Consider the following 144,179-nt stretch of genomic DNA (forward strand, 5'->3'; position numbering starts at 1 on the left):
TAAGGAGGTTCAGCTAGTCACCAGACATTCTAACAAACTTCTACAGATGTACTGTTGAAAGTATCCTGACTGGTTGCATCATAGTCTGGAACGGCAATTCGAATGCACGAGAACGTAAGAAGCTGCAGAGAGTAGTGGACTCTGCCCAATACATCATGGGCACATTCCCTCCCCACCATTGGTAGTATCTACAGGAGGCGCTGCCTCAAGAAGGCAACATCCATCATCAAAGATCCCCACCATCTGGGCCATGCCACATTTTTGCAGCTACCATCGGGCAGGAGGTATAGAAGCCTGAAGTCCCACACCACCAGGTTCAAGAACAGCTACTTCCCTTCAACTATTCAGTTCTTGATCCAACCGGAAAACCCTAATCACTGCAGTTTAGCAAAACTATGATCCGTTTGCACTAAAATGGACTTTATTTTTTTGTTCTAGTTGTCTCTTTTCTTGTAAAAATTGTGTACAATTTTATGTTTTTCTTGCGATTGCTGCATATATGATGCTCTGTGCCTGTGATGCTGCTGCAAGGAAGTTTTTCATTGTACGTGTGCATATGACAATAAACTCGATTTGACTTGACTGCTTTTTCTTACATCTCCCTAGACCATTCTCTGTCTCAGATTTATTGTGTCATTTCTATCAAAATATTGTATGAGCAGAACTTTTACATTATTGAATATAGGTAGGACTGAAGGGATTTCTCTCAGTCTTCACCACATGCTCTGTTCCCTGGCCACCTTTGCCCTCCTGGGAAACTTGGTGCTGACACTGATATACTACTGAGTCTTTGATCACATATCAACTCCTTCACTAAAACTGAGCACATCCACTTCTGTTACATTGCTTGACTCTACTTCTTCCTTGACTCATCTATGTGAAACTCACTAAACATGACTGTTCCATGTCCTCCTGGTCAACCTCCTGTCATTAGCTTCTACATTATTACCACCTTTAGGCCATCCAAACTTTGCTAGCTTGTATCTTAGCTCATTCCAAGTCTTGCTCACCAGTCATCCCTACTTTAGCTCCTACTTCACCACTACCTCAAATTCTCCCACTTTAAGTAAACCAACCCCACTATCTTGCCTATTCTCTTTCCCTTTCCTAGCCTATCTCTCTTTCTCTCGCCATTTTTTTTCTTCCTTCCTTCCCTCCCCCCATACCGCTTGCCTCCATACCTTTGACCCATCCCCTGGTGGATCTGCTCTCCCACCTCCCACCCCCCCCCCATATCTCTTACCTGCATCTACCTATAACCACCTTGTGCCCACCCCGCCTCCCCTCTTTTATCCACCTATCATTGCTTTGTTTTTCCTCCCTATATTGTGCTTCTCCTTTTCCTATCTTCAGTCCTGAAGAAGGGTCCTGACCCGAAACGACTGTCTGCTTTTCTCCACAGATGCTGCCTGGCCTGCTGAGTTCCTCCAGCACCTTGTTTTTTTTTAATCTAGATTCCAGCATCTGCAGTCCTTTGTTCCTCACCTCAAATTTTAAGATCCTCATCTTTGTTTTCAAGTGCCTCTTTGGACCCACCAACTCCCTGCAACCTTATCCATTGGTAGAAGCCTTTTAATTCTCTTTTCTGATTCTGTTCTGTGAGTTTCTAATTTTAATTGCTCCCTCATTAGCACCCGTGCTTTCAGCAGCCCTAGTCCTAAATTCTGGAAATCCCAACCCTAAGCCTCCCTGCATTTCTATCCACCTCTTCTCTATTAAGTTCCTAAAAACCTGCTTCTTCTTTGACTAAACCTACACTGATATTTCCTTTAATTGTGTAGTGCCAATTTCTGTCAATTTTTCTTTGGTACCACTCCAGTAAAATGCTTTATGACAGTTCAACATGCTAGCGGAAAGCTGATTTGGTTTGTAAGATATAAAGATTTCATTCAGATGCTTTAAGCAAATCTGGGTAACTCAGTTTTGGGTTGATGCTTAAGTTTTCTCTGGAAAGTGATTTCCAGTTCCAAATCCTTTCCTCCTCATAGTCTTCTTTTCCCCCTGCTGTTTGATTTTATTTTTAACATTAACTTAGTTATCCTTTGCTTGAAAAATCAAGATGTAGAATCAGTCTGGGTGGAGCTAAGAAGCACCAAGGGGAAGAAAACATAAGTGAGAGTTGTCAATATGCCTCCAAACAGTTGTGGTAATGTAGGAGATGGCAACAAACAGGCAATTGGAGATGCAAGCAACAAGGTATCACGTGACTGACTTTAATCTACAAATAGACTGGTCATACCAAATTAACAATGATACTGGAGGATCAATTCCTGGAGTGTGTACAGAATGTTTTATCTTAGACCAGTATATTCAGGTGACCACTAGGGATCAGGTTATTCCAGATTGGGTACTGTGTGATGAGAAAGGGTAGCTAATAATCATGTTGTGCAGAATCTTTTAAGGAAGAGTGACCATCACATGATAAAATTCACCATTAAGATGGAAAGTGATGTAGTTTAGTCCTAAATCTAAAAGGAGACCATGAAGTTATGAGGTATAAGTTCGCCATGATAGATTGAAAGGCATAACAGTGCAAAGGCCAAAGCTCACATTTTAGGTATGAATGTAGGAAACTGCACAAGTTAAATATTCCAAAAACACAAAAAGAAAAGAAACCCAACTATGGCTAACAAAAGTAATTAAGGATAGAATCAGATCCAATATGGAGTCATATAAAATTTCCAAAATGAGTGGCAAACCTAAGGACCGGGATCAGCTCAGAATTCAGCAAAAATAGATGAAGAGATTAAGATAGCAGAAATGAAATATCAGAGGAAACCTGCAAGAAAGATAAAAGCAGACTCTAAAAGTTTCCAAAGAAGAAAAAGATTAATGAAGATGTCCTACAGTTATAGATGAGAGAATTTATAATGGGGAATAAAGAAATACCTTGTGTACATCTTCATAGAAGAGGACTTGAATAAACTCCCAGAAATGTTAGGAAGCCAGAAGTATCATGAAAAGGAGGAAATGAGTATTAGCCAAAATAAAGTGCTGGAGAAATTAAATACTCCAATGAAAATCTTCATCCCAGACTACTTAAAGAAGTAGCCATTGAAATGATTGTCATCTTTCCATATGTTACAGATTATAGAATAGTTCTTGGAGTTGGGGAGAGCACAGTACTGTAGCAGTTAGTGCTACTGCCTCACAGACCAAGGTACCTGGGTTTGATCCTAACCTTGGGCATTGCCTCTGTGAAGTCTACTCATTCTCCCAGTGGCCTCATCAGTGCCCTGGTTTTCTCCCATATCCCAAAGATGTGCTAATGGGTTAATTGGTGACTATAAATTATTCCTCAGTGTAGGTAAATGGCAAAACAATCAAAGGGCATCTAAAAAAAGAATAATTTGCAGCGCTACAGGGAAATACACCTGATGACATTGCTCTGTTCAGAGGCAGCATGGGCACTTAGGGTGAATAACCTCCTGAGTTGTAATAAGTAAATAATATTTCACCAGAGATCTGCACATATAATCCCCATACTTACCAAAAGAGGGAGAGAGACGATGGAAGCGCAGACCAGTTAGATTGTGGAATTTTCCCTTCTACTGATGTTAAGCTACTTATAAAGGATATCACAAAAGGATGCAAAGAGAATTGAGTAAAGGTAACTACAGAGGCATGAGAGAGGAGCTGGCCAAAGTTCAAGATCACAAGACAAAGGAGCAGAAGTAGGTCATTCGGCCCATCGAGTCTGCTCCGCTACCTCTCCATGAGCTAAACTATTCCCATCTAGCCCCAATTTCTGGCCTTTTCCCCATATCCCTTGACACCTTGACTAATTAGATACCTATCAATCTCATCCTTAAACACCCCCAAAGATCGGGCCTCCACAGCTGTATGTGGCAACGAATTCCATAAATCCACGACCCTCTGGCTAAAGAAATTTCTTTTCATTTCTGTTCTAAATGGGTACCCTCTAGTTCTAAGAGAGTGCCCTCTAGTCCTGGACTCACCCACCAAGGGAAACAGCTTAGCCATATCTACTCTGTCCAGTCCTTTCAACATTCGAAATGTTTCTATGAGGTCCCCTCTGATTCTTCTGTACTCCAGTGAGTACAGTCCAAGAGCCAACAAATGCTCGTCATATGTAAGCCCTTTCATTCTGGGAATCATCCTCGTAAATCTTCTCTGAACCCTCTCCAACATCAGTACATCCTTCCTAAAATAAGGGGCCCAAAACTGCACACAGTATTCTAACTGAGATCTCACCAGTGCCCCATAGAGTCTCATCAACACCTCCTTATTTCTATACGTTATACCTCTCAAAATGCATGCCAACATAACGTTTGTTTTCCTTACCACCAATCCAACCTGGTGGTTAACCTTTAGGGTATCCTGCACGAGGACCCCCAAGTCCCTTTGCACTTCTGTACTTTGAATTTTCTCCCCATCTAGATAATAATCTGCCCGTTTATTTCTTCTTCTAAAGTGTACAACAGCACATTTCTCAACATTGAATCTCATCTGCCATTTCTTTGCCCATACTCCTAAACTATCTAATTACCCCTGCAACCTTCCTGTTTCTTCAATACTCCCTACTCCTCCACCTATCTTGGTGTCGTCTGCAAACTTAGCCACAAAACCATTTACTCCATAATCTAAATCATCGATATACATAATTGGAAGGGGACCCTAGCAGGGATAACGGTAGAGCAGCAATGGCAGGAGTTTCTGGGAGTAATTCGGAAGATGCAGGATCAATTCATCGCAAAGAAGCAGCAGCATTCTAAAGGGAGAATGAGGCAACCGTGGCTGACAAGGGAAGTTAAAGACAGCATAAAAGCAAAAGAGAGGGCATACAATATTGCAAAATTTAGTGGGAAGCTAGAGGATTGGGAAGCTTTTAAAAACCAACCAAAGGCAACTAAAAAATCAATAAGGGGAGAAAAGATGAAATATGAAGGTAGGTTAACCAATAGTACAAAAGAGGATACCAAAGATTTTATCAGATATATAAAGAGTAAAAGAGAGGCAAGAGTGGACATTGGACCACTGGAAAATGGCACTGGAGAGGCAGCAATGGAGAACAAAGAAATGGCAGATTAACTGAACAAGTATTTTGCATCAGTCTTCATTGTGGAAGACACCAGGAACATGCCAGAAATTCGAGGGAGTCAGGGGACAGAAGTGATTGTAGTCGCTATTACTAAGGAGAAGGTGCTTGGGAAACCGAAAGGTCTGAAAGTAGATAAGTCACCTGGACCAGATGGTCTACACCTCAGTTCTGAAAGAGGTAGCTGAAGATATTGTGGAGGCATTAGTGGTGATCTTTCCAGAATCACTAGTTTCAGGAATGGTTCCAGAGAACTGGAAAATCACAAATGTCACTCCACTCTTTAAGAAGCGAGGGAGGCAAAAGACAGGAAATTATAAGCCAGTTAGCTTGACTTCAGTGGTTGGTAAGATGTTGGAGTCCATTATTAAGGATGAGGTTTCTGTGTACTTGGAAGCACATGATAAAATAGGCATAGTTTCCTTAAGGGGAAATCTTGCCTGACAAATCTGTTGGAATTCTTTGAGGAAGTAACAAGCAGGATAGACAAAAGGAGAGTCAGTGGATGTTGTTTCCTTGGATTTTCAGAAGGCCTTTGACAAGGTGCCATACATGAGGCTGCTAAACAAGATAGGAGCCCATGGTATTATAGGAAAGGTACTAGCATGGATAGAAGATTGGCTGACTGGAAGCAATAGAGTCGAAATAAAGGGGGCCTTTTCTGGTTGACTGCCGTTGACTAGCGGTGTTCCGCAGGTGTCGGTGTTGGGTCCACTACTTTTCACGTTATATGTTAATGATCTGGATGATGGAATTAATGGCTTTGTGGCCAGGTTTGAGGAGGATGCAAAGATAGGTGAAGACGCAGGTAGTCTGCAGAAGGACTTGAATAGGTTGGGAGAATGGACAAAGAAGTGGCAGATGGAATACGGCGTAGGGAAGTGTATGGTCATGCACTTTGGAGAAGGAATAAAGGCGTAGACTATTTTCTAAATGAGGAGTGAATTCAGAAATTGGAGGTGCAAAGGGACTTGGGAGTTCTCGTGCAGGATTCACTAAAGGTTAACTTGCACATTGAGTCGGTAGTAAGGAAGGCAAATGCAATGCTCGTGTTCATTTTGAGAGGACTAGAATATAAAAGCAAGGATGTAATGTTAAGGCTTTATAAGGCATTGGTCAGACCACAGTACTGTGAGCAGTTTTGGGCCCCATTATCTAACCATACATCCAAGGAAGAATGTACTGGCTTTGGAGAAGGTCCAGAGGAGGTTTACAAGAATGATTCTGGGAATGAAAGGGTCAACATATGAGGAGTGTTTGATGGCTTTGGGCCTGTACTCGTGAGAGTTTAGAAAGATGAGGGGGGGCATGGAGAGGATGTTTCCAGTAGTGGGAGAGTCTAGGACCAGAGGGCACAGCCTCAGAATAGAAGGGTGTCCCTTCAGAGTTGAGGAGGAATTTCTTTAGCCAGAGGATGATGAATCTGTGGAATTCATTGCCACACACGGCTGTGGAGGCCAAGTCATTGGGTACATTTAAAGCAGAGGTTGATAGGTTCTTGATTAGTAAGGGTGTCAAAGGTTACGGGGAGAAGGCAGGAGAATGGAGTTGAGAGGGAAAAATAAATCAGCCATGATCGAATGGCGGAGCAGATTGATGGGCTGAATGGCCTAATTCTGCTCCTATGTCTTATGTCTAATATTAACAGGATTAAAGAAAATCAACATGGATTTACGAAAGGGAAATTGTGTTTGACAAACATACTGGAGTTTTGAAGATGTGACTGTAAAACCCACACTCAACCTTTCAGAAACAGCTTCTTCCCATCCAACATCAGATTTCTGAACAGTCCATGAACCCATGAACACTACCTTGTTATTCCTTTTTTCACTATTTAGTTACTTTTTTGTAATTTATAGTAATTTTATGTCTCTGCACTGTACTGCTGCTGCAAAACAACAAATTTCATGTCATCTAAGTCAGTGATAATAAATTCGATTCTGAAGGGAAAACCAGTGAAACGTGGTGTATTTAGATTTTCAGAAGGCCTTTGATAAAGTCCTATATAAGAGGTTGTTGCGTAAACTTTTAAAGTAAATGAGATTGCATATAATATCCTGGTCGAAAGACAAGAAATAAAGAGTAGGAATAAATGGCTGTTTTTTTTCAAGGAAACTAGTGTCTGTGACTAGTGGGGTATCACAAGCTTCTATGCTTGGGCCTACAAAATGTATCAATGACTTGAATGAGGGAACTGAATGTAATATTTCTAAGTTTGCCAATGGCTATCTAATTGGTTGGTTTGTGAGGAGGATGTAAAGAGGCTTCGAGGCAGCTTAAACAAGTTGAATTGGTAGCAAAAATATGCCAAATGCATGTTTATTTTGCACAAATACTTGTGACATTTTCCAGTTTGGTATGAAAAACAATGGCAGAGTATAATTTAAATAGTGATAATTTGAGAAATGTTAATATTCAGAGGGATCTGGCTATCCTTGTTAATGAATCACTGAAAGCAAACAGGTAGGTACAGCAAGCCGTCAAGAAGGCAAATGGTTTGATGGCCTACATTGCAAGAGATTTTGAATGCAGGAGCAAGAATTTCTTACTACAATTACACGGGATCTTGGTGAGACCACACCTGGATTACTGAGAGCAGTTTTGGTCAAAGGATAGAGTTGCCATAGAGGGAGTGCAGTGAAGGTTCATCAGGCTGATTCTTAGGGAGGCAGGATTGTCAGGCGATGAGAGATTGGGTTTAGAGGTTAGAAGAGCAAGAGATGATCCCATGTGAATGTACAAAACTTTGGCAGGCTCAATGAAGGAAGTATATTTTCCCTGACTGGAATCAGGGTTCATAGTCTCAGGATATTAAGAAGATATTTAGGGCTAGGATAATGAGAAATGTCTTCATTTGGAGGATGGTGAACCTGTGACATTCTCTGCCATAAGGCTGTGGATGCCAAGTTGCTGCAAATACTTAATGAGGTGATGGATAGATTCCCAGATGCAAAAGCTATCAAGGCCAGGGAAAGAGGATGGGAATATGGTATAGAGACAGAGAATGATAGCATTAAATCATGGAACAGGCTTGAAGGGACACTTGGCTTACTCTAGCTCCTGTTTCAATGACATCCAAGTTCCACCCTCATCCTAATTCTGCACTGGAAAAATGAAAAAAAACTATAAAGGTTTATTCTTAAGGCAAAAAACTGCAGATGCTGGAAATCTGAAATGAAAAAAGATGGCCAGTCTTAATGGTCTGAATTTGATTTTTGTGGTTCAGTATATAATCCGGACAGTTCTATGTGCACTTGGCTGTAATATTTTCATTTCAACCAGTATTGCCCCTAATGACAGACATTTTTTTTGTCTTGTTCTTCATCATAAGATTTGGAAAGCAGTAAAAGTTGAGACCTAGCCACTGGTGCAACACTTCTGCCATTCATTAATCTCAAAACGCCCAAGCAAATTGGTGATTTCACCTAAAATGAACAGCTGCTCTAATTTCAAGTTGGTTCATTATTGGATTAGAGTTACCAAAAAAAATGACTTGAATGCAAAACATACTTTTTCTGTAATTTGGACTCAATATACATCAATTTACTGGAACAGTAGAATTAACACTGTTGCTTGGGCTTAATCAGTTGAATTTGCTAAATTCTACTCGTTTGCATCCTCTCAGAGTAAGCTTTCAATATTCAGTCTAATCTGAATCATAAATGGCATTCATTTCAAAATAAAAACAGAAAATGCTGGAAGCACTCGGATCAGACAGCATCTGTGGAAAAGAAACAGAAATAACAGTTCTGTCAAAGAGTCTTGTATGTGAAACATTAACATGATTCATAGATGCTGCCTGAACTGTTGAGTGTTTCTAGCACTTTCTGTTTTTATTTCAGATTCCCAGCATCTGTAGTTTGTCTTTTAAATTTAAAATTTTGAGTTGATCATGGTGATTCCTCCCCTGTCAACTTCATGGCCCTTTCTGTTTTCTTTGTCACAGTTAACCAGGGCAATCTTTTCCACTTAATTCTCTCTGTTCTCACTCCCTCTCGCTCTATACCTTTTGCATATTATAACAAAATGCAGAGTCATAGCAAATTTGGGTAATTCAGTTCATCGGTTGTTTTTAGGTGGCTGAACTTATTTTTCTTCTAAGGATGAGCCACTGGTTTTGATTTTTATTGTTATAAATTCTATACTTCCTATTGTTTACTGGCAACAGCATCTCTACCTCGGGGGTCGAGAAAACAACATGCATAATCAACTTCCAACTCCTTTCTGCCCACGTTATTGTTCAAAGAGGCCGCATGAGTGGCAGAGGAGCTTTCTACATGCAGTGCATTAACCTGATGACATTTAATTTAAGTAAAGAATGTACTGATTGTTTTGTATTTCCTGTATATATTTTGTGAAGAAGGTTTATTTCTGAAATTAAAAAAACTTGCTCATTTTCCACTCTCTAAATTTTAGATCATCCAACAAGTACTCTCTTCTGTACTAACTCCTGCTTGCCTGCCATCCCTCTTTGCCTATACTGAATCCCCAGATGTCACGCATTTAGAATTCTCATCCTGGTTAACTTACCCCAGTGCTTTGTCTTTATCCTTTGCTGTAACCTTCTGACCCTTCCTCCTGAATTCCCCAGTCTTTTAACGATCACTTGCATCCCCATCCCTTTGCTGGTGACTGTGCCCACATCCACCTGGAATGGTATTCTCAGACATCACTACCATTTTCTCTTGCTCTTTCTAATAACAAAATCCCTTTCAAACATTTGTCCTCATTGTTTCAGATTCACTGTCTATTTTTTAATTGTACCTCTGCAACAATTTGATACGTTATTCTACATTAATAATGGTTTTTAACAGCAATTTTCATTTAATTTCTATGCTTAAAATATTACAAAAAAAATGTCCAATAGCAGTTGCAAACTGTTAATCTCCTTCCAAAAACAGCAAAAGGAGGAACAGAAAATTGGAATGATTTTGGTTGCATGAGTCTCAAGGTGATATTGTGAATTGGGACATGTAATGCACCACTGTGGTAGGACAGGGGTTTAAATCTGTGATTTCCCTAACAATAGGCTCAGAAAGTCAGTTTGAGTATCACATTAAGGGACAGGGTTGAGAGGATATTGAGGAAAGGAGTGAACAGGAAACTCCTAAAGGCGTTTTAACATGGGTGAATTGGGAAAATATGCAAACATATTTTCTGTTGAATATCATAATATATAATGGAAACTATAAGAACTCTAAGTAGAAAAACACTATAATACAAGTCTCGTCGTGGTTTTGAAGTTTCCTTTAGGGTCAGCAATGTTAAATGCATTAGAACCCTGTTGACAGATTTATTGTTCCATCATATATGCAAGCAACAGTGCGATAATTTTGACAACTACATTCCTATGCCAGACCTCTCCCACAGTTGTAGGCTCTGCTTAGAAAGGGAAAGACGCGATCTGAAGATGACTGCTATCAATTTTGTGTGCTTTAAGTCTTTGATTTTAAAGTAGTAAATTGTGGATTTTTAAAAAAAATTAATTTCTTCACAAACTGTCAATGTCTAGGTGATTTAAACATAGGAAACCGGATGATTTAAAGGTTGTGTTCTGTCAAGAAAGTAGTTGTCCTTTTTTTGTGGGGGTGGGTGGGTGGAGGGGGCCATTTCTGAGATGTTTCATGTCTTGCTGCTCTCTATCCTTTGAGTGATTCCCGTGTCTTTGAAACTTGTTCCCCAAGGAAATTTTTATTTTAAAAGCACAGCAGGTTTCAACTGAAGATTCACAACAGATCTAGTTATACAACTAGGCACTGAGGAATGGAAAACAGTTTTATACTCCTACCTTAGGGTTTAACAACACATCTTTCAACTATGTTGTCTGTAATATTAACTTGCACAAGTTTGAGAAAAGATTTGATCTAAGAGATTTGTTGGTGTAGATTTTCCTTATAATTTGCCATTTTCTCATGCTTCTGCCTGGATTCAATTCTTTCCTTGGGAATCACGAGTAAGTTTAAAAATAAAAATTCTGCTATGGTTAACAGTAATTCAGTAAATTCTGGCTATAAAACCCTTTTAAGTATTTGATAGATAAACATAAGATGAGAAGCGGTATTCAAGAAAGTAGTAGGGGTAACTAAGTACTAAGTTCTACAATGAAACTTAACATGTAACATCCAAGGCCGAATCAAAATTACCACTATTTATAGATATTAAACTCGATGTGAGTGCAAGTAGATAATTTATCTTTGTCTGTCTGTGTTAGTTGTTGAATTGGAATGCCTGATTGTTTACTTAGACCAATAAAATCTTCAAGGCTTTGAACATTTGAACAGAACACTGTATGAACAGTTGGGACAGGCACACTGACAAGTCTTGTACAAAACTTCAGCTAAAGTAAATATCATGCATTTGCTCAGCTATTTAACTTATCTCACCACATGGAAGCCTCTTTGCTTCCTCCTCATACTGGCCCTCTCCAGGTTACAAATGTCTGACTTATGGACACCCTAAATATCCCTGCCCCTAGCTCCCATTATATTATTACATTCAAAAGTCTGATGTACATGCATATGTTTGTTCCTACGAATGGCAGAAGTAGTTTTCACTCTCTCTGTCTTTCTCTCCACTTTTAGTAATTGTTCTTTCTTTATCAGTCAAATGAGAGCCAGTCTTGGAAATAAAAACCCATTTGCATGTAAACTCCCCGCAATAATCAGACATGATTGACTATTAAGAATGCAGGCTGCCAGTTTCATCGCAGGAGGCCACTTAAGAGAGTTGCTTTGGAAATTGACAAGCAGTCGCTTCTATTGATACTTGTGAAATGATACTCTAAACAATGTAACATCCACTGATACTTCAAAGCCATCAAAACCAGCCATTGAATGTGGGACATCATGATTCTGTACCATTGTAACTAGGCAGGGGAAGACGATAAATAAATATTCATGTTAATTGGCCCTCGTCAACATTTTTCATTATAGTACTGTGGATGTATGGTTACCATATTGACTGATTTTGTGAATCTTCCAACGTGTGGACATCTGCAAAAACAGAACCTACCCATAACCAGGGGAGGCCTGTATCCTATATTCCTACTTGACTTTCTGTTGTTTACATATTTGGAGAAGCCACATTTAGTTCTCTCTTCCAAATCATTGATACACCTTGTGACAGCTCTGATCCTTGCAGCACTCCATCCAGAAATAGATGCACTTGTTCCTACTGTTTCCACTCTGTCAATCAATTCTCAATCCATGCCTGTATATTACCCCCAGTCCCAATGGCTTCACTTTTGCATGCTCACTTCTTCTGGGGGACCTCATTTAAAACCATCTTCAATTCCAAATAACCATATCCACTGGTTATCCTTAATTATTCTAGTGATTACTGTTGCAGGTATTCACCCTCAATAACAATAATTGATTAGGCACAAAGAGAATCTGTATTAACTGACAATTACCTTTATTGGTTCAGTTAAAAACATGCAAGTCATTCAAAACTAAATGGCTGATCATACACCCACTAAGTTTCTCTGACCTTCCTTGAACAGTCAAAGAATAGAAAAGGTAATACCTAGGAATAGTGGTTTACGCTGGCCAGGTGTTCCTCTTGATCCCAATGTAATCTCCACGTTTCCAACATGGGGTCATCCAGTTCAGCGATGGCTGGTCTCCAGAGTTTTCGCTGCTTCTGCACCAGAAACCCTCCATTCTTATCCTCTTATCAGATCGAACTGTTGTGTTCTGATTTTGTTGGCTCAGGCTAGCTTATGTCAGCTTCTCATTGGATCTATCCCAAAGCTACAAACAGCATTACTTTATTGCTCTTCCACCAGACTTGTGCCTCAGGTAACTTTCTTCTCCCTGAGTCAGGCCAATTCAAACCAGTTTAGCTAGGTCAGCCAAACACTGGGTTCAGGTTACTTCAGGTCACAGGCTGTTCTCTCTATAAATCTAATTTCTACCTAACCAAATAAATAGCTCCTTATTTGGAAAAGATCTCTGGTTTAGCAGATTATTGGTAGGGACCTCACTGTGTCCACTTTCAATTGCTCTGATCAAACCGTCCCTGCGCAAGAACCAGTTCACAAAATGGTGCCTGCAAGAACAGTCTCACAAAATGGCAGCCTCCATAGGCTTACTGCTTGGTAATTATTTTTTTGAAACAATGGGTATACATTTGAGATACGGAAGTAAAAGTATCAAGGCCTGGAGTATTGTAATTAGCCAGCAGTTTGCAGCTCATGTTATATGAGCTGGAGCAGAAGAATTGATCAACTCAAAGACTTGCTTGGGACCAAATATCATGCTGGAAGTAGGAATTCCTGTTAATGAGCATCTTTGTAATTGTGTTACCAGATGAAAGGCAAGTGATAACACTCCATAATCTTTACCCAAAAAATTCCAACTAACCCCTCTCTTAAAAGGTCAGAAGTTGTGATGTTCGCTAACTATGGCAGCAGTATGTATAATTCACAGTTCTTCAGGGAATGAAGTATGTATTCTGTCCTTGTGCAGCAACAGGCAAAGGGTAGGAAGTGGCAGTAACTTTTACACCACATAAGTATCAGGGAACAGTAATTTCTGCTAGTGAAAGTTTCTAAAAACGTCCCTTTTAGTTATTAAATCCATTATGATTGCTGATTTTCCTAGAGATCGCTGTTGATAGTAAACTTAACTATAGCAACCAGTTTCCAGCTTTGGGAATACCAAGCTACTGTCCTTAATTCTAGAATTAAAAAAGTCATTAACACATTTAGGCAAATGTGGATATTCTTTAATGAACCTACTTATAATATCATCCAATTTAGTTAAAACATTTTGTGAGGCTTCATTTAAAACCAAGTAGTAGTAAAATCAGGGGATGAAGTAAGTTTTAAATAACACTATCTTTTGGGTCAGCTTAAGCCGTACTTTCAGGAGGTTTTGATCTCAAATGAGGAGAAATTAGAACAGATGGTTAAAAGTTTGGTCATACTTTAAGGATAATCAGGAAGGAATGTGTGAATGGAGATGAAGTTTAGGGTGAGAATTCTAGAATTGATGGCTGTCAGAGGCATAGCCAATGAAAGTACAATCATGAAAGCTAAAGCAAATTGAGAGAGACCAGAAATGGAGCAACATAGATATCCTAAAGATTGTGGAACTGAAATTGAACCTAATAGAAGGGGTAGAAATTATGGTCATAACTACCAACTTATAGACATTTGTGAGTTCTCTCTAGTTTTCTACACTTAATCAGTGAACTTTAGTTAATTCAAACCTGAGTATGCAGTATTAAGAGCTTTGTTTCTAAGACTGTAGTCTCAAATGATCCAGAAGACATTTAGATTTAGTATGTATAAAATTTAAACCAGACCAAAAGCAATACATGAAAGTATTGTTAATGCTACACTATTTAATGACATACAAGTGGCATTATGAAAAGTATTCGAGATCAAATTAGCATAGTTTCTTGTTATGAAGGTAACTGCATTTTATTGTATTCAACACTTCCCTATGATGGGCTCTAACACACAGATGAAAATCAAAATAATACAATGATTTGTGTTTCATAAGACAAAGTTTAATTGCATAAGTAAATTAACACTCATCTGCCTAATGTAGTCCAGGTAATGCTGTGCAAGTTCAAAGGAAATTGAAAAAATCTGTATCAGAAATTTCTCGTGAATACAGTAAAACATTGTTCCAAAACAGTTTTTTTTGGCAACGTTAAAACATAAGCAACTATAGGCAATTAAAAGACCGATAGACACCTCTATTTTGCCATTATAGTTCCAATTAATTACTTGAGAAACATAGACACCTGTAAATTGGGTCCCATGTTACAAGGTCCCACATGCAACATGTTAAATACCATATTAATCTGTATTTGGGATTTTTGTTTGATGATTAAATATTGGCCAAAAGACATAATTCACCCACTTTTCTTTGAATAATGTCATATAACTGAGATATAATCTTTGACATATAACTGAGTTAGTATCCTAGTTTACTGCATCATCAGAAATAAATCATTGAACATAATACTGGAACATCAGCTTGGTTTTATTCAAGCATCTAATTGACAGGTAACATAGCTACTACTGAGAATTTAACCTGGAGAGTGAAGATGCCTGGTGTTCAGATGCTTGGGGAGTAAGGAGCAGAGCAGCTAGATGTGAATCCAAAGTAAATTAAGCAGGCATAATCAGAAGGAGTCAGTTGGATGCCTTCTGAATTAGATCACGTATACTGTAATAGAAATGATAAAGCACCTTCATCTTAAGGCAATAAGAGATATGAGCAGTTCAGTAGCAACAACTAGAGGCAGAGTCAGATAACACAGAAACACATCCTTCAGCCCACCGTCAAGTATTTATCAATACTAATCCCATTTTCCAGCACTTAGTCTGTGGCCTTCGATGCGTTGGCAATTCAAATGCTTGTCTTGATAAAATTTTGTGAGCGTACTTAACACATCCATCCAGTCACTTTCCAGATTTCAATCATCCTCTGGATGGAAGTTCTTCCTCAGATCTCTAAACCAGTACCCTTTAGTTTTAGATATCTCTGCTACTCGAAGAGCTTCCTACCATCTACCCTATCCACTGCTCCTCATAACTTTGCATCCCTCTTTCAGGTTCCCCCTTCCCCACAGCCACCTACGCTTCAAGGAAAACAATCCCAGCCTGTTCCATCTTTCCTCATAACTGAAACATTCCATCTCAGGCAACATCCTGGTAAATCTCCTTTGCACCCTCTCAGTGCAATCATATCCTTCTTGTTGTGCAGTGACCAGAATTGTACACAGTATTCCAGCTGTGGCCTAACCCACGTTTTATACAGTTGTAACATAATCTCCCTGCACTTCATTGCCCAGGGCAAAGAATAATATCAATCCCTTGCCCTTTAGCCACTTAGTCTGTCTGTGCTGTCACCTTCAGGGATCCTTGGACATGTGCACCAAGCAGTACCTGTATTCTCTAGGACCCTACCATTTGCTATGTATGTCCTACCCTTACTAGTCTTCCCAAAATGCATCACCTATTTTATGCATTATTCTTAATGGTCTAGGGAATTAAAATTACCTGTGGTTTTATTTATTGGCTTGAGCTCACAAGAAAATGGTTGAAGCTACCTGGGAGGGTGTGGGTGGGTGGGTGGGGTGTGGGGAAGGGGGAGAAAAAGATTAACAAATGGGAAATGTTCATCCTGTAAATCTAATTCTGGTCTCAGATCGAAGACCAGTAACCAGCTCTTGACTACACCATTCAAATAACTAATATACTGGTTTCTTATAACTTTGTAAAACATACTGAAGGTGCCATTCACTTTATTCTTTGCTCCCCAAAAAATCCATTTTTTATTTTGGCTACATTATTTAATTTTCATATTTCCATTATTTGCTTTATTGGATTTACAATATTTACTTCAGGTGAAAGTGACATCTTTATTCTCTCCTACTCTTATTTATATAATTTTGATTACATCCCATGTTGGATTTGTAACCGTGTGTGAAATAGAGTTTGATATGGCATAACATGAGGTTAATTTTGCCATATTTACAAATCCAAATGACCAGATCATTTACTATGTTCTAAACTTGAGTACAAACACTTCAAATTGCTTGAGAGAAGTTACTTGGGACCTCCTTAGTGCAAGAGGTTTAGACAGGGCAGAATTTATTAGGTGCATGCAGGAGGGTTTCTCATATCAGTATGTAGATAGTCCAACAAGAAGATGGGCTGTACTAGACCTGGTATTGGGAAATTAGCTTGGCCAGGTGACTGATCTTTCAGTGGGAGAATGGTTAGGGAACAGTGGCCACAACTCCTTAAGTTTTAAGATAGCTATAGATAAGGATAAGCATGGACCTTGCAGGGGAGTATTAAATTAGAGCAGGGCAAACTACGAGAGTATTAGACATGAATGAGGGAGAGTAATTGGGAACAGCTGTTTTTGGGCATGTCCATATCTGGAGGGTGTTTAAAGACAGACTGCACAGAATATAGGACAGATATGTTCCAGTAAGAAGAAGGACAAGGATGGCTGAGTAAGGGAACCTTGGATGTCAAGAGAATTGGCGAATTTGGTCAAGAAGGAAAATGAAGTGTATGTAAGGTTTAGGAAGATAAGATCAAATGGAGCCCTAGAGGATTATAAAGAAGTTAGAAAAGAACTCAAAAAGAGGATTAGGAGAGCCAGGTGGGGCCATGAAAAGTCTTTGGCAAGTAGGATTAAAGAGAATACTAAGGTATTCTATTACATACATCAAGAGCAAGAGGATAACAAGAGAGGGGGTAGAAACACTCAAGGATGAAGGAGGGAACATGTGCTTGGACGCGGAGGATGTGGGAGAGGCCCTAAATGAGTATTTTGCAAAAATATTTACTAAGGAGAAGGATATGGAGATTAGGGAGATCAATGTGGAGCATGCTAATGTGCTAGAACACTTTGAGATAAAGAAAGAGGTAGTGCTGGGTCTGTAAAGAGTATTAAGGTGTATACATCCCCAGGGCCGGATGGGATACATCGAAGGTTGTTGGGAGAGGCAAGACATTTCTGGATCTTTGACCAAGATCTTCGTGTCCTCTCTAGCCATAGGCAACCTCCTGTATGACTGGTGAGTAGTGTTGTTCCATTATTTCAAGAAGGGAAATAGAGATAATCTTGGAAACTATAGACTGGTGAGTCTCACGTTAGCGGTAGGGAAGCTACTGAAGAGTATTCTTAGGGATAGGATTTATGAGCATTTGGAAAACCATGGCCTAGTTAGGGACAGTCAGCATTGTTTTGTGCGGGGCAAGTCACGCCTTACCAACTTGATTAAGTTTTTCAAGATGACAAAGGAAACTGATGAAGGTAGAGCTATGGATGTTGTCTACATGGATTTTAGTAAGGCGTTTGACAAGGTCCTCATGGGAAGCTCATCCAGAAGATTAAGATGCATGGTATCCACAGCGAATTGGCCATTTGGATTCAGAATTGGTCTGCCCATAGAGAACAAAGGGTAGTGGTCAATGGGACTTATTCTGGCTGGAGGTCTGTGACTAGTGGTGTTCCACCGGGATCCGTACTGAGACCTCTGCTGTTTGTGATGTATATAAATGACCTGGCTGAAAATGTAGATAGGTGGATTAGTAAATTCACAGATGATACAAAGATTGGTGGTGTTGTGGATCGTGTAGAGATTGCCAAGGGATACAATGGGATATAAATCAGTTGCAGACATGGGTGAAGAAATGGCAGATGGAGTTTAATCTAGCCAAATATGAAGCTTTGCATTTTGGGAGATCTAATGTAAAGGGACAGTACACTGTTAATGGAAAGACCCTTAACAGTGTTATGTACAGAGGGATCTTGGGGTCCAGTCCACAGGTCCTTGAAAGTGACTGCACAGGTTGATAGGATGGTAGAGAAGGCTAATGGCATGCTTGGCTTTATTAGTCAAGGCATTGAGTTCAAGAGCTGAGAATTTATGTTGCAGCTTTATAAAACTCTAGTTAGGCTGCATTTGGAGAATTGCATTCAATTTTGGTCTCCCCCCATAATAGGATGTGGAGGCTTTGGAGAGGGTGCAGAAGAGGTTTACCAGGATGCTGCTTTAATTAGAGGGCATGTGTTAGAAGGAGAGGTTGGACAAACTTGGGTTGTTTTCTCTGTAGTGGCGGAGGGTGAAGGGAGATCAGATTGAGGTTTAAGAGATTATGAAAGGCATAGATAGACAGCTGATATCTTTCTTCCTGGTGTAAAATGTCTAATACTAGAGGGCATTCATTTAAGGTGAGAGGGGATAAGTTCAAAGGAGATGTGTGGGGCAAGTTTTTTTTACACACACAGAGTGGTGGGTGCCTGGAATGTGTTGCCAGGGGTGGTAGTGGAGGCAAATAGAGGTGTTCAAGAGGCTCTTAGATAGGCACATGGATGTACAAAGAGGGATATGGACATTGTGTAGGCAGAAGGGATTAGTTTCATTAGACATTTAATTACTAGTTTAATTAGTTTGGCACAATATTGTGGGCTGAAGGGCCTGTTCCTGTTCTATGTATATTTGGAACAGACTACTTCAGGCCTTGCATTGTGTGATAAAGGAATAAGAAACTATTAGGCGCAGTGATAATATTGATGAAAGTCTGTACTGAATTTAAGAGTGACATACTTAAAGTCAAAACTGGTTTTGTGTGGTTTTAATCACTGTAATTACTTGAGGGAAAAAGATCCATCCGTGGCTAACTAAAGATGATGTAAAAGATTAGATTGAAAGTTTATAATGCTGGAGACTGGTAAAACCACATATTTTATAAAGCATCAAAATCAAGAGGGGAAAATACCATGAGAAAAGGTGACCAATAGAATTACAAGGAATCATGATATCTAAAGTACGCAATAGAAAGAAAAAAACAAAATTAAAAATAGATGCCTTAGAGGCAAAGACTGGAGAAATTATAATGGGGAATAAGGAAGTGTCAAAGATGGAGACCGACAAAAGTGTTACTGTAGTAAAATATTTTATGCAACCAAAGTAGTTATGGGGGCTGGAATTGAGGAAAACGCACCAGCGTGACGAACTTCAGTCCGATTAATTTCCTCAGTACTTAAGCTGATGAATCCCCTGAAACAAATGAATTACATCCTGGGGCTTTGAAAGAGCTGCAGAAGCAATGATCTTCTAAAATGGTGCAAATGGATTGGAAAAGAGCAAATATAACTAATTAATCATTCTTTTTTTAAAATGAATGTTAAGTTCACTGCAATTAGCCTGACATCAGCTATCTGGAAACTGCTGGAATCCACTATTAAGAAATTGATAGAAAAGTAGCAGGATAGATGAAGGAGGAACTAGAAACTAGAAAGCACTCAATATACTAAGCAAAAGGATTTTGTACAAGAACAAGTCATTGGATAACAAGTAATAATCAGTGGAAATAATGGATCATTTTCAGTTTTACAGACTACTGCCAGCAGGGTAATGCTGGAGCCTTGGTTGTATTGATAATAATGAATAATCAACAACAATAATTTTCAACATCAAATAAATATAGTTACAGCCACTAAGAAATCTAGAATATAAAACTCTTCCTTTCGGACTTTGATTGCTGTCAGATTTCAAAAGTGTGGGATCTTTGACACCAAGCAACGGTGACATCACAAAAGTAGCAGAGGAAGCTGAATTCTCAGGCACCAAACCAGAAAAGAACAAGTAATAAAAGCACATTTCAAGGGAATTTTACAATTTCTTTCAGACACTGACAGTCCTTGTCTAATTACCAATTTCTTATTATTATGCTGGAGAGAACTGCAAAACAGTATGCCATGTAGAGGAACCATTGAAGACATCTTCTGGAGTTCCACATTTCACTCTAAAAAAATTCTTACACCAGAACTTTGCGAAGTGGTGAACTTCAGTTATGAATATTGCAAAATCCAGAACAATGACTTGAATCAAGGGGCCAAATGTGGCACAGATCTTGCTTCTGCATCCAACTTTTGCAGATTTCCCAACTCTCAGGCTAGGAAATCAGAACTTTTTATTTGATTTAATTTAGTTTAGTATGTTTAAATGCAAGTGTGTTATTTGTATGTTTGAATCTTGTCATTTTTAAAAATGTTATTGTAACATTTTTACTTTTAAATGGGTTTAGATTTTTGTATGAATATTGAAGGCATATACTAATATTCTATAACGTTGACAGCTTTGACAAATGATGAATCGTGGCTGGTCTTCACCAGATGCTAAAACCATTCAGTGCAACCATTCACTCAAACTGAAAGAACTGCACACCGGTGTGCATTGCTGATTTGCTGGAAGTGATCTCTCAGAGGAAGAAACTTGTGATCTTGGGTAGCCTTAGATCTGACCACATGTATTTAAGTTTGCTGATATTGCAAAGGTTATTGAGAAGAAAGGTGCTGTCGGCAAAGTGATATCATGAGTGATAACTTGGGGGCAGATAAAGTGCAATATGGCAAAGTATGAGCTTGTTTATCTTAGTGGGAAAGAAAAACTGCCAACACTCAGCCAATCCAGTGCAAGGAAGTCTCGGGCCTAATTTGGATACTAATGCATCTGTCAGTCTGTTCCATGATTGGGATCCACACAGAGGCCAACAATAAGGCCAGTCTTACTAAGAAACCCTAGCATGCCTGGCATTGGAGCACAGATCCATTCATCCCGGTGGAAAATCTCAACCTGGAGACTGTGGAAAGTAAGTGGTTTAACTGTTTTAGGTATTAATGCATTATTTTGTTTAATTTACATGACAATTAATAAAGGTCTCCAAATACAGGGGGTATTTAAACAACAACAGAAGGTCTCTCAGAATAGACATGAGATTCTAACTCTAATTTTGTCTTGACACCCTTTGATAGGAGACAATCTGGGGACACATGTTTAAGCCTCAGGCTCAGCTTCTGCTGAGGCCTCACTGCCCCTGTCACTTAACTTCCTGGAATGAAGGATAGGTAAAATACGTCTTTTGCATCCAGACCAGGTGAGTGTGGGTGGGCAGGGACTGCAGACTGATTCCAGGCAAGGTGCTTCAAAATAATCTTGCCCATTTTTTTGAACATTGGAAATATATTAAATGATACTTTGCAGAGGGCTTTAGGTGTTTTTGCGCTTAAAACACAGAAGGTAACATGCAGCTAATAGCAAGTGACTAGACAGGTAAGTGGTGTTGGCATTGACTGCAAAAATACAAAAGTAGGACATCTTGGTACAATTGTACAAGGCACCCCTAAGGTCACAAAAAGCAAGAAACTGCAGCCTCTGGACATCTGAAATAAAAGAAATTGCTGAAAATACTCAGGTCAGGTGCTATCAGTGGAGAAAGAAAGAGCCATCTAAACTGAGAAAATTTAGAAAAGAATATCTACTTGAAACATTAACTCTGCTTCTCTTTGTACATTTGCTACCTGAACTACTGAGTACTTTCCACCATTTTCTGTTGTTATTATGGGTAAGGCCTCATCTGGTGTACTGGTCAAGAAATTTTATACCATCCTTGATGGTACTGCCTTGTAGATTCATTGAATTAATTCCTGAGGGATTGCTGTCTGAGAAGAGGTGAGTATCATGGGCATATTCTCACTGAAGTTTAATGAGTTAACTAACTGAAACATGTAAAAGCCTTTCAAACATATTTAAGGGATTTTGTCTCAAAATAGGATTTGAGAGTTTAGAACTGGATATTTCTCATCCAAATTAAACCTTTTGGTGGACTGTGACTGCTCAGTCATCAAAGTTGAGATGGATAGGTTTTTGGAAAGGAATTGAGGGATGTCGGGATCAGGTAGGAAATTTAAGCCGACATGTAGAATCGGCTATAAGCCTACGGAACTGTGAAGAAGGCTTTAAGGACTGTATGCCATTACTACTTCACTTGCATTCTTAAACCTTTCTTTCACAAAAGGATGAGAAGGGAAAGTGGACATTTTCTTTACTCCACTGATAGGACTACACCACCTGCAATTTTCTGCATGGTTTGGCCCAATATTTTATGGTCTTGCAAATACACCATCCTAAGAATTCATTTCCTCCATTACCAGTACACTGTTGTTACCTAACCCAGGCTACTTTGGCAGCACCTCTCATGGTCTCCACCACAGAGAAGTACAAAGATAACAGACACATCAGAACATTATTAACCTGTAGATTCCACTCCAAGTCACACACCATTCTAACTTGGGAATCTGTTGTTGGTCCTCCTTCATCTATAAATTCTGGAATTTAAAGCTAGGAGGACTGAGCGATTCAAGAAAATGTCTTACCACCATCTTTTCAAGTGAAATTAGAGAAACAGCTGGCGTTGTCATTGATACCCAGACTCTAGAAAATACATATAGAAAATATAAATTGTCCATAAAAATAAAAGGATCTATAGCTGAGAACGATGTTAAATTTTAAGATAAAGTAAAGTGGAACAAAAGCCAGAGAATGGTGCTTACATGTCAAAAATATTTGTTTTCTTGGCTGAAAAAAAAAGAGGATGTGGATGGCAATAATTCAACTTGACTTTCTAAACCCAAAAACAACTTTATACCTGTCTTGATATTTCCCATGCAGCTGTAGGTTCTGAACCAGTGTTCATGGGATAATTAGCAAGTCATCTCAAAAAGCCAATACTGTATAGAAAAATTACTAGAAGCAGACTACATGCAGGAATGAAGACAGACTTTAAAATAGGTACAGGAAAAAGACAGGACAGTTCAAACATGGGTTGAAATTATTCAACTTGATTTTGAATTGTGATCTGAAGCATCCTACTTCTTAGTAATTCTCTTGTTGCCCAAGTGTTTCATTAACTTCCATTCCTTTCGAGTAGCTCTCAAAGCCCTCATTTCAAACAAGACCTTGCAGGATAATAGAACATAATGAATTGGTGATTATACTGCAAGTAGATGTTGACTGAAGTACTTCCTTAAAAGTATATTTTTAGTAACATCAATAATTAATGTAAGTACCATGTGGTTCAATAAAGCCCAACACAACATACAAGAAACATAGACGCTAATGAAAAAATTTCTATACCACATTGGGGTTTAATTGCATTTAAATCCAGACAAGTGAGCCATCGATCTCATAGTTTTACAGTAGAACATGCCATTCTGCTTTCCAGAAGTATTCTCAAATATTTAGTAGTACATGGCATAATCCTTCCGTCCAATTTCCATATACTTGTTACTTTCAGAGAAAATTCTGATTCAGTCTCCTCAAAGGAACACATTTCAGCAGATGTAGCCTGCAAAGTAGCAAACTGTCTGTTCACCCAAAAATTAAAAACAATTAACTTGTTTTCAATGAATAATCCAGAAAACATTTAAATTTTACAAAACAGGTAATACAAACAACCGACTGACTGCAAGATAGGACATAAAAATATTGCAATCTTGTGTTATTGCATACAAATAACATGCTTTTGGTTTAACCAATTTGATGAACTCCTTGCAATTTTGTTTTCAAGAGCTCATTTTGAAAACAGTTTTCAACAAAACTATAATGGTTTCCTTTTATTCTAATTAAAACGGATGTTCTTTTCAAATTGTCATTCAATAAATGGTTTTCTCATACTCGACAACAAGCAAAGTCTGCATGCAATGACTTCACACTTCAAAGTTAACCTAAACAGGTAATTGAAACATGGTCTTGAACTTATTAAGTTTAGTTAACGTTCTCAAGTTTTAACAGTAATAAAAATGTCTGTCATACAAAAATTTCTTTGTGTACATAATAAACCAGATATTTTGCATTCAGAACAATTCCTTGTTCAAGGGATGTGACTGATTTCTTCAGTGATAACCCTATTCAAATATGTGCAATTTAGATTTTTTTTAAACTACAGTGGCAGCCCAATTTGAATTTATCTTCTGGGGAAAAAAAACCTCTCATGTTTGACAGCCTATCACTACAACCATAGCTCAGATTTGTACAAACAAATAATGTCATTCAAAATCATTGAATTTTGTAATAGTGCTCAGCATTATAAGGTATAAAATACATAGAGATGAAATTCTCTCCACCACTCAACATTTCTCTTCAAAGTGTGGACTCCCCAGTTAACTGGTGAAACTGCTCAGAGGACAAAATGAGCATGTTTTCTGTCAGTAGCGTGTAACAAACGTGCCACATCCAAACCAGTACTATATGTAAACAGTGGACTGAATGAGGTGGACACTTACCATTTCACTGTCAGGCCATCCAGAGTACAATTACTTATTATGTACTATTTTCATGAGTACTGATTACACATTTAAATATCTTACCTGCTTTCATAGCACAATGCTTTTACTAGGTATTTCCAATGACAAATATCAATAGCAAAGGGAGTTCAATAGGAGATTTTAGAGACAATGTCAAAAAATATTTCCAGCACAGAAGTACATTTGGAATTTGAGAGAAAGAAGAACAAAGGCAAGTGTGGGAAGAAAGCAGAGTTTTCAGGTCTTCTATCTGGCCTGTAGTGTTAGCTTATGACAGTTTGTAACTTCTCAAGTTTCACAACTAAGTTTGTTACAGCGGTTAAGTCTGTGTTTTGATATCTCCGGCTCTCATGAGAGCCTTGATTGCCCTGGCTCGCATTTCCAACTCAAGCAGCTCCAGTTGCTGTGCTGAAGGTTGAAGACCATCTCCATCAGCACTGGGGGTAGCAGCTGATTGATCTCTCCCTGTGGTAGAGCCTGACAAACCTAGAATCTCATTTACACTCTTCTCAATGTCCTTTTGAATCTCATCTTCAACACCAACATGTGTTGGTGCGCATCTCTGGAGTACCACATCTGTACTGTCTTCTTGTTCATTGCAGTTTTGCTCTATGTCACTATCATATGCTTCAGCATTTATGCTAAGGGCATCACTTTCATCTCCAGAAGCTCCACCTGCTTCAGAAAGAACAAATCCATATTACTTACTGACTGAGTGCATTAAATCAAATAAAAAAAATCTTCCAGAGATTTTTAAACAAATATACTAAGAATGCAACAAGAAAAACCAGTTGTCATGTCTCTATTTCAATGCCGAAACGTCAACAACAAGAAACTGAGGGCAACCTCTGAATATTGTTACAATTGAACTAAAATGATCCAATTTTAAACAATCAGACATTTTGTAGTTCCATTTACTTTACAGGATTGAGCCAGGTGAACCAAAAAAATCACAACATAAACTGCATTTTATACCAAATATTATACATTTCATGTAATTTCCAATTCAAATATTAACAAATTGGAGGTTGAAATGCATTTAACTGTTTCTGAAATTATTAAAATTAATGTGGTTTGCAAGTGACATCGAGAATGGATAGAGCTTCAAGACTACTGCACATTCCCTATAACGAGAACATCTTCCTTCAAATCCAATTAATGGTATCCTCTCATATGATATGAAATGGTCCCTATTACAGACTTCTCTCCTAAATCAAAGCTTCTCAATGGCTTTTTACGTACAGTCTGAATCTCACACAAGCTGAAATCATACTTCTAATTTCACCCTAGTAATCCACTGTGCCAGAATGGTAACAGAGCAAGTATCTGGAGTCATTTACTCTAATGGTTGACCAATTCTACTTGCATTGTGAGAATATGTCACCAATTGGAAAATATTGCCACCATTTCACTTTCAGGGTTGTCATGAAACCAGATTGCACGAGGTGGATTTGCCACTTCAAAATTTGCAAAACTCAAATACAAAAGTGAATAGAATTTAGTAAATGAGCATCCACTTTGAATTTAAAAGATAGATTGAGAGAAGCTAGGAGCAGCAATGATCTAGAATTTTGGTAATCCATTTATAACGATCATTAAAACGTCATGGACAGGTACAAAATATATTCAAAAGGTCTGTTCTTTATATTCAGAGGACTGGTATATAATAAGTCATGCCCTAGCCACACAAAGACCTGAATAGATGAGCATCTATGGGCATGTGACTTAGGAATGTAAGACATAGCAAAGACCAACTGGACCAATCATGTCTCTCCTTACCATTGATTTTCACTGTCATTCTTCAGAAATGCCAATCTTGAAGATGATTAAATTAACTAAAATAGCTAACTAAAGCACACACACAAATCTTAGCATTAGGACAGTTGTAAACTCCCACAACCTGCTTGTTTATACTAAACAGAAATACAATAGAGTCAGCTCAGTTCTTTAGAATTTTAAAAACAGGCAGAGTAATACCTTTGCAGGATAAGGTTCTTGCATATACTGTAGATCATTAGCTACAAAAGTGCCATTCTAGAAACAGGCCTTTGTTTGACAATAGCTGAACCTGAAATGGGGTTGGAAGTGTGTAGTTGACTTGTTGAGTCAATACTTGGTGAGACAGTTGAATTCACTGCTACTTCTCTTCCAGAAATGCCAACCTTGAAGTTATCCCCTGCTCAAGTTCTGAAGAAGGATCTTTGACATGAAAAATCTTTATTTGGGCAGGCACGGTAGCATAGTGGTTAGCATAATGCTTTACAGCGCCAGTGACCCGGATTCAAATCTGGCCACTGTCTGTAAGGAGTTTGTACATTCTCCCCGTGTCTGTGTGGGTTTCCTCCGGGTGCTCGGGTTTCCTCCCGCATTCCAAAAGACGTACAGGTTAGGAAGTTATGGGCATGCTATGTTGGCACCGGAAGCGTGGCAACACTTGTGGGCTGCCCCCCAAAATCACTATGCAAATGATGTGTGTTTCGATGTACATGTGACTACTAAAGATCTTATCTTATTTTCTCTTTTCAGATGCTGTCTGACCAGCTGACTATTTCTAGCATTTTCTGCTTTTAACTGGTGAAGTTCAATACATGCAGGACTAAGAGCAGAAATGATGCTTCAAGGATGGACATTCAAACTGGAAGCAACCCACCTTAAATACATGTTCGCTTTCAAATGAACAACTGAATGTAATTAAATTAATGATTGACATGAGACTTTCCCTAAGCCATCTCACAAAGACATTTGACAAGAGGAGAATGCAGAAGTAAGTACAGAAAATACACAAAAACACATAACAATAGCAGGCACCCAATGTCTTTGAGTGACTACCAAGCCTTTTGCCCAGCACCATCTGGTATTATACATGTCATCATGAACTGTAAATCTGTAAGAGCAAATTTGCAGTAGGCAAATTTGCTCTTACAGATTTGCCTTTGATTCAAGGAAGTTCGTTGTTAACCAGAAGGATATTATCAATTGAATTATGAATTAAATGAAGCTCTCACAGGAAAAATAAATTGGCCTTGGGGGAAATACAGTGTACATTTACTAAAATTATACCTGGACTTCCAAGGGTTGACTTACGAGAAAAAAAACTTACAGGAACTAAAAACCTAAGAAATAAAAGCAACTACTATTTGGCCTTTCACACCTGCTCTGTTATTCAATAACATCACAGATAATCTTTTACATCAGTGCTTTCCTGTACAAACACCATATGCTTTGATTCTCTTAATATAGAAAATTATTGATCTATCTTTTGAATTTACTTGGCAACTCTGCCTCCGCAGCCCTCGTGTAGAGAATTCCAAAGATTCATTACCCTCTGGGTGAAGAAATTTCTTCTCACCATACTGAATGGCGTATCCCTTATTTTGTAAGCGTGAATCCTGGTTCTAGATACTCCAGCCAGAGGAAACATCACCCCTCCATGTATCTTGTCAAGCACCATAAGAACGTTTCAATGAGATCATTTCTCACTCTTTTAAATCAAGAGTGTATAGGACGGAGAAACAAGGGTCTGCAGACTCCACACGCCAGCTCTGCCCGCGCCCCCCCCCCCCCCACCATGCTGCTTCTTTTCTTCCCTTTCCTAGCCGCTCTCTCTTTTTTCTATCCCGTTTTTTTCTCTCCTTACCTTTGACCCATCCCCCAGTGGATCTGCTCTCCCCTCTTCCCTCACACCTGCCTATCACCATCTCTTACCTACCTCTACCTATCACTACCTTGTGCAGACCCCACCTCCCCTCTTTTGTCCACCTCTGCTTTTCCATCCTATATATCGGGCTTCCCCTTTTCCTATCTTCAGTCCTGAAGAAGGGTCCTCACCCAAAACATTGACTACCTGCTTTTCTCCATGGATGCTGCCTGGCCTGCTGAGTTCCTCCAGCATCATAGTGTTTCTCATCAGTGTATAGGGCATCTAGCTCCCCCTGAAAACCTGCACTTTTCAACTCCTCATCATTTAAACAAGTAGACAACTTCAATATTTCCATACTAAATTCTATCTACCTTGTCATCACTTAGCTTGTCTGTATCCCCTTGAAGCCTCTCTACAGTCTCCTCACAACTTGCACTGCCGCATGGGTTTCATTAATCAGCAGCAAACTTGGATATATTACACTTGGTCTCCTCAACAAGTCATTGACATAGATCATCAACGACTGGGACCCCAACATGTATAAGGCGGAATGTCTCCTCATTCTAGATTCTCAACTAAGGTGAAAAATTAGGAGGGGTTAGTAAATTCTTCTATATGTAGAGGGCAGTAGAAAATTACAACTGTCTTCCACAAAGGACAGCTGACAATTGGTCAATTTTAACTCTGAGTTTGGTAGAGCTTTGATAATCAAAGACATAAAGGGATAGAAAGAAAAGGCAGGTTTATAATTAGGCTACCATTTAGCACTAGTAGTGAAACAGACCCATTCCTGAGCAAAACTTTTTGTCCGAAAATCAAAAATGAATTATCCTAATTTCACCATAAGAATATCAAGCAAAAAAAGCCCATCCATTTCCACTGTCCTGCTTAGCAAGCTTATTCACATGATAATCAAATTCAGAAATGTATAAAAAAATCAATATTCTTGAGCACCTACAGAATCTGGTTTGTACTATGCATTTCATTTTTATTTTCTGAAATGAGATATTACCACCTGAAGATTGCACAGTTGTTCAAAGATGGTGGTAACTGTACAACACATAGGCAATTCACTGCCATGACCATTTAGAAAATTCGTGATTGTCATGTTGTGGGACTCTTGCACAACCAAAATCACAGATACAGGGAATTCAATAAGGAATCACAAAGTGCTATATTCTACAAATCTATCCAAGTGTAATTTTCATATGATGTTTGCCAGTAATTAGAGGGATCCCTTTTAAATAACGACATTTTGTTTTTCTTAAAGTGTTTTATATCAGGTGGATAATTTATTTTTTAATTTCAATTTGGATATAAACAAGTCTCAAGAGCTGCAACACTAACCTACACTTCCCAATTATGGCTGTAATCTTGAAAATACCAATAACAAGGAGAGTATATCATCAATATCACAACACATTTTGGCAGAACAGAAATATATTGTTAGGTAGAAGATATAAATTTTAGCTTATGGAACTGAGGCTTTGCTTGGTTGCATTCGAAGACATTTTAATTTTTCCAGCAAGTTTTAATTTGACTTTATCATGCGAGATAAACGTGATTCAACTGTATGAAACTATGTGGTGAATGGATTTTTACTAATTTCATAATTTGTAATATCTTTAATAATCTGGGATATCCTGGCTTTGGTTAGAATACAATTCAAACAAGTACCGATCGAGAATGAGCTTTATATTGTTGTAGTTAATATACTCTGTAAGGCACTGTTTTTCACTATTCTGATATTCAAGGTTGCTGCTCTTCTGGATATCAGTTTAAAAGCCTCTGCCTCTCCCCGTGCAATAAAAGAACCCTATTACAGAAAAGTATTCACCTTATCAAACTAATTTAATCTCCAATGCATTGAAAGCTAAGCAAAGTGGCATAAGAACTGCAAGGCTTTCACTCCAACTTTATCATTGTACATTTCAAATTGTTAAAGCTGGTACAATGTGATAATAAGATCTGAAACACTGAAGTCTTTCAATACTTTGGATTCTTTTAAAATAATCTCTACACAATTAGTATAGCTGAACATTATAATTTCACTAAATCAAGGATGTCAACAGTTTCAAATATTTACTGTTGAAAATATGTAAAGTTTCACAGTCAGAGGGCAGCTGTTACAGCATTAATTTTAACCGAGGTATTCATATTTCAAATGCCAGGGTGTGAAAAAGACTCAAAGATGAAACACAAGAAAAATGTTTAACTTGCTGTAATATGTTAACTTCAAGGCCATCTGTCGTCATGATACAGTGTACGACTTTCTACTATCTGCAGCTAGAAATGATGCCATTCCCAAGTTTTTCTGTCTATTATGCAAAGGAACAAAAATACATAAAGAAAAAGCTAAAATATATACCTGTTCAATAACACAAATGTAAAACATGATGCACAAAGGCTTCCATTTCTTGAAAGATGTACTACTAACATTATTGTCCATGCTAATTACTAATACGTAATGGCAGAATCCTCCATACAGAGAAGTGATTACACTGCAGGTAAAAACTGTTTACATAGTTATTACAGCAATGGAGAAAAGAAATAAGAATTTAATTCTCCTTTATTTTCACCTAAAGTGAAATGTTCAGGATATAAATCCTTGTTATAGTTGGCAACCATCTAAAAGCTAACATAAAGAAAGCCCTTATAAACAAGTAGTTACACAGGCATTTATAACTTGATGCTAGCATACTCAGCAGTTAAGTTGTACTGATTAAAAACCTTGAAGAGCCAAATACACGTTGAGTACATGAACTAGTGATGCACTTATTGCAACAATGGCCCCAAACATTTTGACTTACACATCCTGGCAAATTCATACCACTGTTTTATGTATAAATACACATTTTTTTTTAAAAAGGCAGACAGATCATCGAGATCATTTTATTTACTTCAAGAGTCACTCTCCTATATCGAGCCTTCAGTGCTCCACTTCACACTGCTAAACTTTCAGCTGTACTGGAACTCATCTAATTCTCAATCTTAATACAAAAAAGCCTTGCATCTCTTTCCCTGATTAGCTGGCAAGCTTTAATATTCTCTTTACACTAATCCTTTTTTCCTTTCTCACATAAAATTGTTGCAAAATTCTCCTCCTCCAGTCTGGTTCAAGCAGATATTCTATTTCTTGTTCAAGAAGATATGCTATTTTGTTCAATACACACAAAATGCTGGAGGAACTCAGCAGGTCAGGCAGCATCTATGGAGGGAAATAAACAGTCGACGTTTCAGATAGAGACCCTTCATCAGGACTGGAAAGGAAGAATGGAGAAGCCAGAATGAGAAGTGAGGGGGGAGGACCACAAACTGGCAGGTGATAGATGAGTGCAGGTGAGAGGGGGAAGGGGGATGAAAGAGAATGATGCAAGTAGCTGAAAGGTGATAGGTGGAAAAGGCAAAGGACTGAAAGAGATGGAGAATAGGAGAGAGGTAGTGGGCAGGTCATGAGGGAGGGGGAGGGGCCACAGGAAAGAGGGAAAAAAAAGAGGGGAGGGGTTCTGTTGATTCTATTTTTGTCTCCTTCACTCAACTGTGTTCAAGTGACACTTCTTTTCCCTTCCTAGGCAAGCTGACTCCCTTCTTTTTACCCCTACCACCACCTCATTCAAACCTGTTCCTATTTACTTTCCACTCCTTCTGCCCTTCATTGTTATTATGTGTTCACTAAATTGTCATCCATGCTCATCTCTTGCCATTCACTTCTACTTGCTAGTCCCTTCAGCACCATATCTACCCATTTGCTTATAATACAAGTGCAGTCTGCAGCAATGGGAGAGTGGAAACTCCTACTTTTCATGATTCTCACAGCTGCAGACTGTGGTGAAATGCATTTCCAAATGTGGAAGGATTCTTGTGGGAGTGAAAATGAGGAGTGAGAGCCAGTCCACGGTGGTTATTTTTATTCAGAGTACTAAAATATTATCAGAATATAACTGACAACCAAATTTAATGTAACCACCTTTTTCTATCCGAAATCCATTTGGATTTCTGAGTACAAGGAGGATAAATTTTCCTCTCCTACTCATGGGAAAATAGGTTTCATTATTTTTATATAGGATTAAACAGTGCAAAATTGTTTCATTTGTCATGGTTCCTTAAATTACAGTTTAAAATGAAACCATATTCGAAATTGGAAGAAACACTCCAATGAAATCTACTGCATAGCTTATGCTGAGGATACAAATTACATAAATGCCTGTGAGGTGGCACCCTCTTATGTTCATCTGAGTTTCCTACAATTTTGAAGTCAGAAATGTTTATCATTTGGATATAAACAAATTAACAATTCCATTTGCCTTTCAGCCCAAATCTGATTTTTTTCTACTAATTCCACAAAATATTTACTATATTCATTGGATGAAATCCATTTGATAGAAACAAAATTTAAGGAAATAAAGACAAACTTTAAAAAAAATGGCTAAACTGTTTAAGTCAACTTGACCTTTTAATAAAAATACACAGTTTTTCTTTTAAGATTTTAAATATAAATTTCAGCACTCCTATGCCTATTTAGTTAAAAAATAAAAGCAGAATATTTAACATACCATGCGTCAATCCAGGTGCTTCTTGTTCATTGTATTCTTTATAGGAAGATGTGGAGTCTACATTATTGTCTTGTCTAGAAAAACAAAACAAGACTTCAAAACTCATTTCAAAAAATATACATGTTAGAATATATTTAAGAACAAAGATTTGACATTCATGGTATTCCAAATGAGCAAAAATCTCTAAGCAGACAAATTCTGCCATCTTCTGGAATTTTTGTGGTAATACATACTACCCTGCCATCTTGTGGAAACAAAGGTACTACACATTATCAATGAGACTAAGACATTAAAAAAATACATAAATGAAAATAAAAACTTAACATTTAATTCTTCCACAAAATATTGTTTAACCAGAGTGGGATGGGAGATGTGGAAATAAACCTAAAAGCAAAAGCCAACCTCCCATACTCCTGCCCTTTTGTTTTCTTTGGAGTGGCATTAATACAGAGATACTTGTAAGTATAAATACTTTTCACCAGTTAATCACCCTTTTTTTATTCTGCTTAGAAGTAAGCTAAACTTAAATTGCCAGAAGACACAAATAAGCAAGTGGTTTTAATTTTCATTATTTCTTCACTCCACAGTTGCTGACAAGGTCAGAAATTATTGCCTATTCCTAACTTCCCCAGAACCCAAGGGCTTGCTTAGCTATTTGGGAGGACAGTTAAGCGTTAATCACATTGGTAGGGTCCAAAGGCACAGGCCAGATTTGATAAGCAGAGCAAATTTTCTTTCCTGAAGCACATTGGTGAAGTAAACACGATATTAGAACAATCTGGTAGTTTCATGGTCACCATTCCTAACACCAGTATTTTATTTCAGATTTATTTAATCAACTGAATTTAAATTCCCCCAGCTGTGTGTGTTTTGAACTCAATGTCTTTGGGATCAACAGTTCAGGCCTCTGAATATAGTGCAGTAATTTTACCACTATGATACCACGATGAGCAATTACTCTGAATCGCAGAGAACTTGGTATCACAAATAATGCATTTTTTTTTGTATTGATTCCCACTCAAAACAAATTCTTCCAGAAAGATTATTAAAGCTGCAAGTAAAGGTACTATTCATTGTTCAGAAAACAGGAACAAGGCTCTAGGCAGGCTCTGAAAATTGGTAAATTCCTTCCCTGGAACAAAAAAGGTGAATGGGGATAAGAAAGAGAGAGCAGGGGTGAGTGATCGATAAAGAGACTTCGACATTCTTTAAGATTTTCAAAGCCTAACTATGATGCATAGACAAGTTCTTTTCTTCTAATTAGACTTTTTTTTCTTCTGGCATTGCATGTCTATTCAGAGGAACTTTAAAGCTAGATAACATTGGAACAATGCACCCCAAATGAATAATTTGGTGAACCAGGTTTAACTGTCCCGTTTTGTTTTGATAAGGTGCTGTATCAAAGAGTGTTGCAGAAGATAAAAGCTCAAAAGGTAGGTAATATATTGGTGAGGATGGAAGATTAGCTGGCAAACACCGAACAGACAGTAAGCATAAATGGGTATTTTTTCCTCATTGGCAAGATGTAACAAGTGCTGACAAAAGGTTCAGTGCTAGAGCCTCAAAATTTCACAATTTAAATAAAATACTGGATGAAAGCATCAGAGATATGGCTGCTAAAGTTGCTGATGACACAAAGATAGGAAGGAAGCTAAGTTATGAAAGGGACTAATAATGATGCTACAAAGGGATGTAGATACATTGTGAGTGGACAAGGATCTGGCAAATGAAGTATAATACAGGAAAAAGTGAAATTGTCAATTTTGGCATGAAACATAGCAAGAATATTACCTAAATAGCAAGAGACTGCAGAGCTCCAAGATGCAGAAGGATCTGGGTGTCCTAATGCACGATTCTCAAAAGGCTAGAATGCAGGTACATTAAGTAATTAGAAAGGCTATAAGAATGCTATTATTTATTGCTAGGAGAACAGAATACAAAGGCAAGGAGGATTTGCTTCGGTTATGTAGAGCATTATCGAGATTACATTTGGAGTACTTTTTCCATTATTGGTTTCCTTATTTAGGGAAGCATATTAATGCACGGGAAACTGTTTGGAAGACAGTTACTGGACTATTCCCTAGAGTGAGTGGGTTGCCTTGGATAAAGGATAGACAGGGTAGGCTTGTATCCACTGGAGTTCAGAAGACTAAGAGATTTCAGTGATACCTACAAGATTCTGAAGGGTCTTGACAGGATGGGTATGGATAGGATGTTTCCTGTTGTAGGAAAATACAAAACTACATCTCACTGTGTAAAGGTAAAGGGTCATGATCATCTTAAATGGCAGAGCAGACCCAAGGGGGTTAATAACCTACTCCTGCTCCTAATACATGTTTATGAGTCAAACAACACGTCTACGATGGTGCAAATATCACCATATTATGAACTTATTTTTGATAATTCAAAGGTGCAAGAAAACAGAATACTTTTTGGCATCACTAATATGTCTGTTATGTCAAAAAAGCATCAGTAACCTGCTCAAAAGACTGTTAAGACTTTTACACAAAGTTTAGACATAGTAATCAACCAACCATTTTAATGATGAAGCATCCTGTTTTCAGTGGCAAAAATATACAAAAACAAATACCAGCTGCACTGCTATTTTTCAACTAGGCTTGGAAAGAAAGAAATTACATTTACAGTTTCTCACCGATTCATCACATAGAAAAAAAGCAATAATAAGAGTGTCAAGGTAACAAACAAAGATAATTATTTGTGAAGATCCATATTGGACAATGAATAAATGTGTGACCACATCTTCTATAGTATTTATGTACAACAAAATCAAAACTGATGGCCACATGCAGTCAGGTGATGTAAAAGGAATCTGACAGTGTCCATGATCTAATTAAAAAAATCCAACCAAATCTCACAATGGAGAAATTTACAATAGAATCAAAGATAATCGTATTTCCTCCCCATGGAATGGGTGCTTCATTAAAATTTACATTAGTGTTAGTCCTTTAGTAAAGCTGCTCGGTCACTGTTCCTTTAGAAAACATATTTAAAAAGCTACAGTATCCCCTTAAGTTAAACAAGGTCACAAGAAAACCTACTTGATCCTGTGCTCACCAATCTACCTGTCGCAGATGCATCTGTTCATGGTAGTCTTGGTAGGAGTGACCACCGTAAAGTCCCGTGGAGGCAAAATCCCATTTTCACAGTAAAAATACACTTCATTGTGTAGTGTGGCACTACCGCCATACTAAATGGGACAGACTGTGAACAGATCTAGCAACTCCCGAATTGTCACCAGCAGTTAGCAGAATTGTACTCAACCACAATCTCATGGCCCAGCATATCTCCCGCTCTACCATCACCATCAAACCAAGGCATCAACCCTGCTTCAATATACAGTGCAGGAGGGCAAGCCAGCAGTAGTACCAGGCATACCTCAAAATGAGGAATCAACCTAGTGAAGCTAAAAGACTGGATTACTTGCATGCCAAACAACATAAACAGCATGCAATAGAGTTGCTTAATTGTCCGCCACCATTCATGGCTGGATGTGGCAGGACTGCAGAGCTTGGATTTGATCCGTTGGTTGTGGGATCTCTTAGTTCTCACAACCAACGGATCAAATTCAAGCTCTGCAGTCCTGCCGCATCCAGCCATGAATGGTGGAGGACACTTAAACAACTCATTGGAGGAACTGTCACCACAGGTATCCCCATTCTCAATGATCAGGGAGCCCAGCACATCAGTGCAGAAGAGAAAACTGAAGCATTTACAAAATTAACAAAAATCTTTAGCCAGAAGTGCTGAGCGGATGTGATCCCCAGAATGACAGTCTTCAGCCAATTCGATTCACTCCACATATCATCAAGAAATGACTAAAGGAACTGGATACAGCAAAGGCTATGGGCTCTGACAACATTCTGGCAATAGCACGAAAGACTTGGGCTCCAGAACTTGCCATGCCCTTGGCCAAGCTGTTCCCGTACAGCTACAACACTGGCATCTACCTGACAATGTGGAAAATTGCCCAAGTACATCCTGTCCGCAAGAAGAAGGCCAAATCCGACCCAGCTAATTACCATCCCATTAGTCTACTGTCAATCATCAGCACATTGATGGAAGGGATATCCAATAGTGCTATCAAGCGGCACTTGCTTAGCATTAACCTGCTCACAGGAGCTCAGTTTGGGTTCTGCCAAAGTCACTCAGCTCCTGACCTCATTGCAGCCTTGGTCCAAAGATGGACAAAAGAGCTGAAGTGAGAGTAACTGCTCCTTGACATCAAGGCAGCATTTGATTATGGTATCAAGGAGCCCTGGCTAAACTGGAAACAATCAGAATCAGGGAAAAATCCTCCACTGGTTGGAATCATACCTAGCACAAAGGAAGATGGTTGCAGTAGTTGGAGGTCAATCATTTCAGCCACAGGACATCTTTGCAGGAGCTCCTCAGGGTAGTGTCCTAGGCCCTACCATCTTCAGCTGCTTCATCAATGACCTTCCTCAATCGCAAGGTCAGATGTAGGGATGTTCACTGATGATTGCACAATGCTCAACATCATTTGTGATTCCTCAGATAATGAAGCAGTCCACACCCAAATGCAGCAAAACCTGGACAATATCTAGGCCTGGCCGATAAGTGGCAGGTCAATTCACGCCACACAGATGTCAGGCAATGACAATATCCAACAATAGAAAATCCAGTTATCACCCCCTGACATTGAATGGCATTACCATCACTGAATGTCCCAATATCAATATTCTTGGGGTTACCATTGACCAGAAACTGAACTGGAGTAGCCATATACACAATGTGGTTACAAAAGCAGAGCATAGGCTAGGAATCCTGCAGCAAGTAACTCACCTCCCAACTCCCCAAAGCCTGTCTACCATCTACAAAGCTCAAGTCAGAAGTGTTATGGAATATCCTGCACTTGCCTGGATAAATGCAGTTTCAACAACACTCAAGCAGCTCAACACCATACGGGACATAACAGCTCCCTCGATACACACCCCATCCACAACCATTCATTCACCCCACCACCAATGCACAGTAGCAGCATCTACAGGATGCACTGAAGCAATTCACCTTAGATAGCTAAGGTCTTAAGACTTGTTAGACAGCACCTTCCAAAGCCAAAACCTCTACCAGCTGGAAAGACTAGAGCAGCAAAAGTATGGGAACACCACCACTTGGAATTTGCCCTCCAAGACACACACTGTCCTGACTTGGAAATATACTACAATTCCTTCAACATCGCTGGGAATTCTCTCCCTAACAGTGATGCAGGTAAACCCACATCTCAAGGACTGCAGCTTGCCACTACCTTAAGGGCAATTAAATGCTGGCTCAGCCTGCAAAATCCACATCCCTTGAATAAATAAATTAAACATCTTATGACAATGTTTTATTTTTATACAAGTTTCAATAAGAATTTCAAAAATGCAGCAAGTCCTCGGTTACGAAAAGAATTCCCATATTAAATACTTTTCCTCAAAATACAACAAGTGGTTCTGCCAAGACAGAAGAAATAGGATGGTAGGCTAAGAAATCAAGAACCAGCATTCATGGGTTTATTCTCTCTTAATTATTGTGAATATTTACACAAAGTGTAGATGATAGGAGAGAAAAACCACAGATCCAGTTTGTCAATTACATATAACTTGACACAGAACTATGCAGACGAGGGAGAAGAAAATATGGCCTAAGTAGTTACGTGAAAAAGAGTTCCATTTCATGGGAACACAGGCGCCAGTACTGGGACAGTAAGGAAGTGTACTATTAGACAAGCAACATCAGAATCAGGGTCTTAGTAGAAAGTAGGCCAATCATGAGAATATAAAACTAGTAAATGGGGGAAATAGGGTTCTGGTGGAAAAAGTAATATAAATAATTAGTCCTAAAACAAAAAGAGGGAAAAGGCAGGAGAATGGTACAGCTAGGAGAGTTGTTGAGTCACAGCTCCACTGACCCAGGTTTGATCCTGACCTGAACTGTGTGGAGTTTGCAAGTTCTCCCTGTGACCACGTTGATCACTCACACCCCAACGCTCTAATTTCCTCCCAAATCCCAAATAAGTGTAGGCGAGTGGTAGAAGCGGGGGTGAATTGATAGGAATGTGGAGAGAATAAATTGGAATTTGTGTAAAACGGGTGATTGATAGTTGGCGTGGGCTCAAAGGGCTGAAGGGTCTGTTTCCGTGTTGAGGGATTCTACAACAAAACAAAACTAGGAGAAAGAAAGATACATCTAAATAACTCATAGAGAAGGGTAGATTAGACTATGTCCTAAATAAGCATTATTTATGTAAGCAGATAGAGTAAAAGGCAAACATTGCCTGTACAGGAGGCATAAATTCAACTTGAAGGATTACATCAGGAACTAAATAAGGTCTACAGAAAACAGAAGGAAAGTTGTAGATGGCATAGCAGCAGCCCGGGTGGTTCTGAATGAAATCACTTCAACAATGAGAGAAGATACAATCGGCAGAATTGCACTTACATCAGTTCCACTAAGAACTTCCAGCAGCCTGCAGTGCATGGGTCAAGGTATTCCTGACCTCTACACCTGCACATTGTGAAGCAGAAGTCAGGAACTCCTGATCAGATGATGTAATCCAACCGCTTGTTGAGCCCAAGCTGAGCAGCTTGGATACACTTTGTAATTGCCTTTAGCTTTATAGCAGCCAATAGCTGGTGTATCAGGTATGGCCCCAGTTAATTGAATGGGGTCACGGAAGTGGAATTTTTTTTCTTTTCATTTTAATTAATGCTGATGTTTTAAATTAATGTAGATGATGTACTTAAATAAAATCTATTTAAATGGAAGCAAATTTATCTATTTTTTTCATTTATTTAAATCTACTTGTATTGTTTTTAAATATTGCTGATCCTCAAAAACATTTAGAAAGGCCTTTGACAACACCAACTATCAAATGGCTATCAGGGCAACCTGGACTGGGATTTCACATTACATCCAAGGCCTCAAATGGTTTCATCTGGACCAACATATCCTTGAAAAGTTGGAGCACCCACAAGAGAAGAACAGTAGGAAAGTTGTGTGAATTTAAGGCATGGGTGGGGTCAAGCATAATCTGGTCCTATGAGGGAAAATCAGGCAACAGACTAGAAAAAGATTTAAGACTTAAGTACTAGTGTGCATAGGCCTGCCAGAAGCATGGCCAAATTGGTAGAATTTACATATGAAAATCTTGATAAGCATCAAGTAAAGGGAGACAGATTTAATGGTGAATTTTAAACTTTCACCATTGTATGCATTGAAATGAGCACAAGTTCATGTCAGAAATGTAGAGAATTCAAGTTTGTTCAGGATGGATTTTTTGAAACAAGGGCAGGCCTCATCAAACTGAGTAATATTAGATGGGCAACAAGCCAGATTTAGTTAGTAGAACCACAGAATGTGAAGATATATCTGCCAGCAATCATAATGTAATGCTTTTAACTGTATGTTTGAAAAAGAGAAACATGAAACAACTACAGAGTCTACATACAGGCAATGAAACAGAGACCACAGAAATAACGAGGCAAATCTGTTAATGGGCAAAATAGCTGATACACAGAGGCAAGTGTTTAAAACAAAGTAAATGTTTTGAACTTTGAAGCCCCAAAGAGAAAGAGTTCCACTTGCCAAAAAAACATTGATGGCGAGAAAGGGAAGCAGCTAGACAAAACAGAAGGAACAAGCATTATAATGCAAACTCTTTCCCAAGTCCTAGCAAATGGGAGATATGAAAAACAGAAGTATCAAATATAGTAAGAGGAGTATGAAAAGCAGCTTGTAAAGGATATCAGAATTAATACTTTGGCTCAGACTTTTTCAAGAAGAGGCCCATTGTCTACATTTGCCACCAACATTTCCAATTCATCCAAACTCTATTTCCTTTGATCCAAAAGGACAGACTCACTTGCAGAGATGGTTCTGGATCTGAGTGGCAAGGCTTTAATTGGCAGAAGGGCAGCAGGTGACATAATGTGGTGTTGTGGATAGGTAAAAACAAGACCTGCCTTCAAAATCCCCATGACAATCTTGGATGGATTTCTGACATTCATTAGCATTAAAATACCCTTTAAAAAACATGATTAACAAATTAAAAATGAAAACAATTTAAAATATTAAATAATACACAATTTTTAATTTAATTCATACAACTGATTGTGTCAGGAATTTGGCTAAATGGCTAGGGACAGAATGCAGAGATAATAGGTGGATTCTGTAATTAGCAGAGCATGACTAGCAAAGTCCCGCAAGAACTTCTTTTGGAGTTGCAACTATTCACCATTATTTACTAAAAATTTAGATAGTATGATAGAAAGCTGTAGATCCAGTTTAGCCAATGAAACAGGTAAGTGACATTGTAAGCAATAAAGATGGAAGCATAAAATTTTAAGGATATAGTAATTGATTAGATAACTGGATAAAGATGCGTCAAGGTGGCTAAATGTATGACTGTTCACTTTGGACCTAAAAAAGCCCTATACTTTGTAAATGGTGAAATAATGAGGATCCAAAAAGATGTAAGGTAATGAAATGGAAATAGAAAAGGCAAATGGAATACTGGTCTTTATATGTAGAGGATTTGAAAGCAAGGATAAGAAGTCATATAACACGTTGGTTAAAGCACACAGTGTACTAGAGAAATTCTAGGCAATGCACCAGAGGTGGAATATAATGCTTTGTAGGAATGTAATATGGATTTAGTAGGGTGACAGTTACATTAGAATACCAGGAGAAATCACACAAACTATTTCCCTGTGACACCGGAGGCCATTCAACTTATCAAATCTATCACAGCATTCCCATACTATATTTTCCTGTAACCTATTCTCTTCAAATTCCCATCAACTGCCACACCACATCCCCTGTCCCACGCACACACTCCCACAGGCTGGATGGTAAGAAATGTTTCCATTTATTTGGGAATCTAGGACTAGGGAATGCTTTTGGGCCTGAGAGTTCAACTTCTGCCTGACTGCTTTCCATTATGAGTGCCACGTAATTTTAATTTTTCTGTTCTGTTACATTCAAAACAGAAACATGAAATTACTTAATTTTGGTTAATACACACTTGAAAAACAGCATACAAGCTTCTTAAATAATACTCAATTAAGGAAGATACTGGCTCCTATTGGAGCTGTAAAACATGTATAAAAATCCCCTGATCTGGGAATACTTTGCATGATATGCTACAAAAATGTCAACACATATGCACACTCTTGGAAGGTAAGTAGCAGCAAATTACTTAGGCTTGCAGCCAAATACAGTGAATGAATCAAACTCAGTTTACCATATATTTGATCATTTCCTTAATTTAACTTATGTTTTATCCCTTATTTCATGCTTAATTTTCACCAAATACCAACCTGTTCATCTCAGGGTTCCCTTAGTATTGACTCAAACTTACCATTTGTAAAACACCATGATAACCCTCCATAAGTTAGTTTTCACATCAATCACTTACTTTGCTGCCTTTTCCGGGTCCTGCTTCCACCCATAAATTTCAGATAAGAAGCAAATTAATGGCTAGACTTCTTATTGGATAATCTCTGGATGCCAAAAGAACAAATTCTGTAATGATAGCACTATTCATTTTGCAATGTAGATGTTGTCTGCCATTTGGATGTTTGGACAAGCTCGATCATAATTTTACTCAGGGCCCCCCAACAGCAGGACTTGAAAGCACATCAAAATAGAGATACTGATTAACAGTACTGCATCACAAAAGCCATTTGTAAACATTCCCAATGATAGTTTTAATTTTTATTGCGCATCCAGAGATGCAACATTTGTTGACATACTTCAGTAGTGCAAGTCTGATTGTTCACAATTGAAGGTTTGACTACTAAGCAAGAGATGTTATGAACAAAACCATCTGGTCAGTGGTGTGCCTCTCTTTTAATCAGCTTTAGTTCTGATGAAGGCAAAATCCCATCTATGCCTCAAGTACATCCTCTATCACATTGTGCAGTATTACTATTACATTGCAAAGATTGATTCAGAACAGATAAGGCTGTTGAAAACAAGGCATCCATGGCTCACTAACCTATCAGCACCGAATTATATTCAACACAGTACAACCCCTTAGCCCTGCATATTCCTCATCTCACTGTTACTTTTAACAGACCAAGCAATCAAACCCAACTCAACGATGACGATAGACGAGTATGCAGCAGGCACAAGTACAAATGAAGTGCCAACCTGCTGAAGGCTCAGCATGGATCTATATGCATGTTAAATTCTGGTAGCAGCATACCAGACAGTAAGTGCTCTAAACCAACAAATCAGGTCAAAGGACTGCCTCTCCTTAGGCAGTCATGAATGCTGGTGGAAAATAAATAGGAGGCGATGGTTCCATGAATGCCATCATCTTTAATGATGGCAAGCCCTGTCTTCTGTCAGAAGTGCCAAGTAAATGGCCTTCTTCTGACATGTATCAAATCAGTAGACTCTGTGTGATTAAAAAAAAATGGCTGAGTGCATCAGAGTCAATATCTTGGCAGAACCAGACACATTTAACAAAGCTGCTGCAATTTAGTTACAACATTAGCAGCTATCAAACAAACACGTTAAATAAGAATGCCCTGTTCACAGAAGTCTGGACAAACACAATTCATCCTGTAATTCCACTGTCAATCATTAGTAAAGAGATGGATGGTGTTGATCAGCACTTACTCAACAATAACCTGCTGAATGATATATAGTTTGAACTATTCTCAGCTATGGAAGCCATTACAGACTTGTTCTAAACATGGGCAAGAGGTAAGACCCTTGATATCATATGATTAACATAAATGATGTGGCATCCAAAAGCCCTAATTAAATTGAAGTCAACCTCAAAGGGAAAATAACTCCAAAAGCAAAACCTGGCAAAATGATCGTAGTTGGAGGACTATCACCTTGACTTCAGAACATTAGTGCAGGACCTTCTCAAGTCAATATACCTGTCCCAACAAATTTCAGTGAATTCATGAATGATCTATCATCATAAGGCTGGGAATGAGAATGGCCAATGATTGAACATTTACAATCCTTCAGACGGTGAAGCAATCCATGCATGCATACACCATGACCTGGACAGCATTCTGACTAGTTTGATAAGTTGTATTGGTATTGGTTTATCATTGTCACGTACCAAAGTACAGTGAAAAACTTGTTTTGCACACCGTTCATAGAGATCAATTCATTACACAGTGCACTGAGGTAGTACAGGGTGAAAACAATAACAGAACACAGAGTAGAGTGTCACAGCTACAGGCAAGTGCATTGCAGGTAGACAATAAGGTCAAACAAGGTAGATTATGAGGTCAAGAGTCCATCTCATCGTATAAGGGAACCATTCAATAGTCTTATCACCATGGGATAGATTAGTGCCAGCGAAGGGCCAAGCAAGACTACTAAGAGAGAATCTAACTTCCTTTCCTTGACATCCCTCATTGACATGCACAAGGTCACAACTGACCAGATCCTTAATTTGGACCAGCCACAAATATTGTGGTTGTAAGAGCAAGTCAGAGACTAGGTATTCCATCGCAGGTGGCGCAGCTCCTGACTTCCCAAATCTTTGCACCAACTGCAGGGCACATCAGCAGTGTGATGGAATACACTTCGCTTGCTTATCTGAGGGTAGCTCCAAAAACGTTCATAAAGCTTGACGCCATCAAGATAAAGCAACCTACTCGACTGCCATCCTAGCAATCCTTCTGAATATTCATCTTACAAAGTGAATGAAATGTGTACCACCTGCAAAATACTATGCAGCTACTTACCAACATTTCTTCAACCTGTCTAGAAGAGGGAAGGAGGTGCATGACAGCATAACTGATTTAATAATACGTTACCATTCATTCAAAATGGTGGAAATCTCCAACAAATAGATGTATATAAGTACCTTCATCTTAAGGATTAGAACAGCCCAATAAAGCCAGTTCTCAGGGACAATCTGTTAACAAGCATTAACTGTTGGCCTTGCTAGCTATGCCTACATTCCCTGGGTGAGTTAAAGAAAGAACAAAATTTTTAATTATAAATTGATTAAAACAAATTTGTTTGAATTAATTTTATAGACACATTTTTCACAGAAAATAGTCAATATGATGCTTTATATTGTAAACTGAAATTTTAAAACTGTACTTACTGGCTTTCTGTTTCCAACTTCTTCTTGTACCTATCATTCTCTACTGCTTCCTCCTCAGTATCAGATGATCCTAGGTCATCACCTTGTATAACAATATTTAACATTTGTATTATTATCATTAGGAAGTCTGATGTTTTACTCAGTTAAAATTAGAATTCACAAATACCAAAGTTGTCCACTGTCAAATTTAGTAATCCTTATCCAGTAAAAGAAGATGAAACATAGAAATAATGTAAGTTTGGCCCTGGTACTTTATGTATAAATTATTTTAATGAATGCATCATTCATTACCTTAACACAATGTTCACTGCATTATCAAGTAGTTGTGTAAGTCATTGTGTTTTCTTAAATGCTTGATTATCAGCAAAGCATCAAAACTTGGAGGATTTTGTACACTTGACAGAAATGGCCTTGGTTTCTCAGTGCAGGGAAAGGTTGCATAATGTATTGTAAAGAAAAACAATGTCACTGCCTACATACAAGGTTATCAAGTATGTACTGCATTTACCAGGTAAAATGTAGCAAGCCAAATTAATGTTACAAAGCAACAGCTTCCTTTACACTAACATGTAAAAAAGTACAAAGTAGAAAAAGTCAATTGTATGCAGAAGCACATGGTACAATCTGACCTGACTCGAATTATATCGAACTAACTGAAGCCAATAGTTCCACACACATTCAACTGCTTGCAGGTCAGTATGCCCTAGACTTACATAGCACAACCACAGATTTGAAAGGAGCTGAATAATTGATGCCAGTGCACCTACTTTACAAGTATGATACCCTGACTATTCACCTCCAGAATATACCTAAAATAAAAAAATGTGCAAATCAAAATTTTAGTTCCCCTTCTCCTAAACTCAACTATATATACTTTTACAAGTCAATGGGAAATTCACAAGTAGTGAAATACTTTGAACAATATTCAGATTTTTGTGTACACTCAGAACTCTTCATGTACAAAACACTTCATCCTTACTACAAATTATTTTTACCTAATAGGCATTCGCTTTCACAATAGTAAATGGAGATTTGCCAACCATTTCTTACCCTCAATAATTTGCAGAAGTTTCTTATCGGATAAAAGTGTCAGTTGCTCCAAGCATAGTGACTTAATTTCTTCTACAGAGCAGCTCTGCTGGAAACAAGATACGATTATTGGATTGCATTAACCCCACTGCATTATCATTGCAAATATTAATACAATAGGTTATTAACATATGATTTTAATTATAAGCTATGCAAATAATTTCCTGTGTTATTAAACTGGGCATCCCAAAATGAAATAAAACATCAATGTATTACAATTACATTTAAGTTAAAAGGAATGTTTTAACTAATTTCAAGCAGCTGGAGAAGACTTAAGTTCACTTTATGAGCAAAGTTTGCCTTGTATTGATTTCTGAATGCTACCCGATGCAAATTAATTTTAATTTTTATTAACTTCACAGGAAATCAGCTAACAGTATAAATAATTGTTCAATGCCTTAATTGCCACTTTTTTCTTAATCTACTTCCATTCAATTCCTTCCAGATCTATCAGACTTTTTAACATTTACTAGAGTCGGGTTATCTGCAATGTTACAAAGGTGAATCTCAGTTCAAATATAAAATGTTAAAAAGTGTTAAGAATCTAAAAAGTCAAAAATAATAATTATGTGTCAACTAAAATTGAAAATAAACAGATGCTTGGAGAAACAAAACATATCCATTTTACTTTTATTTACCGAACCTACTAAAAAAGCAAAGTATAAAGATGGTGTGGAGTATACTGGCAAATTTTCTCTGATGGTTTCTTGCTACAGTACCTTCAAAATATCTGGGAGCATCTTCTGGAGTTTCTTTTCCCCTATAACTCTGAAGCACTGTTCAAGCATTTCTTTTCTGTCAGAGATATATGAACTGATTGGTTTCAAGGCAATACTGAGGTCGAGTCCCCCTTCTTCCAAGTCACTAGGCTCATTGGTTGTTTCTTTTTCTGAGGCAATTTTTCCTGCCTTCAAGGACAAAAGCAATTACAGAACTGATATTCACACATAAACAACATTAGATATTTTTCATTTAAAACAGTAATAATGTTATGTGTATGAAAGCAAGAATAAAATATTTCATAATCTGAAAACTGTGCCAAGTTTATTTTTTTAATGAAATTTCAATTCTATAAACAAATCACGTGGCCATTTAACTCTCTGAACTACATATCAAACACTAAGTAAAGCATCTAAAACAATTGCATCTAATTTGTAGGGAAAGTTTCTAATTTCACTGCATAATTTGGTGCACTGCTATAAAGAGGCTTGTATGCAAAATAAACACCTAGGGTAGCAGAACTCAGAGACAAATCGTGAAACTCTGCTCTGATCAGACTTAAAAGTTAAAATTTGGCCAGAACCAGTTAAAACTTCAAAATATCCTCATACGACCATGCAAGTACATGGTTTCAAAATGTGGAAGAAAAAATAATTCAAGTTTCTTCCCTTATACAATAATGAAAATTATCACAAACGAATCAAGGATATAACCCACTCCCACAAGACTTTTCTGCAAAATGCCATGTGAGTAAGTTCCCCCCTCACCTTCCCACAATCTGGATGCTAAGATGCCAAACATTTAACAGCTTATTTCGAAGACTTTGAAGAAATATGAATTCTGTTCCTCTCTAAATTGATAGAACATGACTTGCAGAGAATTTGCAGCATTCAGAATTTCAGATTTTGAGCATTACCAGTGTTTTGGACAAAATAGTGGTAGACTTTGGAGCTTAAGGAAATGTAGTTTACTTCCCCAGTTGAGAGGGAACAGATAATTACTAGGCTATGCAGGACAAAGGGCCTGGTGACAGAGGAAATGGGACTCAATAGGTTGTGGGGGTAAGGGGGAAGGGTGAGGAAAGAGGGAGACTGGGTCACACAGGAATGGGATGCAGGGAAGACTAGGCTACACAAGCATGAGGGCTGGAGTAGTGCTTGGAGGCAAAGCAAAGAGCCTTGAGCAGGAGACTAGGCATGGAGTCACTAAGTGCAGGGGGCCAGCACTTAGGAGTACAAAGAGGTATGTGGTGCAGAACTTTAGGGTTAGGATGCAGAGATCATAGACCTTTACAAATGTACACAGGGCAAGAGGCTAATGGTCAGGTGCATGGAACTTGCACCTGAGTACACAAAGAACAATGTTAACAATTGGGTTGCCCATACCTAGGTGTTGACTGAAATCTGACTATCAGGAGCCAGTATCAGGGTACACATATCACAGGGCCAATACCCCTGGGTATAAGAGATCCCAGGACTGGTACCAGGATCCAGGGAGCCAGTACTAGGGTAAACAAGGTCTAGTACCTTCACCCGAATACAGGGACTGGAGCCAAAACTATGCATCAGAACCACAGTATACGTGGCACAGGTTGCACGTCCAGTGCAGCGGTTAGCATAACGCTTTACAGCACCAGAGACCCGGGTTCAATTCCAGCCACTGTCTGTAAGGAGTCTGTACGTTCTCCCCATGTCTGCGTGGGTTTCCTCCGGGCGCTCTGGGTTCCTCCCACATTCCAAAGACGTACAGGTTAGGAAGTTGTGGGCATGCTATGTTGGCACCAGAAGCGTGGCGACACTTGCGGGCTGCCCCCAGAACACTCTACGCAAAAGATGCATTTCACTGTGTGTTTTGATGTACGTGTGACTAATAAAGATCTTATCTTATCTTAAGGAGAGGCTTGTAACTGGCTGTCCAGTGCAAGATGCTGACTGAGATCTTGGTTCAGGGTACAGCTACTGAAGTACACAGCGTATGAGGCCAATACCCGGGTGGAAAAGCTCAGGGTACACAAGGTTTGTACTGGGATAAATGGGGCATAGGATCAGCACCCAGGAAAACGATGCAATGGAGTCAATATTTGATACAAGAGACTGATACAAGGATATATGTGGCATGTGGTCAATAATAACTGGGCACAAGTGGTCAGTACTGGGGAATATGGGACACAGGCAGGTGCCCAGGTACAAGGGTTCAATAGCAGAATATAACCAGAATGGGGTTGATACCCAGATGCAAAGGGTACATAGATCATAGGGACAATACTGGGGTAGAAGGGCAAGTACAGGGGTAGATGTGGCATGGGATTAAATCCAGTTTATAAGGGGATGTTACAGAGATATATGGGGCATGCAGTTGATTCTTGGGTATAAAGGCTCAGTACCTGGATAGACTGTGCACAGAACCAACACCCAGGTATGTGGTTAGTACGAGGGTATACAGGATACAAGGCCTTTTGCCAGGTTCAAGTGATGGGCTACAGGGTAAACGGAGCACAGGGTCGATATCCAGGTGCAAGATTTTGGTGCTGGAATACATGGGTCACAGGGGCAGTACACGAGTGCAAAGGGTAGGGAGCACATAATAAGTCAGCACTAGAGAAACAAAGGACTGCAGATGCTGGAATCTAGATGAAAAAAAACAAGATGCTGGAGGAACTCAGCAGGTCAGGCAGCATCCGTGGAGAAAAACAGATGGTCAACGTTTCGTGTCAGGACCCCTCCTCAGCACTGAAGATAGGAAAAAGGGAAGCCCAATATATAGGGGGTAATAAAGAGAGCAGTGATAGATGGACAAAAGAGGGGAGGCAGGGTGGACACAAGGTGGTGATAGCTAGATGCAGGTAAGAGACAGTGATGGGCAGATGCAGGGGAGGAGGGGAGAGCAGATCCACTGGGGGATGGCTCAAAGGTATGGAGGTAGGTGGCATGGGGGAAGGGGAGGAGAGAAAAAGAGGAAAAAAATGGCAAGGGGGAAAAAGAGATGGGCTAGGAAAGGGAAGAAAAGAAGAGGAAAGGTGGGGGGTGCGGTTGGTTTACTTAAAATGGGAGAATTCAACATTCATCCCATTAGGCTGTAAGGTCCCAAGATGGAAAATGAGGTGTTGTTCCTCCAGTTTGAGTTTGGATTTCTCCCAGCAGTGGAGGGGCCTGAGGACTGAAGTTGAAGTGACTGGCAATGCGGAGATGCAGATCACTGTTACAGAGAGTAGGTGTTCTACGAAATGGTCACCTAGTCTGTGTTTGGTCTCGCCAATGTAGAGGAGGCCACATTTGGAGCACCGAATGCAGTAGATGATATTAGGGGACGTGCAGGTAAATCTCTGCCTCACCTGGAATGACTGGGTCCCTGGATGGAGGAGGTGTAGGGGCAGGTGTTACACCTACTGCAGGGGCAGTGGAAAGTGTCTGGGGTGGGAGCGGGATGGGAGGGAGGAGTGAACTAGGGAGTTGTGGAGAGCGCAGTCCCTGTGAAAAGGCTGAAAGGGGTGGGGAGGGGAAGACATACTTGGTGGTGGGGTCCCACTGGAGATGGCGGAAGTGGCAGTGAATGATATGTTGGATACGTAGGCTGGTGGGATGAAGTATAAGGACAAGGGAAGCCACGGTCAGTAAATAATTTGGACATCTCTGATGGCCTGGAATGCAAAGCCTCATCATGGAAGTAGATGCGGTGGAAGTGGAGAAATTGAGAGAAAGGGATAGCATCCTTGCAAGGGACAGGGTGAGAGAAGCTGTAATCAAGGTAACTGTGGACGTCAGTGGGTTTGTAGAAGATTTGTAGAATGATGAGGCTTTCCACTCCAGGACATCAGAGATGTCCAACTTGTTTACTAACCGTGGCCCTCCTCCTATGGTCGAGACAGCCCACACCTGCATCTCTGCTCTCACCCCCACCCCTCCCAGACCCAACAGAGATAGGGTCCCCCTTGTCCTCACATTTCATCCGACCAGTCTACGTATCCAACACATCATTTTCTGCTACTTCTGCCATCTCCAACAGGACCCCACCAACAAGCATATCTTCCCCTCCCCACCCCTTTCAGCCCTTTCGTAGGGACCGCTCTCTCTGCAACTCCCTAGCCCACCCCGCCCTCCCTCCCCACCCATCCCACTCCCAGGGACTTTCCACTGCCCCCGCCAGAGGTGTAACACCTGCCCCTACATCACCTCCAACCAGGGACTCAGACAGTCATTCCAGGTGAGGTAGAGGTTTAGCTGCACTTTCCCTAATATCATCTATGCATTCGGTGCTCCAAGTGCGGCCTCCTCTACATTGGCAAGACCAAACACAACTAGGTGACCGTTTCACAGAACACCTGCGCCCCGTCTGTAACCACGATCTGCATCTCCCCATTGCCAGTCACTTCATCTCCCCCTCCCACTCCATCACATATGTCAGTCCTCAGCCTCATCCACTGCCAGGAGAATTCTAAGCTCAAACTGGAGGAACAACACCTCATTTTCCATCTTGGGACCTTACAGCCTAATGGGATGAACATCAAGTTCTCCCACTTTAAGCAAATCAATCACCCACCCACCTCTCCTCTTTTTTTATTCCTTTCCATAACCTTTTTTCTCCTCGCCATTTTCCCCCCTCCTCCCCTTCCCGCCTGCCTCCGTACCTTTGACCCATCCCCTAGTGGATCTGCTCTCCCCTCCTTCCCCACATCTGCCTATCACTATCTCTTACCTGCATCTACCTATCACCACCTTGTGCCCGCCCTGCTTCCCTTCTTTTGTCCACCTATCACTGTTCTGTTTCTCTTCCCTATATATTGGGCTTCCCCTTTTCCTATCTTCGTCTTGAAGAAATCAGCACTGATGCTCAGGTGCAAAGGATTGAGACGGGACACATGGAGTCAAGACCCAGGTGCAAGGGGTTGGTTCCAGGGTAACTGGGCACAGAGGCAGCATCTGTGTGCAAAAGGTCCATCTGGGGTAATGGAGCAGATGTTCAGTAGCTGGGCAAAAGGGATCCATACTGAGATCCAGATGTAAGGGGTCTGTACTGGAATTTAAGGAGCATGGAGTAAATATCCAGTTACAACGGATTGGTATCAGGGTACTAGGAGCAGCAATCAATACCCAACTTTAAAGAGCCTGTAGTGGAGTACATGGGACAGAGGGCAAGTACTAGGTTACAGGGGATTAGGGTATAAGAGGTCAGTACTGATACCTGGATGTAAGGGCTTGCTATTGGGGTACATTGTGCACGGGGCACTTACCCCCTGTATCCTGGTACAGCTACAGTGGGTAGGACCCAGATGCAAGGTGTCTGTGACAGGTACCAGATGTAAAGGATCTGTACTGCAGTACAGAAGACACGGGCCGGGTATCTGAGTATAGGGGCTCAGTTGGTACTGGTACCCGACTGCAAGGAGTCTGTTTGCAGAAGGGTACGTGGGGCAGACAACTAAGGGATCAGTAATGAAACCCAATTGTGGGGGTTCAGAACCAGGTTACAGGGGGAAAGTACCAGGTGCAAAGGTCAGAAATGATAACCAAGTGTAGGGAGATCCAAACAGGGTAGGTATCAAGCTGTAGAGGCTTAATACTGGGTTACAGAAGGCAGATAAAGGGATGCAGGGGGTCGGTACTGATACCGGCGTGCAGGGGTGCAGCACTGGGGTACAGGAGACAGGGTATGGGGTCCCAGGTTAGGGGGGGGGGGGGGAGGAATAAGGGCGCCCGGACCACCAACTCCTTCCCGCCGAGTTAGCAGCGGGTGTCCGGCGGTGCCGCCCTCACCTCGACGGCGCTCGAGTCCGAGTTGAGGCGTTTCCTCTCGCCGTGACTCTCTTCACCGTGACTCCGCTTCCGCTTCTTGTCCTTGCCCGACCTCTTGCCCGCCATCGCCGGGCCCCCGGACCAACCGCCGGAAATGCCCGGCCCATCGCTTCCGTTGCGATCGAGAGCGTGGGCCGGCTGGGCGGAGCCTACGGGGGAGGAGGGTATCGGACCAATCGGAGAGGACGTGGTACGTGCGTCAGCGCTTGGTCAGCCGCAGCCAATGAAGGGCGTTGGTGGCGCGGCGAACACGGAAGGAACGCACTGAGTTTTGGGGGAGTGGGCTGGTCTGGTCCCCAGTGCCAGCACGTCCTGGAGATTCCCATTGCAAGTCTCAGTAGGGAAAGGGTCGGTACCTTATACAAGACAAGTTTTTCACTGTAGCTCGGTACAAGTGACAATAATAAACCAATACAAGGGGAGTGAAAAACAGAGTTATGTTGTAGAGCGATGCCCTCTCATCATAAGAGTTTATAGACCTGACCCGCTTACTTTTCGCTCCTGAGGCACTGCCTGCCCCGCTGAGCATTTTCAGCTCTTACTGTTGGAAATTGCTACTGGGAGGATAGCCCCAAGGTAAGTTTCCGTTAATTTGGAAATCAGCCGACAATAATTGCGGGTGATTGCAAAAACCTGGGCTTTTGTCGCTGATCATCGTATCCTGGAATCGGAATGACTCAGGTTTGATTTTTGTAGGTCAGGTGGCCAATTTGGGAACATGAAATTGGATAACGGACTAAGATCGGGTCGGGCGGGATGGCTGGTGGCTTATTTAATAGTATCCCTTCCAATACGGGTTTGCTACCAACCCACCCCTTTATTGTAGCCAGTTACTAAAGACAAATATTTGGTTCCTGGGTGCTATCCAGCAGGGCTTGACCACCTCCCCCCGGCGAAATAGTCCTGCCAGCAGTTTCCTGAAGTCAACACTGGAAGAATCGGTAACATAGACACAAGATTAAACTTATTTTTATTTAAAGTCAGCTAAGTACCAGCAATTCTCTCTGTTGACTCAGAAATTCTACTCTTGATTTCCTAGTCAGGGACTTTATTTGTAGGGCAGATGTTCAGACTAGGAAATCATGAAGATAGGGTGACATAGTTCGATATCGTACAAGAAAGATGTCCCTTTTAAGTACAGGCTTTTTGGCCTATCAACGCCACGTTAAATTTATGCAAGAACAATCCAGTTAATTCCAGTTTATTCCCTTATCCAATTACTTTTTGAAATGGATAACCCACTTCCACCATCCCGAAGGCAGTGAATTCCTACAATAACTACACACTTTTTTTCCTTACATCACTTTGATTCTTTTGTCAGTATTTCAAATCTGCTTCCTTCCATCCTTGCCTACTTCATCAACCATCCTATGATCCCTGAAGGTTTTATCAAAGCTAATTCAGTCGACGCTAAGAATGACCCCAGCTTTTTCAATTTATCCACACACCAAAGCCTTCACTGCTGCACTACTCTTTCAAACTTCCTCCAATGTACTCAAAAACAAGGCTCCAGTTGCTCACTGCAGTGCCTGAGAAGTTTTAAGTATTGGGGATTCTTGGACAAACTTGGAAGAGTTGAAAGCCCAGAGTATGCACCAGGAACTCAATGTAATGCTTTTGAGCCAAGTAGTGCAAATAGGAGTTGGAGCAGCATGTCAGAGCTTCGCCCTCTTTAAAAAAAACTCCTGAATGCTTCACTCTAATTGCAAAGTAGCATATTTATCCACAAGGAAATGTAGATGCTTTTCAGTCATTCATTTTTCATCATCTGGAATTATAAAGTCTGCACAAATTGAAAGGACTATTGCTCTGATTATGTGATAAGGTTAGTTTCTTTACAGTTCCCTCGTCTTTGCTTCTGTCCCTCCCCCAAACATGGGTGAAAGTTCTGAACTACTTTTTAATTCTCCATCAATTGAAGATTAACTAATCAAGTAAGCTAAAAATTAAGTGTTCTACTAAAATGCCCCAAACCTTTCAGATATTTATATAGCTCCCTTTTGAATAATACCTTTACTTCTAACCCCCCCCTAACCACATACAAGAAATCCTAATGTTACTTCTGATTCTTTTACCAATTACCTTTATTCTACATTCCCTAGTTTTGACCCTTCTGTCCATGGGAATAGTTGCATTCTATCTAGTTTGTACCCTTCATGATTTCAAATCTTTGCAACTTCCTGTTCTAAGTACAACAACCATACATTTTCCTACCTTCCCACATTACTAAAGGCCCTCATCTGTAAAACCAATTTAATAAATCTCTTCTGTACCCTCTCTAAAGCCTTTATAGCTTTCCTAAAATATAGTGCCAGAATTGGGCACAATCCTCCAGTTATGGCCGAACCAGTTTTATGAAGGCTCATCACAACATCCTTATTTTTGTATTTTGTGCCTCTACACAAAGCCGGGGACCCTCTATGCTTTTTCAACCAATTTCTCAATTTGCTGTGCAACCTTCTGCAAACTTTGGAAAATAGCTCTTTGTTGTATTAACTTTAGATTTGTACCCTCCGGTTTACATCACTGCTTCTGATTCCTCTGAACAAAATGTAGTGCTTCACATTTCTCAGCATTAAATTCCATCAAACTGTCCATCCATTCCACCATCTGTCTATATTACTAGACTCACTTACCATCCCCACAGTTCACAATATCTCCAGGTTTGGTGACATCTACATCTGCAAAGTTTAAAAAAAATTATACCCTGTACAACAGAGAGCAAGTCATAGTTATGCAGCATGGAAAGACACTCTCAGACCACTGAGTCTGCACATTCAGGTCTATCCTAGGCCCAACACATTGATGCAATCATGAAGGTGGCACACCAGGGGCTCTACTTCATTAGGGGTTTGAGGAGATTTGGTATGTCATTCAAAGACTTTTGCAACTTTCTACAGATGGAGAGCATTCTGAGTGGTTGCATCACAGTCTGGTAATGGAGGCTCCAATGCACAGAATCACAAGAGGCTGCAGTGTTGTAGACTCAGCCAGCTCCATCACAGGTACAACTCTCCCCACCATAGAGGACATCTTCACCAAGGACCCTCACCTTCCAGGACATGCCCTCTTCTCGTTACTATCAACAGGGAGGAGGTACAGGAGGCTGAAGACCCTACACTCAGCTGTCTAGGAACATCTTCTTCCCCTCCACTATCAGATTTCTGAACAGTCCAGGAACACTACCTCATTATTCCTTTTTTGCACTGTTGCCACAAAACAATATATTTCACAGCATACGAGTCAGTGATAATAAAACTGATTCTGATTGTGAAGCAACAACTTACACTAACTCTATTTTTATTTTCCTCACATTTGCATCAAACCCCCCCCCCCCCACCCCCAAATTCTACCACTCGCCTATAGTAGTCAATTAACCCAACAACCAAGATTTTAGGACGTGGAAGGAAACTGGAGCACCCAGAGGACACCCATGTGATCACAGGGAGAACATGCAAATATCCAGAAGTCAGGATTGAACCCATTCACTGAAACTGAGGCAACAGCTCTACTATTTGCATCACTGTGCTGTCCTATTCATTAACATGTATTAAAGAGAAGCAGAAGTCCTGCTACCAACCTTTGGGAAATTCCATGGCATGATTTTCTCCAATTCAAAAAAAACTTTCAGTACTGTTTCCGGTCACATAGCCAATTTCCAGTCCATGCTGCTGCAGCCCTTTCAGTCTTGAAGACAAGACCATATTATGTACCAATGTTTCAAATGTCTTTAGAAGTTGATATACATGATCTCCACCAAAAAATCCATTCATTGTTTTATAAATTGTGATCAAATCATCCTCCTCAAAACTCCAGGCTTTTAGGCTCCAGGTAAGCAACACACCTTAAATTGATATAGTTTTCCATTGTGCCCTTTCTAAACCTAAACATCTGCTCATTGATGAGAGGCACATTATTCTAAATGAAAACTAACGAGAATATAAAATGCCTAATCAACTATCCTTCAGATACGTCTTTTTAAATAGCCATGTTAAATATGGTTCAACTGCATTTAGCTTTAACTTATAAGTTGTGGGTTTTAAGTTCCACACCAGACACTTGACCATTAATGTCTGGAAACTGGATTATCCAAGATGCAGTCCTTTGGATGAGATGTGGAACTGAGGCCGCACCTGCTCACTAAACTTGACAAAGACTATCATGGTGCCAATTGGAAAACAGTGAAGTTATATTGGCAAGCTTGCCAAGACGTTTCCCTTGATCACTACCACTAAAATTAACACTAGTCCACTAAAATGCCCTGAACCTTTCAGATTTATATAGCTCCTTTTTGAATAAGCCAGTTTTTGAGAGTTTGCTGTGCATAAATTGGTTGCCATATTATCTACAAGTCATCGTACTTCAAAAGTACGTTATGGTTCATAAATACTCTGTTGTCAGGGGCTGTGATAAGCACCATATAAATTTAAGTCTTTTGAATCCTATTCAATCTCTTCGTATTGAATAGGTCATGGATCCATGCATGAAAATGGACAGATCTCTTTCTTCTTCCATTGCTTTACTGTTTTAAGATTGTACATATTCTACATTTGTCCCAACAGCAGGCATTATAAAGCATTTTTCTACATCAGTTACAAGCCCCCTTCAGTGAATCTCGTTTTGCCTGTAGTTATCAAGCATCAAATACAACTGTCACACACAACTTGGTATCATTTCCACAAGAGTTACATCTTGTTACAAAATGCAAATTTGACATGAAGCCACTGAAAGAAGTCCAAGATGAGAAATAACACCAACTTTCGATAGTTTGGCAATACATGGTTACGTTAGTTATGGTCAAAAGAGAGCTTTTAAAATCTCAAAGTTAATCTAAATACTGAAATTGGGAATTATTCATTTTGACCAAATGACTTATTTCAAGGCTTTTTTTGTAGGACCTGTAGTTACTTTACAGTCATGTGTAGTGACTTATAAACAATATGATTGTCAAATTGTACATAGAAAATGCCCACAAACAGAAGTGTAGTAATGACTTGTTTATCTGTTTTAGTGATGTTAAGGGAAATATCTTGGCGAGTTTACCTATATTTCACTGTAACCATGACATCTTTTATGCCCAGTTTAGAAAGCAAAAAGCAAAAGATCATACCTTTGACAATGCAGCATTCTGTAAATGTTTCTGTTCAAGTGACAGAACCCACAATTTCTAACTTGAAGGCAAATGCATCAGCAACTGAGCCATGACTGGGCTACTTGGGGGGGGGGGGGGGGGGGGGGTGGGGGGGTATCTACAGGGCTGCAGATTAAACATACTGTAATTTTTAAGCATATGAATTCATCTAAGAGCAAAAACATACCTAAGGATATTCTATGGACATCAGATGGCCAATTTTAGGTTTTATGTTCATATGATTTTAGAATAATTACAATTAGGGCCAAAAATTAAATACAAAAAATATGTACAAAAGATTACAAACATCAGCTACGTTAATCTAATATACTTGATCTTCATCACCGATAAGATCAAGTCACGTAAGGTGGAACCACTGGGGGAAATGATCTATTGCTAATGGGTCTATCAGCATGGTAAAACTATGCCAACTGTACATTCAGACATTGTCGTATTATGGTTAAAGTTTGGCAAAAACTTTGGCTACAAGAATGATGTATGGAAAGTTGAAATACACCTACGGGTTCACTGTGAAAGCCACTTTTCTATTGTGTCTAGTTCACTACGTTAATTTTATCAGTCACAAGTTTGAACTGGGAAAGAGCACGAGTATTTTTTTATTTAAAGCACTCATTTGTATTTGGGTATAAAATGAACATTCAGAATCTTATTTCTTTTACCTACAGAACCAGCTGTTGGGACTTCCTACTAAGTTGTACTGGTAACATCGTAACAGCGTGATTCTGGATCAGTTCCAATGGAAACAATGGAATCTCAGTGCTGAACGTCCAAGAATTAATTTGGAGTAACCCAATTCTAGGAAAGCACAGCACATGAAACAAACTATATATAACTAGTTTACTCCTTTCTGTGACTTCACTTGCCTTTCAAATAAATACATTTTGCATAAAATTAAACATATTTGATCTTCCTTGAAGCTCAATTGCAGGATAAAATGGTAAACACAGCACAGATTATTAATACGGTACACTATATTGAACATTAAAAACCTGTAAATCTCCATGCCCCACAAGGCTGCGTCCTCAACCCCTTACTCTACTCCCCATACACCCATGACTAAGTGGCCAGATTCTGCTCTAACTCCATCTACAAGTTTGCAGATCGTACCACTGTAGTGGGCCGCATCTCAAGTCACGATGAGATGGAGTATGGGAAGGAGATAAGAGAGCTTAGTGACATGGTGTCATGACAACAACCTTTCCCTCAATGTCAGCAAAACAACAGCTGCTTATTGATTTCAGGAAGGGGGCAGCGGTGCACATCCTCCTGTCTACATCTATGGTGCTGAGGTCGAGAGGGTTGAGAGCTTCAAGTTCCTAGAAGTGAATATCACTAATAGCCTGTCCTGGTCCAACCACATAGATGCCATGGCCAAGAAACCTCACCAGCGCCTCTACTTCCTCAGGAGGCTAAAGAAATTTGGCATGCCCCCTTTGACACCAAATTTTTATTGATGCACCATAGAAACCATCCTATCTGGGTGCACCATGGCTTGGTATGGCATCTGCTCTGCCTGTGACCGCAAGAAACTGCAGAGTTGTGGACACAGCACATCATGGAAACCAGCCTCCCCCCACCCCCCCATCGACTTTGTCTATACTTCTCGCTGTCTCGGTAAAGCAGCCAGCATAATCTAAGGCCCCACACACCCTGGACATTCTCTCTTCTCCCCTCTCCCATCGGGCAGAAGATACAAAAAGCCTGAAAGCACCTATCACCAGGCTCAAGGACAACTTCTATCCCATTGTTGTAAGACTATTGAATGGTTCCCTATTACGATAAGATGGAGTCTTGACCTCACAATCAACTTTGTTATGACCTTGCACCTTATTGTCTGCCTGCACTGCATTTTCTCTGTAGCTGTTACACTTTATTCTGCATTCTGTATTGTCTTACCTTGTACTACTTCAATGCATTGTGTAATGAATTGATCTGCATGAACAGTATGCAAGACAAGTTTTTCACTTCGGTACATGTGACAATAATAAACCAATTCCAATATCCATCAAATAGAGCATGGGAGCGACAGAGTGCTCAATCCATGTTAGGAGTTGATGGAATTTTCATACTCCAACAAACCCGTACAGATGGTTTACACAGAAGGATAACAAGGATTCCTACAACGTGAAATGAGCTCAGAAAATATTAATAATGCTCTCAAAGTGTCTGTGAATAAAGGTGCAATTTAAATGAGAAATTATTAAATGATGAAATGAGGAAAATTGAGATGCTTACAGGTGCAATTTGATACATAAAAGGTCACAATCTTAAATTATTGGAAACATCTCAAAGAAACAAAACAAGTAAAATATTCAAATATAAATATTTTAGCAATTCCTTTATTCTTGCTATTGTATGTTGTACCTCTGCAACAATTTTGTCACAAGAATCAAACATTCTAGAGTTTCTTTATCTCCCATATGAATTATTTACCAGAGTTTAAGGAATAATGTAATCAAAATTAATACCACTTGGCTATAACCCTTGAAAATCTATAATCAGACATTACAGCACCTTCAGAACAAATCTACAACAGTCCCCAACTTTAGCTGGATCTGAAACAGAAGAATATTTTCGGATCTGTGAATCAACTCCCAATGATTGAGCCAGTTGCAAGGCATTTGGATCATCACTTATAATTGTCCCAAGAGCCACCAAAAGTCTAAAAATTGCTTCATAATCTTGGAGGACTTCTATGGCTGCACTTATAATGGATAAACAATTTGCTTTACCTTCAATATCATTTCCTGTGTGCAGATTTACTGCATAGTTTAATATCAAAGTGGACAGTGCTATATGAACATTCTTGTTGCTGGCTGATCTCATTTCAATTGCTTGAGAGAGTATTGCCTCCCTCAAGGACATCATGAGCTTTGAACCATGTGTTTGGTTAGCAAAACAGTTGCAGACTGTTCGGAGGACAAGCATTTGATTAGCTGGTTTTCCCTGTAGATTGATCTTGTTTAAGAGGTAGTTGCTGAACTGTTTGCTGTAGTGTTCACTGCAGAAATGTTCATTTACTGTGGGATGTCTTATAGCCAGACGCAGAATATCCAACACAGGAAACACTATGTCTAAATTAGGAAAGAGATTAAAAACAAGTAAAATAACATATTACTGATTTTTCATGATAACACACTGAAAGCACAAAGTTAACAATGTATTTGAAAAGATGCATAAATTATGTCTGAAACATCGTGGTAATATTCCATAAAATTTTGAAGAACTTTAAGTTGTCCTTACTGGTCTATTTAGAATGGGTCTATGACTTTCAAAAGTAAATCAATTCTACACCTCTGAAAATTTATGCTTCTGTTAACTCCACCACCATAAAAAACTGACCTCTCAGCTTAATAGTGGAAGCCTAATCATGAAAGGTCATTAACCTGAAACGTTAACTGTTTCTCCAGAAATGTTGCATGACTTGCTCTTTTTATTTCAGGTTTCCAGAATATGCCAAATTTTTGCTTTTATGTACCAAATTTTGGCACAACAAATTAATTTTTTAGATAATAATGCCCTGTGTCTAGAAATAACAACTGTTAGTCACTTCAAACAGACCGACATGAAAAATTTGTCCAAAAATTCAGCCTAGTTCACTTAATTGGAGAATGCGACATCTAGCAAAACAGCAGCTTCTAAAGTGAAACTTGCACAAATGCAAACTTGTTTAGATAATAGTAAAAAGGTCTACTTCTTCACTTTGGCACAGCAGCAGTTTACTTATTACAACAAAGGGGACCATGATTCATCCTAACAGGTCCAGGATTGAACCCAACAGAGCAATCCTAGCAGTCCCATTCCTCCCTCTATTTCCCTGTAATCTTGCAACTTATTCTCTCTCACATACCCTTCAATTCTTTACAACTACATTAAGGGGTAAAATACAGTAGCTAATTAACCTGCTGGTATACTTTTGGAATGTAGGAGGAAATCAAATGACCCAGTAGAAATCCTCGTGGTCACGGAGAGAATGTGAAAACTCCACACAGACAGCACTAAGTGTTATGCAGCCATTATGTCCTTACTAAACACGGTCATCATTGGTCCCCTTAATATTGAAAATTTGATGGTCTAATGCAACTGCAATAAAAGAGGGAAATTCTTTTGGGGACTAAGTGCCATGCTCTAATGAAAACACAGGCAAAGACTACACAGAGAACTGTCATTGTCAGAATCATACTGATTCCTTGTATGTGCCTGCAAGTGAAGAGATATTCATTGGCATTACGAGTAAACTAATGGTGAACTTGCCCCTTATTTTTGTACACATTTCTTGTGTCCAACCTTGATAACAATCTTGATATCAAAGTAAGGAAAACTATTTAGTAGTGGAGGATATCTTTGGAAGTGTTTGCTCTCTATATATAGGTGTGAGTAAGGAAACCAGGGAGGGTGCAAAGAAAGTGTAATGACAAGGAAAAAGCCACAGCAGATTTCATTATCGCGTGCAATCCTTTGCCTAGAATGGCTTCTTTACCCATTAACAACTGAATACAAAGATCCCCAGGACTGGGTCCACTCCTTTATACCTCAGTGGTGGAACTGATTTCCGATGGAGATCATTTTTGAGTTTTTGATTATCTTGTGATTTATTTGTACAATATGTTGGTTGATTATGTAGAGTTCATTTTTTCTTTGCCAAAACCTTGATGGCGGCTAGTTTTGAAATCATGCCATTGAAGACAAGTTTGGATACTTTCGCTGTTCCAAATTCATTGCACAATTTGGAGGTGGAAGAGAAGGGCTTAAGGGCCCAATACATTAAAGGTTTAGAAGAAAGGCAAATGTGAAGACAGTATCATTGGTTGAGGCTTGCACACAGCTCATGTTCATTGATATTGATCCTTTTCTAGGTATAGCAACATATTAAAATGAACTCATATACTGATAATAATTAGTTCCCCCCCCACCCCCCAAGTCTTCAGTCAGAAAATTGGATGCTTGCGTAACTAGTTGCAAGAGATTGTCACTTTCAGATCTGCCTACAGGGAGCTCACAAAATCAAGAATTTTCTGAGAACAGTAGCAGAATTCAAGATATTATAAGTCTAAAAGTTGCCAAAAAATGTAAATATGACTGTAGACTAAGAAAGTCCATATCTTTTGTGCATTGCCTTTTATTCCTGCATTATTTCTTCACCCCCATGTTCTTTCCTAGGTTAATACTCTCCCAATACTTTGTTCTAAGCAAGCAGTAATATATAAACTTGGTAACAAATGTCAAAATCATTCTTTCACAGGGTCTTAAAATTGATGCTAATCCTCTCCCCATTCATTCTACACAGGCATTTATAACAAAACCAGAAGCAGAAGCACAACTTAATTTCACTTAAAGTAATATTATTAGATACAAGAACTGAACAATTAGAACAGCAAAATCTTAATACTTAAAACTTCACAAACATACTTCAGAAGAAAACTTGTGGCAAGACCTTCACTTAAATCCAGTCCTTGTTAAAAGGTCCCTATTCTCTACTGATGAAATACTGTAACAGCTAGTAGACTAACTAGCAAAACCAACAAAGCCATCATATTGAGGAAAACAGAACTTGCTTCCTAGTCAAGTACATATTACTACTGATAAATATCAAACCAACATGCTCTGTAAAGCAATAAAGTGAAGTTACATTTTTCTATACAGAAGATGTGTTACAGTAGGTGTCCTCAACTGCAGCAATGGCAAAATGTAAAAAAAGTAAATGGTCATAAACACCAGTTATAAAGATTTAGATTTTTCTTTTAACTTTCAGTTGCTCACAAGTGTCAAAAAATACATTTAGACTATTTTAAAAATTTGTATCATTATTTATCTACCTTCTGGCCACTGAGCAGCTTTCCATAAAGTCTCCAATTGTTGTGCTGTGGGAGTCTCTTGTGCAGAAGGACTAGATACAACAGAAAGAAATTTCTCAAGCATTTGCAGATCACCTTCAGATAGTTTTTGTTCAGCAGGTGTGCTCTCATTCAGCTCTTTTAGTTTTCCTGTAACAATAATTATTTTGGAAAAAAACAACTATTATTTGATGAAACACCTTAAAAGAATTAGTCTAATTGCCATGAAAAACACTATTATTAATGCAATGTATACCAAATACTTTGGGGGAAGATATGAAGAGTAAAATATCTTGGCTAACCAAATATGGCATCAAGAGCTTTGTTTCAATAAAGACAGAGTAAGGACACTTACCTATTATCTGAATTGTATTAGCCTGATCAAATGTGACAGGATCTTTTTTGGGAAAGTAAGGGTTACTGATGGATGTAGTGGGTGCACGTCCATCAACAGAAACATAAGCATTTCCTCCTGTGAACAACAATGTTTTTATAATGTAAAAGCAGTTTTCATATTTTAAGAATAATGCTGTTTCACTCAGTCATTGAATACTACATTTATTGTGGCCTGAGAATAATCCACAGAATAGGTGAGTTCACACATTCTGGCAAATCACATGTTGAATTTATTCACCACAAGCTAGTAATTCTAAAAATCTAGGATTAAATTTAAAAGCTTAATGAAACCCTTTCCAAATTTACAAAATTCAAAGAGTCACCAGATAACGTTCTTGCCCTGAATTCAATGTCATGCCACCTTGGTCTATTGCCTATAGGCTTGAACTCACTTGTCATAAATGAATTCTTCTTTTTGCCAATTAAAATAGTCCTTGGGAAATAGAAAATCAGACGCAACAGGCATTTCTTTATGTATGAAAAAGGTTAATGGCAAGCAATTTACAATGTTCACTGAACCGTGGGGGAAACCTTATTTTTCCCAAATGCATTCTTAAAACTTTACCTGTAAATGGGTCACCTCCTGCAGAAGGAGTAAGGCTAGATGTTACAGAGCCAGGTACATACCGACCAGATCCTGTGATAACAATAATCAGTGAATATCAGCTTAGCATCAGTATGGATATAAAATGTTTACACAACCTCAACTGTACATGACATACCCTCAGCTGCAACAGATAAACATCAGTACCTGCCCAACTTAACTTTTTTTTTCCCAAAAACCATAAATACCGGGAGTAACTCATTCCACAAGCTGCCACCATGTATGAATGGAGTGGGGGGAGAAAGGGTCCTCATTTAAAATAAATTTGAACAAGACAGGAACTGAGAACACATAAACAGCAGTTGGACATGCATTCCCACAACCAATTACATCATGGCTGATCTTTACCTCCACCTCATTTCACTACCTTTACCCCGATACTTAAAACATATAGTTAAACAGTCTAGAAATCTGTCTTAAAGATTTCCATTGAACTAACATTTTAGTTTTTACAAAGTTTCAGACTTCCAATACTCTTTATAGAATGACTTGTGTATCCAAGTACTTTATGATCAACTTTTAAGTTCATGTCCTTTTGTTCTGGATTTCCATAGCAAGTGAAATTGGATATGAAAAACTGACAAACCCATAAACATATTTTGATTAGATTAACCCCTTGCCAAATAAATCCAAGGAAATAAAGCTAAATAATTTTCTGAAATAAAAACAAACAAGTTTTGGGATACAGAAGAAGGAGTACCACAATTTATCCAATTACAAACAGAGAAACTTCTGCTGTTTTTCGGAGTACTTAAAAAAACAGTAACAGTGGTACATGTTGTAGTTAACATAATCAAAACAGAATTACCTACTGGAATTACTGTAATATGAAGGATAACCAAAGTCAGGTTAAGGCTTCATAAATAATCTGATTTTGGAGAATTTAAGATCTGTCAACTCTTAAATTTTTATCAAAACATTTTAATTACACCTCAAATTGATTAGTTGATTTATCCAAAGGCATTTCCCAGAGAGACACAATACCTGTAAAAGGATCCACTTCATTTGTGCCCCCAGTTCCCATTCCAGTCCCTGGTATATAACGCCCTGAACCTACAAAGTATCAAAATGTTATAAAATGTCAAATTTTCCTTACTCAATTACAAAGCAATAATATTTGTGATCAAGATTAGTTGAGAAGAGGAAAAACGGTTTGAGACAGAAAAAGGCTTAGAACATAGAACACTACGGCACAGTACAGGCCCTTCGGCCCACAATGCTGTGCTGGTATTTTATCCTGCTCTAATATCTATCTAACCCTTCCCTCCCACATAGCCCTCCATTTCTCTATCATTCATGTGGCTAAGAGTTTCTTACATGTCCCTAATGTAGCTGCTCCCCCAAATTCTGCTGGCAGTGCGTTCCATGCGCCCACCACTCTGTGTAAAAAAAAACTTGCCTCTGACATCCCCCTTATACCTTCCTCCAATCACCTTAAAATTATGCCCCCTTTTGCTCTGTCAAAATTAACAATATACCCTCATACAAATATATGTTATATGATTTTTTTTAGAAGCAATATTTAAGAGCTTTTATAAAGTTAATAAGAAAATATTTCAATTGGAAAAGGCATCAGTTAGCAGAAGAGTTTTAAGATAAAATGCAAAAATGCAGAGGCGAGGAGAGAATATTTTTTCTCTCTACATAATGAGTTGATATGATCTGAAATGCATCATCTGATAAAGTGGTAAAAGTAGACCCAATAATAGTGTTCAGAAGAAAATCATACTTAAAAAAAAATCGGAGAAAAATGCCCAGGAATATAGGAAAGCAGAAGGAGATTCATTGAATATTTTTCCCCCCCAAAGCTTTGGAGCTAGCAAGATGGCCTGAACAGTCTCCTTCTGCATCATTCTATAATTCCAGACTTTAAAAGCTGCAATGTTTGTAAGTCACCCTCTTCAGCAATTATACATGATCCATTTCTTTCTTTCTCAGCATCCAAATCGGTATCCTTGTTGTAATAACATATTAATAAAACAGAATGTTACAGCACAGGAACAGGTCGTCTAGCCCCTGCTGTCTGTCCTGACCGTTGTGCCAGTTTAAACTAATCCCATCTACCTGCACATGGTCCATATCCTTTCATTCCCTGCCTGTTCATGTACCTGTCTTAAATGCCTCTTAAATGTTGCCTTTGTAGCTAAAAGTTATCTATAACCCTACTCCAAAATTGTGGCTTTTTGCCTCTTGATCAATATTTACTTTTTATTCAACTTCTAATTTGTCATTTCCAAAATGATTTCATAACCTAAACAAAATCATAATTGTGATCAATGCCATCCACATATACAGTAAGCAGGCAGAAGAACTTTGGTTGAGTATTGATGAGCCGAAATCTGAGATTCAGACACTGATGCATCAAGAGAATTTAAAGACAGTATATAATTGAAGGAAGAGGCTTACACTATTGCCAAAAGGGCAATAAGCCCAATGGAGAAAATTTCAGAATTCAGCAAAGGAGGACAAAGACATTGACAAGGAAAATAGTGGAACACAAGAGTGGTCAAGTGAGAAACAAAAACAAGTTTAAAAGCTTTTAAAGATATCTAAAAAAGTAATGATTAAAGTTGATGCGAGTCCCTTGTAGCCTGAAACAGGGGAAAAAAAGTACTGGGGAATAAAGGAATGGCAGGTAAATTCAAAAATTATTTTGTGTTTTTCTATGTTTATAGAAGATGTGGAAAATCTATTTCAAAATGTGGGGAACTATGGACCTAGAGTGAATATGTTCGAAAAAGATTAGTATTAGCAAAAAAAAATTGAAAGGCAATAAATCCACAGGATCTGATGAATCTGCACACTAGGGTTTAAGGTCATTACTATGGAGATAGTGGATGCACAGGTTGTCATCTTCCAAAATTCCATACACTCTGGAATGGTTCCCACAGATTGGAGAAGAGCAAACGTAACCCCACAATTTAAGAAAGGGTGGAGAGAAAAAACAGGGAACTACCAAACACACATTGGTAAAGAAGATGCTGAATCTCTTATTAAGCAAGTGATGACAGAACAGGGCTTAATATATTTATAAAAAGCCTTGGTATTTTCATTAATTTTGACTGCCAGTGATATTTCATGGACCCCTTTTTGCCCTACCCCTCTTTCAACTACATCTCTGTGATTGCAATAATATATTCCGATGTCCTGATCATTGCTGATTATACTAACACACACACACACACACACACACACACACACACAGTATTAGCACAACATTCACCTGGTTGCTTGAAAAGGGCCAAGTGCAGGAATATCTATTCTACACCTTCTGTTTAAAGCATCAAGAAATTTTGAACTGGCACATTGTGGATTTGAATACAGAAGTCCCAAAGATACTGAAGGATTTGGATATCCAAATTTATCACTGCATTCTGCTACTGGATTCTAAATGGAGCATGGGCTCACTGAGATCACCAAGCAGTCATGCCAGAGAACCTTCTCAAAGATCCTGTGCTAGGTCAGACCCAGAGCAATTAAAATTAAAACCAATAGTTCATAAAGTATTGAAAACATTCCATTAACCTTTTCATGCAACAATCTGAAAGCATTCTCAAAGATTTTCTAAAAGTTTACTGCAGTTTTTTTTCATTATTTAAAAATATTTGTAAAGTTAAAACCATTCTGGAGTGCTTTAAAAGTAGAACAGTTCAGTAGATTAGGCTGGCTTTGGGCAAGTACCCTGGCATGATCACTCGTATGCATCACTGTAGCCTGCATAGGTGAGGATCTTGCCAAATGTTTCCAGTGCCAACTCTGTAAGCAGGTCAGACCTTCAGCACTTGCACCAAGTAGGTTTGTGCTAGTCTAGAATGGAAAATGGTCGTGGATCCAAGCACAGGGCACAGGCTAGTTATGACCTATTACTTCTTTCACAATGAAACCAGAGCATTGTGCATGCGCTTATTGTATGTAAAATACATATCGATATGGGTAACACTTTCAGCATATTAACCTCACTAACCTGTGAAAGGGTCAGAGAACCCTGTGCCTGTCGATCCTAATGTATGCCCTTTTGTATTCTCAATAATGAAATTCGCAACCTGGTCTAGAAACATTGGGTTCAGGTCATTCTTTTGCAAGAAGTTGTGTGCAACAAGCCATGGATCTTCAGTAACATTGTATGGCAATTTCATTGAAGGTCCGCCCTCATTAATATCAATGGTAAATACATAATCAAACTCCTAAAATGGAGAAAAATAAAGCATTCTTAATGTTTAACATCATTTAGGACTTGAGATTAGTTACCTTAAATACCCATCCACTGATGGATTTATGGAGATAGACACAGAGAACATCCACTTTGATGGAGAACACTAAAGACGACATACTGCACAGTCTATGATTAAAGCATTTTGCCTGCTAAATAATAGAGTGGACATTGTAATCAGAATAAAGTATGTAGGTTTTCCACCATTTTACTCAAGTATGGGTGACATGGAGCTTGTGAGATTAAAGAAGACTCATGGACGTGTGCACAAATGTGGATATGGGAAGAACAGTTGGAAGCTGAAGAGCAACGCGACTAGATCAGTTGCAGAGGATTGGAAGGCTTTCCAGTAACGGGCTCATTCAATATCTTGCTTATCGGGGGGGGGGGGGGGGGGGGGGGGGGGGAGTGGGGGTGAATTTGTCCAAGAACTCATGATTGGTTGCTACTACCACAATAAGCAGAGACTGCTCTTGAATGCTCCAGAAACCAACAAAATAGCAATGGCAGAAATCTGTATGACATACATTTTGACTTCAATTACTCATTTTAATATCCTTTCTAACACAAGTGAAACCACACGACAACATATCTGCAAATATTTGTAAGTGAATTTATATTATATTCTATATGTACACTGGAGTAGATCATTTTAGATAGAAGCACAAGTGTATTAGATAGTAATTCTCAAACATACTTTGCCTTCATAAAGAACTTTGCCTGAGGACTTCTGGGTTCCTCCTGATGAACCCACCACATCACCAATCTTTATCCATCGCCCATCAACAACACTCCACTGATAAGCCTGAACAGTATCTCCAACTCTGATTAGTCGCGTTTGACCTTCCTTTGTGCCTGAAAAAGAGTAAAATAACACTAAGTTCAAATACTGAATAATATAGCCAATAATGACCTAATGCTCATGTTCAAGTTTGGCTAAAAACAGAAGGTAGTTTTTCCAATTATCTCTTTTTGGGTTTGTATCTTTACTACCTAGCTTTGAGAATGAGAAAAATTAGTCGGTCCATTGCAGGAGAGGGATTATTCTTTTCCCCTCAGTTCTTATAGGTTATTTTCTTTTAAAGCAAAGAAATGTAGTAACTATAGTTTGTGTAAATAAATCAGTTCTGAACTTATCATTTCCTTTACAGTTAGAGAGGTTTGCTCACAAATTTAAAACAAATGCAAGCATAAATTTTTGCTCTTTCATAAGAAGTTTAAAGTTAATTTTAGTTCACAGAATAACTCAGTATTTTTGCCATAACATTCACAGCTTTGATTGACAAACATCTGCTTCTCTCCAATAACTTTAATCAGTTCTTAAGAGTATGAGTTCATATGATAATACTGCCAATAATCTAATTCTATACACTCACTCAGTCAGAAACTACTATCAACTGACATTAAAAAAATAGACACTTTATACCTTGAAGCTAAATTTTTAAGTCAAATGATTACAGTCCTCCTTGTCATATAATTAATTACATGACAAGTACATCCAGCTTTGACAAGACCACATTTAGGAGTACTGTGCAGTTTTTACCAAAGCAAGGTAACAACTTCAAAAGGGAATACAAAAAAGACTAACAAGATTAATTCCTCAGATAAAAGGATCATCTAACAAGGAGAGATTAGGTTGAATGGATTTAATGTTTTCCAGAGTTTAGAAGTAGGATAAAATTTGTTAAAATATTTAAGATTCTTGGATCTATTCTCAGGAGGGATGTTAAGAGGCTATTTTGCCTAGATGTCAAGTTTAAATTATCAGCGTAATGGTTTAGCCATGTAGGAATTAGATGAAAAATTTTCCAGAGCACTGTGAATTTCATTTGTTGAGCTTAATCAAGGCTGATATCGATTGATTTTGGACACAAAGAGAATGAAATGAGGAATGACGACAAAGTGGAATTGAGGTTGATCAGCCAAAAGATATTGAATAGCTAAGCAGGCTCAGGAAACCAGAGTGTTCCTCCCAGTTCTTTATTATTTGGTTATGTGTTTTATTTTCTGTCCTTCAGTAGTACAATCCTTTGAAGAAAATAATTTTTAGTGAATTCATAAAGCTTACGATAAACGATATTGATTTTTAATGTATATACAAATAAAGGATTTTTTTTAAAAATGGGGGCAATGACAAAACACAAGTACAACTTATTCCACAAATGCATCAACATTATAAACACATCATTGTATAATGTATACAATAAACAGCAAGTTGAAACAGTAATAAAATCAAAACAAAAACCAATTCAAACAGCTGACAATATCCCGTCACTTACAGTTAGTTACACAAAGGCTAGAATTAATCCTCACTAAGTACGAAAGCAGCATGAATTTCACGGTGAATCACGATAAACAATGTACATGACATCACCAGATACTGGATGTAGCGTATGCAACCGCTCAGTCAGCAACATACGAAATACCCCTGGACTCCAGAGGTGGTGGGAGATATCAAATGTGTGCTCACCTCACATCCAGCGCATCTCAACTTCCGCGCTGCAGTGCTCAGACACAAAATGCACACATGGAAGTCTAGAATGCTCTGATGTGCTCAGTATAGCTAGCCTGCAGTTATCTATGTAATTGCCAGCTGTCTGTTTATGAGTGTTGTATATTTAAGGTATTTTAATCACAATCTGTTGATCTCTAGTAAATGTAGTAATTACCAGGGATAATTTCTCAAAATGGAATTGTAAATACTGCATATCAATGAAGAAAATACAAAGATTACTCAACAGCTGTAAAATGTCAGTCCTGTGAATTTTTGTCAGAAAGGAAAAATTCTCATCTTTATCTCAAAATATTCAAAACAGAAATAAGCACTTGAATATTACAATTTTATATTCTGTAAACAAACATTTTAAATAAAAATTTATATTTAGGCATAATATACCTTAAAATCTCAACCAATTTTTTTTTAAAAAAGAGTAATATCACATACCAGGTTCATTCAGATGTTCTTTTCCTGGAAGTTCATTGATATTTATATCCCCTAAATCTCCAGTCTTAGAGTCAATGGTTGCGCTGGACAACTCATTCTCAAAAGTTTGGATCTCTTCTGCAGAGGCTGTCCGTTCTTCAGCTTCAGTAAATACTCTTATTACACCATCGCTGCAATAGAAGTTCATCAGCTTATCAAGGGAACATAAACGAGTCAAAAGTACCTTTAGTGCATTAAAACCTCAAAACATTTTACACGGCCATATTCAGGAAAAGTCTGACACCATCACCTACTAGGAAGTATTGATCAAAAAAGCACATTTTAAGGCATCTTAAAGGAGGGAGAAAGAGATAGATTTAGGGACAGAATTAGAGGTTAGGGTATTGAGAGTTACAGGGAGGACCGATGCTGCCAGTGGAAAAAAAAATAGCAATCAAGAAGAGTCCAGGTACAATGATCACACATGGTGGTAGGGGAAGAGGAGATTACTGAGTCAGCAATACGTCTGACAAAAGAATTTGAATAAAAGAACAATGAATCTGAAACTGACGTCATTATAACTCAGCAAGGGCAGAAAGGAAGAGGGGAACCAAATTAGGTTACAGGTAAGAGTTCATCCAAATAAAACTCATCCAAACTGAAAGCAATTTAGGACAAATGGATGGTTGGTATATTTTCAAATCATTACAATAATAAGTTATTTGTTCACAAATCTAATTACCTAATATTTTGATTAGAAGGATACAACAGAAACTTTTTTTTTAAAAAAAGGCGATGAGACATTCATATAGTGCAGCAGTCCAAGGAAATTTCTGCTGTTCATATACTGTATTTCAGTGATAATGTAAACATTGTACAAGCTTTAGTACTGAAATTTCCTTCCAAGTTTATGTTAAAATTTTACTAAGTAAACTGCTGCTTTCTGATTTTAAAGTGATGGTACATTTTTATAATTTCAGGGAGAAAGTCTCACATTATATACATGGAATTAACATTACAGCAGGTGTAAACCTAAGCCACTTAGCAACAAGATTTGTTTATTCTGGTACCTCACCCAGCACTCAGAATGTGTTTCCAGGAATAAGTGTGCTTGTGAAATCAGCATTAAAAGGGGTCATTATAGCAAAATCAGAATAAGGCTGTGCTGGGAACCACGTAGTGGACTTAACCCTCCACTGGGCCTCCAAGAGCAACAAAACAGTTAAAGGAACCCCACATGGCTTGGTATGGAATGATCCACTGAGATGATGTACAGTGGCTGCCTGTGAGGGGTGCTGCTGTGTAAGCTGATGAAAGCAGTGCCTTGGCTCAGCATTGAGGCAGAATTCAAGGCTCTACCCTGGGTAGCACAGTATGTATGGACTATTGGAAGGACTGACACACTGAAGGCCCTCCTTTTGTTTTGCTGCACTCCTCTCCCCAGTCCAGACTTCTCTCTGGTAGCAAGGCATTTTATATTATTTGCTCAATTTTTTTTTCTAAGCATGTGTTCATCAACAAATCATCAACTAATTCAGATCCAAAAAAGAACTGAATAAGTTTATAGTACACTCAATGCAAATGGCAAGACTTAATAACTGAGCAGCAGATTTACCTTGAACCCGCAACAACATCACCGTTATCCAAAACGCAGCAGGACCAAATAGACTGAGCTGGAAGCCTGATAGTTTGAGTACATCCTCCATCCTTCCAGATTCTTAAGGATCGATCCTCCCCTGTGGTAACAAAATCTGAATGGAAGGAGACCAATGCACAGTGATCAGAGAAAAGTACAACTTAACAATTATTCCTGCTTATTTCTATCATTACCCAAAGATGCAAAGCATTATTTTTATTTAGGGAAGTTTTCCACTTTGATACACCAAAAATAACAAACACAATACTTAAATTTGTTCTGGTTAAATGTCATATTTTATTGAAAGTGGAATTAATTCCCAGTTTCAGCAAAGTTAAGATGAGATTCCCCTGGTGCACTTCATATTTGTTTGACTGTTTTAAGCAATTCGTTATCACATTGCCTTGCTGATAAAAAATAATTCCTTCATTTCCTTTCTCAGTAAATTTAAAAATACTCCCATCTATGCCATGCTAAAGAACAGTGGAGCATCATGCATGTAGTTTAAACCATTGCATCAGGTGCTTTTAATCATAGGAAGCTTCATGGTAAATTTGTTTCCTCAGTCCACCATTCTACTATGAGCCGTACTACGACTGATCAATTTTGTCTTAACTTCATCCTTATGAAAGCACTGAAATAGACTATAATCAAACCAAAAAATTACTAACATCACAGGAATATTTAAATGTTACAAATATTATCCCTTACAGTTACGGTAACATAATTCCTGCCTCCCGCATAGAATTCACACTCACAAATGCAAAACAAATCTAAAATGGTATCTTTCCACAATATTTAACATTGATTTGCAAATGATAAAAAGGAATGGATCTACAACATGCACTATGGAGTGAAGTCACCCTTCTTACCCAGAAGGCAGAGAACTTGTGATGTCTAGTCTTAAAAACATAACACACTTGTATGGTACAATATTCTTATTATTATAAAGCACTGCATTATCTTCCCAAGGAGCATGCAACCAAAGTGTAGCATGCCATTTTAAATTATAAAAGACCATTTTAAATTATAACAGCAGTCAAAAACAAGCCATTGAAAAAGAATCAGAATTCCCTTTTGTTACTTGACCAATTTTCAATTGGTACATTCTCAGAATATCCCTACTAAATCTGTGTTTCAAGTGGAAATAGCATCACTCTTGAACATCTTTAAAATTACAAATAATACTATGTAATATGTTTTTTTTAAATATAGAGTATGTTTTCTTATTTTTACAAGAATGTCATGTCACATTATTCCAGTCACGTCTGGGCAGTAGGTTAGGTTGAAAGATATAAGTTTCTCTTACTTCTCCAGTACTTACTTTTCTGTCCAGTTCCCAAGATTTGCATTAACAATGGCATAAGTATAAGGGTATGCATCATACTACTTCCCTCATAATGCTGCTTTCCTACTGCACCTTGGTTGTTAAGGGCTACAACATTATAACACAATTTTAAAATATGGCTGGCTCACACTCAGCCATGTTCTCTGGACCCCAGGTCTGGCCCATACTCCAGAGTGGTCTTGCAACCTCAAGGACCTCTGGAGCTACTGCTCTTTTGGTACCTCCAGAAAAGATCTAAAGTGACACCTGGGTTCAGCCTTGCAAGTACACAGATCCATAAATAGCAGGGACATGGTGTAATGTGAAAAGCATAACATAAAAAATGAACCGCAGGAAGTAAGGTTGTAAATTGGTCAAGAAATGCACACAAGGTATGCAATATGGTAAAGACATTTCCAATTATATTTATATACAGATTAATTATACATGAACAATTTTGTATAATGTGGTGAACATAGCTAATAAAGCATTTTAACTAAAAATAGATGTTTTTAATAACTTGCTCAATTCCTACACCGTTTATATACTGTATGTCTAAGAATTGGGCCAACCTGTTCTAAATAACAGGTCTTTGAGCAAATGGTCACCCATCATAGAACTTGCCCAAATTCTGCAATACATCTACCAAATCTCATTTTGTCTCTCAAATATTACCACTTCTACAAAACTCAAGAGGAGATGGAGAACATTTTGTACTTCATTTTTCTATCTGCAACAACTATTTACTGTTAAAAACATTTCTCTGCCAAAAAACCATCTTGCATCTGACAGTATAAGGAAGACTTGCATTTAAGAGATTCTCTCTCCCCAGAAATATTGTAAATTATCATTGAACAAAACAAGAATAAACAAAGTAAGTCCAAAACTCCAAGATAGTCTGAAAGACAAACATCTAGACATGATTCCATCTAGTCAGGCTTAGCACTTGGGTGTCAGCAACTTAAAACATATATTTCATGCTTGCCGATTCTTGCAACCTAACCATTAAATTTAAGTGCATCAATTACATCATAAATGAAGAAATAAAAGAATGATAGAAATACTTACCTTTTCCATTTGGGAAGACTGATAAGCTGTAGATGTAATTTGTATGTCCATAATAAATCTGCAAACACTGCCCATTGATTTGCCATCGTCGAATAGTGGCATCGTTACTGCAAGATAGGAACTCTAATTCATTCAAAATGGCCAGTCCTCTAACACAGTCGTTATGACCTAAAAAAGGCCAATATAAAAAACAAAACTGAAAAATGTCTTTCATCAGCTGTCATTAAAAAGAACAATATAGTTTTATGAAACACTTCATCTTCCCAATCAGGTGAGTGACACACAAAATTAAAATGAGAAACAATTACTCCTTAAAAAAAACGTTGGATTTAGTTTCCAAATACATCTTATTAGATAGAATTACAAAGAACATGCAGAACGAAAACAGTTGACTCAACCAATCCATCACCCTTTAATCTAACCCCCAATACAACCTTCTATTTCCTTCACCCTTGCCCATTCACCTCAGTTCAGCAACATATGTATATATAACACCACTAAATTAGTACAATTTCTCAACATTCTTCATTTAATCTCTTCACAGATTAAATGAAGTTTAATGTATAATATTTAGGTAATTGACAGACAGCTTGGTCAAAGAGGCAAATTTTAAGCGAAAGCAAGGAAGACAGGCACAAAGATTTAAGAACAGAATTCTAGAGTTTAGACATGGTGATTGAAAACACTGCAATGAATTGTAGAACAATTGAATTCAACAATGTTCATGGGACCAGAAATGCAGGTACCTCCTGAGGCAATGGGGTTAGAGGAGATTCGAGTAAAAGATATGAACCAGATCATGATGCATTTTGAAAATGAGGAAGGACACTTTAAATATGAGCTGCTGCTTCATCTGGACAGGAAGCACAATGTGATTAGCAAATGATTTGCACAAAGTATGGATCGGTTTTGGTGATCTCACATTTATGGAGGGCAGAATAAGGGAAGCTGACAAGGAGTTTTTTCGTAGTCTATAGAAACAAAGCATCTTAGCAGATGATCCAAGACTCGAATGGAATAAGGCAATATCACAGAAACACAACTACATGCTCTTACTGAAGGTATAGATGTGTGGTACAAAGCTATTCGGGAGTAAATATGCAATCAAGGCTTCAAACAGTCCAGGACAACATCAAGGAAATGAAAGAGAGGGATAGAGAAACTACTAAGAAACAGAGATGGTGAAAAAAGATATTTAAGAAATTTCTATCTGATATTGAGTACTGGATATCAAAGATATGAAAAGATAGATGAGAATTTTGAAATTAAAGTATTGCTTAACTAGGAACCACAGCATACTAAAGCTGGATGACATCAGCTTCCCTTTAATAAAAAAATTCTGTGTATTTAAGGGAACCAAGTAATATGGGGTTGTACAAGAAAATATTCTGAGGTAAAAGATCAGCCATGATTGTCCTGAATTGGTTAGCAGGTACAAGGGGTCAAATGACCAACTTCTGCTGCTATTTCTTAAAGAGATACAGCATAGAGAGATGGATCTCTCATGAAGAGATACAGCACAAAAACAGGGTCTTTGGCCCACCCGGTCAATGCAAACCATTAAACAGCCATTTAAACTAATCCCACATTTATCCTTTTGTTTCAAATTTCTTATTTTTGTTATATTTTCTTATGCATGTACTCTATTAGCCTCAACCGCGGGAATCCTACATTTTCACCATTCCCTGGATGCAAGAGATTTTTAATTAACTATTTAATTTTTTGATGGCTATCTTATAATTATTGATCTCTATTTTGCACATTCCCAAAATTGCAAATGATCCCATATATACACTGAGACAAGAGATTCTGCAGATGCTGGAATTGGGAGCAACACACAAAATGGTGGAGGAACTCAGATCAGGCAGCATCTACGGAGGGAAATAAACAATTGACGTTTTAGGTTGAGACCCTTCATCAGGATTGGAAGGGAAGAGGGCAGATGCCAGAATAAAAGGGGAGGGGGAGGAGCACAAGCTGTCAGGTGATAAGCAAGTCCAGGTGAGAGGGGGAAGGTTGGTGGGTGGGGGAGGGGGGATGAAAGGGAATAATGCAAGAAGCTGAGAGGTGATAGGTAGGCTGAAGGAGGAATTCGGTAGGAGGACAGTAGACCATGGAATAAAGGAAAGGAGGTGGGAAATAGATGGGTAGGTCATAAGTGAGGAGGGGATAGAGAAGGGGTGAGGGGGGCCACAGGAATGAGGGAAAACAAAGGTGGGGGAAAGAAGGGAGGGGTTACCAGAGTTAGAGAAAGCAATGTTGAGGCCATCCATATATACAATATTCTTTTTTTTAAAAAAAGGCCTTATACAACGTATTCATCCTTTCCAGATGCATGTTTATAATAAGAGTTCCACCACCCCCCCCACCGCCATTATAAATCTATTTGCACCTAATCCAGTATTTCAATATCTTTTTCCATAATACAGTGATTAAAATAGTGGATAAGCAAAGATAAGTACACTCTATACCTTTAAATACTATCCCTCTAAATATAAGTGTTTTGTTTACCTTTGTTATGGCTTTAAATGATTGCTCTCATTTAGTAAGCTCTGTTCTACAAATACTCTTAACCTATAATTAACTGTACTTTATAATACGAACAATAATTTTATTCTGCCCAGTTGGAACATTCATTGTGCACTGGACACTTGTCTCTGAATAACATTGATTCAGAGACAAGTGTTACAAACAACAGAATCTTACCATTCAAGAAGTAATTTAGTCCACTCAGAGGGACACTGCTTAAAATTGGAACCTTCTTTCAGATAAAGTTTTTGTAAGAACTTACTTATTATCTAATACAGTATTTCACATATACAGTTGTGTCAAGTTATGCAAGAGACTGCAGTACCACCCAGTACTATGGTAAAGTCTATCAGTTAATTTAGCAGATAACCTATGAAAACCAAAACAGAGTGTATTTCTAAAGACAAACCCAACTCTCCATTTTTAACAGAAGTGTTGAAACCTCTGATTTCAGAATTGTACAATTCTGATAACATGTTGAAGATGTGTGCTGCAGATGTGAAAGGTCCATATAAAACACAGACTTACCTGTAAATGTTCGCTCACATCGACCAGCTTTCCACATCTTGATTGTTTTGTCAGCAGATCCTGTCAGCATGAAACCTTGTTCAGGCAGTATCTTTACTGCCCATACTGCTGCAGTATGGCCCTAAAGGCAAAATATACTTCTTCAATTAATATTAAAACATGAGAGTTCAGAAATAATAAAATCTAAATTATTAGAAAAATAGTAAATAAAATATACCTGTAAAGTCATCAAACATTTCTCATTTAACCAGACTTTGGAGGTTGTATCCCAAGATCCACTGAGTAAAGTACCAAATTTTCCAGCTGACAGACTGCAGACTGAAGAGAAATAAATGTATTTAGGTGAGGAATGTGGAATTTTGGGCTAATTTTTGAATAAACCATCCACATCCATGAAGATTTTTAATTTGTTCTTGCACCAGATCCAGTTTCAAGTTGTTACTCCAGCATCCAATATCGGGTAGAATTCACACCTGTGGAGTTCTAACATTAAGCCAAGTTGTGGTCCATAGCTGCAGATCAGCAAATTTCAGATCAGAAAAAAAAAATCATCAAAATGCTGGCATTCCTTTCCAAAAATCAACTTTTTAAAATAGAAACAAATCTCACCAACATACACTGGCATATTAATTTAAATAAAATAATCAGCATTTAAGAACTCTCTAATAAAAATGCAAAAAAAAAGCTGGAAATCTGAAATAGAAAACTCTCCAAATACTCAGCAGATTACACAATACCTGTGGAGAGAGAGACAGTTAACTTTTCAACTCTGATCAGCACTGAGAAAAGTTAAAAAAAATGCTCGTCAACAACTTACGCAAACCTAGAAAAGAACAGAATCCAATGAGGATGAACAGTGTAAAAGACATTTTTTTAAACTTTTCTCAGTTCTAATGAAAGTTAATCGATCTGAAACGTTAACTATTTCTTTTCCCCAAATCTTACCTCATCTGAATATTTCCAGTACTCAAGTATTTCTTTTGTTTCCAAAATTCTCTATCAGATGAAGTTTGGGGCACTCTTATAACCTTAGTTCAGTGGATCTACTCCACATTGTGGAAAATTATGGGTTCAAGCATTTAACATAGAACAGTGCAGCACAGTACATACCCTTCAGCCACAATGTTGTGCTGACCTATATAAACCTACTCCATGATCAACCTAACCCTTCCCTCCTACTCAGCCCATAACCCTTCATTTTCCTTATATCCATGTGCCTATCTAAGAGTCTCTTAAGTGTCCCTATTGTACCAGCCTCTACCACCACCCCTGACATTTCTTCAAGACTTGAATACAACTTAGATTATTACTTCAATGAAGTATCAAGACAGTGCAAAATCTTCTACTTTCAACATCATATCATGGTTCAAGTAGGTGTAAAAGGTCCCTTGACAACCTTTTGCTGAGAAGTGAGGAGTTTTCTATCAACTAATTGATCTTGGTGGCTGCAGATCAGTACTTAGTATAAAATGGCTGTCATGCAACTGTAAATAGCAATTGTCACAAAAATGAATCAGCTGTGAAACACTTTTGGGTTGATGTGTAGATGTGAAACTCAAGACTTTTTTCCCTTAATTTCCATGTGTCCCACTCTTATGATATTTCATCAAAGTCCAGGGCTATTAATTACGAATGGAATATAAAACAAAAAAACATTACAATGAGATTTAACTGATTAGGTCTGGGGCCATCAAATTAAATCCTGCAATCTGATCACTCAAACTACATGGACTAGAAGTCAATGGGAAATTCATCAGCTCCACACCAAACTGCTAACTTTTTATAGCACAAGTGCAACTAAGTTTTGGATTCTTACGTGAGCACTGATAGCCAAACCAGCTGGCAGCTCCTTACAATACTGGTGATTTCCTATCTGCGTATTGACAATAGAGTGTATGGCGAATTCAACAGCATATGAACTTGCTACAGTTTCCCCAACAGTTACTCTGGGGAATCTGTCTGTGACCCAGTACAAGATAAGGGACTCAATTCATTCAAGTGAAGAGGAATGCCTTTGAGAGCAGATTTTTTTTTAATTAATTGAATTTGCTGTAAAAGTGTCAACTGTTCTAATTTTTCAATAGTAATAATTTTAAACATTTCTGAATGTCAGGGACACCCAAAAGCATTTAAAGTTCTTATACATGTTAGTGAAAGCCAGAAGGAGGGGTGGGGTTAGTGTAATTTAACCAGCTGCCACTGCTTATGTGAACTACTTCATTGGTGGGCTTGTTACAGGCCATGCACGTGATGATAATTTCATAGAATCTATCTCACACGTGATCAACCGTAAGATTTGCCATGATGGAACTGTTAAATCATAGTGCCACACAGCACAGAAATGTGCTCTTCAGCCCACAGCAACCATTTACACTAATCCTACATTAATCCCATTTTATTTTCTCCACAAGTCCATTGACTTTCACCAGATCCTATGACTTTTTATTAGGGGCAATTTACAGTGACCAATTAACCTACCAGCCCACACACTTTTGGAATGAGAGAGGAAACCAGAGCACCCAGAGGAAACCCATGTGGTCACAGGGGGAACGTGCAAATTCCACACTTATAGCATCAAAAGTCAAGATTGAACTTGGGTCACTGAAGCTATGAGGCAGTGGTTCTATCCCTTGCAGCACTGTGCCCCAGTAACTAATCTATCACTTCAGAGCTCATTAAAATGTTATCATCACAAAGATCTCCAAGGTCACTCCTTTATCTTTCTCAGTTCTAAAAATAAAGACTTGAGAACTCAGGATTTACCTTCATAACTGTGCAACCTCATCCCAGGCAATATTTACGTAAACATTATATTAAAACTTTGTTTGGATGCCCAAAACTACACACCCATCTGTCCCTTTACTTTTGACTGTGCCCTAAAAAAAGCCTTGTACAACATCAAATTTGTTACATGTACACCAGTTGTGGATATAAATGCATCTTGCAATTTGCTAGAATTCCTCCCTCATGGTTTATTAGCATTTTTTTTTTAGAAATGATATTTCCTGGAGTAAATTATGTTACTAAACAAATTTCTAAGATAACAATTTCAGGATATCTTTTGTATTCTAAAACATTGTGGTTAAGTTCCTAAAACAGTGAAACGCTGGCAAACAACCTTATTGAAAACAATTCCAAATGGGTTTTCCAACCTGTATCCAACATGCTCAAATTTAATGCAACGAGTAAAAGTTTCCACAGGAAAAAAATTTAAATTTGCCACAGAGGATGTCCAAATTGCTGCAAGACAGCACTGTTCATTAGTGTTGCATTGCAGAGACAAGATCGATCACTGGAACTGAGCTCAGCACAAGTCGTATCAATACCCAAGATTAGAAAACTAGATTTCCTGTTCCCGTTTTTCAATATCCCCAAACAGAAATCATGCATTGAACTGGAAGGCATAATGCAGTAATCTCTATAGCTGGGCAGCATGCCAACATTCACTATTTACACTTACAGTGAATAACCACTGGGACATCCAAGAAAAATGGAATAAAACAGATGAATATCAAACTTGTATCAGTTTTCATCAGCCTTCCTAGGAGTTTCCTTTACTAGTTAAAAAGGTAACTATTGATGTTGCTGAATTTTGTTACCAGCCCACAATGTAACTTCAAGCAAAATAATAAATCAATACATTAAAATCACTCTGCTTTTAACTGCGTATTTAAATATGATCATTTAAAGCATCTTCAATTTGAATCGTGAAACAATGACAAGTAAACTCCTCAGAAAATAGCCAGTTTCAGTTGTGTATTTCAGAAGTTCACAACAAATGAGAACTGTTTAAAATATCAAACCAACTACTGGAAATAATGATTTCTTACCTGTATTTTTATGACCTTTTAAAATGTACAGTGGTGCTGGGCTATCCAATGTGAAAACACAAATGTTATGGTCATTCCCTCCTGTTGCAATAAGTCCTCGAGGATAAGTGTCATTGGGTGCAATGATACACACACAGGACACAAAATTTGAGTGTCCATTCATACAGTGCATCTCTGTAAACCCCCTGTTGGAACTGAAATAGAAATAATCCAATTACAAACAAGGAAATGTTTCAAACTATAAAATTTGTAGGTAGTTTTTCCAAAGTAAAACATTCAAAATGTTAAGATACTAAATAGTCAGTGTGTTTGCCTGGGTAATCTCTCACAAAGGTATCACTTAAGTAATAAAAACAAACATCCATAATCTGATTTGTACTATGTTTCAAGACACAACTTCGCTCCGTGACATAAACCAGATTTCTTTTCTGGTCATTAAAATAGGAAGTATATTAATTGAGGACAGGGGGGAAAAAAATCAGAACACCCAAGTCCATGGATACACAAGAGACTGAAGATGCTGGAATCTGGCTGTCTCCCCTTGATCTTTCAGTCCAGATGAAGAGTTTCGGCCCAAAAAGTTGATTGTCCATTTCCCTTCACAGATGCTGCCTGACTCGCTGAGTTCCTCCAGCATTGTTTGTTGCTAAATATAATTCCATATTTAAATACATGCAGGCTCCATTCCTCTTGAAACAAGGAATCAGATTGCACTGACAAGAAAATTGTAATGACCAACAGACCAAAGTTGAAGTGTTAGTGACTGACAGTGGTCTGAATAATTACCACTTTTAGGCCAGAGAAATGGAAAAGTTAGCTATAGTTCCTCATCAATCAGCTAGCTAAAATTGGCAAATTCAGAATAGATGGGGCAACGAATCTGGGATGTTCTGGCCAACATGGCTATTTTGGTGCTGCTAAAATTAAATACACTTAAACAAATGTCTGAAACCCTTTGCAAGTTCCCAATCCACGTGTCTACATTGTTATCATAAAATATTAAATTTGTTAAATGCCATATTTTGCCATGTAATTTTTAATTGTTATGTAGTAAATTGGCCTATATACTTCCAAGTTCACAGTTTTATTTGAACAACAAATCCTCCATAATTTTCTCAGTGAAGGCTTGTGCCTATCATTTCTTTCAATTTTAAATAAATGTCATCGAGTACACTTTGTCCTAACTTGCTTGCAAATATACATTAAGACTTCGTTATCCACTGACTTACTATTCACAGGTCCATGTACTCACAAGGTTGGCCTTATATAATGTGGTGTTGGTCCAAAATGTGTGCAGCCAAAGATGGGATCCTACTGAGCATGGCCAGAAGCCAGCATATTGAAGACCAAGGTTCAGGAATGTGGACAGATGTGCAGCTAGAGCAGGGGGCTGAAATGCTTTACTTTCAACTGAAAGTTGTACAGCAGTTATTATATCCATGGACTGCTGTATGTCATTGCAGCCTTACCAGTGGCCTTAATAGTATCCATATTTTTTTTGTTATCTGCAGGAAGTACATGGTCCTATCACTTACAAATCACAAGGACTTGCTGTAGTTTTCTCAGTAGTTTTTACTTCATTGCAGGCTTCAATAAAATGTGATAGGGTTACAATCTAATTTTTTTGCAATCAAATCCAATTGTACTGTACTCTAAAATAAGCCTGAAGTCATGATAGACAACTGTAAATGTTCATTTTTAACTGCTCAAAGATTTAATTTAATACATTTAAATAGTTATTCTTCAAAATCCATCACTATTTCATGCCAAAACTTTAAATACAGCAAGTCAGAGAGCTTTATAGTAGTAATGGAGGCAATTAAAGACGTTAATAATTGGTTCTTGTCATGCTTTATGGACAGAAATCATTCATTTTTGTAAGGCAAAGGAATCCATCCAGATTATAAATAGCTATAACAAAAAGAAACACCATGAGCTAAGACGCCAGGTAAGGCAATAAAATGGTGAAATAAAGCATCAGCAACCAAATACTGTCCTTAGTGTCTTGGTTCCTAGGCAGTATCAAATATCAACACCATTTTAAAGCCAAGTTGTGTGACTTCATTGCAGTACTTACAAACTGCAATCCAAGCATCCTTTTAATAAAACCACCAAACCTGAACAGAAAAACAAAGCTGCATCTATCTTTAGCCCTGTTTTCAAACAGGAAGCATGGTGGGTGTCTAAAGGACAGTCATTAAAACAGGCATCCAAGATCACTTTTTTTCCTCCCAAGAGATGCTCAAGTCAAAAACTGCACCAATGTGGGTTTGAAGCTGAATTCTTCTGATTTGCATTACTCAGTATATGCAATTAATTTACTCAAATGAATCACAGTTAAATGCAGATGTGGTCTGGTAAGATTTCAGGTTTCAGAAGTTAAAACAATAAAATTAAGGGTCCCAATATGTAGCTGATCACAATTTGGTAACAAAACCAGAAAAGTCATTACCTTGTTTTTTTGTAAATGATGCAAGATCAAAATTGTCTGTGATCAGAAGAACCAAGTTTCCTAGTACAGAAGTTACTCAAAGTTAACATCAGGTACAGAAACAGTGAGGAAAGCAAACGTTACGTTGGCCTTTAATGCAAGCAAATTTGAGAATAGAATAACATATGAAATAGAAGCAAATTTCATAACATATGAAATTCAGCTCATTGCTGCTCCACTATTCAATTAGATCATTGCCAATCCTTTACCACACGTCACTTTTACATATTACTCCATATTGCTTGATTCCCTTAATATCCAATAATCTGCTGATCTCTTTCTTAAATATATTCAGCAACTGAACCCCCACATCTCTCATGAATAGAGAATTCCCAAGATTCACAACTTTCTAGGTGAAGAGATTTCTCTTCTCCATCCTGAACTGCTATCCCTTTGAGACAATGAACTCTGGTTCCAGCCAAGGGAAACATCAACTCTGCATCTACCACATCAAGCCCCATAAGAATTTTGTGTGAATCACCTCATTCTTCCAAACTAAAGCATATTATTGGCCCAGTCTCCTTAAACACTCGTCATATGATATACCCAACAGTGCAGGATTCAAACTGATGAATCTTCATTGCATTCTCTATTACAAGCATACCTCTCCTTCAAGAGGGAGATCAGAAATATATATAATATTCCAGATGCTGTCTCTCAAGAGCTCTTTTATTAGTGGAGAATGAAGAGCCTACTCTTATAGTCAAAACCTCAAAATAAAGGTCAACATATCAGTTGCTTTCCCAAATGGTTACTAATCCTGCATATAACTTTTCAGTAATTCATATACAAGGACAACCAGATCCCTCTGATCATCAACACCACCTGATTTCTCACTATTTGAGAAGTACTCCATTTCTATTTTTATTCTACCACAATGGATGAGCTCAGATTTTTCCACATTATGTTCCAACTGTCAAGTCCTTGCATATTAACTTAGACTATGTGCATTCCCTGAAGCTTTTCTGCATCTTCCTTACTGCACACACTGTCATCCAGTGTTGTGTCATCAGCAAAAACCAATCCACCAAGTCCTACTTTCTGCCATCTCTCCAGAGCTCTGAAAATTCCTTCTTTTTAAACAGTTATCCATCTCAGTTTTGAGGGCTACATTCCAATAGGTTTCCACTACTACCCTGGCAATGCATTCTAGTAGTGTGAAAATAAAATTCCTCATTTTATATTTAGTTATCTTACAAATTATCTTCATTCCATCTCCTAATTCTTGATCTTCTTATCAAAGCAAGCAGTTTCTCACTCTCTACTCTGCATAATATATCCTTCATGATTTAAAATACCTCTAATCAGATGTTCTTGTAATCGTCTATTTCAAGACCAATCCCAGTTTCACCACTCTCTCTACACAACTACAGCCCATTATCCCTCGAATATTTTTAGGGAGTTTTCTTCTGCATCCTAATATCTTTACCCTATTCCTACAGTGTGGTGCCCAGAGAGGACCACAATACTTCAATTGTGGCCAAACCAGTCCATCATAATAACTCACCATTACCTGGTTGCTCTTGTACTCTAGACCCAGAATCCTGATTTCTTTTTAAAACAAATTTCTCTAAGTGCCCTGACACTTCTGATAAACTATGCACTTATACCTCCTTTTTGTTTAGCCCTTTGAGAACTATGTCCACTAATCTACATATTTATTCTTCCTCTTATCCTTCTGACCAAATTTAACTTCTGAGGATTGAATTTCATCTACCTCCTATCCATTTATTCCACAACCTGGCTATATCTTTTGGGGTCTACACTGTCCTCTTCACAATTCACTATGTCTCCAAGTTTTGAGTAATTTACAAATTCACAAATTGTACTCTGTACATCCAAGACATACGTACATATGAAGGAAAGTAGTGATCCCAGTATTGACTGGGTAGATGCAATGACGATCAATCCCAGCTGAAACCAGGAATTACCGTTTCAAAATAAGGAATCTGTCGTTCAAGATTGAAAAGCGAAGAGGGTAGTGAATTTTCTACCCAAGAGGGCTGTGGACACTCAGTCAGAGGCCGATAATATTTTGAATATTAAGGAAATCAATGTCTAGTACAGGAAAGCGGTGTGAAGTAAAAGATCAGCCACAATCTTACTGAAAGGCAGAACGGGCCCAAGGGCTGAATGACCTACTCCTGCTCACATTCTACAGGAAATATCCGATGTGGATATTGTTTTGAACCCGAAATACATTTCCAAATAATGTCATCCGACAGAAGCCGGTTCACTTGGAAGGCAAAGGGAACATTAAGACGGCCAGCCGTGACCGAGACTGAAGCCGCTCCCTCCTTTACTCATCTTGTCAAGTCATCGGAGGCACCGCCAGCGGCCATGGCGGGACCCCGCCGGGCTCTCCGCTCCACAGTCCGTGGCTTCATGCCTTACCCGTTGGGCACCCACACCCGCGCGGTGCGGTCCCTCGACACCGACACGAAGGCTCCCACGGGGAACAAGGTGGCCACCAGCCCCCGAACGTCCATTTCGTGTCCAACCAACGAGCAGCTGAGCCTGAAGCCCGATGACGCCATGTCGGCCGCGCTGCCTCCTCGGCCCGGCGCTAGCGCCATTGCATTCTGGGGGGAGGAGACGGGCGATCAAAACTTTTCTTTTCAAAAAAAAAACGAAATAACTAACTAGAGTGAAATTTATAAGTTATTAGTACACGTATACATTTAAAATTAATAAAAAAACACACGCCGTCCATTATCAACGTGTGAAGGGCAGGTCAGAGGTGCGTCGCCATGGTAACCGACATCAAAGCGTGATGGTAATAATTACCCGGGCCAGAGCAAGATGGTCATTTCATTCCGGTCTGGGAAGAAATTAATGGAGAAGTGAAGCCGAGAGCTCGTCGTCTGATCGAAGGGAATAATTTCGTGAGCGGACGCAGCGCCTGAGCCGGCCAGCGGAGCGGAGAGAGGGAACGAGGGAACTGGGTGTCTTTGGCTTCCACAACGACATCTAGAGGAGCGGATGACCGAGATCAGCGACCGGTGCCCGCGCCCAGCGTCCCGGTCCCGCAACCAAGTGTGACAGGTGAGAGGCGGAGGAGGGGCTGGGGCCGGACCAGGACCCGGTGCCGAGCACAGCGCCAAATGCGGAAGAGTCCGTCCCTCCTAATAATGTAATAAACTCTTGTGAATGCTGCTCATATGATGCTATTTGCCTGTGAAGCTGCAGCAAGTAAGTTTTTACATTGCACCTATGCATGCACGTATTTGGGCATACGACAATAAACTCGACTTTAATAAACAGATCCAAAGCGACCAGAGGAATGCTCCAGTGGTCACGTAGCGCCTGTGCTGAGAGAGAAAGAGTTGATCTTCCAGCAGAATTGCTTTTAATGGGATTAATTTATCACTTATTTTAACATCCGTGCGGGCTGAGTGTTCTTTCTGTTGGAGTTTTCTAGATATCGTTAATGTCACATGCATAGTCTCATTGGAGACATCATTTTGTTCAAAGATTGTCAAATCTCTGAACTAACTGCTACTGTTAACTTGGTTATTTTCATTTCTCCCTATGAAATGAGATGATAGTAAGGACACAATAATGAAAACCCTCTGCCACAGGGTACTAGCGTTGTTTTCGCTTGTTGGAGTTGTCTCATTTTCTTGATGTTCGGATTGTATCAGGTGTGACTCATTCACACAATCACCAAGGAAACGTGACGCTCCCCGAAGCGGTGGTGAATGCAACAAGCAGTTAGTTGTAAGTCAGCAAATAGCAACTTTAGTTTCATAGCAATGCAGCTCAATTGATTTTTTTTTATTGTTCATCCAGACTGGTGAATCTGTAAAATGCCTCAAAAAGTTCTCAAGTGTGTAATTCAACTTGAAATCCACGCGGTAAGACATTTCTTGTCAACTCTTTACTCCGAACAAATTTAAAATATCACAGCTACGCCGTAAATGTAAATTTAGTAGACGAACTGTGCAGTATTTAAGTACCAACACGCACCCAAAAGTAGTCAATATCGTTGAACTATATACAGACGTGCACATGCTCCGTCAAAATAACTTGCTGTGCCAGGCACGGCGGAGATCCTGGATGCTGGAAACGGTGATAACCCAGAAAATTCCCTTTTTACAATCATACCTGTTTTTCTCCATAACTCGCCCCGTTTCCCCATTAGCACAGCCTTATTTTATAATTTTATGATTAAAAACTTTCCTTTGTGTTCATGCCTTTCAATGGTTCATATTTCACAATAAAGTGCCTTTATTTTACGCTTTTCCTTAAGCTTTCCCCGGGAGTCTTTTCAGCGGAGGAAACAGTGTGGGTGCTGTCCGTGATATAGTGCCACACGTGGCAACCTCTTTCATTGCAAGCCTGTGAAATTTGCATCTTTTTCGATTTCATTAAAAATACTCAGTTTATAATAAGAACAAACAATTTAACTTTATTTTTAAAACGACCGAACCTAATCTAATCAACTCTTGTAAAAGTAGACTCATCCATTATATTTATGCCCACTAAGCAGAATGCACCAATAGGCAATTCTCTGATTTGAGATCAAATGCAAAAATCGAGTCCTTAGTTACTTGCACACCATGTAAACAATACTAGCATTCGGAGCCAAGCCGATCAAAAGGGTGGTGTACCCAGTCAAGCTCAATAGCTATAATAGTCAACTCCAAATTCCAACTAAAGATTTTATATTTGGTATTCTTTATCTTAACTATAATACCACTACACATGTGGAAAGATGCCCCACTGATCCCTTACAAGTGTCTCAAGTGATTTGGCGGTGCCTCAGACTGTATTTAACGCATACAATATTTTTCATATACTTGGCTCAGAATTTCTTGGTTCCTTCTGTAAAGGAAATATGATCCTTCAATACTAAGTCCCTCTCTGATTATAAATAATCTGAGTGGGTACATAATCAGAAGAGTATTCCTGATTTTTTTTCAGAAGGTTATAATGACAGTTCTATTTTATTTATTTTTAAAAATGCAAAACAGGAATTCATAATCATCCAATCAAATATGAATATGAAGTACACAAACTCCCCTTAAATCATCTGTATTATTCCATAAATGTAATACTAACTCTGCCAAAAAAAATATCAGTTATGTATCCAGATAGATGGATCAAATAGTTAACAATATCTTGTTATCTGGTCTATATGTTGTGTCCGCTTCTAGTCATCTTAAAAGGAACTCTGGAAATCACATAAAAACTGTGACAGCAGTTTTGAATCACTAGAACCAGGGTGATAACGGCATGGGTGAAAGGGAAAGTGAAAAGTCAGAGGGAGAACATAGAATGAATTTTATAGGGTGGAGAACAATGGAGTCACAGGTATTCAACTGTGTATTTTTTTTATTTTTTAATGCACATGTATTTGTCATGTCAGGACTTAGGAGGTCAATACTTGGTTGTGATGGACACTAGAATACAGAAAGGAGCTAAATTTGCTTCTACTGATCATAGAAAATGAATTTTCTCTTTCTTGTATATGGAGACCACTAAGTGGATGCTTTTCTAATATTGCTAAACTTGCTGGACTATATTTCCATAGTTTGGCTTTCATTATCAAGAATGCTTAATTTTGTGAGGTCTGATAGTGTAATAATGTCTGATAACATGAGGTATGCATAGGTTTGAAAAGGGCAAAATATCCTCAGCAAAATTCCATAATTAAAAGCATCATGGAATGTGGTAATAAGGATTTTATTAGTATATATTACTTGAATGAGTGGACATGAATAATTTAAAGTGATACTTTAATGGACTTTATATACAAAATGAGTTGTTATTATACTTTTTTACTGATTAATTCAGGTTACCTGCCCGGGTGTGATATTACCAAGGAAAGATGATGTGTACCTCAGTGTTTGTATCCTTGGTCAGTACTGGAAAACAAAGTGTGTTATTCCAGTTTTCCCTCTGCTTATTCATGAAAAGCTGCAATTTGAAAAGGTGAGTTTAACCAACATTTGATTTCATTTAAGTTCTACCAATAGTTTAAACATCTGAATTTAAATTTTTGGGCACATTTTAAAAGACCAAATATAGGATTCAGGTGAAGAAGTGTTATGGGAAATGGGTTCAGTTGGACGAAGACCAGGTGCTGGTAAATGGAAATGGGGTTACAGGGGGAAACGTGAAAGGCTTTAAAGGAGGGAGAGAAGGATGGGGGAAGAAAGAAAGTAGCGACAGAAATTGGAGAAGTGGAGAGGCACAGGAAAGAGGAGGGCAAAGAAAAGATGGAAAATGGAGAAAGGAGAAGAAGAGGCAGAAGAAGAAAAGTAAGGAATATATATAAGGTTTCAGGAGTCCAGGAATGAGTTGAAAACAACGTGGTGCTTCACAAAGTTTTATTGGAAAAGTTTAAAACAAAGAAACAATCATAGAGCACGTGGCACTAACTTTACTACCAGGAGATGAGCCGAGACAAAAGGAACTAAAGCTGAGCTAGGGCTGGGGGGGTGGGGGGGGGGGTGGTGGAGGGGGAAGAGAGCAAGAGAGTGAGAGAGAGAGATAAGCAAGGGAGTGATTAACAAAAAGCGACACTTTTTATACCTGAGATACTCCATAGCTAACAATAGTCCAATCAGGAAACCTATTAGATACCTCTGGCCAAACCAACCAATGAGAACACACACATTCACCTGATGGACGAACCAATAAGCTAGGAAGCGGCCATTCCTTGTGCAGCCACTTGAGGTGTATTAAACACTATACATGTTTAAAAAAAACTACTTAAAACAGTTGAATCCAACAATCCCCCCTTTGATTCTAAATCACAGAATTATTACATCTGAAAATTCAGGGGCAGAAAAGACTTACAGTATGCACAAGAATATACACATGTCCTTCAAAGCATTTGTAGCCTTATGTCATGGTTAGGCAGATCAGTGGATGCACTTGTACGAGTTTGAATAATTCTAGTAATGATCGCCTTTAAACAAGTAATAAAGATGTAAATTATGATTAAAAATATAACAACTAATACTACAATGGACTTCATGGTGTCTAGTAGTTGTCAATTTGCTTGAAGTCTTCTGGCTGGTTAGTGATTTGCTCACTGTAGCCCAGCAGCGTAGGCACTGTGACAAGTTACTAGCACATTAACCACAGCACTTGTTGCCTTTGTCTGGTGCCACTTTACTCCACTTGCAGTGGCTGGCATGTATCCACTTACTTTTACCTTCAACCTTGACTGCTGAATTGGTGTCCATCGGAAGGAGGACACACCCTGATTCCTGGCAAGTGGGTCCTGGTCAAGAAACCACACAAGGAACCACTGGGAGCTCAGTGGGAAGGCCCTTATCAAGTACCGCTGACTGCCGAATTGCCAATCCTTTATCCACACATCACTTTTACATATTACTCCATATTGCTTGATTCCCTTAGCATCCAATAATCTGATCTTTCTTAAATATATTCAGCAATTGAACCCCCACAGTTCTCATGAATAGAGAATTCTCAAGATTCACAACCTTCTAGGTGAAGAGATTTCTCATCTCCATTCTGAATTGGATTGCTCTAAGCTGTCATAGACTCAATGGGCTAAATGACCTGCTATGCATTAAGGAAATGCAGGAAAATATGGGAGATAAAAGTACCAAATTGCTTTGCATCATTTTGACATATGACACAAATTGATTGCAACTTTCATTGAGGGGAGGAGATGGGTATAGCAGTTCAGGCTCAATATGCAACAGGATTTGGTCTGCGGAGGGTGTAGGGAAGGGTCTTAACTCTTTGTTAAACAATCTTGGTAGAATTTCTGTTTGATAGCACTAACTTGAATTGAATAAAAGAAGGTACATGTATTTAATGGTTTTCTAATGATTTTCACACCAACCTGATGGTCGTTTATTTGACTGTGGTAGTAATTAAATTTCAGCCAGTCTTCCCATGACTTTTATGCCTTGAGGCTTAATTGGTATTGGTATGACACTGCTCTTCTCAATAATTTTGTGAATGAAGTTATACACGTCTTGCCTGTTACATTCTTCCTACTGCCCAGTGGTTACATTCATATCATCCATTTTGATCTATTAACATATGTGGAGAATAATAGTTAAATTTGATTTCCTATTAGTTGCTGGCAGTTGTTTTTCTTTCTTTCATTGCTCCTTTATATGCAAATAGACTTTGGAGGACAGGCAGCATTGCTTTAAATTTTTAAGAAATCCTTTTCTAAAGCTTTTTCAATGTTATGTATCAGGAATTACTTCCAGGTTGTCCTACTATTTTAAATCCTTCATATCTAGAACTTGCAGAACCTGGATATTTTGTTAGATGCTGTCCCTTTACACCAAATTGGTTATGTTACATTGCAATCATCTCACTGATAACTGTTGCAGTATGCTACTAACATCAAGAGCACACATCATGAAGTTTAAAACAAAAGGTACCCACAGTTTTGATTATATAACAGATATTATTACTTGGATTTAGTATCAATGTATTGATCTGAAGATGGGGATTACAGCCCTGATGACAGTTCTCTTGAATCACATAGTCCTATTTTGGCATGCCATTTTACAGAGATTGAGACAAATGTGCAGGGGGAGGGGGAGACTAATGATATAAAAACTGTCTGTGTGGTCAATATGGGTGAAGATAGCAGTAGACTGCAGCAAAGCAGAAATAGACTGGTCAAGGACAGGAAAGTAGGAAATGAAATTCTCTCTAGTATGAGGTAATGCATTTTTGTGCATGGGTGGGAAGGAAATATGGTAAGGAAATGCACAATAAATGTTAGGATACTGAGAAACAGAGCAATGTTGGAGCATACGCCTACTCTGAAGGGAGGCAGGACAGGTATGAGTTAAGACCTCATAGGGGTATTTGCTTTTTTTTTTGGCTGAGGCACAGAATATAAGGACAGGATGGTTGTGCTAAAACAGAAGGAAACACCTTCTCCTAAACTGCTGCTTTGGAGCATTGATATCACTGGAGCATTCCTGGGCTATTTTGGGAACCTGGCCAGTTGCATCCTTAACAGGCCCAAGATGATACATGTCGGGTGTTGGTCCCATTCTGAGTGAACTGGCTTAATAACTTACTAGTAAATTGTACACTTTTCTGGGTGCTGTTTGGTTTCCACAGCTTCCAGCAGGAAGTGACAACTTCATTACCCAGAGAGTTGTGGAATGATGCTGCAAGTTTAGTAGTCTCACCAAGGTAATGCATTAGCCACATCTTTTTCTGTGACTACCCTGGACAGCAGGCCATGTTTCTCCCCTTTAAAGCAACAACTTCTGCACATCAAGCACTTCACAATGCAGTCTCAGAAGCAGATTTATTATCACTGACTTAGATGATGTGAAATTTGTTGTTTTGCAACAGCAGTACAGTGCAAAGACATAAAGGTACTGTAAATAACAAAAATAAATAATGCAAAAAATTGAGAATAACAAAGTAGTGTTCATGGACTGTTCAGAAATCTGACGGTGGAGGGAAAGAAACTATTTCTGAATCATTGAGTGTGGGTCTTCAGGCTCCTGTATCCCCCTCCCCAATGGTAGAAATGAGAACAGGGCATGTCCCGGATGGTGAGGGTCCTTATTGATGGATGCCACCGCCTTGAGGCACTGCCTCTTGAACATGTCCTCGATGGTGGGGAAGGTTGTGCCTGTGATGGAGTTGGCTGAGACTACAACCCTCTATAGCCTCTTGTGATCCTGTGCATTGGAGCCTCCATACAAGGCTGTGATCCAACTAGTCTGAGTGCTCTCCACCATACATCTATAGAAATTTGTAAGTCTTTGGTGACATACCAAATCTCCTCAAACTCCTAACGAAGTAGAGCCACTGGTGTACCTTCTTCCTGATTGCATCAATGTGTTGGGCCCAGGATAGATCCTCCAAGATGTTGATCCCCAGGATCTTGAAGCTGCTTACTCTCTCCACTGCTGACCCCTCAATGAAGACTGGTGTGTGCTCTCCTGACTTCCCCTTCCTGAAGTCCACATTCAATTCCTTGGTCCTGCTGATGTTGAGTGCAAGGTTGTTGTTGCAACACCACTCAACCAATCAATCTATGTCACTCCTGTATGCCTCCTTTAGGGGGATCTAGATCAGCTGAGTAAGTAAGCTGAGGAATAGCAAATTGGAGTTTAATTCAGATTAGTGCAGAGTGAATGGAAGGATCTTGGAGTACAAGTACATGGTTCACTGATAGTGGAGTCACAGGTAGACAGGATGATGAAGGCAGCTTTTGGCACACTGGTCTTCACAAGTCAGAGCATTGAGTATAAAAGCTAGGAGGTCATTGTGCGGTTGTACAGGATGCTGGTAAGGCAGCACTTGGAGTATTGTGTTCAGTTTTGGTTGCCCTGCTCTGGGAAAGATGTTATTAAACTGGAAAGAATGCAGAAAATATTTACAAGGATGTTGCCAAGACTTGAAGGACTGAGTTATAGGGAGAGGTTGGACAGGCTAGGACTTTATTCCCTGGAGCTAAGGAGACTGAGAGGTGATCTTATAGAGGTGTTTAAATCCATGAGGGGCATAGATAGGGTGAATGCACTCAGTCTTTTTCCCTGGTTGGGGGAATCAAGAACTAGAGGGCATAGGTTTAAGGTGAGAGGGGAAAATTTAATAGGAGCTTGAGGGGCACCTTTTTTTTACATAAAGGGTGCTATCTGTGTAGAATGAGCTGCCAGAGGAAGTGGTTGAGGCAAGTACAATAACAACTTTTAAAAGACAGTTGAAGAGGTAAATGAATTAGAAAAGTTTAGAGGGATATGGGCCAAACACTGGCAAATGGGACGAGCTTGGATGGGGCATCTTGGTCAGCATGGACCAGTTGGGCTGAAGGGCCTGTTTCCATGCTGTATAACTCTATGATTCCTCGTCACCATCTGAGATTCCACCAACAATGGAGAATTTTTAGATGGCATTTGAGCTGTGTTTAGCCACACAGTCATGAAAGTAGAGCAATGGGCTAAGCACGCATCCTTGAGGTGTGCCTGTATTGATTGTCAACAAGGAGGAGGTGTTATTACCGATCCGCACTGACTGTGATCCCTGATAAGGAAGTCAAAGATCGAGTTGCAGAGGAAGGTACAGAGGCCCAGGTTTTGAAATTTGGTGATTAGTACTGAGCGGATGATGGTGTTGAATGCCGAGCTGCAATCGATAAACAGCGGTCTGATGTATGTTTTGAAGTTGTCTGGGTGCTCCAATGCAGAGCAGAGAGCCAGTGAAATTGTATCTGCTGTAGACCTGTTGTGGCAGCAGGCGAATTGCGGTGGGTCCAGGTCCTTGCCCAGGCAGGAGTTAATTCTAGCCATAACCAACCTCTCAAAGCACTTCATTACAGTCGATGTGAATGCTACTGGGCGATAGTTATTGAGGCAGCTCACCCTGTTCTTCTTGGGCACCCATATGATTATTGCCCTTTTGAAGCAGGTGGGAACCTCAGACCACAGCAGTGTGAGGTTGAAGATGCCCTTGAACACTCCAGCCAGTTGGTTGGCACAGATTTTCAGTACCTGGCCTGGTACACCGTCGGGGCCTGACGCCTTGCGAGGGCTCACCCTCTTGGAGGATGTTTTGACATTGGCCTCCAAGACAGAGATTACAGGGTCGTTGGATGCTGTGGGGATTTGCACAGGTGTAGTGTTATTTTCCTTTTCAAAGCGTTCATAAAAGGTGTTGAGCTCATCAGGGAGTGAAGCATCACTGCCATTTATGCTGTTAGGTTTTGCCTTGTAGGAAGTAATGGCACGCAAACCCTGCCACAACTGTCATGTATCTGATATTGTTAATCTTTACAATTATTATAGTAAGTAGGGAGCTCAATCTCTACATCTTGAACTATAGCTGCATGCTACTCAACACAAGTAACTGGCATGTACAATCAAGAACTCCTCCACTTTGACAGCCTCCAACCCATATACCTCTTCATGTGAGAAGCAACCTTTAACTGGTATCCCTGCTCTATTTTCTTGCAGATCAAATTGTCACACATTGTTTGATGACGCTACTAACAGAGGGGTCATTTTCAACTTTAGATCCATTATTCCTTTACAGAAGAAAACCTTGGTGCTCATTCACTCAGTCTTCCCTTTGGAGGAGAGAAGTTCCTGGCATCTTTGCCAAACCAAGGATGAGGGTAATGAGAACCAAGACATCTCATCTGTCTACTTCATCCTTTTCCATCTTTCTCTCTAATTATCTTGTAGTCCTTCCCATTTCCTCTCCGCACCCCCCGCCCCCCCCCCCCCCCCCCCCCCTCACTTCCAGGTCATTGCTCAGATTCTTTAACCTAGGGCAAGGAGGGAGTAAAATTAGATAATGGTAGCAGTGAACTAGAAGTAAATGAGGATGATCCACCTTACAAAAGGAGGCTGATGTGTTAGTAGTTTCCAATGTCTTTGTAACTAAAAGATATGGAAATCTTGTATGTTCTGAGGATGAACAGCTACTGATCAGTACAGCTGGCTTTTTAAGTAGCACTGCCTTGCTTACATTAATAGTGTAAATGCAATTTTCATTGGAAAAAGTTCCATCTAAGAAGGACCCAGAGAGTAGTCAGTGTCTCTAATTCCACAGAAGGGACACAGACATCAGCAGGGCCGCCTATGTCTCAAGCCACAGGAGATGGGTGGGATTTTTAACGAATATTTCTCTTCTGTGTTAACTGAGGAGAAAATCATGGTTGCTCAAAAGATAAGGGAAAATAGTGGAGATGTTATTGAGAGTTTTCATATGACCAGGGAGGGGGTATTTGCAGCCTTAAAATGCATTAAGGTGGATAATTCCCCAGAGCCTAACTGAGTACATCCTCAGACTTTGTGGGAGGCCAGAGAAGAAATTGTGGAGGCCCTTGCGGAGATTTCTGCTTCATCATTAGCCAATGGTGAAGTTCCCGAAGACTGGAAGGTGGCTAACGTTGTTCCATTGTTTAAGAAGGGTAGCAAGGACAAGCCAGGGAACTACAGGCCAATCAGCCTGACATCAGTGGTGGGGGACTTACTGGAGGGAATTCTGAGGGACAGGATCTACCACCATTTGGATAAACAGAGCCTGATTAGGAGGAGTCAGCATAGCTTTGTGTGTGGGAAGTCATTCTTGACAAATCTTTTAGAGTTCTTTGAAGAGGTAACCAAAAGGGTAGAGCAGTGGATATTGTCTATTTGGACTTCAACAAGGCCTTCAACAAGATCCTGCATGACAGACTGGTCTGGAAGGTCAGGTCCCATGGAATCCAGGGAGAGCTAGTTACGTGGATTCAAAATTGGCTCAGGGGTAGGAAGCAGAGGGTGGTGGTTGAAGGTTGTTTCTCAGAATGGAGACTGGTGACTAGTGGTGTGCCACAGTGGCTGGTGTTGGGACCCTTGTTATTCGTTATTTATACTAATGATTTGGATGTGAATGCACAAGGCTTGATCAGCAAGTCTTCAGATGACACAAAATTAGGAGGTGTTGTTGATTGTGAAGAAGATTATCGTAAATTACAGGGGGAACTTGATCAATTAGGGAAGTGGGTTGAGGAGTGGAAAATAGATTTCATTACAGATAAGTGTGAGGTGATGCATTTTGGAAAGTCAAACCGGAGGAAGGCTTGTGCTATGAATGGTAGGGCACTAGGTAGCATAATGGAACAAAGGGACCCAGGAGTACAAGTGCATAGTTCATTGAAAGTGGCATCACATGCACAGTAGGTGGTGAAAAAGGCATTTAGCATGCTGGTCTTATCAGTCAGCACACTGAGTATAGCAGTTGGGACATTATGTTGCAGTTGTGTAAGTCATTGGTGAGGCCATACTTGGAGTACTGTGTACGGTTTTGGTCACCCTGTTATAGGAAAGAACTGGTTAAACTGGAAAAAAAGGAGAAAAGACTTACGAGGATATTGCTGGGACTCGAGGCCCTGAGTTATAGGGAGAGGATGGCCAGGCTAGGTCTTTATTCCTTGGAATGTAGGAGAATAAGGGTCAAATTTATAGAAGTGTTTAAAATTATGAGAGGCGCAGATAAGGTGACTGGTAATGGTCTTTTCCAAGGGTAGGGGAGTCCAGAACTAGGGGGCATAGGTTTATGGTGAGAGGGGAAAGAATCAAAAGGGATCTGAGGGGCAACTTTTTCATGCAGAGGGTGGTGAGTATATGGAACGAGCTGCCAGAGGAAGTGGTTGAGGCAGGTACAATAATATCATTTAAGAAGCACTTGGATAGGTACATGGAGGGGAGGGGCATGGAGGGATATGGGCCAAATGCAGGAAATTTTGACTAGCTAGGTGGACAATGCGATTGGCGTGGACTTATTGAGTCGAAGGGCCTGTATCCGTGCTGTATTGCTCCATGACTCCAGAACAATCTTAGACAAAATCTTTTGAATTCCAGAGATGTGGTTTGAGAATGACTGTCCTTGTCATTGTGGCAACAATTGACAATGAAGTGGCATTAAAAGTATCCAGTAAAATTGAAGTCCATGAGAATCAGGAAGAACTTTGCGCTAAAATCAGAAAATGCTGGAGGGAGTCAGCAGGTCAGGAATCACTTTGATATTCAATTTTGTTCCCTCCACTCTTCCCACGTCTCTGCAACTTGAAATGTTTATTTTCTCACTTTTCCAGTTCTGATGAAAGGCTATCAACCTGAAATATTACCTTTATTTCTCTTTCCACAGATGCTGTCTGATCTGCTGTGTATCTCTAACATTTTATGTATTTATTTCAGATTTCCACCACCTACATTTTTTATTTGCTTTTCCAGAACTTTGTACCAACTGGAGTTGTATCTTGCACAAAGGAAGATTGTTCTGCTAGTTGGAAGTCAATCAACTTAGCCTTGGGTTATCCCAGTAAAAATTCATAATGGCAACATTCTAGGCACAATCAATTATGCCTTCAAACACCTTCCTCCATCTTAAAGTCAAATTGAGATATTTGCTGATGTCCGTACAACTTTACATACTATTCACAACCTTTCAGACAGTGAAGTAATTTGTGGTCGCATGCAACATGATTTGATCAGCATTTGCTTTTGGGAAGATAGGTGGAATAAAATTTGTACCACTGGAGTGCCAGACATTGGATCCATACCATCATTTTTCTGGAGTTCACCATTTAAGAGAAACTTAACTGGACAAGCCATATAAAAACTGGCTACAAATGAGGGTCAAAGGTTGTATATTTTTGAGCAAAAGACTTAATTCCTAACTCTCTAAAGCCTTTTCATAATCAAAGCTATCCACAAATTACGTCAGGAGTGTGATAGTAATTTCACCATTGGCTGGTTGTATGACACTCCAATAGCATTCAAACAGCTTGACATTATCCAGGACATAGCTTCCTGCTTGATTGGGATCTATTAAATTAGAAATTTATTCTGTCCACTGCTAATTGTTGCTATAGTAGACAAAACTTACAATGTGGTAATTCGCCAAGGCCTCTTCAGCAACACCTTCCAGTTCCCAGACCTCCACTGTCTAGCATGGGAACATTCTCTCTTTATCACAAACCTGCAAATCAAATTCCATTTTTATTTATAAACATATCACCAATCCTTCATTATTTTGTGTCGTAATCTTGGAACTTCCTCTCTACAAGAATTGTCGGTCTACCTTTACCACACAGGTTGTTGTGGTTCAAGAGGTGGTTCAATGTCACCTTCTCAAGGACAGCCAGGGGTAAGCAATAAATATAAGTCGTATTAGTGATGTTCACAACTTGTAAGTGTAGTAAAGAATCTTACAGTTACTGCAAGTGCACTGTAGAACGAGGAACAGATTTTTATACAATAGTCTGAAGTGCCTATTGTTGTTAAGTGCCAATTTTATTTGTACAGCACAATGTTTTTAAAAAAAACATTGCTCTGCTGTTTGAAAGCTCCCAATTTGCTGAGGAAATTCATTCATTCTCATTCGATACCTCCCACCAGAATTTAAAAGGATATTTAAAAAAAAAGTTCGAATAGCAATCTTCCCTAAATTTATGCCCTCCACAGGCTCAAACCCATTCCCAATGGAATTTTTCCCCCTAAATTCCTACCCTGCTCCAAACTAGGAATTTCACGTCTCAACTTTTCAATATTAAACATTACTGACATAAACTCCTTCCAGTTGTATTCTGCTACCATCAGCTATCAGCATATGTTTTATAAACTCAGTGGTATACAACAGATACAGTAATTTCTACTGTATGGTACTGTTCTGGGTAACAAAGCAAAATATGTATATTGAATTTTATTTCATTACCTGCAGGATAAAATTGGGTAGAGTTAATTTGGGTAGAGGTAATCCAACAGAATTAAAATGATTAAATAATAATCTTTCAGTTTGGCTTCTTAATATGCAGCAGAACTGTCGCAGTAAAATGTAGAGGAAAAATCAGTGTAAATATATGTTAAACATGTAAAACTCAGTCATTTGATATCTATACATTGCACTGTTTTGCATCATGTACAAACTATGGAACAAAAACAGCAATAATTAGACACATTTATATAGTCACTTCAATGCAGCAAAATGTTTAAGAATGTCTGACAGTTTAATGTCAGATTCAGGAGAAGGGCAAAGACCACAGTAAACATTATCCACAGCACAGAGTTTACAGCTAGATGTATTGTTTCCTTGAACACTCTGAACACCAGTGCTTCCACAGGCTGAGAATGTCACCTGAGATAGTGACAGATAGTTGTAATCCCCCTTTGAAGACTTGCTCGCTTCTAGGCCTGGGGGCCCCAGATTTCAAGTCGCTAAGATTATTGTCACTGCTCGCAACATGTGGCAATCTGAGTATTGCCATGACAACCAGGAAACATTTTATAAACTGCAAGAAATATCAATCTATCAACATACAAGTGAAGAGTTAAATGCAATTGTGTGCCAAATTCTTTGGAAGCTTTCTTCATCATATGGCAGTTCAACATCTCAAACCTTTTCATTCCTATAAACGAGTTTAAAGTTTATAGAAGTCCACTTCAAACTTGATGTGTGATTCCTGTGAGAAACCTCACCAATGAGGCACAGGAGTGCTACAACCAGAGGTGCGTGACCACAAGGCTTGATACCACATAGGCCTTTGGATTGGTTTCTGAAGGCACCCTTCAGAAGTCACCAGTGAGAATGTCCAGAATTCTGGGTATGTCAAAACATTACAGAGCTGAAAGGATTATGGTCAGAGAGCTCATCCTATCCTTGCGTAAGGAGGAGAACTAGAAGGATGAAAACAGGATATCCATTGCCACACTAGTTGCTTACATAGCCACCCAGAATACCATAATATTTCAGAGGTTCACTTAATGTGAAACATAAGTGAAATCTTGTGATAATCCCCAATATCAGAATCACTGCAAATGCACCACCCAGCCATTTGTATGAAACAGTCCTTTATCTGCAAACCATTCACTGCACATCCATTTAGTGTATTCTCTAATGAATCGATGATCACCATGAAACAAATAAAATGGCAGGTTGGTCCTTGGGATGCAGCTATGGGCAAAATGCAGAAGTAATGCTAATCAATGAATAAGGGAAACATATTATTTTGGTTAAACATGTTCATAATTTAAGTCGATTACAATTTCTTGGTCTTGCAAATCATACTGCTTCTTTGTTGTAAATCCTATATGACTTCTGCAGATTTGGAGGCAGTGCTGCTGAGAACCCTGCCCTGAATATTTAACTTTTGGTTGCAATGCCACAAGGGCACCACCAAAGACTGCTGCACCTACACCAATGTAGATGCAGGCTCAGCCATCAGGAGATCAAGCAAACTGTCACAAACATAATAAGCAGAATAGGTGAATTAGTTGATGTGTTATATTTGGACTTTCAGAAGCCCTGTAACATGCCACGCAAGAGATAATCAAGTAAAGATAACCACACAGTACTGGATATAATACACTAGCATGGATTAATCATTGTTTGTCAGAAAAAAAAGAGTAGGAATAATTGAGTCATTTTCATGTTGAGAGGCTGTGACCATTAGGGTGCCACAGGGATTGGTGTTGGGGCCCCAACTGTTTGTAACGTCAATGATTTGGATGAGAGCATCCAGTGTAATATATCCAAGGTTGCTGATAGGACTTAGCTAGGCATCCAAGTAGGCTATGAGGAGCATGGAGAGAGGTTCTGCAGAATATATTCAGGCTAAATGAATGGGCAAGGACATGGCATGTAGAATGGACTGTGCCAAAATTTGAGGTTATCCATTTTGGCAGATAAAGTAGAAAGGCAGGGTATTTTTATTTAATCACGAGAGATTAAAAAGAATTGGTGTTTAGAAGGACCTGGGTATTTTTTTCATTCATTTTTCAAGATCTGGGCGTTGTTGGCAAGGCCAGCATTCATTGCCCATCCTGAATTGCTCTTGACAAGGCATCCATGTGAATTGCAGAAATTCTTCTGGTCAAGGTGCTCTCACAATATTATTGGGTAGGAAGTTTCAGTGTATAGATGCTGTGATGATGAAAGACCAGCAATACATATGCAAGCTAGAATGGTGTGTAGCTTGGAGGGAAACATGCAGGTGGTGGTGTTCCGTGGTGTTCCCATGTACCTGTTGCCCTAGTCCTCCTTTAGTAGAGGTCATGGGATTGGGTGTGCTGTCAGAGTAACCTAGGCAAATAACTGCAGTCCAGTTCATAGATGGTGCACACTATAGCCACTAGGCACGTGATGGATAGGTTGCCACTTAAGTAGGCTGCTTTGTCTGGGATGATGTTAAGATCTTTGGGAGTTGTTGGAGCTGCTCATCCAGGCAAATGGAGAATACTCCATCTTTCTCTTTACTTCTGCCTTGGAAATGGTGGAATCAGGATCTGAGTCACTCACTACAGAATACCCAATCTCTAACCTGTTATTAATGGCATGGTTATTTATATGGCTGGTCCAGTTGAATTTCTAGTCAGTGGTGACCTCAGGATGTTAATAGGGGTGAACTCACCAATGATAATGCCATTAAATGTGAAGGCGAGATAGTCTTTACCTGGCACTTTTACAGTGCAAACTGTATTTGCTATTTATCAGCCCATGCCTGAATGTTATCCTCGAACACAAACCACTGAAAGTTAGTATGGAGACTCAACAAGCATTAAGTAAGGCAAATGGTACGTTAGTCTTTATTGCAAGAATAATTGAGTAGAGATGTCTTGCTCCAATTATATACAGCCCTGGAGAGACCCCATCTGGGATATTGTGTTCAGAACAAGTATCACTAACTAAGGAATAATATTCTAGAGATAGAGAAAGTTCGCATATTTGGCATATGAGGCAAAATTAAGGAAATGAGGTCCATACTCTCTTGACTATTAGAAGAATGAAGGTCAAAAGCCAACTGACTGTTCAAGTGGGACTATTAAAGTGTCAGTACTTGCTGTGGTGCATAGCTACAGATCCTATGTTGGTGCACATTCAAAAACAATGTGGTCCTCTGAGGCATTATCCTCATGGTTATGACATTTGCTGTACAAGTAAACGCACTAGAAGGTAAAAGAAATGGATGTGATCTAATCTTAATGAGGTCTTGATAATTGCATTCATTCTTCTCATTGTTCAGATGTTGATGAAGTCATATCAGCATGTATGTGTGTAAGAAATATCTAATACTCTTTTATGAGGGCTGTCTGTAGGCTTCATATCTCTGTTTTGATTAATTAGAGGGGCACAGTTGTGTCAGATCATTAAGGTGTTCTTTCCAGCAGTGGGAACACCTTCAGTCCACTACATCATTCTATCATTTTGTGCTCTCTTCTACAAGTGATAAAATAGATCCACAAGAGAGTAAAGATGAGGTATTCACCTATGGTTACAATACGTTAGGTAAGGATAACTATGAGTCCAGTGCATTAAATTGAATAAGGATTTGGATGAGTACCAATGGTGGATGAATAGGGTAAAGTAGTATAGTGATTATGTCACTGGGCTAACATCCAGAGACCTCGAATACAGGGACATGAGTTAAAATTTCTCTACAGGACCAGATGTAGTCACTTTCACTGATCTAGGTAAGTCATGAAGTAATTGCTTACATTGCATCCAAGATCTTTTTTGGATTCGGCCTTCAGAACTCTGGCTCTGAGTGTGTTTGACAACCCCCATGGAACTTACAAATTAAATCCGCTGGCTGTAAAACAGGCAGCTGGATTAGGATAATTCATTTGGATCCACACAATTTCTGTGTGATTTTGGCAATCGTTACCACTTACACAATAATTGCTTCCTATGTTTTGTTTTTACAATACTGTTTTTATTATGTGTCCATTTATAATTTGTCTGCTACAGTTTCATCTACTTGCATTCCCTTCAACAGGTGTTTGGGAAAGATATTGTTGATCCTGCTGATGTTGCTGCGTTCTTAGAATGTATGTATATAAATTAGTAATTTTTTAATAATAGGCAAATAACTTTTTAACAAAACGTTAGTCAATCATTATTGTTGGTAGTAAATAGTATTTGAAAAAAACACATTGTATTGAAAATTTAGCTCACTGCTAAACATTACAAACTAATATATTGATTTTAATAAGCTCTATGAAAAAATTTTGCCTTGTTTTCTCTGCAAAGATGAAAGCAATTATTAAGTTAGTTAAGACTAAACTGGTAACTCAGTTTGAATTAATTGCAGCATTCCTGACTCTAAATCATGAGCTTCAAAATCTGTTTCAAATCTTGGATGACGCCTGAAATAAAGAATTAGAATCATAATATATGATCAGCCTTTTACTTGCTATGAGGAATGCCAGCTGCCTACTGCATTCTCATTTGAATGATTTCTAGATTCGTCCAACACTAACTATACTGTTCATGGGCTGAGCACTCAGCAGGGTCCAAAAACATGAGTAACAAGGTCCAATTGAAACTACTATGCATTGCTTAAATGGATGGTGCATTTTCACTAAAGCAAGTCTGGCAATCGTGGAGGAAATTAATCTGATCTGGAAAAGAATGAAGAATGGCTGAACTTGGAAAAGAACAGGTTTTAAAGTCTTCACATGCTGTACTGATAGTCTTGGTGGAACAGGTGGAAACAACAGGCCATCAAGCCCTTATGACACAAGCACAAAAGAAAATGAGAGGAGATAGTTATGGATGTCGGTCCCTGGGCGTTGATGTAAGGATCAGGCTACATGCAGGAAAAAAACAGAATGACCTCACACGAGACATCAATGTCAGTAAATGCATCTTCAAAACCCATTTCTTGCCAAATGCACGAACAGTATTGGACACTACGTAGTTTATCTTACACTGTCACTCACAATCAGGGGTGTGGCAAAGAAGTGAAGGTGACATGAGTGGAACCTAACTAGATGGGATTCCAGTCCCATGTTTGGTAATTCATAGTGGCAGTCCAATGACAGGTGCTTCTCTAAACAATGTGATCTAATTTCCCAGATAACACCCTAAAGGAGGGTTGCATGGGATATGATGTCATTCCATGTGCATCTTTGTGCAAATCACACCATCGGTTCAAGAGTGATCTGAATGGAAGTGCCTAACTGAATTTCCAGTTTAACCCAGAATTCACTACAATAGCTATCCACTCTGGAAGTTAGCTATTTTCATGTGCAAGAGTTCCTAGGTGTGTTATAACATAAACATAAGTAGGGAAATTGGCTTTGTTAGTTTTGCATTTTTGAAGACAAAAAGATGCTGCTTGTGCATTTTTAAATTGATCATATTTCTTTCCACAAACTCTAAAACTTTGCTAATGATGATTTATTTTCTTTCAGGTGATAACACAAAGTTTGAATTAATACAGTTCACTCCTTCAGGTATTATCATTCATTGAAGTACAACAATATTTCCTAGTTTTTTTTTGCAAAAACACATGTAGTTTGCTCAGATCTAATTCTTTTTAGTCACTGTACATATGATAACAGCAGCAGGACTCTTATTTTACATTCATTTATTAGTATACATTACTTGTACTGCCATTAATTACTAATGTAATCAGGTTATTACACTCCATAGTTTTTAAATATTGCAATGCCTTTTTTGCCATAAATTATATTGTCCACTTCTGCAACATATATGCACAAAAGAATCACAAAAGTAAGCCATCCAGTTACTGATGCTTTATGTATCCCTCCTGAGTTTACCTTTTACTAGACTGTATATAGGTTCTCTTGAGTTATAGTTTTTGCATAAATTGTAATAATAATAATTCACATTGCTGTTTCCATTCTTAGTATTTTAATGTCAGTTTTATGCTCATTCGCCTTCTTTCTGGACTGAAGAGTGTAACAGCATGTGTGTTAGAAATTTGCCTTGAATAATATTTTGGGTACAGCAGTGCTAGTCATCCCTGCATATCCTACAGGTATCTAAATGTTCATATTGGCCTCTTTCTAACTATATAATACCATAATCCACAGAGTATAAAATAATACCCTTACATCCAAGGTGGATTGGAAAATTGTGGCCTGGCTATGCAATCTTTCTCCTTAACCTTCTAGGTCAGCTGAAGGTTTTTCCTTGGAGCTCTATGTTTAGAAACCTGATTAAAGATGTGCCTTTCTTTCTTTCTTTACTTCTCTGTGTTCACAAACTGAGGGAAGGATGAATGACAGACAAGCAGAATGTACATGATGGGGGACTTCCCAACACTGCAGTTGGTGGGAAGGGGGCTTGTAACATGAGTGGCTGCGTTTTATAGTAGGTAGGTGTTAAATCTGCAAAAAAAAGATGCTGAGTTGGAAAGCTATTCAGACATACCTGAATTTAACTCAGGCATTGTAAATAGCAAGCATAAACTCTTTATATCTTGATAATTTAAACATTTAGATTACTCATTAAGAGTGATTTTAACTGCAGTTTTGGGATTTAATCAAGGCCATATGGATTTCCCATGCTCAAGATCACAAGACAAGGGAGCAGAAGCAGGCCATTCGGCCCATCGAGTCTGCTCCAAGGAAAGGGAAATAGAAATGAGAAATGGGGAATGGGGGAAGAAGAAGAAAAAAAACTATTCTAATCCCAATTACCGGCCTTATCCCCATATCCCTTGATATCCTGACTATTTAGATATCTATCTATCTCCTCCTTGAACGCCCCCACTGATCTGGCCTCCACTGCTGTACGTGGCAAGGAGTTCCACAAATTCACCACCCTCTGGCTAAAGAAATTTTTCCTCATCTCTGTTTTGAAACTGTACCCTCTAATTCTAAGATTGTGCGCTCTGGTCCTGGACTCACCCGCCAAGGGAAACAGCCTAGCCACATTTACTCTGTCCTTTCCTATCAATATTTTAAATGTCGCTATGAGATCCCCTCTCATTCTTCTGTACTCCAGTGAGTACAGTCCAAGAGCCGACAAGCGCTCCTCATACGTAAGCCCTTTCATTCCTGGAATCATCCTCGTAAATCTCCTCTGAACCCTCTCCAACGTCAACACATCCTTCCTAAGATGTGGGGCCCAAAACTGCGCACAATATTCCAAATGAGGCCTCACTAGTGCCCTGTAGAGCCTCATCAACACTTCCTTACTTTTATATACTATACCTCTTGAAATGAATGCCAACGTAGCATTCGCTTTCTTTACCACCGATCCGACCTGGTGGTTAACCTTTAAGGTATCATGCACGAGTACCCCCAAGTCCCTTTGTACTTCCGTGCTTTGGATTTTCTCTCCTCCTAGATAATAATCTGCCCGCTTATTTCTGCTTCCAAGGTGTACAACTGCACATTTCCCTGCATTTAATCTCATCTGCCATTTCCTTGCCCATTCTCCTAAACTGTCTAGGTCCCTCTGCAACCTTCCTATCTCTTCAATACTCCCTACTCCTCCCCCTATCTTGGTGTCATCCGCAAACTTAGCCACGAAATCATTTATTCCATCATCCAAATCGTTAATGTACAAGGTAAAAAGGAGCGGTCCCAACACCGACCCCTGCGGCACACCACTAGTAACCGGTAACCAACCAGAACGAGATCCTTTTATTTCCACTCTTTGCTTCCTGTCAACCAGCCAATGCTCCACCCATTCTGTTATCCTACCCGTAATTCCATGACCTCTCATCTTATTAATCAGTCTCTTGTGAGGCACCTTATCAAAGGCCTTTTGAAAGTCTAAATACACAACATCTACCGCCTCTCCCTTATCCAAAAAACTCCAATAGGTTGGTCAGGCAGGATCTTCCCTTCACAAAACCATGTTGGCTAGGACCTATCCTGCCTTGCGCCTCTAGGTATTCCGTAACCCCGTCTTTGAGGATAGATTCCAATAACTTTCCCACCACTGACGTCAGACTAATAGGTCTGTAATTTCCTTTATGCTGCCTCCCACCTTTCTTATACAACAGAACTACATTTGCGACCCTCCAGTCCTCCGGAACCACGCCGGAATCTATCAATTTCTGGAAAATTATCGCCAATGCCTCCGCTATCTCTAAAGCCACCTCCTTTAGAACCCGGGGATGCACCTCATCCGGTCTGGGAGACTTATCAGTCTTTATTCCATTTAGTTTTCCTAGCACCTTCTCCCTAGTAATCTTAACTGAACTCAATTCCATTTCGTGAGACTCCTGACTAACCGGCACATTGCTGATGTCCTCCACGGTGAAGACCGATGCAAAATATTCATTCAATTCCTCTGCCATCTCTCTATCGTCCATTATAATAGCTCCTGCACCGTTATCAATTGGTCCTAATATCAACCCGTGTCTCTCTTTTACACCTTATGTATTTAAAAAAAACTCTTAGTATCCTTTCGAATGTTATCCGCCAACTTCCTTTCATAATTCATCTTTTCTTTCCTAATGACCTTCTTAGTTTCTCTCTGCAGGTTTTTAAAAGCTTCCCAGTCTTCTGTTTTCCCACTAATTTTTGCTTCTTTGTACGCCGCCCCTTTTGCTTTTATTTTAGCCTTCACCTCTCTCGTTATCCACATTTGTGCCTTTTTTCCATTAAAAACCTTTTTTCTTGGAATATATCTATCCTGCAATTTCCTTATTTCCTGTAGAAATTCCTTCCATTTCTCCTCTGCCGTCCCTCCAGCCAGCTTACTCTTCCAATCAATTAGGGCCAACTCCTCTCTCATACCATTGTAATTTCCTTTGCTCCACTGAAATATCGATACACCAGTTATCAGTTTCTCCTCCTCAAACTTGAAACTGAACTCAATCATATTGTGATCACTGGTTCCCAGTGGTTCCTTTACCTTTAGTTCCCTAATCACCTCCGGTTCATTACACAGCACCCAATCCAAAACAGCCGATCCCCTGGTGGGCTCTTCAACAAGTTGCTCTAGAAAAACGTCCCTTAGACATTCCACAAACTCCCTCTCCTGAGTACTACCGCCATTCTGGATTTCCCAGTCCACCTTCATGTTAAAATCCCCCATAATTATCTTCACATTGTCACTCTGGCATGCTTTTTTCTATCTCAAACTGCAACTTATCGTCCACTTGCTGACTGCTATTAGGGGGCCTATATATGACTGCTACTATTGTCCTTTTACCCTTGCTATTCCTTAGCTCCACCCACAAGGATTCCACCTCCTCTGACCCAATATCCTTCCTTTCTATTGATTTTATATCACTACTAACCATCATGGCCACACCTCCCCCTCTGCCTACCCGCCTATCCTTCCTATACACTGCGTACCCCTGGACATTCAGTTCCCAATCACATCCATCAATCACATGCTCTTTAATAATCTCTCTCATATTCTTGTTACTTGTGAACACCTAAGTGATAGAGGTCACAGGAGAAGGAGATGCTGCTGACATGATCATGGGGAGTTGCTGCCATGCATCATGTGGATCAGACCTGCCAAGCTTGGAAAAAAGCCACAGCCCAACCAGTCTCTCATTATAACTGAAGCCCTCCAGTCTAGTAGCATCCTTGTGAATCTTTTCTGCACCCTTTCCAGCTTAATGACAGCATTCCTATTTCATCAACCAGAACTGCACATAATACTCCAAGTGTGGTCTTACCAACATCTTGTACAATTGTAACATGATATCCAAACTCTTGTACTCAATGCTTTGACCAATGAAGGCAACCATGCCAAACTCCTGCTTCACCACCCTGTCTATCTGCCATTCCTTGGCCCACTTTCCCAGATGTTCTAGATCCTATTGTAATCTTAAATAAGTTTCTTCACTGTCCACTACCCACTAATTTTGGTCATCAGCAAACTCAATACAGAAATACGAACAACAGTGGACCCAAAACCGATCCCTGTGGCACACCACTGGTCACAGACCTCCAATCTGAAAAACAACCCTCTACTACCACCTTCTGACTTCTACCACCAAGCCAATTTTGTATCCAATTGGCTAGCTTGCCCTGGATCCCATGAGATCTAACCTTTCAGACCAGCCTACCATGCAGGACCTTGTCAAAGGCCTTGTTAAAGTCATGTAGACAATGTCTATTGTCTTGCCCTTGTCAATCCTCTCTGATGAGAGACATTTAGAAATGGTTAAAAACGTGAATATTTACAACATTAAAATTATAAATAAAAACATGAATCATCTAAAATGACATAAAATATGTAAATTACCTAAAATATTAACATTAATTGAACTAAACATTTCAGAAATCACAAACCATTCAGCTTCAGTTACAGAAGTTTGATGACCCCATTCATGTGGCCTTATTTGATGTTCAGCTATGGGTGATGCAAAGCTGGAATCCAGAAACAAAGTGTATCTGGTCCCTCAGCTTGTTATGTTGAGGAATGCCCTGGACTTAATGGTGAATCTAGAGCTGAGTGGTCTAGTGAATCAGCTGCTGACCTCCAGCATATTCTAAGCTCAGAACATGCTGACACACAGACTGAAACTAACAGGCAGCTTGCAGAACCACTGGTTTGCCAATAGCACGATCTGGCCCATAGCTGAATTGGAAAGTAGTGACATACCCAATCCAAAGATGAGGTACTATCCATCATTCTTCCATTGCTCTTCATTGGAAAATTGTTGAAAGCTGAGGACAGAAAGGGCAGAATGAGTTTGGAATATAGAATTAAAATAACAATGGACCAGGAGTTCCCTGTCATGCTTAAATGAACCGAGGTGTTCTGCAAAGCAGTCATCCATTTTGTAATTGATGTCCCCAGTGTGGACAAAATTTTAAACAACTTCTCACCATTTACTTCTTGATTTTAAACTTTTGGGATTATATTTTGTTTAAAAATCGTGATTTCTTCCTACATGACAAACAATTGGTTCATTTGGCAAATCTTTGAGAATTCTCATTACTTACCTAGTACTGGTGGGGCTTCAATAGTGGATCGTTCTCATGCTACAATTTTTCTTACTCAATCTCCTGAAGTATGTTGGCTGCCAAATTAGAAATTCGGATTTGTGATTGTATTCTAAGTCAAATATAGATCTGCAGTCTGAATTGTATGCAATATTTATCAATAACAACTTACAGCATTAATAATTTTTCCAGGCCCTTTTTTGAAATTAAGCTTCAATATGCATTAGACAATGAACTAAAGTTTGGAGAATTTCACTTATGATTTGAGTTACCTCCTTTCGTATTGTCCTGCTGCTGAATTGAAAAATGAATTACACTTTGCATTTGGGATGCAGCCATGCATTGAAGCGTTGCTAACCAAAATCAGAAATGACTTACATTGAATACAAAGAATCAACCCACAGAGTAAATAAAATATTTATTTTCTTCTGTCATAAGTTACAATTGCAAACAGTATTCTAATAAGAGAGCATGATTAATGCTGAGGCTTTTGTTTCTTGTGCTTATTTTAGAGATAAGTTTTATAAGGCCACATATTGCCATAGGAGTGTGTACATAACTAGTATAAGAAAATATTGGATGGAATGTCCATGGTGTTCCATTCATTGATATCAGAGAATGGAATATGATTCTAATTTTCTTTTCACTGTATCATCCTTAGTCTATAACTTAGATCTGCTGAGGCACCTGTAATTGTGTTAGCTCTATTCCCTTTACCTGTAATCAGTTTTTGGTTCAAATTGTGTTTTCATGTCTTTTTTGCCCCTTGTGGCCATTTTCAATTACTGCTCAGCAGACTTATCAGATTTCTTAAAATTTTTTCTATCCTGTCTTTGCAGTCAATCATTTGCAGTTAGTATGTCAAAGTAGAATATTAATTGTATGTGATCTCTCATTATCTTCTAAATTGTGCTTGCTGGTTTAAACTATTTACAGCCTTGTTAACTTAACGTTAGAATTTGTGAACCAGCAATAATACCCAAAATACGCCTTAATATCGTTTTCTAATACTGTTGGCATTAAGTTGTCTCTTAGGATAACAATGAATTTTATGTGCAATCACATAAATAAGTTATAGCAAACAGCAAGGAGGTCCTTGTTTTAGAATTTTAAGAAGAATACAAATAGTAGCCCCAGACACAATTCATGGTTTCTGAATATGCAGTTACATTACATCAGCCATGTTTTTATGACAGTGTGGCAGATATTGACATTTTTAAGACATTGCTTGCATATTTTAATAATGGGAAGAATTAATGATGAACCATTTGAACAATTACTGGCAAATGAGCACAGAAGTACATTTGCCAATTGCAGCCAAAAGACTAATGGTATTTTCATTTTCTGGTTGTAGTGAACGAAACATTAGCAAACTATGAAGATAATACTAGAAATTTCTTATTCCCTGAACCCAAGTTAACTCCTTCATACCCTGGAGTGGATAGAGAAGTACTGATGAAACGATGTTCAACAGTTTTTGTAAGACATTTTTATTTGACAGAAATCGGGATTTGTAGTTTAGTTTATGCTTGTTTCTAATGTGCATTATGAAGTTAACTCATTTCAATACATTAGAATTTTCACTTATATAGCTATGGTTTAAACTTTGACTTTCAACCATGATCCATTTGACAATAAGCAAAGTGTAAACAATTTTGGATACTTCTGCTATTTTTCACCTAGCACCTTGGAACCTACATTCCCATACTCAATGTCCTGTTGCCCTGTCCCACACTAGATAAATACACAATAAGCAGCCCATTACTAATCATTAGCAGAATCACCGTGTCGTTCTTATAATTCCAACATAAGTTTCACTGGTTGTTGAATCATAAAAGTTATAGCAAAGAAGGAGGCCATTCAATTAACTATACCCGCACTTGATATATCAAGTATAGGAGACAGTGCTGGCCAAACTAATGCAACTGGTGGGAAGGGAGAAATTCATCTTTGGCTGCTGGTGCTAAACCAATGTGGGAGCACAAACTGCAGGATCGCCTCAATAAAGCTGTATGTGAGGGAGGAAGTATACCTATATAGTCAATACTCTAGCACACACTTAACATCAGCAACCAAAGATGAATTTCAAAGATCTACCCTCCACCCTCACCACCTCCCACAACTGACTTTCATTTTGGTTTGCACCCGTTCAAATTTTACGGACCTCAAATTCTAGCAGGTCCTTAAGCTTGAGCATTTCCCCATCCCGCCCCCATCCCCACCTCTGCACCTCTAGAAATAACTGAGGACATTATGCATTCATAGTAATCATAGTCATTTGGCACAGATATGGCAATTGAAGCCATTGCCAATCAACCTGATAGTTTATTTCATTCCTCTTCCTGCCTATCAGACCTGTGTTGTAAAAGGTGCACCGTGGATCTTTCGTTTATCCATTAAAAGGATCCCTTAGTGTTATCCAGGAAAAATGGATGCAGTTTTGGTGCGTTTTTTTATTATTCTGTTATTTCAGAGACTTTGTTTCCACATTCATTGTCCTTGCTGGTGTAGGACTGACTTCAGGATTATCACCCATTCTCAGCTGATCACTATTTGCCAATAGCTGCTTAAACAAAACATTGCCGCGATATGGTATATTCTTTAAATTTTGTAAAACAGCTGCTTTTAGACCCTGAATTTACTTCAATATGTTCAATATATAACAATGATAGTAAAATGTATCATAAAATAATTTGAATGTATATCTATAATAGAGCCTTACTCGAAAGGATCATGTCGTCAAGGAAGCTAAAGCAGAAAATGCTGGAAAACTTAGCAGATAAAGTAGCATCTGAGCAGTGAGAAAGACAGCCTCAGATGAAAGGTCCTTGACATGAAAAGTTAATCCTGATGCAGCATTTTCTGAAGTTTCTCTTGCATTTCAATCCTGTAAAATGATTTCTGCCCATGACTTTCCAAACAATTTGATCAGAAAATTGTGAGGATTGTGCATTTTATTTCTGGTATGCATTCTTTAGGGCCCCACCTGTTGCAAAGATAACTTTCAACATTTAGACATCGAAACATATTTTCAAAAACAGTTCAGTATATTAGACTAGTAATTCAACATTTCAATTGATATTTCAGTTAATTTCACCAAAATTGGAATTTTCTACAACAACAACAATTACAGAGTTTTCTCCTAGATGTGCAAAGAGAATTTCCTCTAGTTTATGCCTGGTAAGTCTTTCATGTAAATGCTTCAGTTTTAGAGACTCTCCATTATACAAACTGTGCTCATCATTAGAAGTTTAAAACCATTTATGTTTAATGAAGAAATTAAATGGAAGATTTGGTTTCTTTATTACATATGATCCTCATGATTTATACTGTCCAAAGTGCCTTAGTTTTATAATGTGATAAATCGATAACCAAATTATCTGTGCAATGCAATATAACTTCATTGGTCTTGAAACTCTGCCGGACATGTGGTTAAAAATCAGGCAATCCACACGTTATGGAAGGATTGCATTGCTAGAAGACTGTCCATATTGCAATTTTCTGTGATGCAAAAACCCTTTTTCCCATTAAATCCCATTGTATAACTGGAGCTGCATTTCTATGGGATTGTTTTTCTCCCATATTAAGCCATATAATCAGCAATGACCCACCACTATTATGTAACAGCTGAGGCCGGCATTAAACTGGGGGGAATGGACAAGATTTTGCGAAAGAAAGAAAAGTTTTAGTTTTTAGTCACTCAATACTGTGGGGCAATAAGATTTGGATATGGTGTCACTACATCGATTGGGTGCCAGTCACAGCAGAGTCCCTCATTTGCCATGCCCTTTCCAGTTTGAGGATGTGAACAGACAGCTCAGAGTGCAGTGCTGCTGTGTTCTTGGATCTGTGAAGCATTTTCTCTGATGTCCAAGGTTCATTGTGTTAGGAAAGGGTTTATGGAGACACAAGAGACTGCAGATGCTGGAATCTGGAGCAAAACGTGAGTTGCTGGGGGAACTCAGCCGGTGGAGCAGCATCTGAGGAGAGAAATAGATAGTCAGTGTTTCGGGTCGAGACCCTTCATCTGAAATGGGTTTAGGGGAAGTGGGGATATTAGGGAAAGGGATGGGATTCAAGGATCAGGGTTCATGGGGAAAAAGGGAGCGTAGAAGGAGTTCAATGGAGTAATGAGTTAAAGCATGGTGACTTAGTGGAAGTGAAGTAAAGGTAGAGGGATTACTTTAAGGAGCTGGCCATGGTCATTGCAGCTCCCCACAATGAAGTGCATCAGGGAAAATGCCTCTCAGATGAAGAGCTTGGCAGTGCTGTAGTCTGAGATGTCTGTTCACATGTCCTCTGACTGGAGAGGGCAAGGCAAATGAGGGACTCGTCTGTGACTGCCAATCCAATCTACGCAGTGACATTATATCCAAATCTTATTGCCCCACAATATTTGTTGCTTCTTTCGCATCTTGTATTTATTATTTTCCCCACATAAATTCCGTAAGAGCAAACTTAATTCCATGTTTCAAATTTTTGGCGGTAATTTGTGAATTCCCTAAGGGCAGATTTCCATTATCTGAAAGTCCAAAATGTGGGGAGCACCTGTACCTGTTTTGCATATGAGAAGTATTTCCACTGTATCTGTGTTGAAGTTTATGGCATTACTGTATCAAAAAGTCAGAAGATGTTGAAGCCCCAGAAGGTAAAACATATATTAAAAAAAAGTCCATATTGTAAAGCCACAGCATCCATTTTGTCATATTTCATTTGTTTAACACAGTCAGAAATGGAAGAAAAGAGAATCAAATTAGAAGACCAAGGTGTGCAAAATCATTTAACCTGATAGGAAGATCATGCACTGAAAGGAGGTCTGAAAAGGAACCCAAGAAGCCTCTAATACCAAGCAGGTCAAGATTCCCTTTCTCCTTACTGCAGGAGGTGTTTCCTTGAGCTTTGCCGAGATGATGTGCAGCACCCATCCCCACGCAAGTCAGAGTTCCTTTCAAGACCCCCTTTTACGACCCAAACTGTAAGTGTTTTTGAAATTATCTACCAAAAATATGTTAGTAGAATTCAGTAAAGAATGTTGCTTTCAATGTAACAATCTTGTCATTTGTCTTGTACTTTTGCAGCTTTGTCTTAACAGAAAACCAATATTCCCTTAAATTTCAGTGCAGTGAGAAACATTATCCCTCTTTTTTTAAAGAATTGATTAATAGACTGGATCATGCTCCATCCAGTCCATCACTTTTTCAGCAACCCACTTATTTTTGGCAGCACCATGGATCCACACCCATCCAACAGGTTAAGCAGTTCACAAACATTTTGCAAGTGGGACTAGGCCCAGGAAGTGAGGTCCTGAAGTCCTGGCCCAGACAACCCTAATAGCCTTTGGCCTTTCAACAATCTTCCACATTTCCATACAACACAGAAAGAAATCATTTAGCCCATCAAGTCCACTGGAGTTCTCAGAGCAATTCATCAATCCCATTCTCCCACTTATTTCCCTGCAACCTCTTTCCTTTCACATGCCTATTACCATCCCCTGATTCTTCTAACAACTACTTACACAAGTCATAAACTGAAATAACCAATTGACCGAACCAATATGTCTTTGAGATGTTGGTGAAAACAAGAGTACCCAGAGAAAACCCTCACAGTCACAAGGAGAATGTACAAATTCCAAGCCACCTACTGCACTTACCTTTTTGATCAAAAGAACAAGGCTGTGTTACAGATGCCAACAATTGGATGGTGAAATGTATTTGGTCTCTGAAGATCAGCACAATCCAGAACATTGTCTTTCTTAAGATAACAAAGAAATTATAAAATAATAACTTTAAACTTCCATATGCTGAAATCAATGCCATCGTTTCTACCAATTTGTTTAATATTGGTCACAAAACCACAGTTGGATATCAAAGAAAAATTGAAATGACAATCAAAGAGGTGATTTCTTATAAGAAATTTTCTTTTTTAAAAAAGTCATTCAAAGAAAAAATTCCACGTGTATTTAGCTATTATCACATAGATATTTCATAGATAGTTTCAAAAAGATTTGCAAACATTGCGTTATACAAGCAAATACACCAATTATTTTCCACCCACAATTCACAAAAAGTGATTCTTTATCCTGCTTTATGGTGCCATTATGTGGTGGAGGAAATTGGCCAGGCAACCTCTTTGAATCTTGCCAGAGATCTCTAATATTCTTCTAAATTAACTCAACAGAAGCCCCAAGCTTCTGTTAATTGTGCATCAGTGTTGCGTCCTTAAAGTTCTGCACTGTGCTGTCATTGTGGATTATATGTCTAACTCTATATCAGTAACAAATTGCATACATACTGTAACTGAAGTATAACAAAGTGCTTTATCACAGGAGAATAGTCAGAATAAGAGAAGTGCATGGAGACACCCTCCATGAGACTTTCCACTATTATTTACTGTTAAAGTGTTATAAAAGGAGGAGAATGAGTAGAGTAGCAATATAAATCTCAAGTGAAATGTGAAGGCCAAGAAGGATTCATACACATAGAGAAATTACTGTGAAATTTAGGGATGGTAAGGATTGCAAGGCCTGAATGTAATTAAGTGTTAATGAAAGGGTATTGGGTAATATGGAGTTTCTAAAACATGGAGTTAAAGAGACTTGGAGTAAAGTATTGGAACACAAAAGCAAAGGGAGTCAATGGTTTTGAGGATTCCAAGTACTATCTGTGAGGGGAAGTAGAAATAGATGGTTGTAAGATAAGATTTGAAGCTCAGCTCATGGTCAGTGAGAGTACAGATGAGAATAAAATTATGGAATAGAATATATAACATTTTAAACAGCATTATAATTGTGAAGCACCTTTGTAATTAGGGTGACAGAAGGAAGTCAGAGAAGTACAATTCATTGGTATCATGCTCAACATTTGATAAAAGCACAAGAGCAGACCATAGAACAGCATCTCCGGCCAGATGCAGTCGCGGTAAGATTTTACTGATGTGCATTTCAATCATTGCCCTCTGCAATAGAATTTCTGGGCTAGAACATATTGTATAATCCCATCAATTTGTGCATTGTCTATCTTTCTGATATTGTTGATTGGACACCTTTCACCAACTTAATGCACCAGGCAACAGCTATTCTGCTTAACTCTCTCCCTACTTTCCAGGGCTGAAGCCTACTGCATCCAATCCTAGTGCCTTGTTGATTACAAGTTAAGATTCAAAACTCTTACTTTACCAATTCTATGATTGCTTATTTCCTCCCATTCCTTACCCCTTATGCTGCTGAAATCTTTGTTACTTCAAGACTATGCATTCCTATGTTCACCTCAATGGCTTCTATATTTCTGCATTGTATCCAATCCGGTAAGTTAAGTTCAAAAGTTCTCAATCACCGTTACTAGTTGAAAAAATTGTGATTTTTACAGTCTTATCCCATTTTGTAGTAAACACTATTCAGGATACTCAGTCAGAAACAATCTTCCAATCATGTTCCAATCTTTTTCCACCTTCATTGCATTCTTCCTTAGAACCTAACTTTTTAACCAAGTATTCAGTTGTTTTCGTAAAACTTAGCATTAATTTTTTGGTTGGAAACATTAGTGGGGGACATGGAAATGCTTTAAGAGCTGGCATAAACTTAATGGGCTGAACAACCTACTCATATGATGTAACAAAAATATGGAAATTGTCACAACCTCTCAGACATGCTGGGTCACAACCCTACATTTTTGCAACATTTTATGCTTCATTTTTGTAATATCATCCAATAACTGCCCACATTTACACTTTAACTGCAAAACCTCTACAGCTTATTTCTCTTGTCAACCCTGGCCTCACCCTGTCTCAGTTGGTTGCTTGGAATAAAAGTGGATAGTCATTTTCATAACCATAAACAGCACTATTGCACAAGTTCACTTGCAAAGCACCCTATTATTTCATTATTCCAATTACCCATTCCATATCTTTTGGATCTGCATTAACTGCATATTTTTGGGGTGTGTATATATCTTCTGTGACGCATTCTCAAATGTTACTTCAAACTCTTCTTCCATCCTCTTTTCTATTCCTCCTGCTCTCTGATAATGACAATATAAAGGTATGTCCTTATTAACTCTTAAGAATCCAGGAGAAAGGCAAAAAGATTCAGGTTTTTTTTCAATGCTATATGTATATACGGTATACCTATTTTCATAGGAGTGGAATTCAATGATGCTTGTTTCTAGGTTGGATTATGCCACTCCTGAAATATGACTGGGCTCTTGCAACCATTCACATCTGTGCTGGAAGATGTGTCATTAGTGCATTCCCTTCTCCCCATTTTCCCATGTAGCATTGTTGGGAAAAATTAGTGGACTTAGTTCAGAAACACCACTTGTAATTGGGTTTTCTCAATTCAATGAAGTTTAGTAGAGTTGCTATTTTGTTATTTAAATTAGGCCTCCCTGAACATATCCCATCCTTTGATTTATTATTTCACCTGCTGTCCTTTTGAGAACCAATCTACCTGCCACCTTTCTCACTTACCACCTACCCCTACCACACTGATCACTTGATCTCCAGTCCCCAAATTCCTATTGATTTCCACAAGAGCATTAACTTCCATCTGACTCATCAATGTCATCCATGATCACCAATTGGCCCCTCTTCTCCAATGACCCTTTGACCAGAAGTTGTAGGCCCTAAACACCACTGACTTCTGGCATCTCACGGAACACTCACCACTTCCCCTCCATCTTCAATCTCTGCCCCAGCCTCAACTGAAGACTTATCTTTTTCCCTTCATAGCACCATAGAAAAGGCTTTACCTACATGTAAAGCCAATTGTATGGTGCCTGTGCTTCTGAGGGCACCAGTGAATTGCTAAGCCAATACCTTTTCAGTGGTCTTGCATTCCCTTACAGGCAGTTAGAAGCAAGTTCAAGTATATTCACGCTTGATACTAACAGTAATTGATCCAAAGAGTTGCTTTCAATTATATTAGTTTCTGCTCAAACTTTCAACTGTCTGTAGGCTGTGGCATCTGTGTCCTACCTTACTTGTAAGTTAAGATGAAAATATACTATCAGAACAAATCCAGGAATATAAATCTGCAACATTACTGACTCCTATTTCAATATGTTGTAATCAGGTGCCTGGCAATTCAGCATTCAAATAACAATAAAAGCCCAAATGTTTTTCTAAAAAAGACTACCTCATTGACGCCATACCAATTTCCTTGTGGACCAGGTGAATGAGCATAATTTGAGACCACTGAAAATTGTGTGCAATTTTAAGACCAAAAATATAATAAGTTAAAATTCTAACAACATAATAGATATACTGTAAGTCTCTATCGTTTAACCATAGCATAATTAAAAGTCAGCAAATAATAACCAAATTTCAGATAAGCAGAAGATAATGATTGATTCATAGGCATTAAAAGGAGTTAGATAGCTGAACTCCAATTTAAAATGCTAGAATATGTTTCTAATCGTATTACTGTCCTAATCAATTACTAGTCTTTCCACTATTCATATGGCAGTAACAATGTGTATTTGATACCAATGAAAGTAGGGGACATTAATAAGTAAAATAGCTGGACAAATTAATTTCTAGAAAGTACAATGAACTTTTAACAACACAAAGGAGAATTACGTCTTTGACATTTTATCAGATAGAAGTCAGAAAAATTCTGAATTGACAGTCAAAACTCAGTATTTTCTCATGTATATTATCTTCTGTGTGTTTCTCATTTTTATTTAATTCCTTTGTCTAGATGTTTGCTTACCAAGATATAGTACAGACAAGGTAAGAAGAGTTGAAGGTTATGTTATAATTTACAGTATGGCCTTGTACAACCCAATGCACTTTCTACCTACCAGGAAGTTCTACAACATGTCAGAGTGTGGCAAAGTCCAAAACCAACATTTGTGTGGCTGAAATGTATGACAAAGAGACATTTTGGAGTGTGTGGTTATCTCAGTAGATGTTAAGCTGAGGTCATATTTCAGGATTTTGTAGCCCTATTTCAGCCCTATTATGGATATGTCGCAGTCTAATGGCATGGACAGTCATAGACTTGAAATGCATTATGTTTCCCTTATTCAGGATAGCCTTGTCTCTGCACCTATGCTATCCCTCAACAAATATCCATTCCAGTGCCGGAACTCACTGAATGTTGATTTTCGTATGGTTTGCACCTAAGCCTCGGGACCAGGTTCTTGTAGCTTATTAGTAATGAATGTCCCCAACACACTGGACTCAGTCATGGCAGCCTACAAACTCAAAAGGGCCGTGGAACACAAAAGAAAACGAGAGTGGATAAAAGAATATTTCAAGGGGACTATTGGGACTTACAGTGATAGTTTGTACTTGGGAATTTTTATGAAAAGCCATAACATAATATGTCTCTTGTGACATCATTGTATGCAGATAATTGCCTTGGTTGATATGAATATCAATTGTGCAACAAATAGAAAACATGTTTATTCTTTAGTGGGTATAATGTAGGATGCCTTCAGATACATCCTTCCTCCTCAAGATGGTGCTCTTCCTCCTCGTTCTCATCTTCTAGACTGAGCAGAATTTCTAAACTGGGCCCCTAGCTTCAGGAAATTGCTGGGGCCTTAACAGATATCTTTTTATCCTCTTTAGCCACAGGCAAAGTCCCAGACGACTGGAGAATAGCCATTGTTGTTCCTTAATTTAAAATGGGAAATAGGGATAATCCAGCAAATTAAAGGCTGGTGACCCTTACATCAATGGTGGAAAAATTATTAGAGAAGATTCTTAGGGATAGGAATTATTCACATCTGGAAAAGCATGGACTTATTAGGGATAGTTAGGGATTGTGCGGGGGAGGTCACGTTTTACAAACTTGATTGAGTTTTTTGGGGAGGTGATGAAGATAATTGATGAGGGTAGGACAGTGGATGTCATATATGTGGACTTTAGTAAAGCATTTGACATGGTCCCACATGATAAGCAGATCCAAAAGATTAAGGCACATGGGATCCATGGTGACTTGGTAGATTGGGTTCAAAATTGGCTTGGCCATAGAAGACTGAGGGTAGTGGTGGAGGGATGTTATTCTGACTAGAGGTTTGTGACTAGAGGTTGGTGTTTCACAGAGATCAGTGCTGGGACCTCTGTTGATTGTGATATCTATAAATGATTCGGATGAAAGTGTAGGTAAGCTAATTAATAAGTTTGCAGACAACATAAAAATTGGTGGAACTGTGGATAGTGAGGAAGGTTGTCAAAGGATACAGCAGGATATATTATGGGCAGAAAAGTGGCAGATAGAGTTTCATCTGGACAAGTTTGAGGTGTTGCACTTTGGGAGGTCAAATGTAAGAGGAAAGTATACAGTAAATGGCAGAACCCTTAGGATTATTGATGCACAGATGGATTTTGGGGTGCAAGTTGATAGCTCCCTGAAAGTGACAACACAAGTAGATAGGGTGGTATAGAGGCATACTTGCTTTTATTGGTCGGGGTATTAAGTATAAAAGTCGGGAAATCATGTTGCAGTTGTATGAAGTTTTGGTTAGAGCACATTGGAGTATTGTGTGCAATTCTGGTTGCTACATTACAAGAAGGATATGGAGGGTTTTGAGAGGGTGCAGTAGAGTTTAACCAGGATGTTCCCTGGCCTGGAGAGTATTAGCTATAAGGAGATGTTGGACAAACTTGGATTGTTTTCTCTAGAGCATCAGAGGCTGAGGAGTGACCTGATAGAAGTATATAAATTTATGAGAGGCAATAGATAGGGTAGATAGTCAGAATCTTGTTCCCAGAGCGGAAATATCAAATACTCGACAGCATACATTTTAGGTGAGGGGGGAATGTTTAAAGGAGATTTGCAAGGCAAATTCTTTCTTATTCAGAGAGTGGTAGATGCCAGGAATGTACTGCCAGGGGAGGTGATGGAAGCAGATACAAAAGCAACGTATATGCAGGCAGATGGGATTAGTTTAAATTGGCATCATACTCAGAACAGATGAGGGGAGAAGGGCCTGTTCCTGTACTGTACTGTTTTATGTTCTATATGTACCTGAAAACTCCTAAGAGTTAAGGATATTATCAAAGTGACTATTGTTGATGCACAATGTATGTTACCAAAGACACAATGTAACACAAATATAATGTCTCCCAAAACATTCCAATGTTTTACCTGCGATCACTACTGTTTTTCTATAAATATCTATTCATAAGTATTCATCACATTTTTCACGATTGCATCTTTGGGATATGCATCTTTGATTCACTAGTCTATTTATCAATATAATGCATGGCCCATAAGAACCAAAGTATCCATAATATCTTTTGCCCATGCTTTATGCTTAATGAAACATTTTCTGTGAATGTATCCTTTTCATAAATTTTGAATACCTGTTATAGTTTACCTCCTGGTTTGTACTACCCATAATTTCTGAGTGAATCTGAAATAGCCAATGTCAGTGGAGTCAAAAATGATATTAGATATACTCTTATTCCCATTTTTGCGTGTTAACTAGACCCTTGCCAGCTTCTTACAAGAGCTTTGGCTATCTAAATGAAAATCTGCTCAAAATTGGAGTTGGTGTGACAATTCCCTCATGCAATTAAAGCAATATTTAGGTCTTAATATTATATGATGCTTCTCAAAGATCTAGGGGCATTCCTCTGATGGCATGAGACAGAATTAGTAAAATAAATCTGCAAAGTTTAAATTAGTGTTTCTATTTTCCCCCGAATGCCTTAGGAAAATGCAAAATGTTAGAGGGAACCTTTATCTGGCAAAGTTGCATTTAATTTTTCATTCGCAAATGAAATAATGCTTGTATCTTTCTGAATCCCAAAGAGTCCAAGTTTCAGAGAACCTATTAGTTGGGAAGAACTGTCTAGAGATACAGAGGAGCTTATTAGTTATCCACTGAATTCAACTCTTAGAGATAATCCAAGTGATGTGTCCACACCTTCTATCTGCGCACAGAGAAAACCATCCAGTCATATCAACAGGTAATGATTATAATGGTAATTGCGTGATTATTTTTGTAGCTAAGAGTAGTTCCATGGATTAAAAATATAAGACATAATATCCTTGCACAAATAAAAACAGAAAATGCTAGCAATGCTCAGCCGGTCGGGTACCACCTGTGAAAAGAGAAACCTCCATGGACCAACATCAGATGCCACCTGATCTGCTGAATAACTTCAGCATTTACTGTTTTCATTTCAGATTTTCAGCATCTGCAGCTTTATTGTTTTTCAGTATCCTAACACAAATTATTTTATACCTCCTTGTTTGTACAACATCAACTAACATTTCATTTAAAAGAAGGGAAGAATAAACCATAAGAATGAAGACATAGGGAATGGTGGCCTAATATTTGAATTCAAAATTGGTTTTTAATGATGTAAAAAAAATGTAGAGAGGTTAGATTTGTTTGGGGGAGTTTCCAGAGTCAGACCAGGTCAAGAAAATGCTGTCAGTCATGAGGGGAAAGGAAGTAGGTGCATAAAAAACTAGATTTAGAGACCGAAGATTACATAGGAGCATGAGGAACTGGTGGAGGTAGATAGAATTACAACATTTAAAAGGCATTTGGACAAGTACTTGGATAGGAAAAGTGTCGAGGGGATCACAAGATCACAAGACAAGGGAGCAGAAGCAGGCCATTCGGCCCATCGAGTCTGCTCCAAGGAAAGGGAAATAGAAATGAGAAATGGGGAATGGGGGGAAGAAAAAAAAACCTATTCTAATCCCAATTTCCGGCCTTATCCCCATATCCCTTGATATCCTGACTATTTAGATATCTATCTATCTCCTCCTCGAATGCCCCCACTGATCTGGCCTCCACTGCTGTATGTGGCAAGGAGTTCCACAAATTCACCACCCTCTGGCTAAAGAAATTTTTCCTCATCTCTGTTTTGAAACTGTACCCTCTAATTCTAAGATTGTGCGCTCTGGTCCTGGACTCACCCACCAAGGGAAACAGCCTAGCCACATTTACTCTGTCCTTTCCTATCAATATTTTAAATGTCGCTATGAGGTCCCCTCTCATTCTTCTGTACTCCAGTGAGTACAGTCCAAGAGCTGACAAACGCTCCTCATACGTAAATAGTGGTGTAGTGAGCTGCAGTGATGGATGAAAAGCCTGGGTCCCCATTCCAGTTGCATGTCATTTCTCTCCCCATTCCCACAGTTTCAATCCTCCACTGCCATGGTGAGGCCAAACGCAAACTAGATGAACGACACTTCATATTCCATGATTCCACGGGTATCCTACAACTCAATGATATGATCTCTCCCTTTGTTCACCTTTTCCATTCCCCACCCCCAGCCTTCCCCACCTGGTTCCTTCTGCTCATCACTCAAGCACCTATCCACCTTGGCCTACTCTTCCTATCCCCTCCCCCATCTAGTTCAATTTGCCCATCATCCCTCCCTTATCTGGTTTCACATCCCTTCCCAGCCTCTAACTCTACCTTCCCTCTCCCCTCCCTCCACCTGGCTCCATCCACCTATTTGTTTTGTTTCCTTAACTGTTTTTGCCTATCACCCTCCAACCTCTGTCTCTAAACTACCCTCTCTCCCTCCCCCACCGGACTCCATCTGCCCATCATCCCTCCCTTCTCTGATTCCACTTATCATCCACCAGCCCCTGTCTCATCCTTCCCCCTCACCTCTTTACATTGGCTACCTTCCCTCTACACTCTCAGTCCTGATGCAGGGTCCTGACTTGAAACTGATCATTTCTTTCGTTCCACAGATGCTGCTTGACCCGCTGAGTTCCTTCAAGTTGTTTTTGTTCTGCTGGGTCCCCAGTATATTTCTGTTTCATTGGTCCATGTTAATAATAGTTTTGGGCTCTGGGGTAGTAGACCCAGGCTTGCAATATTGAGGAGGGAGAAATTTTCTCTCTTCATGTCCAACACCAATAAAGAGATCTATAAAATGAAACTGCAGAATCCCAGGGGCTGACCTGTCATTTTCCTGGCAGTTATTTCAGACCAAAAGCTTTGTCAAGGTACACTTTTTTAAAATGCTGCTGACTGCCTTTTCAAGTACATCAAGAACAGCCCAATTCTCTGGGCCCACTTAAACAGACATGAAAATAATAAGTAGCTTATCTGACTCATTATTATAATACTCCAGCAGCAATATTATGATCCCTGTAACCACACGACCAGCACTTGCAGCAGCACTTCATCTCCTGTATGCCTGTTTTTCAAGTTGCATTGCATTTCTAACTCAGGAACTTCTACCATGCACCTAAAAGTGCGGCTATGAATTTGATTTTTCCTCAGAAAAGCAGTTTCTCTCTTGGTGCAGTACTTCTTTCAGATCTGTTCTTGAATATTATTGCTGTTGAAGCTAACAGAGTTTAAAAATGAGCCAGGGTATAAACCCACAATCTTCTGACATAAAATCAAGTATATCATCAAAGCTCGCCATAGGCTTAAGGCCTTTTTTTGAAAATTTCTTTGGGTTAATCTCCCTTTCAACTCTCCCAAGTCCCTCTATGCATTAGTTGACCCACGTGCTATTTTACTGCATCTGGAAGAATTTCTGGATTTAAGTGATTTGCTTGCCTTGGTCTTGATTTGGCCCTCCATTTAAGCAGGTTGTTGATTGTTACTTGATTGTTTTTGCACTGCTAGTTCTTCACAGGCTGCTGTTAAAGAAGGCTATTGGATGATTGCCTGCCACTGATTGTACTTACTGGTTTCAGGTTAATGGAAAAATTACATTTCTTTGGGTTTTAGGAAATATGAAGTCCCTTTTCAGTCCTTCCAGGCTGTATCTGTTGACCAGTTTTGTTGAGCCAGTTTCTGGAAAATGGAAACCCAGAAACTTAAAGTAAAGGGCATTTAATGTTACTTCTGCATATTACAATTCAGTTGATGTGCTCTGGCATATTTCAAGTGGGGATATCCACTCATACCTGTGAAAGCCCCAGGATACACACACCAATACATCAGGTCTGGGTTGCAATAGTCTCTACATTGAAATCCATAATTGGCTATAATTCCTGCCATCCCAATTTGAATTAATAAATGCAAAATTATTAAAACATTGCTATATCAATTGGCTTTTAATGCTCACTGAATATCAAGCAAGAGAATATCAGACCCCTTGTGTTCCATAATTTGAATCACACTTGGATTTTCAAGCATGAGGGTAGTGTTGACTTGAATTCCAGATACGGACTAATTCAAATTGGATGAGTTAATGTAAAGTGGTGTAATACTTACACAATGTACTGTAATCCATCTCATAATTTTCCTGACAGTCCAAGTTAAGCTCCAAATTAGAGTGTACGTTGGCAAGAAAATAAAGAACAGAAAGGGAAAGGAACCTACTTTTCTTGTTTTTCATTTTGGTTTGTTCTTAAAGTAACTTGAAATTCTGCTTGAAATAATGGAAGTGGGAAGATGAAATGCATCAACAGTTTACACTAACACTTTCAATTAATTGCTTTGAAGTAGACGATGGGGTAAAAGAAACAAGCGAAATATGCTTAATTTATATTACCAGTTCCTTCACTATTTTCCAAAAAAAGTTCTGTAAGGAGCTGGTGTGATGTCTTTTAAACTGACAATATGAGGGATTCTCTGTGCACCTAAAATATCCTGAGTCTCATAGCAAAAATAAATAACTACAATAGTTTTTCCTATATATTTGATGTACATGAGGTAGCACTATATAATTACTAATCTGTAGCTTTATTTCCAACTCATGTTCTCATTGGGCATGGTTCTCCTCTGGGAGTATAAGTAGGACATAACTGGGGAATTATTACTGACTAAATTTAAACATTGCCAAAAAAAAGTATATGTTGTATGCTCTGATTAAAAAAACTTCCTTTATCTTAATGACCAATGATGATGTGATTCTCTTGAAATGTCATTGTTCTGAATTGTTTTTATTCGTTAAATAGGTTTTATTTTGATCCAGTTAGCCACCCCGCGTGGGATAGAATCCATGAACGAGTACAAAATCTTTTGGCTAGTATCGATGCACAGGAAAAGGCCTCAGCGGTAAGCATCTGTCGTTGGCTATGAGAATTAGGAAACCTAAATTTAACTGTTTATTCATATCCTAACACAACAAGTATGTTCAGTAATGTTAGAGTAACAAATATATATAAAAGTATACAAATGTATATTTATGATAAATTTGTAAAATAAAGTAGATTTAAGAGAACAATTAGTTAATTAATTGATTAATGGATATAAGCCATGGTATTTCTTATCTAATTGTCAAATTCATTGAACATCTTTATAGAATGGGTTATTTAAAATAGAAATATTGTAATGATGTTGGAAGCGATTTTGTAACAGTAGCATTAAAAAGTAATTGTTTGATTCTCACTTAATAATTATAAGGATTCTGCAGGAAGCAAGATCTTTTTTGGTGTAGGATGCTAATAATTTTGAAATTGATCTGACCCTTAGAGGAGTGTTAATTTCACCTGCTCACCATGTACATAACAAGACAAGTGAGAGAAAAAAGCAGCAAATGCTAATAAAGACAGGTATGTCACTAATAATGATTTCGATCCAATGTGTGATTTAATTGTAAAAGCAGAAGTAAAAGCTGTGAGTAAAAATAGTAGATGTAATATCCTCGCTCATAGTTATAAAGCATTATATATTTCTGGCTGTAACTGGCTTTACATATTGCCTGCCTAGAAATTCTATACTGTGATAACTTAATGATGGCAAAAAAACAGCTGAAATATTTACTGCCTAGTGCTTAAACAGGCAAGTAAAATGAAATGTAGTAGCAGGAATAAGACAACCAGGAAAATGCAAATAATGGTCACAGAAAACAATCTACAGGTTATGTCCAGGAACTATTTGAGAGTCTGAGTTGTGGAGAAGACTATTGCCAGAAGGTGGCAATGTTTGTCACAGAATGAAAGGATGTGGCAAGAAACTCTACAAAAAGATTAGTGATATGAAGAAGACAACAGACTTTTGTGTTCAAATTCAAGGCCAAAAATTATCACAGAGAAAAATAATCTAGCGTAATCAATAAAACTTTAATGAGTTTGATAGGGAAAAAATGGTCCATTCTGCTAGATTACATCCCAAGAAATGGAGACAAAAATCTACCATAGCACTTCACCTCATTCTTAACCTAATGCTGACTGTTGCCATGATTATGATCTCAACCCCAGTGTTAGGATCTTCCTTATTGACACATTTTTGGTATCTATTAATAGTACAGGATTATAATAGTGACAGGATAGCAATGTTGATCAAAGCTTTTGACACTTTGAGAGTCTAACCACCTACCCTCGAGAACCAATAACATTTCAATGACTAAGTTCCTTGCTATTAATACCTTGGAAGTCACCATTCACCATAAACTTAACTAGACCAGCCACATAAGTACAGTAGCAAAAGAGCAGGGCAGAGGTTTGGTACCCTCTGGTGTATCATTTACCATTCAATTCCTCAAAGCCTTTCCATGACAGAAGCAATGACTGTGACTCTGATAGAGTACATTCTATCTGACTGAATTAGTGCAGCTCCAGCAACACTCAAGGTCAACGTTAACCAGGACAAAGCAGATCCCTTATTTGGCACCTGGTTTTTCACTCTGAAAGGTCATTGATCTGAAAGCTTATCTTTGTTTTTCACTCCACCTGTTACCTGACCTGCTGAGTACAGGCAATGTCCACATTACAGACGGGGGGGGGGGGGTGGGGGGTTGTTTCCCTCCTAGAAAACCATACATATCATGATTTTTCCATAACATGAAGCCACATCATCTGTGCATGCATCAAGATATGCGAGCTGAAAAAATATTTTGAGTTTATTTTCCACATAGATTCTGTAAGAGCAAGTTTTTAACTCCATATCTCAGATTTTTTGGTAATGATTTGTGAACTCTATAAGGGCAAATTTCTGTTACCTGATTGTGGGGGGGGGGGGGTGGTTGGGAGGTGGTTGGTGGGGGTTGTGCCTGTATTTTTAGCATTTTCTGTTTTCTTTTCAGATTTCCAACATCTGCAGTATTTTTATTTAAAGTCACTAAATGCAGGCCATGCCATTCATGCCAAATAAACATTTCAAAATGACCCCTTGTTCTCTGATTCACTATTTTTCATAAATGCAGCTTATCCTGAACTTGGAAATTGATAACCTAACCTGCACCATCCTGCTTGGGCATCATTTCTGTTGGATCCTTGTTCCCTAATGCTTAATATTTGTGATTCTCATCCTTGAGTTTGGTTCATTCAATGGGTTTTTCCCCCATATCTCTGTAACCTCCCGCAGTAGTGCAATTCCTTCTTGCAATGTATGAGGATGCTTTCAATTATCTTTACCCAAAATTCCCTCTTTAACCCCCTCCACCCCTCATTCTTCCTTTAAAATTCCTACCTCTTTGACTAAGATTTTAGACGGTCTTCATTATATCTTCTTTGCTTCAATGTCCATTCATTTGGTTATGGCCCTATCAAACACTTTAGCTTAATTTTCTTTGTCAAATGTGTAAATCAGCTAAGTTATATGCATTATATCAAAGTAACAGGCTGCAAGTATAGTCATTTAATAATAGGCTTTGTTATCACAAAGCTGGTGCACAGGCAGTTCCTCAGATCAAGGATGATTCACTTCCACTTTATGGATTGTCAGATGGTGGAAGATTTCTTGTTGGTTCTGCAGACTCTGGGGAGGTGGAATTGACAGATGAGTTGTTTGAAGTGTTTTCCTCATCTTCTGCTGTCTGCACATGACCTTTGTGTATGTCCGTCTTGGAGATTTGATGTGCTCAGAGTCTTCCTGAATGCTGCATCTCCATTTTAAGCAGTCAGAGGCCAGGGACTCCCATGAGACAGTGAAGATGTTACATTTTGCCATGCAGTGGAGGGGGTCTATGCCTTCTCTCTGCCTGGATATTGATGCTCAGAGTAGAGTGGTTGTTTTGTGAGTCTAGAGTCAGGCATGTGGAAAATATAGGAGAACACAATACCTGTTTTAACATCATCAGAACCTCAATGCTGAGACTGTGGCCAGGGAGAGGATGCTGACATTAGTTCAGTTATCTTGTCAATGGATCATTGCAGAGAGAGCAATGGTGGTTCTTTTCTAGTTTTTTGTAGAGGGCCATTGCATCCCAGATGTTTAGAGTAAGGCCCTACCTCCCTTACACATTGATTTATTCATTAATGGGTTGTGGATGTTGCTGCCAAGGCAGACATTTATTGCCCTGAGCTGAGTAGCTTATTAGGTCATTTCAGAGAGCAGTTAAGAGTCAACCACATTTGTGGATCCAGTGTCACATAAAGACCAGGTAAGGATAGCAGATTTTCCTTCCTGAAAGACATTCAAGGTGACTTACTCACAGCTTTGCTGCTGGATAAGATCACTCTCTCACAGAACATGCTTCCACTTTCATTACCTTGATTGCTGGATAGGGTCATTCACTAACAGATCACAATTATTGCTGGGCCCATCACTCTACAGGAAATATTTTCCACTGAAAACCTTTATCATTTTAAAGGCTTCAGGTAGATCCCTTTCAACCTTGTAATCTAAGAAGGCATAAACCAACTTTATATAACATTGTCAGAACTAATAAATATTTTATTTTAGTTTCTAAACTATTTGCATGCCTATAATTAAGACCTACATGGTCAGTTGATTCCTCTTATAAGGTACAAACTTTGAGGTAGCATTGGCAGAAGCAGAGTACATTACCATTATCTTTATGATGCTGTTCAATATATGCAAACATTGAATTCAGCAATTAAAATGTAAAGTTCTGTGTATAATTATTTTTCATTTTGTACTTATCCAAGCGAGGATGTTGATAGCAATAAAATTCCAATACTAGGTTCTCCCAGGGCCCTCGTAATCACATCTCTTTCCCGTTAATTTGGATGCATTCATAAAACGCAGTCAAAAAGATCCAATGCTACCAAAAAACTGTAGAACTACCTCTTTTAAAAATTCAACCACTCTGATGGTTTTCTTGGTGATTGTCAATGATTCAGATCAGTTTGCAATGAAACATCACCCATAGATGGTAGCATTTCACTTCAACATGTGCCTTCCTTTACTACATTGCTTTTAGTAGAAGGTGAGGACACTTGTGGTTCTGCACGTACTCAAGGTTGAGCTGATGGCTGCAAAGTATGAGGTATTGCATGGACTTGATGATGTTTCATCATGTGACTGTCACCTGGATGAACCAGAGATGAAACTGCTCAAGTGCTATTTAAGTTTGATCTGACAACCACATTCCTCCCGTGGTACGAAAATAGGATCATCTACGTGAATTCTGGGGTCATGTTGTTCCCTATACTTCACTAGTTTAGAACATACAGTGGCACTAAAATCTGGCTTCACAAAATCCACATGCACTCTGACATGCCTATCCATCCAAAACCCTGCACTGTACTAGAACTATATAGATTCACAGAGATTCATAGAGTTATACAGCATGGAAACAGGCCCTTCGGCCCAAACTCGTCCATGCCAGCCAAGATGCCTTTCTATTCCCATTCCCATTTACCTGCATTTAGCTTACATCCTTCTAAACCTTTCCTATCCATGTCCAAATGTTTTTTAAATGTTGTAATTATACCTGCCTCTACCTCCTCCTCTGGCAGCTTGTGCCATATACCCAATCACCCTCTGTGTGAAAAACTTGCCCCTTAGATCCCCTTTAAATCTTTTCCCTCTCACATAAACCAATGCCCCCTAGTATTAGACTTCCCTATCCTTGCAAAAATACTGTGACTATCTATGCCCCTCATAATTTTATAAAACTCCAGACGTTCACCCCTCAGCCTCTTTCACTCTAAAGAAAACAGTCCTAACTTATCCAATCACTCCTTACAACTCAAGCCCTCCAGTCCAGGCAAACACTCCTGTGAATCTTTTCTGCACCCTCTCTAGCTTAATCACATTCTTCCTATAGCTTGGCCACCAGAACTGCACACAATACTCCAAGTGCAGCCTAACGAACGATTTGTACAACTGTAACGTGATGTCCCAACTCCGGTACTAAGTGCCTCAGTCGATGAAAGCACACATACCTTCTTCTTCACTTTCAGTGGAACTATGTATCTGTACTCAACAATTCACTGTTCAATAACACTCCCAGGGCCCTGTCTGGAAGGCTGCAATGTGCCCACACAGAAGATGAGGTGTTGTAACCCCAAGCTTGTATTGTGGCCTTGTAAAAGTGCATGGACGCCATAGATAGATAGCTAAAAATAGCATCAGGATGGAGAATTAAAGTGGCAAGCAGCTGGAAGCTCAGTCTTGCTGGGTGGTTACAGCATTTTCTGTGTTTTTTTTTCAGATTTCCAGCATCTGCAGTTTTTTGATTTTCACCTTTCATGTTGAATTGCCCCTACTGTCAAACCATTTGAGACCAGGTGCTATCTGCACCTGTTTGCATTCATTCTCTCTGAGGGATTTGCCGTCCTCCACAAATAGCTCTGAAAGACCATATGTAGCAAAGATCATTCTAACTTTGAAAAGGTCACAATCTGTAGAAGTTTTAAATAAAATGGCATCTATTAGTTTGAATGCGTATCTACATGATCATGTTCACGTATACTTTATGTTGGTGTGCTCTTTCTTGTGGTGGAACAACTCTGGAACTCCAAAGAACCATACCAGTTTTGCTGCCTAACTTGTACTTTTGGCTATAATATGGTAAAAATGTGCCATCTTCACTTTTACTTCTCATCTGTTCTGAATGTGTCTGTGCACCCATGAGAGGGGAGGATCACACCTCATCATGGTAGCAGGTGGTTGAGTTGTGCCTGGCATGTATTCCAGCAGTGACACAGTCTCACATGGAGTTGCATCAACTGGAAGTCTGCTCAATGCATCTGCATTCTGACCCTCTAGAATGCAGTCAAATGCAGAAAATGTAGATGCCCATCTCTGCACGCTGATAGGCCACCTGTGGTATTCCCATGGAGTCATCAAAAAGATGCTGTCAAGTTTGCTGTCCAGGAAAATCATGATATTTCAGGCATACAGATTCTTGTAGACAATCTCTAAATCTTTTGTTTAGTTGTGTAAGACATTATTTTGCTTAGTCTTTGCATCATGGTTTCTCTACAATCAGTTACTCTCCATTCTTCGTAAATAGTGACAAAATAACACCAACACCCTAAGTCAATGTATCACAGGACAGCAGCAACAGCTTCACTGGATCATGATGAATAAGAACCTGTGAATTTAGCAGTAATTTCCTTGATCCTGAAACACAGACTCTGTTTTCCTTGCCTGCTTTTACATTGTCTTGTGATTTAGTCAATCATGTAGGGATCCTAAATTCCTTGCTTAAAAGTGAGCAGAAAAGCCCAAGTAGATATAGAGTCCTAAATCAGCCCGGTTGGGCGAGGTGCATCCAATGTTATTTTAACCTTTCCTCAACCTGGAGGAGTCCTTCCATCAAAATCAAGTTAGACTACTCTGAGGCAACAAAAATACTCATATCTTTTCTCAACCTTGCTCTTGCTGCTTGGAATTATCTAAACTTCCTGATTTCTTTTTTGTGTTCTTACTGACTTTTGAGACACCATGTTGCCATCTGGGTAACATACCAGACCTGGCAGATCTTTGGATAAACGACCCTTTGTCCTTTGGAAAATCCCCAGAGCTGATGCTATTTTCAAATGGAAGTCTATTGGAGCTATATTTATCATTGACTACTTCTCTGAGCCTTTGTTTAACTTGATCTGCTTTATAAATATCTGACACATTACAGTCGGAAGATCTGTCCTCCTAGTTGAGCAAACAAGTCATTTACCAGCATTTATCTTTGCGTCCTTATTGACTGCTATTTTATGATCTCCACTGATCTTAATGGTGCAATCTGTCTCAATCAGTTCAATAATTCAATCCTTCCTACAGTTGTTTATGGTCCTTTGCAACCTTTTCCTTTACACGCAAGATGTAGGTCATTGTATGGTCTTCATGAATGTATTGAGTGGCACCAAATAAGATGCAAAGAGATAGGTGTTTATTCACAAAACTGCACACTAACTTTAAATGAGTCTGTAGGTTCCAGACTCTTTGTGACAAAGTTACATGGTTAAGAAGCAGGTATATTACATGACTCTGTCCAAAAGAATCATAATATAAACACATGCTCAGATACAAAGAAAACACTGGAAAAACTGAAATGTAGCATAATCCTTCAGGTTAGTCATTGCTTTCATGTCTTTTGTGCTACAAATCCATGAGAAAATACCTCAGAATACTTGTCAAGTACACCTGATGTAGACAATTCCTTCATGTCCTTGATCTCCCCTATCTAGCTGACTAATCAGTCTAACTTAAACCTCACATATTCTTTCTCCAGTATAGCTAGAAAGGCCATTGGATGATTCCTTCAGCTTCACTGCCATTTAAATCCCTCCTCACGGATCACCTAATTTCCCAGCATCATCATCAACTTCCATTGATTTCTTTAAAGTATACTGAAGTACAGAAAAGTCCACTAGAATTCTGACTTGGCATAAACAGTTTATAGCTCCACCTAGGTCACGACCCTTCTGCACCCAGATCATGAATACTATTTTTCCCATTGGCTTTAGGCTACTTGGTTGCATAAATTTTCCACGGTCCTTCCTTTGCCAATGTTCTTTCATAGCACCAGTATGGAAAACAGATCATTTGAGTCTCCACTCAATCACTTTGATGTTGAATGCAGCTACAGCAATAACATTCTCTCTTCAAATGGTTGTTCCTTTCCCCCGATGTCATAGAATCATGATTTCGTAGCCTCAGCAGGTTAACAATCTGAGCCTCTGCTGGGTGATTTTGCACATCTTGTGCTTACTTGACTGCTGTCTCCATTGCCTCAGTAATGTCAAATGTCTCCTTGAAATTCAGTTTCTTCTCATAGAGCAGCTTCCTTCGAGTATACAACATGTTGGATTCCACAATCGATGTGATCCTACAACATCCTCAGAACTTGCACTATGCTCAGATAATTCTACAATCCTTCTCAAACATGCAACAAGGTCCACAATGATTTAATCTGGATGCTGATTCTGGTCAACAGATTTGTATTGTTCAACTATATGTTTGGAATGGGGTATTCATGCTGCTCAACGAAATTAACAAATTCTTCAAATGTCCTGTCTCCTGGCTTGACTGGTACAAACAAGTTTTTCAGCAACCTGTACATCTCAACACCTACAGATACAAGAATGAACATAGAACAGTACAGCACAATACAGTCCCTTCAGCCCACAATGTTGTGCTGACCCATATAAACCTACTCCACGATCAATCTAATCCTTCCCTCCTACACAGCACATAACTCTCTATTTTTCTTACATCCACATGCCTATCTGAGAGTTTTTTAAATGTCCCTATTGTATCAGCCTCTGTTGCCACCCAGCAGTGTGTTCCAGGCACACACTGCTCTCTGTTCAAAAAAAAACTACCTCTGACATCTCCCCTAAACTTTCCTCCACTCACCTTAAACGTATGTCCTCTGGTTTTGGCCATTACTGCCCTGGGAAAAAGGTGCTGGCTATCCACTCTATCTATGCCTCTCATAATCTTATACACCTCTATCAAGTCACCTCTCATCCTTCGTCGCTCTAAAGAGAAAAGCCCTAACTCGCTCAACCTTTCCTCATAAGACATGTTCCCTAATCCACGCAGCATCCTGGTAAATCCCCTCTGCACCCTCTCTAAAGCTTCCACATTCTTCCCATAATTAAGCGACCAGAACTGAACACAATACTCTAAGTGTGGTCTAACCAGAATTTAATGGAGCTGCAACATCACCTCATGGCTCTTGAACTCAATCCCCCGGCTAATAAAGGCCAGCACACCATAAGCCTTCTTAACCACCATATCAACTTGCATGGCAACTTTGAGGGATCAGTGGACTTGGACCCCAAGATCCCTCTGTTCCTCCACACTGCTAAGAATCCTGCCATTAACCTTGTACTCCACCTTCAAGTTCAATCTTCCAAAGTGCATCACTTCACACTTTTCAGGATTGAACTCCATATACCATTTCTCCACCCAACTCTGCATCCTGTCTATATCCCGTTGTAACATACGACAACCTTTTACACTATCCCCAACACCACCAACCTTCGTGTCATCTGCAAACTTACTGACCCACCCCTTCACTTCCTCATCCAAGTCATTTATAAAAAGTCACAGAGCAAAGGTTGCAGAACAGATCCCTGCGGAACATCACTAGTCACTGAACTCCAGGCAGAATACTCTCCATCTACTACCACCCTCTGCCTTCTGTGGGCAAGCCGGTTCCAAATCCACGCAGCCAATTCTTCATGGATCCCATGACTTTCTAGATGAGTGTACCATGGGGAACCATGTCAAGCACCTTACTAAAATCCATATACACCACATCCACCACTCTACCTTCATCAATTTGTTTTGTCACCTCCTCGAAAAACCTCAATTAGGCTCATGAGGCACAACCTGCCCCTCACAAAGCCATGCTGACTATCCCTAATAAGACAATGCTTCTCCAAACGCTCATAAATCCTGTCCCTAAGAATCCTCTCCAATAGTTTGCCCACCACAGGTGTAAGACTCACTGGTCTGTAATTCCCAGGATTATCCCTATTACCTTCCTTGAACAATGGAACAACATTTGCCATCCTCGAATCCTCCTGTGGCCAGGGAGGACGCAAAGATCATAATCAATGCCCCAGCAATCTCTTCCCTCGCTTCCCATAGTAACCTGGGGTATATCCCATCCTGCCCCAGGGACTTATCTATGCTAATGTTTTTTCAGAAACCCCAACAGTACCTCTTTCTTAACCTCGACACGCTTCAGCACATTAACCTGTTCTATGCTGACCTTATGTTCATCCAAGTCCCTCTCTCTGATGAACACTGAAGCAAAGTATTCATTAAGGACCTCCCCTACCTCCTCTGCCTCCAGGCAAATGTTTCCCCCTTTACCTCTGAGTGGTCCTACCCTCACTCTAGCCATCCTCCTATTCTTCAAGTACGTGCAGAACACCTTGGGGTTTTCCTTAATCCTACTCCCCAAGGTCTTCTCATGTCTCCTTCTAGCTCTCCTAAATTCATTCTTAAGCTCCTTCCTGGCTACCTTACAGTTCTCAAGAGTCTTGAATGATTTTTGCTTCCTAAACCTTAAGTATGCTTCTTTCTTCCTCTTAACTAATGTTCCACTTCTCTTGTCAACCATAGTTCCTTCAGCCTACCATCCTTTCCCTGTTTCAGTGGGACAAACCTATCCAGAACCCCATGCAAGTGGTCCCTAAACAATCACCACATTCCTGCTGCGCATTTCCTGAGAACATCTGTTCCCAATTTACGTTCCCAAGTTCCTGCCTAATACCTTCATAATTAGCTCTCCCCAATTTAAAACACTTTCCCATATTGTCTGCTTCTATCCTTGTCCATGACTATGCTAAAAGTCAGGGAGTTGTGGTCACTATCTCTGAAGTGCTCGCCCACCAAGAAATCTGTCACCTGACCGGATTCATTGCCTAGTACTAGATACAGTATGGCCTCTGCTCTAGTTGGCCTGTCCACATACTGTGTTAGGAATCCTAACAAATAATTCTGCCCCATCTAAACCTCTTGCACAAAGGAGGTGCCAATCAATATTAGGGAACTTGAAGTCACCCATGACAACAATCCAGTTATCTTTGCACCTTTTTGAAATCTGCCTACTTATCTGCTCCTCAGTGTCCCGGTTGCTATTGGGGGGCCTATAGAATACTCCCAATAGAATGATTTCTTCCTTCCTGTTTCTGACTTCCATCCACATTGACTCAGTAGACGATCCCTTCACGACGTCCTCCCTTTTTGCATCTGTGATACTTTCCCTGATTAGCAATGCCACTCCCCCCTCCCCTCATTTATCTCCCTCCCTATCCCTTTTGAAACATCTAAACCCCGGAACATCAAGCAGCCAATCCTGCCCTTGTGACAGCCAAATCACTCTGATGGCCACACCATTGTAATTCCATGTACTGATCCATGCTCTGAGTTCATCACCTGATCCGTGATCTTTGCAAAGTACTTATATCATGTTGGTTCTGGATTACTCAATTCTCCCAGTGATTCAACTCAGGCTTTCTTGCAGACTTCTCATTTTATTGTCATACCCATCAGCTTTTTTGTGTAGATTGCACTATCAAAATCCTTATCTGAGTTTTCTGCAGCAGAACTAGTGGATAACTTTGCCCTTTGAGATGGCATCTAACCTTTCTCCTTGCCCTTTTGTAAGCCACTTGCCCAGTATTTCACCAGGAGGGATCCTGCCTCAAAACTATCTTCTAAATAATCTATATTTACATATGTGAGCTAATGACAGAAATTGTTAAATTGTATGAAGACATAACTGTCTTCTTCCTATTCCAGTATGAATCTATCTGTTTGGAATACTTGGATGTCTGAAATGAAAATGATATGAATGTAAGTTTGTAGAATAGAGGAAATCAAGGTGCATGATTTCATTTTCTGCAGCTAATAAATCAGAAGCGGTAGGAGTTGTGAGATTTTCTCAAACTATATCATGTTTAAACTTGGAAAAAAATTAGGAGTGGTACTGTTGATCCTTTGCTTAAATTTGAAGATATTTGGAGTCCATTTATTCAATATTTTCACATGATGTAGATCCCCTTTCAATAACTTTCTAACTTAGAGGAACAGAGCTGATGACATAATATTGCTCTGTTTCTACTGAGAAATTTTAGCCCAGTTTTTTTTCTTTTTTTTTGTTGTTCGTTTTGTTTTGCAATTTTTCTGTTTAGTTTAGCTTATATTGTTTATAATTTTTCTTATTGATTTGTTTTTTTTTCTTTTTTTAATTTGTATAATAAGTCTTTTTCTTTCCTTTTATATTATATTCATTTACTAAGGGATCGTTGGATCTACAGATTTTTTTATATTATTGTTCTTTATGATTATCTATGCCATGATTGTTATCTTGATATCTTTGTATTACATGTATAAATATTGATGCTATATATCAATCTGTATTCATTTGAAAACTAATAAAAAGATTGAAAAAGAAAGGAGTTGTGAGATTTGAGAATAGTTAGATATGACAATGCCATCATCTTCAATGTTTTCAGTCATGCTAGTGGCCAGGTCCTCACTAATAGTCATTCTAATAATGATGAATACTGTCTTCTCCATGGGGGTTATGACATACAAGCCAGCCTTTCCCTCTCTAGTTCATTCCTGCTGCATCTGGTTGTGACATGGTTCAACAAGAGAGAATTAAGCGTGTCAGTGAGTATTGCACTATGCATTTGAATAATGTGACTGTCATGATTGAAAAGCTTGCAGTAAGCTTACAGTCTATGCAAGCTTGGAGATGTGGATGTGAGGCTTGCAGCAGTGTTAAGTGTGCAAGGGTAGGTGAAGCATATCAATGTTGAGTAAGATTGCTGATTGATGGAAATCATGAGTTGAGCACTGTTCTTGGCTGGTTCATTGAACTGTTGCTGCATTGCCTTTATGTCTACGGTCCTGGCAATGACCACCATTTTCTGGGGCTATTTAGACCCTCTTATGACCAAGTTATGTTCCAAACTTATGCATGTTAATTCTATCCATCAACACTGTGAGTCTGCCAAAATGGCCAACATTTTTTGATTCTTTCAACTTCTTAACTTTTTGATACAGAATAATAATGCTCCCAAATTCTCTAAATCTTTTCAGAAGGATTCAAAAGGCCACATCATACATAGGTACTTTTCAACTGATTTTAGCTTGTAGCAGAAGGGTTTGCCTCAGTTCAATTTTGGACTCTGTGATGACAACAAATGTCCTTGTGGACAAACAAATATTATGCCTAATGTTTTTGAACCATATCTTTGCAGGCTTTGCTTACTGATGATGATGTTTATCTGTAACAGTTGCAACTTTATATCTAACCTACATAAGCAATGTAATAAAGAAAAAAAATCCAGAAAGAAACTGACATACATCATAAAATATATTTTTATTATACAATGTTTATAAACGTTTTAAAGCTTTTTGCCACTTGAATATTCTTTAGATCTTTATATTTTATCTGTTTTCCTCTCTGAAGCATTATGGGAAAGTAAGCTGACTTTTTAATGCAAGTTCTATGCAAATGTGTTTATCTTTATTTAAAAAAAAGCAGTATTTAATGTAAAATCTTACTATTTATTTCTTTAACAGCATGTCATTCACAACTACTACAAAGAAGATCTTCCTGGATACAATTGGTGCTACAACGCTTGGACAAATAAAACAAGCATAAATCTGACGACAGAGTGTAATGTAATTGTCTTATCAGCTGTTATGTAACATATTCAGACTGAACTGTTGTTGGTAATATAAAAGACCATTGCAGTATATTGATGCACCAGATCTGAGTAACTGGTTTGGTTTTGCATCAAATGGATTTTCAACTAATTTTTTGGTTTGCTTAATTAATTAAGTTGAATTAAGGCAATAACTGTATCAATAAGAAATTTTAGGTATTGTAACTTACTGCTGCACAATAGGGGAGAACATTCCTGATGGTTTCTTGTCCTCAAGGGGCCTAATTACTGATTAATGTTAGTTGGCAAAAGACAACAGACTAAACCAGCAGTAGATTGTCAGCTCAGCACTGTTCAAGGGCCACTCAATACATAATCCCTTCTAACTAAATGATTTGCTGATCTAATGTACCAACTTTAATGCATAGCTCTTTTAGGTGGCTCTCCTTAAAACAAGGGCATGCATTCCATGCTTATTTATGGACTGTCAGACAAAGAATGGAATTGGTAGCTCATTTAATTCGCATCAGTACCAAAAGCCAAGAATATCTCTTCCCAGTCCTTAAGTAATTTATAGCATCTGCAGTTAGCTGAAAAGCTGACTGCCCGATTTTCTCATCTCAATCTTAGATTTGTTCATGTACTACAAGCCAGGATATTAAAACTATAACAACATTTGCAGTACTGATTAGATTAATTTATTTTGCCCTCCTTTTTCAATAACTTTTGGGTGATTACAGGATTTTATTTTCTGATTATTTAATTGTTTTTTTTTATTTTGAAAATGAAACATCTTTCAGGTCCTAGTATATTTCCAAACAGGATATTATAAGACACATTCAGATTCTGGTGCAAAAATTAATTTACTGTGGTTGGTATTGAGATACTATGGTTTGAAATACAAGAGCTATTTCAAGTGGGAAGTGGGAGCCAATAATGCCCAATTATGGTACTAGATGTGGTTCATCATATCTACTGGGACATTAGCATCAGGCTTGCTATTCTCTAATTGCAGTGCAGGACTTGTGGAGCTAAGGTCTTCTGCATAAATTGTGAACAATTCTTGTGAAGTGCTCAAATATTGTGCACAATTAATTTGTATTAGTTTTATTTACCTGTTTGGTGTGAACTGGAGGGAGGGGAAAATTGAAGTGACCCATAATTTGTAAAGGTTATTAAATTAATAATCTACTACTTAAGCGGGTTTTTTCTGCAGTCTCCAACACTTATTTGAAATGTGATCAAAAGAATCTGTATGAATACAGGAGTTCTCAGTGACTAAATCTTTGCATTTTATTTTTTTATTGCCATCAGTGTAAAATATTTCACTCCCAGGAGATTAGTGGTCTTATGTGTGGTTACCTGTCTCACTTAGCAGTAGCAGCTAAGAGGCTCATCTAAAGTTGACATCTGGATCTCATTAAAAGGCCACATAAAAAATCTGGACATCAGGAGGAAGGCTTGGACATCAAGAGAAAATAGATCCCTCGTATAACCAGGTGGTTTGAAAGTAGTTGCTGGAAACCAGGTGAACAGTTTCAGGGTAACTGTAGGTGAAGCAGTGCAAAAGGAAGGACAATTAGTGTAGAGGGCATAGTGATGCCCGCTGAAAAGGAAGTCATAGATTTCCACGTGCCTCTATTTGCATAGTCCTAGAATAGGATTGCAGAAACTTTGACCTACCCTACGCAGGCTCAGATAAAAAAAATTGTGATGTCATCAGAACCTGATTTTCATATTTAAAGAAG

The 144,179-nt window shown here is 38.9% G+C and overlaps 3 protein-coding genes and 1 long non-coding RNA gene across 7 annotated transcripts; 2 read left to right on the forward strand and 2 right to left on the reverse strand.

Annotated features, from left to right (window-relative positions):
- Nucleotides 1-23,512: 23,512 nt before the first annotated feature.
- On the reverse strand, nt 23,513-52,702 carry LOC127572571 (caspase activity and apoptosis inhibitor 1). Of its 4 annotated transcripts, none has more exons than XM_052019979.1 (6): nt 52,555-52,702; nt 46,804-46,992; nt 46,046-46,130; nt 44,996-45,077; nt 32,884-32,957; nt 23,513-25,365 (listed from the first exon to the last, which is right to left on the reverse strand). In XM_052019979.1, exons 1-6 carry the CDS (start codon nt 52,657-52,659, stop codon nt 25,010-25,012), a joined length of 891 nt encoding a protein of 296 aa, XP_051875939.1. In that variant the 5' UTR covers nt 52,660-52,702; the 3' UTR covers nt 23,513-25,009. The 4 variants fall into 4 exon arrangements, with proteins under 4 accessions (XP_051875939.1, XP_051875937.1, XP_051875938.1 ...); XM_052019977.1 differs by having other exon boundaries at nt 23,513-25,368; XM_052019978.1 differs by having other exon boundaries at nt 46,046-46,133.
- A 166-nt stretch (nt 52,703-52,868) lies between these two features.
- LOC127572795 (uncharacterized) lies at nt 52,869-59,925 on the forward strand. Its single transcript, XR_007956690.1, has 3 exons — nt 52,869-53,169; nt 55,494-55,598; nt 58,411-59,925. It is a non-coding gene; the product is annotated as an uncharacterized LOC127572795 (long non-coding RNA).
- A 131-nt stretch (nt 59,926-60,056) lies between these two features.
- On the reverse strand, nt 60,057-88,218 carry plaa (phospholipase A2-activating protein). The gene is made up of 15 exons (XM_052020427.1): nt 87,909-88,218; nt 87,516-87,703; nt 82,631-82,824; nt 79,018-79,118; nt 78,801-78,921; nt 75,744-75,911; nt 73,328-73,463; nt 71,734-71,903; nt 69,487-69,644; nt 68,544-68,763; nt 65,564-65,632; nt 64,541-64,612; nt 63,935-64,051; nt 63,562-63,729; nt 60,057-60,819 (listed from the first exon to the last, which is right to left on the reverse strand). The coding sequence occupies exons 2-15, from the start codon at nt 87,695-87,697 to the stop codon at nt 60,251-60,253; spliced, it is 2,445 nt and encodes an 814-aa protein (XP_051876387.1). The 5' UTR covers nt 87,698-87,703; nt 87,909-88,218; the 3' UTR covers nt 60,057-60,250.
- Nucleotides 88,193-115,044, forward strand: spata6l (spermatogenesis associated 6-like). Its single transcript, XM_052020623.1, has 7 exons — nt 88,193-88,313; nt 88,914-88,978; nt 90,921-91,058; nt 105,361-105,412; nt 106,781-106,822; nt 113,616-113,740; nt 114,976-115,044. The coding sequence occupies exons 2-7, from the start codon at nt 88,931-88,933 to the stop codon at nt 115,042-115,044; spliced, it is 474 nt and encodes a 157-aa protein (XP_051876583.1). The 5' UTR covers nt 88,193-88,313; nt 88,914-88,930.
- Nucleotides 115,045-144,179: the final 29,135 nt, after the last annotated feature.

The sequence above is a fragment of the Pristis pectinata genome, chromosome 7 (genome assembly GCF_009764475.1).
Source record: "Pristis pectinata isolate sPriPec2 chromosome 7, sPriPec2.1.pri, whole genome shotgun sequence".
Lineage (NCBI taxonomy): Eukaryota > Metazoa > Chordata > Chondrichthyes > Rhinopristiformes > Pristidae > Pristis > Pristis pectinata.

Bases quoted from the DNA above. Each gene is read 5' to 3' on its own strand.
- plaa (XM_052020427.1), bottom strand. From the start codon at position 87,697: ATGGCGCTAGCGCCGGGCCGAGGAGGCAGCGCGGCCGACATGGCGTCA. The intron at 79,119-82,630 runs GTAAGAAATCAT...ATTTCTCTTCAG, and splicing joins AAAAGGTCATAAAAATACAG to TCTGCAGTCTGTCAGCTGGA. The intron at 69,645-71,733 runs GTATGTGATATT...ACTCTTTTTCAG, and splicing joins AGAACATCTGAATGAACCTG to GCACAAAGGAAGGTCAAACG.
- LOC127572571 (XM_052019976.1), bottom strand. From the start codon at position 52,659: ATGGCGGGCAAGAGGTCGGGCAAGGACAAGAAGCGGAAGCGGAGTCAC. The intron at 46,993-52,554 runs GTGAGGGCGGCA...TTGTCCTTGAAG, and splicing joins CGGACTCGAGCGCCGTCGAG to GCAGGAAAAATTGCCTCAGA. The intron at 32,958-44,995 runs GTAAGTACAGTT...TTGTTTTTCTAG, and splicing joins AAGTTGGAAACAGAAAGCCA to ACAAGACAATAATGTAGACT.
- spata6l (XM_052020623.1), top strand. From the start codon at position 88,931: ATGCCTCAAAAAGTTCTCAAGTGTGTAATTCAACTTGAAATCCACGCG. The intron at 91,059-105,360 runs GTGAGTTTAACC...TCCCTTCAACAG, and splicing joins AAAAGCTGCAATTTGAAAAG to GTGTTTGGGAAAGATATTGT. The intron at 106,823-113,615 runs GTATTATCATTC...TTCTGGTTGTAG, and splicing joins AATACAGTTCACTCCTTCAG to TGAACGAAACATTAGCAAAC.